This window comes from Sorex fumeus, unplaced genomic scaffold, assembly GCF_029834395.1.
Source record: "Sorex fumeus unplaced genomic scaffold, SorFum_2.1 ptg000006l, whole genome shotgun sequence".
NCBI classification, from domain to species: domain Eukaryota; kingdom Metazoa; phylum Chordata; class Mammalia; order Eulipotyphla; family Soricidae; genus Sorex; species Sorex fumeus.
In genome coordinates, this window is record NW_026606063.1 from 11,289,877 (window position 1) to 11,392,605 (window position 102,729).

Consider the following 102,729-nt stretch of genomic DNA (forward strand, 5'->3'; position numbering starts at 1 on the left):
CATCCCTATATTGTGCATCTCTTCAAAGATGTATTTATAGTATGTAAGCTTGTATATCTGTACATAAATGTCACACATACATCTTATCTGGACAGAATTCTACCTTTGCTCTACTTGTGTCTCATCCATTCTAGCGTATAAAGAACAAAACTTCTTATTTTAACATAGGCAAATGCATAGGTCTCTCCAGATGTACATTTCCCACCACCAGTATCCCCTGTATCCCTCCTGCCACCATCCCCCCCTCCCAGCCTGCCTCTATGGCAAGTACTCTCTCTCTCTCTCTCTCTCTCTCTCTCTGTCCCCCCCCCCCCACCCCTTTTCGGCATTATGGTTTGCAATCCAGAAATACAGATACTGGGAGGTCATCATGTTTATTCCCCTACTCTTGCCTAAACCAAGATCCTACCTTTTCCCTTTAATAACAAATGAGACAAGAGTTTTTCAATAGTTCTCCACTTTATTCAGGCTATTCAGCATGGTATTTATGTACTAAACATTTACTGTACATTTTCAGTGCTGTTTAGAACAAGTTACCTTTTCATAATTAGGTTAATATAGGCACGTTGGTTTGCATTTTATAGCAAAAACAACTTATCTTTAGGTCACAAATAAGACTGTGCGCTACAAAGATGGTTCCAGACCTCAGCCAACCTCCTCTCCAAACTCTCACACTCAAGTTGTCTTCAAAGAACAGAGACAAAGAACACCTGTTTAAGCTTAAGAGCTGTGTGAGACTCTGGTGACAGACAAATCCCTCAAAGAACAGTAAGCTGGGATTACTGAAAAGCTCAAACACTGGTAACACTTAATTGCAAAGTATTTAATAGAAGGCCACAGGTTTTGCTTTCCTAAAGGAGCGCGGAAGGACACTTGGTAGCTGTCACTGAAGCAGCAGCGCCCACCGTGAGTGCTGCTCTGAGCCTCCCGGTCCCCTCTTCTGGCACTTATTTTGGATAAGCTTCCACTATCATGGCGTGTCCCTGGAAAGGAAAAAAGTTCCATCAGAGAGAGAAAGGCAAGGGTCAGCTAGTGCACGGCAGAACTACGGGTTCCGTGCAGATTTTAAAAGATCTTGCCATTCAGTTGCTGTGTGATATTTTTTTGTTTTTTTGTCTTTTTTGAGTCCCACTTGGTGATGCTCAGGGGTTACTCTTGGCTTTGCACTCAGGAATTACTCCTGGTGGTGCTCAGGGGACCAAATGGGATGCCTGGGATAGAACCTGATTTGGCTGCATGCAAGGCATAAATGCCCTACATGCTGTACCATCGCTTCGGCCCCTGTGTGATATCTTTTTAATTACTTTTTTTAATGAAAAAATTTTTATTATGACATCATGATTTATAAAGCTGTTCATAATAGAGGGTCAGGCATACTATGAACCAACACTAACCGAGCCACCAGTGTCAACTTCTCTCCACCAGTGCTGTGTGATCTTGATCTGTGTGTTTGCCCACTCAGAATGGCAATTTCCTCTATAAAATGGGACTTGTGGGACCTACTCCATAGTGTATTTGTGGGTGTTCAATTAAATGATATGTATGTGTGCCAAGGATACACAGACATACATACAAGATACATACAAAATGTGCATACAAGATACATAGCGTATCTTGTAGAGGCTGAATGCTTAGTAGATGCTCTGTAAGTGGCTTTGATTAAAATGAAAACCACAGAGGCTTCTGTGGCTATTCGAAAATAACCACAACACAGTGATGACTGCAGTCACAATGCAGTGCTGCGGGGCTATTTGGCGTCCATGTGCTAGTTTCAACAATGGGGAACACTGGGCCGGAGTGACAGTACAGCAGGTAAGGCATGTGCCCTGCATGCGGTTCAAAGGTTGGAGTGCATGCTTTGTGTGTGGGAGCCTCGATTTGTTCCTGAGCAGCACCCAGAATAAACCCCATAAACACTAGGTATGGTCAAAAATGAAAACACTTGTGTGCACGTGCACCCAAGTATTACGACTGTGATGGAGAAACTCTAGATGATTCTTTGTGCCTTCTGGAAGCACACACTCCCTTTTTTGGGAGAAGGCACATGCAGTGGTGCTTAGGAGTGGCCCCCAATGGTGCCCAAGTCACACCAGGCACAGCTGCGTGCAAGGCTAAAGGCCTTCCTTTATGATCTCTCTGGCTCCTTCGCTTGCATTTAAACATCTTCCTTCCATGGTATCACCAGAGAGCTCGAGTTGTACTCTCTTTCCCCAGAATAAGCTCTTCTTTTTCTGGGTGTTGTCCACAGTAATGAATTTTTCAGAGTTGGAGAGAGCTCAACTGACTGAGTACATGCTTAAAGTCTAGGTTTGACCCCAGCACCACAATGCCCCCCAAGCAAATTAGGACTGACCCCAAATGCTGAGCTGGGAGTAATTCTTAAGCATAGTAGACTTGCTATTACCTCACCCCCCCAAAAAAAAAAAACCAAGAATTTTTCAAACTAAAATAAATCAGGCACTATTGGATAAACTTGTTTTTGTTTCAAAGAAAACATCTTTCCACAGGCTGGAGCAATAGTACAGTGGGTAGGGTGTTTGCTTCGCCTGTGGATGACCCGGGTTCAATACCCAGCACTGTATATGGTCCCCTGAGCCCACCAGGAGAGATCCCTGAGCACCGAGCCAAAAGCCAAGAGTAAGAACCAATTATCACTGGGTAATGGCCCCAAAACCAAAAAGAAAAAAAAATCGTTCTAGAAGCTTCTACAAAGCTTCTACAAAGCTACCATGACTCACCTGTCCTCCAGCGGCGCAGGCGGCCACCAAACCATACTGGCCTCCTTCCTTCCGTAACCTGTTGGCAGCTGCCATGACCAGCCGGCAACCTGTGGCTCCAAAAGGGTGTCCCAGGGACAGCGAGCCCCCCCAGTTGTTGAACTTGTCCAGTGGAGGCAGTCCAACCTGGGGTCACAGACACAGACACAGACACAGACGGGTTACTCAATGAGCAGCTCCATCTTCCGACCCCTGTTCCCCCTTGAACACGCATCTCGCTTGCTTGTCCTTTTCCTTGCTCCAAGTGTTCTCTCTTGAATGCATTTCCTCTCTTCCTCTCCCCTCACATCTTTCTAAATAAGTTTCAATAAAAACGAAACTGTTGCACTAACAAACAAAACATAAGAAAACCAAGTCAGGTTCAGCTTCCTAGAAGGAGGAACTAGACTCGGAGGCATATAACTTAAGATGCATCACAAATTATTTTACTGCAAAAAATTCTAGGTCAATTCTAAAAGCACAGAATCCATTTTTGTTTGCCTTTTCACTGAATTATCACAATGGGAAGAGCCTAGAATTTTGTTTTTTATTCATTTTCAAAAATTTCTAAGAATTATTTTCAGCAAAGAAAATTAGTCTATTTAATGAATGAAGATTTCTTCTTGAGAAGGCATTTTCCCCCTTCCTACTTTCAGTAGAGGGTGACTAATCTCCAAATATTCAAATACTTTTAGAAATTCAAGCATATTTTAACAAAAACTCACCTTGGTTTTTCTTCCCATGTAGTTTTGTGCAAACCAATCAGAATCCATTGCTTTGAAGTTAGCCAAAATCTGACCCTACGAGGGAAAATAAGTAAGTAAACATTTTAGTCTTTTTTTCAGACATGTTTGTCTATTTTAAGCTTAACAAACCATTAAATCAATTTTCGGTGAAAATTTCCTTAAGAAATAATTAGGAATTTTTGAAAGACCTCTAATAGAGAGCCTTTAAAAAGTATGTTTTTGGGAGAATTCCCCGGGTCCCAAACCGAGCCGATATAATCGGGGTGCCCCAGATGGAGCAGGTGCCGTCTCCCTGCCTTCTCCAGATGAAATCCCGGCGACCATGAGCTTCTACAAGCATGGCTCCGGTATGTGGGGACCAGGACTATTCCTCCGAACCACACGGCCTCGGACCTTTCCTGACATACAAAGTGAGCAATGAAAAATAGATGATCCAGCATCTGCCCCCTGAAGGCAGGCTTGAATGGTGGTGGGAATTTCCAAGCAAAATATAATGCCCAAAACTATAGAGAGAGTATCTGAACATAGAGGCAGAGTAAGGACTGAGATGGAAATGGAGGAGATAATGGGGATATTGGTGGTGGAAAGTTTGCACTGATGGAGGGATGGGTGATGGATCATTGTATAGCTGAATATCAATCATGAAAGCTTTGTAACTATCTCATGGTGGCTCATGCTTCTGGACTGTAAGTTAAGCTATGGCCCCGCGCTGCCCTGGGGGGGAAAGGGGCGTTGTCCCTTCCACCTTCTTCCCCTCGGGGCATGGTGACCGCCATCTTTTAGAGCCTATTGGACTCAGAGGTCCGTGCCTGAAGTGACAAGACATGCGGAGCCTCACGGGGTGGGGGCTGGAACTGACCCTTCTCCCCACCCCGATGAGAACCCGAGTTTCCGCCCACAAACGAGCCGGCTCCTCTGGCTCCTGAATGGCCATGATCCCAGAGGCACACAAACCAATCTCAGAACCCAGCAGCTTCTGGCAGAAATCCCTCCAGACTTAATAATTAAAATATCAGAAATCCCAAACTGTGTGGCCTCATGACATCATATGCTCTTCATTATCAACAATAGAAAACAAATTATCTAATGATGCCTTCTCGGCAGGTCTGAATGTTGGGGGAAAATTCCAAATAATGGTAGGTCTTCTGTCGAAAAACTGAATGTAATCAATGTAGAGAGGGAATAAAGTAGAAATCATCTGCCACACTGGCAGAGGGAGGGGTGGGAGGGGGGTATACTGGGGTTCTTGGTGGTGGAAAATGTGCATTGGTGTAGGGATAGGTGTTTGATAATTGTACGACTGATACTTAAACCTGAAAGCTTTGTAACTGTTCTTACGGTAATTAAAAAAAAAAGTATGTTTTTCAGAGCAGAAAGATAGCTGAGGGCAGAGTAGACGCTTTGAATGTAGGAATACTGAGCTAGGAGTGCTCCTTCACTCTAATTTTACTCACATCCTAGGCCATGCCTTGCACTTCTTCCCCAACACAACCACAGATAATATTTTATAATTATAGTCTTCAAAATGACTTACTGAGAAAGCTTCATGAAACTCAAAAGCATCAATATCTTTCATTGTTAATCCTGCCTTTTCTAGGACTTTTGGAGTAGCATATGTTGGTCTAGAAGAAAAAATAAATAATATGTTAAAATTTGAATACTGCTTCTTATTCTCCAAATTTAGCTTTATAATAGACATTTCAGTGTACTCATTATTTCTGTCCTAACACTGATTACTGGTGGTAAAATACTGATAGAACATGGGCCAAAGCGATTGTACAGAGGGTAGGGTGCTTGCCTTTCACATGGCCCATCTGGATTCGATCCCTGGCATTCCCCCAAGCACCGCCAAGAGTCCCTGAGTGCAAAGCCAGTAGTAACCTCTGAGCATCACTGGGTGCGGCCCAGAAACAACAAAAACAACAAAAAGTAAAAGCACAAACATGGTCTCTACCCTAATACAGTTCATCAAGTAAAATCAAAAGCAGATGATGAACAAGTAAAAATGAAAGACAAACTCATACTATAAAAACCCTAGAAACCAGATTTCAAAGGGTCAGTGTAGGAAAAGGGTCAGACTAATTGGAGGACACACCAGAGGACAGTGATGGGGCAGATCTTAAATATTAGGAAGTTGTGATCAAGGCTATTATGGAAATTGTGTAACAGAATAAAAATGCTATGCCAACTTAAAGGGGAAAAGAATCAGAAAACAAATATTTAGGGGCAAGAGCGGTAGTACAGTGGGTAGGGCATTTGCTCCGCATGCAGCCCACCTGGGCATGATCCCCAGGATCCCATCATTCCTGAACAAAAAGTCAGGAATAAGTCTAAAAGAATGCAGCCCCAAAACAAACAAAAAGAAAAAATTTCAATGGAAAAATACAAAGTTATGTAAATTTTTTAAAAACCCACACAGAAACAATGGGAAAGAATCTAAAACTATATATATAACATCAACCTAAAGGATCATTATTTAAAGCAATAATACAGCAATTATGAACCCAGAACTTAATGGGATTTAAAATCTGGGTCGCCAATTTTGGCAGTGAAATGTTTCTTGGTGCAATTCAAGATCACACACCATAACCTACCCAAGTAAGAGCTGATCTTTCGGATCCTGAGACACATACACAAAATCCCTAGGAAAATAAAGAGAAGTGTTAAAATAATGATAGTAATGAGACTAAAGCAAGCAGAGGCACCTGTGTGAACGTGTACTGTACCTTAAGTAGGCCTTGGGTTTGTAACCCATCGCCAGAGCCTTCTCCTCGGACATAATAAGCATTGCTGATGCACCGTCAGTCTGAAACGTGAGACAGAAAAAAGCCATGAACTTCTCTGGTCTGTCTGCAGACCTTCCGCCATCTCTCTGCCCTGTTCCTGAATCTAGCCTGTAACGCCAAGCTTGCATTTGGTGCATCATTAAGTCTTAATTCACACTCACAGATTCATCCTGGAGAAGAGTAAAGGGCTCTTTAAAGAGGAGCCACAGCTACCAAAATGAACAGACACCTAATTTCAGAAATATTTGCTCATAATAAGCTTAAATCAAGTGCCATTGTTTTCAGTAGAGTATGAGGAACTTTTGACACTACACCAAACAAACCAATGGGAGAAGGAAATCCATATACTTTTCCCAACTGACAAGTAAAAAGCCAAAGAGGAACCACTGTTTTAAATAATTTCTAGTATTCTACCACATTTTATTAACTCAGTAATTCTTTTTTGGTTGGGGTGGAGGGCACCAGTGGTGCTCAGAGGGGCTCAGTAGAATATATGTGGTGACAGGGATCAAACCTGGGCGAGGCGCAGGCAAGTGCCTAAACCTTTGTACTATGTCTCCAGTTAATAACAATCATTTTTTTTTGGGGGGGGGTCACACCCGGTGATGCACAGAGGTCACTCCTGGCTCTGCACTCAGGAATTACTCCTGGTGGTGCTGGAGGACCATATGGGATGCTGGGAATCAAACCCAGGTTGGCCGTGTGCAAGGCAAACGCTCTACCTGCTGTGCTATCGCTCCAGCCCTAATGACAGTAATTCTTGAAGATACATTTAGCTGCTAATAGGATGACCATAAAATTTGAAAATAGTTGACTAAACACAAATGGTTTATGGATATTACATTAGTAATCTGTCTCACTGACACATCACTGTGAAAAATACAATGCTTGTGAAGCATTAACGCTTGTCCAGAAATCCGTGCATCTGTGATATATCCTCTGGGCACTTGCATTTCTAATTTTCAAAGAAGAAAGCTTTCTTTTCTTCTTTTTTATTCTTTGTTTTTGGGCCACACCTTGGGTTGCTCAGGAGTTACTCCTGGCTCTGCACTCCTGGTGGTACTCAGGGGACTACAATGGATGTCAGGGATGGAACCTGGGTTTGCCGCATGCAAGGCAAATGCCCTATCCAATCTGCTGTCCTATTACTCCAGCCCTAAAGAACCTTCCTGCCATCTTGCCATGCTGCAGACAGCACCTCATATTCATCTATGCTCCAACCCAGCTTTCCCCCAGAAAGGCCAGCACACACAATACTGTTCCTTAATTTTTGCATCTGCTGCTTTTTTCCCTAGAATCTATGTTTTATACTACCTGATTCGGTTTCTCTTCTTCCTTCATGATTAGCAGTCAAAGTGTTCACTTCTGAAAAGCTTCTTGGAGCCCCTGCCTCTGCTGCCAATCACAGTACTTGCTCATGACATTACAACCACCTGTCCTGCTTATCCTTGTGGCTGAGAAGAAGGGGTTTTTTGACTGCCTAAAGAGCCTAAAGAGAACAGCTTTTCATTCAGCATCATCTTTATAATGACTGTCTGTATTTTCAAACCTCTATTCAAAACACACACGCATAGGTCTATTTAGGCTTTTCTACTCTGCACATAAACCCATCAGCCACTAGCAGATACGCAGAGCATGCATAGTCACCAGGAAAGAAGAGTTGGCAGCTGTCACGGTGCCATAGGGCTTGATGAATGCAGGTTTGAGTTTGGCCATCTGCTCCAGGGAGGAAGGGCGAATGCCATTATCTTTGGTAACTGTGTCTTTGCCTGTAAAAATATGAACATTTTAGCTCAAAGGATGTGCAAGCTTTATATATTTTCTCTTGAGAAGCATGTCTGACAAATCACAAGCACAAAGGAAATGCAAGTCAGACCTAGTCAAAAAAAAACAAAAACAGAAGCCTCTTACAGTTATCAAGATAGCATTAAACTTGAAACCTACTTCTAAAGACCTCTGGGAAATAATATACATGTATATATTATACATACTCATAATTATACATACACAATACTCATATGTATACATATATTAATATATATTACATGCATATAATATTCTCTCGGTTTTGCTTAGGGGATGATAAGAACTAGGGGACTGAAGCTGACTCCTGCATGCCAAGCATGTGCTCCAGCCCACTTCTCCAGCTCCTCCTAGTCTATTTTCTTAAGATACTCATTCACAATTTGCTACTTGATACAAGAGTTCAGTGAATGGAAAAAAAAATTAAGTAGACATACAGACAGGAAAATATATCAAGATGGTCTAAACACAGACCTTTTAAAAAAGTTTTCTTGGGGCTGGAGAGATAGTACAGCAGGTGGGGTGTTTGCCTTGCACGTGGCCAGCCCAGGTTAGATCTCTGGCATCCGATATGGTCCCCTGAGCACTACCCGGAGTAACTCCAGAGCCAGGAGTAACCCCTGGGCATTGCCGCGTATAACTCAAAAAAGGAATAAAAAAAGTGTTCTTATGGGGTCTGGGATGTGGCTTGGTAGCAGAGTGCTTGTTTGCCTCGCATGTGTGAGGTTCTGGGTTTGATCCCCAGCTCAAAGAAACCCAGGTCAGCCGTGTGCCAGACAAGAGCCCTACCCACTGTTCTATCTCTCCAGCTCCTCTAATCAAAAACTTCTTTTCAAAAAGATATACTATTAGATCATAAACTGAAACTTGAGCCCATGGAAATGCTGAGGGGCTGGAGAGAGAGTACAGCGGAAAGCAGCTTGCCTTCCACATGGCCAACCTGAGTTCAAACACCTGTAGCCCCTAAGCGTCACCGGGAGTGATCCCTGAGTACAGAGCCAGGCATCAGCCCTGAGCACCACCAGATGTGCACCCGTCCCCTTTCATGCCCGCCCCCACCCCAAGAAAAAGAAGGTGACTGTGTGTCTCGGAGAAAGAAACAACATTCTTATTGATAAAGACATCTGGGGATTTGAAATGTGCGAGCAATGCAGAATCGCCTAGCAGACGGCTGGGAGCAGGCTGAGCGATGGCTTTACCTGGCACTTTGAAGGGCACAACATCAGAAAGGAGCCCCTCGTCCTGCGCCTTCTTGGCCAGGCTGTGTGAGCGCAGCGCATACTCATCCTGCTCCGTTCGTGTGACAGAAAAGGCAGCGGCCAGGCGGTCTGCAGAGTGGCCCATGGTCTCATTGGTGGAGAACTCGGCTACTGCAGGGAGCTGGGGAAAGACAAAGGAGCCTGAGAGGCCTGCCAGCAGGAACCAGGCACTGCTCAGCCCTAACAGGCACTACACCCTGCTCCCCGGGGGTGTCTGTTAGCTATCGTGATGAAGCCAAGGGGCGTCTTCAGAGTGGGCTTACAAATCCAATTTTTTCTCTTTTTCTGGTTTTGGGGCCACACCCACCACTGTTCAAAGGTTACTCCTGGCGCTGTACTCAGGAATCACTCCTGACAGTGCTCAGGGGACCATTGAGGATGCCGGGGATAAAACCAGGGTCAGCGTCATGCAAGGTAAGTGCCCTCCCTGCTGTACTATCACTCCAGCCCACAAATCCAAATTTTCTAACTACTGGTCTCTTCTTTTTTTAATCTCTATCAAATAATCAGCTAGTAGAACACATTACTACTCAAACAAGATCTACAACAGTAAAGTGAACTGGATCCACACTCTCTCACATTTTACACCTCTGTAGTGGGATGCTTTAAAAACACAGGTGTTCATACAAAACTTTGCAAACCTTACCTCAGGTGATAGGAAATTCAATCTGAACTTCGAGAGCAAAGACAGTCGCTGACCCAGAGTTTTGGCTTTATTGAGATCAAGCATCATTTTCCTCATTTTCCGTGAATGACGGATAGGGACATCAGACATTAACTCTACACCACCTGCCACAATCACGTCATACTGTCCAGAAGCAATTAACCCCACACCTACAGGGCACACATTAAAAGTATGTGAATGTCTTTGGCAGAAAAGAAGAAAACATCAGTTAACTGAAGCATCTGGATTTAGTGTTAGTGATATGAGCATTGTATAACATCTGTGATTAACCTTTTCACCTTCTCAAAGGGATTAAGTTTATGGGAGTGCTAGACCAATCCTGGACAGGACATGCACACTGAGCTAAATCCCCAGTCCCTGATTTTCGGGTTTTTTTTTAAATAACTACTTTAAAAGTCACAAACTCAAGAAAATCAGGATTTATTAGGCTGTATACACGTACAGCCTCTGCAGATATCCTCTGGACCAAATCTCAAACAGATCGTATTCAAACCATAATATCCTCTATTTTTCTATGCTAGCTGAGAGCCATTTTGTGCCAAGGGCTATCTGAATATTTATTACCATCATTCACAGCCACAGAATACAAGCAGATGCCTTGTACTCTGCTCATCTGGCTGATGACAAGAAGCATCTGTGTCTGTCCCCTCATGGACCCAGGCCAGACCCAGAATTTCGTGTGCTTTATACAGTGCATAGGCCAGATGTTCCCCACCCACTTTGTCCCAAGTTTCAATTTCCAGAAAGAGTTTTCCTATAAAGAATTTTCAATTTCTACTATGAGCTAGTTCTTGAGCTATAAAAAGGCCCCTATCAATGCCCCTGATTTTATTCCCCACCACCAAAGTGGCTGCCCAACTTGGTCTTAATTCCTAGGGGTGTGTGATTATTCTAGTTTTTAGTATTCCTGTCTCTCCACAATAGGGGTTATGTTATAAAAATGTCCCCCAATTTTGCTAAAGCTTGTTGGATTTTTAACTAATTATTAAAATGTCCAGGATGCAGGGAGAGAGAAGTGTTGTTGTCCCATCTAAAGCAACGGTGTTGTCCCATCACTGTACAGGCAGTGGAAGAAAGGGGGCTACAATCTGTGTGAGATATGGGGAGTAGCACATAAGAAACATTCAGATTTCAATCCTAGCAGGCAACCTTGAGACCCTGAGCTCAATCCCCAGTACTGACAAGGTGATTCTGACCACCCATGAGGAGGAAAAAACGAAGTCAATACATCACTAACAGCGCGGAGCATGTTCCAAACTATCGATGCCACCAATTCAGAAGCACACCTACTTCTAAAAAATTCTCGGGTTGCTAACTACAGCTACAGCTAGCCACATTAGCACTGTAGCACTGTCCTCCCGCTGTTCATCGATTTGCTCAAGCAGGCACCAGTAACGTCTCACAACAAATTGTGAGACTTGTTACTGTTTTTGGCATATTGAATACATCACAGGTAGCTTGCCAGGCTTTGCCGTGTGGGTGAGATACTCTCGGTAGCTTTCTGGGTTCTCTGAGAGGGGCGGAGGAATCGAACCTGGGTCTGCAGCCGGAGAAATTACACGAATGTTTGTATCTCCAGGAATAGAGAGTAAGAGAAAGATCAAGAACTACTGTCAAACAAACAACCCCAAAACATTAAAAAACTACAAATTCCAAGACCAGTGCCAAGGTTTTACTTTGGAATGCTCAGATAAAAAGTCAAGAGCGCCTTACCAAGCACCTCACAGTTCCCATGACACATACCTGTTGTCATGGCTTGGTTGGCAGAGATGCAAGCCATGGTGACAGTGTGGGCAGGGGTTTTGTCCGAGAAGCCGGCTCCGAGGGCAGCCTTCAGGAAAGGCAGAGGAGAAAATGATCACGGATGGCGAAGGGACACATGTCAATGATGTCCTGAGCACTACCTCTTAGGGAGGTGAATCAGAAGAGGGTTTACGTGTACTAATTCTGCAGAGGAATATTAGACCAAGCTCACCACAAAATGGTTTACTACCTTTTGCATCTAGCTGCTGACAGCAAAATTGATGGTGGCTGATTCCCAATGTGGCACATGAGGCCACCACTCTCCGAGCTTGCCTCATTGCCATGTTTGGCTCTGAGTCTTCAAAGATTTCAGTGTGTCATTTTAATTTATTTACAGTTTTAAATAATCCAGGGGCTGGGGTGATATACAGCAGGTAGAGCATTTCCCTTGCATGTGGCTGATCCGGGTTTGATCCCCGGCATCCCATATGGTCCCCCAAAGACAGCCAGGAGTGATTCCTGAGGGCAGAGACAGGAGTAACTCCTGAGCATCATCGAGTGTGGCCCAAGAAGGCCAAAAAAAAAAAACTTTTTTTTTTCTCAAATAGTTTGAAAGAAAATCTGTTAAAATACCTTTCATGGAAGCAAGGAGTAGGATGCTCCTGATCTGTGTTCCTACACTTAAAACGCTACCAGTAGCAAAACAAGGTACTCAGACATGAAAAACTTTCCAAAGAACTAAACATTTATAAGGAGAATCCCCGCTCAGGCCCCTGCCTGCATTGCGCTCATCTGTACTAGAGCCAGTCAGTGGCTCTCATCAAGCGCCCGTTGCTTTTCACAGTGCACAGCAGATCCAACGCAAAGTCAAGTTGGAAAATCTGCCAACTATGCAGGAGTTCAAGTTGATGGAAAAATGTTGGAAAAGTGCCAGTCACAGATGACCTTCTGACAGGCAGCTAAGGCCCGCATGACCCGGCAGAGAAAAGACAGTCTAGCATAGGAGGCTCTTCCAAAAAATAAGAAAAGACAAACTCCCTACTGATCTTACAAAAAATGGGTCTCTAGTATGATGGTGCAAAAAGTCAAACTCCAGAGAGGAGGACATCTATCAGGTTCTAATTCGGTGGAAATTGTGATGCCAAAAAAGAAAGAGAAAGAACATTTTCTATTAAATTTTACATTAAAAACGGAGCTTTTGGGGCTGGAGCGATAGCACAGCGGGTAGGGCGTTTGCCTTGCATGCAGCCAACATGGCCAACGCGGGTTCGATTCCCAGCATCCCATATGGTCCCCTGAGCACCGCCAGGAGTAATTCCTGAGTGCATCAGCCAGGAGTAACCCCTGAGTATTGCCGGCTGTAACCCAAAAAGCAAATAAATAAATAAATAAGTAAAATAAAAATGGAGCTTTCTGGGCCAAAGAGATAGCTCCTTGCATGCTTTGCATGTGTTCAATCTGTACTGCACGGTTCCCCCAGCACTGCTGGAATTAGCACTCAAGCACTGAGCTCAGAGAAGTCCCTGAGCACTGCAAATTGTGGCCCCCAAACAAATAAGGCTCTCAATACTGCATTACCTCTCCACCCAATTACTATGAAATTATGATTTTCATTAGAGGGAATCAATTTTTTTTTTGGTGGGGGGGGGGAGAAGATTTGGGCCATACCTGCAGTGCTCAGGCTTCAACTTTGGTCGGATACATACAAGCCAAGTGCCTTACCCCTGTACTAGCTCTCTGGCTCAAGAGAGAGGAATTCATTTTTATTTTATTTTATTTTATTGCTTTTTGGGTCACACCTGGCAATGCACAGGGGTTACTCCTGGCTCTGTGCTCAGGAATTACCCCTGGCAGTGCTCAGGGGACCATATGGGATGCTGGGAATCGAACCCGGCTTGGCCGCGTGCAAGGCAAACGCCCTACCCGCTGTGCTATTTCTCCAGCCCCGGAATTCATTTTTAGTAACTTTACTTACATTACGTCTACTCTAGTAGTTATCATAGAAAATACGAGTATGTGAGAATAATATGCATGCGATGCAACCTTACTCTAGTCTTTATAGGTCAGATAGGAGTGGAGGAGGTGAGCACCCCAGTGGGGCAAATGTTAAGGACACTTGGGTCATAATGGCCTAATTCTTATGAGTCCTTTCTAGCATGTGTTTTACCCTTGGCCCTATTTGACATGGGACTGAAAGAGCTTTAAATAGAAATGCCTTCGGCTGAACCCTGTCCACTTGCTTCTATTTAAAGTCTGACTTGCTCTCATGACAACCTTAGCACATGAAGATAGGAAGGAAGAAAGATGTCTCTTAAGTTGAAAAGCTGGAAAATATCCTCAGGCCTTTCAGAAAAGTCAGGTTCAAGTAAACTCGGTACTAAAAGTCTTTGAGGAGTTCGTATTGTGAACATTATTTATGAAGTCAACTGGTCCTAAAGAAATCTTCTAGCTGGAAACCATTAGCTTTTAAGTTCAGCACTATTGTTAAAAACACATTGTCTTATTTTTTTGCTTTTTTGGGTCACACCTGGCAATACTCAGTGATTACTCCTGGTTTTATGCTCAGGGATCACCACTCCTGGTGGTACTCGGGGGATCATTTGGGGTTCCAGAGATCTCGCCCAAGACGTGAGCATGCAAGGCAAGCACCCTACCTACTGTACTATCTCTTGAGCCCTTGTAAATACACATTCTTACGATAGCCTCCCTGGGCTGGAGAGAAAGTACAGTGGCAAGGCACTTGCCTTGCACGTTGCTGACCCGGGTTCAATCCCAGGCACTCCATATGGTCCCCCAAGCCCACCAGGAGTGACTCCTGAGCACAGAGCTAGGAGTTACCCCTGAGCACTGCTGGGTGTGGCTCAAAACCAAAACAGCCCCCAACTCAACCCTCCCTGAGAGCTGCTCCATCCCTGCTCCACACTCAATGCTCTCAACACAGCAAGAGGGGCTCAGCTTGTTTCAGTCAACAGCTGGGTCTCATATGATGCAAATGTCCAGAAATACATTCGGGGGAAAACACTGTGAGAAAACCAAAATAGATTTAAGATTCACGCTCAGTGCTGTCAGAAGAGTTATTTTGGCTTTTCTGAGTTTTTCCCCCCTCAGAAAATGGTCATCAGAGTGGGAGAGACGGAGGTAGGTAAATGGGGTAAAAGCGGTCGACTGGTAATGGTACAGAAAAGTTGTGGACTTTTAGCTGTGAACTTAATGTAGTATACACAGATGATTTTAGTAATGCACACTTGCAACCTACAGATCGGCTACCGCAAAGTTACTTTAATTGTAAAAAATCCTCTTTCCTCCCCTCACCACTTCTTCTGTCCTTTTCCTTTTTTTTTTCAGTGTCAGAGAATGAAGCCAAAAGTCTCAATCGTGAGAGTAGGTACTCTACTACAAAGTGACATCCCTGACCGAAATTTGGTTCAGTGGGAAATATATTACAAATAGCTTGACATACTCATTAGGCTATCATATTCAATAGATTTGAAAATGTGAAGACTTGGTAAAAATCAAGCATCAGGAAGGGAGAAGAATCTCTTCCTGCTACTTAACCTCACCAGCTTTAAACAGGTGGTTTCTCTGGGCATCAGCCATGCCAGGCTTTCAGCAACTTTAACATTTACCAACCAGGAAAAAGGTGGGGCAGAGAAACTTTAGTTCTGTTTTATTTTCCCTTCCACTTATTACTGCCCTTACAACTATTCTGAACACACCATAACAAGCACAGGCTGGAAATAAAGAAAATGCTTTCATGCTAAAAAGTTCTTCAGAGCCAAGTTTTATCAAATAATCTCTCTCTAATTGCCACAAAGCCCAGAAGACGTGTCTGGACTGTTCATTATGAAATGCCTAGAGATCACAGAGTCCCAGGGCCTGTCATTATCTGGTTGCCCAATAAACACTTTACGAAGCTATGCCAACTAGGGTAAAAGTAAACTCCTGTGAAATCGTTTAAAAAAAAAGCAAAAGAAAAACCCTGCCCTATGTGTCACCTTGTCAATGGGAATAAGCAAGAGTACATTCAACATAAACCACATTATGAAATCATTCTTAGCAAGATGCTGAAATTTCAAGTTAATCAGAAGCCATGTTAACATTCCTAATAAAGTCGCGGCAGTAAGAAATGACTGTAACCTCCTAATCTGTCTCAAATGCAAAAGATAGAAATAGTAACTATACTCAAATAACTGACCTGATTTAGAGTATCTATAAATATATATTAGTCCATCGTCATCATGTAATTTATAGTATTTTAAACATTAACAATCATTCAAGTTGTAAAATTATATTTTAAAGATAGCATTCCTAATGTTGTTGTTTTAAGAGTAAATCAATGAAAAATATTTTTCTCATTAGTTTTTTTGGGCAGGACTCATGGGCTACTCCCAGCTCTGTACTTGGGCCCCTGGTGGTGCTTGGGGGCCCATGTGGTATCCGTCCCACAGATAACCTAGTCCATTATTAATCTCTTTAAACAAATAAAAGTTTATCTTACCTCTCTAGCCACATTGCTTGTTTTCACTTCCTGTATAACAGTGCCAAAAATAATATAATCCACAACTTCCTTTGGGATCTTGGTTCGATGTAACAACCCCCTAAAAACAGATGTCCAAGCAAGAAAATACATCACACATTATGTAAGTAACAAAAGTCATCTTAGTAAATAGCACATCTTTTATTTTAAAAAATCCCTAAGCTTGAGGCCAGAGAGATAACTCAACAGGCTATCTGCATGCATGACATGTGGGAAAGCGGGATTCGAGTCCTAACACTGGATGGTTCCTAAGCACAGTGAGGAGTTATCAATGAACAGTGAGCTGGCAATAGTCCCTGAGCACCACCAGGTACGGCCACAAACAAAACAAACCAAAAAATAAAGTGCTAACCGTGATGATGTCTTTTCTTTGACTTGATACACGTGACACACACACACACAAATGGAAGATTTTAGAAGTCAACATTTGATCCTCAAAAACAAAAAAACAAAACAAAAAAACCCCCATTTGATCCTCAATTGGTAATGAGAAGGCAGATGGAAGAGTTTTTTAAAAATGTGTTTTTATTTTTAGCAGATTAGGCTGCCAGTCCCTGGCTCAGTGCATGGAGGTCACTCTTGGGGAACCAAGTGGTACCAGGGATTAAGCCTGGGCTTCAAGCATGTTCTGCACACACTTAGTCTGTAAGCTCTCTCCCCAGCGCCCCTAAATATTTCTGAATAGACAAAAGATAGAAAAACACAAAAATGTTAGTAGGAACCAAAGACTGAAATCTAAAACAAAGAAACAAAAAAATCAAAGGGATGAAATGAAATTCCAGGTACATTAAATCTGAAATAGAAATAATTTTCAAATTCTAGAGACTAGAAGCAATAACCTTTCAGCAGGAACAAATACTTCACATTTAATTCAGGTTTTGCTTCTAAATTCCATTCCCCATTAAATTTTTTTTTATCTAATGAGATGCAGGCTCAGTGGCTGAAAGTAACTGCACTGAAAGCCTGATGTCATGAGTTCAATCCAGGTGCTGCCCAATTGTGTGTGGAGTGTGGACCCAGCATTTATTGCTTTTCTGGGACTACAAGAACCATGACAGAGGGTGTGATCTCGAGTGCAGAGACAATACAAGTGTGAAGCTGCAGTGCTCACACACCAGCAAGCAATGCAACTAAATGCTGTATGAGCATGTTGGAGTTCAACGCCCACAGGGAACAACTGCATGAGCAACACAACTGAGTTTCCCCCCCACCCCCCTGGCCCCAGTCACTGCAACAGCAGCAGCAACAATGCAAGTGTTGGTGGGAGAATGGCTGAGACTTGGTCTAAGACAGGGAGGGTACAAAGTGAACCTCAGGGATGCCGTCCCCCCAACCCCAATTCTGGGTCACAGCCAGTGGGGGTTCAAGGACTACTCCTGGCTCTGTGCCCATGACTGAGCGTATGTGGTGCAGGGGACTGAACCAGAGCCGGAAGCACCATAACTCCTGTACTACCTCTCCGGGTACCTCAATGATTTTTTTTTAATTAAAAAATAAGAAAGCCGGGGCTGGAGTAATAGCACAGTGGGTAGGGCGTTTGCCTTGCACGTGGCCGACCCAGGTTCGATTCCCAGTATCCCATATGGTCGCCTGAGCACCACCAGGAGTAATTCCTGAGTGCAGAACCAGGAGTAACCCCTGTACAACCCCGGATGTGACCCAAAAAGCAAAAAAAATAAATAAGAAATCCATTGGTGGTGGAGAACGGGCACTGGTGGAGTGATGGGTACTCGATCATTGTATAACTGAAACCCAAGCATGAAAGTTTGTAAGTCTACAACTGTACCTCATGGTGTTTCACTAATAAAATAAATAAATAAAATCAAAATAAAAAATAAGAAAACACCTGAAACCTTATCTAGAACAGGTAGGTACACGTAGCTGTCAAAGCTCATATAAATGATATATACATTTGAAAATCTGTACATTTTCTTGCATGAAAATTGTTCCTCCAAAAATAGTAACTGCAAAATCAAAAGGGACACAGGTATTATAAAGGAAGACCTGGGCTGGAGCGATAGCACAGCGGGTAGGGCGTCTGCCTTGCACGCAGCCATCATGGCCGACCCGAGTTCGATTCCTCCGCCCCTCTCAGAGAGCCCGGCAAGCTACCGAGAGTATTCGATATGCCAGACACAGTAACAACAAAGTCTCCAATGGAGACGTTACTGGGCCCACTCGAGCAAGGAAGACCTAAAAACAAAAAATTGGATGGGGGCCGGAGTGATAGTACAGCGGGGAGGGCCTTTGCCTTGCACCCGGCTGACCTGTGTATGATCCCTAGCATCCCATATGCTTCTCCAAGCACCACCAGGAGTAATTCCTGAGTGCAGGCCCAGGAGTAACCCCTGAGCATCTTTGGGTGTGACCCAAAAAACAAAACAAACAAACAAAAGAGAATAAAAAGTGGGATACCCGAGTTATAAAGAATGGACAGGCAGCTATAATACAGTAAGTAAAAATTTGTAAGACCTCACTATTTTTGTTTTGTTTTGTTTTTCTTTCTGCCACACCTAGCATGCTCAGGGTTTACTTCTGACTCTGCATTTGAGGATCACTCCTGGTGGTGCGTTGAGGGATGCCAGGGATCGAACCTGGGTTGGTCATGGGCAAGGCATGTGCCTTAACTGCCATACTGTCTCACCAGGCCCAAGACTTCACCATTTGAGAGGGAGAGAGAGAGAGAGAGAGAGAGAGAGAGAGAGAGAGAGAGAGAGAGAAGCTTATTTTTTAAAGAAAAAACCAGCCAATGAATGTGGGAAGAATAATAGAATTACAGAAATCAGAAATTTGTATTCTGAAATGCTATCTGATTCAAGCAAAAATCATCAATGAATGCTGAAACCATCTGGCGAAAAGTCTGGGAGATGAGACAGTTACCTGGAGCTGATGCACCACCCAGTCGCAAAGGGCAAACGCACCTCTCTGGGCGAAGATCCGGCACCTGACCGCTCTGACAAGCTTAGATTCAGCTTTGCACAACTCGCACCTCTTGAAATGATACAATCCCTATGTCCTTTACCCAATAAACAATCTTTCTTGCATTTTTCAGTTACTCTATTGTTGACAGGGACCTCAGCTGGAGTGCTCAGGGGCTATTTCTGGCTCTCAGTTCAGGGGTTGTTCCCAGAAGTACTCTGGTGACCATGCAGTATTGGGGACCGAAACTGGGCCTCCTGTATGCAAAGCATGTGTGGTTTCTTTTAGAAAAGACTCTGGCTGGTGCTCACCAAGACAAAGCCCCAATGGAAATGAACGAGATGGCTGTCTCATCAAGCTCGAGTTCTCCCTGAAACACAGATGTCACTTGCTTCTCTCTTCGCCTCTTTGCTTGCCCATTTCCACTCTGGAGAAGCCCCTGTTCTCTCTTGAACACATACTTCTCCCTTTCCCTCCCCTCACATCTTTCAAAGTAAGTTTCAATAAAAACTATCTTCACAAAGAAAGAAAGAAACAACGAAAGAAGGAGAGAGGAAGAGAGAGAGAGAAGGGAGGGAGGGAGAAAGGAAGACAGGAAGGGAGAGAAAGAATGAAAGAAAGTTTTACGTTAAAACTGAATACTGAGGCAGGCACATAATTTAAGATTCTCACCAAGGCATTCACCCATCTCAGTATCCTGTAATCACATCTACCTTTACAGATTTACTTTGCACACGAATCTTCATGGGTCATTCTAGAATTCCTTATGGATAATTATTCATATTATCTGCTCAGGTATTCTTGCACACTAAGTTCCTGCATATGGTCATCACACGTATGAATGATATTTAGGCTGATCAATCTTACATTATTCATAACTAGTGGCCAGAGTCTCATTAAAGAATAAAGCCATGCCAAGGAGAATTGTCTGTCAAGCCTGCCAAGTGAAGATCACTGACATTCACCAGCTGTTTAAATCTGTGTTGCACATCTAGTTGTTTATTTTTTTGGGGGGGTCACACCCGGCGATGCACAAGGGTTACTCCTGGCTCTTTACTCAGGAATTACTCTTGACAGTGCTCAGGGGACCATATGGGATGCTGGTAATGCTGGGAATTGAACCCGGGTCGGCCGCATGCAAGGCAAATGCCCTATCAGCTGTGCTATCACTCCAGGCCCTGCACATCTAATTGAACTGAATGCAAAATCTCATCAAAGTGGTTTTTCCCCCCTTACTACATAAAACTTAGGAGATCCTAAATATGGCAACATCTTACTAAGACAGTATTTGAAGCGTGAACCTAGAGAAACATACTCTGAATGAAGTAAAACTAAAATTCAACCACATTTACTTACGTAAGTGCTGCTCTAGCCAGATCGTGGGGCATCAGGTCCTTATATCTGGGAAAAGAAAATAAATAATTTGAATTCAAAACCTAGTAATTAAACAAAATTTTGTTTTCATTTCATTTGAGATACGTAAAAATCTAGCAGATGCTGCTACAAATGTACTTAACTTTATTATTGAAGACAGTCCATCAGTTTGACAAATGGTATGACTTTCCTATGTCAGTCTGACAAGCCTTTATCCCTAGAGAGCTGGTTAAAATTTTAATTAAAATGTTACCCAATTTTTGTGGGTCAATTTGAGATATCTTATTCTTGAAAACTCTATTCTTGAACTCACAACTTCTGAGTTCTCCATCTTTAAAACATTTTCTTTTGGGGTCACACTCAGTGGTGCTCAAAGGACTTCTGAATCCATTCTCAGAGGACCATGATTCAGAAGATCACAGATGCTGGGGATTAACCCCAGGCCTCCTGCATGCAAAGTGCACCTTCAGTCTGTTGAGCTCTCTACTGTCTAAATGGTTGGGAGTTTCTTTGGGAGGGGTACATGCCAAGGGCAGAACCCAGGGCCTCATAAATGTCAAGTATATACTCTACCACCGAAAGAAATCCCTAGCACCTAAATTTTTATTTACTTATTCTTAATACCTGCATTTCCAGGTCTACTGAGCTCTCTCCAGCCCTATATTTTAATTTAAAAAAAAATTATTTTGGGGGCTGGAGTGATAGCACAGCAGTAGGGCGTTTGCCTTGTGCACAGCCAGCCTGGCCAAGTTGGGTTCAATTCCTCTGCCCCTCTCGGAGAACCTGGCAAGCTACCGAGAGGAGTATCTCGCCCGCATGGCAAAGCCTGGCAAGCTACCCGTGATGTATTTGATATGCCAAACACAGTAACAAGAAGTCTCAAAATGGGGACTTTACTGGGCCCGCTCGAGCAAAATCAATGAACAACAGGAGGACAGGGGGCTGGAGCGATAGCCCAGCGGGTAGGGCGTTTGCCTTGTACGTGGCCAACCCAGGTTCGATTCTCAGCATGCCATATGGTCCCCCAAGCACCGCCAGGAGTAATTCCTGAGTGCAGAGCCAGGAGTAACCCCTGTGCGTTGCTGGGTGTGATGCAAAAAACAAAAACGAAAACAATTTATTTTGTGGAGAACCAAATAGATTGTAGAGAAAATAAGGCACTTGCCTTGCATTGCATACAACAGAATCCTGTTTGAACCCCAGTATCACAAAGGGTCCCTAGCACTTCCAGGGATCAATTCTGAGCATAACTCCAGGAAGATTCCTTGAGTACTATGATTCGTTTTCTGTGGTCCTCTAGTGTTAATTTTTTATATAACATTTATATATGACACATTTGTCAAAACTAAGAAAGTAACATCAGCACAATACTTTCACTTAGCACTCACTTTATTTGACTCTCATTAGCTTCCTTACAAATGCCCTTCTACTATTCTGTTCCAGGATCTAATTTAGCATTTAGTTGTCCAAACTAAATTCAGTTTCCTCCAAACTAGGACAGTTTCTTACTTTTCCCTTATCTTTCGTGACCTTGACATGAAGACTAGGATTATGACTTTGGAGAAAGACTATCAAAGAGATAAAGGGCCCTTCTTGTTGCTTCATATCAAGAGAACATGATAACAGCATGACTTATTACTGGTGCTGTTAACCAGATCACTTGGCTGCAGCGGTGTCTGCCAATTTTCCACTTTCTGTACTCAATAAGTTCAAAGTGAGTCACTTAGTCTGGCTCTTACCTCAAGGGGAGGAGAACTAAGCTCTATTTCTTAGTAGAAGGAATAAGAACTTGTGAGCATGTTAAGAGGAGACTGATGCGATCCAAGCATCTTCCAAGCATCTAACATTTCTTACCTACACGTCTTAGCAACCATTTGTAGATCCTGCTTGCAACAATGTGATATTCTAATGATAGACTCCCCCCAAATACTTTTTTTTTCTTTTTGGGTCACACAGGGAGATACCAGGGGGCTAACTCCTGACTCCACACTCAGGAATCACGCCTGGCGGTGCATGGAGGACCATATGGGATGCTGGAGATTGAACCTGGGTCAGCCATGCGCAAGGCAAGCAAGTGCCTTCCTCCACTCCAATGGCTCAGGCCCCTCCATCATTCTTTCAATATTAACTAAAATTTTGTGGTAAAGAAAATTTGTTTCTTCTCTATCACTTATTCAATATTCATTTTAATTCTATGTATTTACTTCTTGAGCAGTTACAAAATGTGATACTATTGCAAATTTTTTTTTTTTTTTTTTTACGAATCCTAATTTTTCCACTTTGGTCACTTGTAGCTCTCTTAGGTTGGCCCCGTGTCCTTTCAATGTGTCTCCATCATGCCAGTGACTTTCGTCACAAGATGCTTTGGGCTGGTCTCATATTTTCATAGTTCCAGAAGTCATGGTTCCTTTTATGGAAGAACGCTCTTTAAAAACCAAGATCTGGATAGTTGATTTCTTTAAATGTTTATTGCTTTAAACGTCAAAAATAAATTCCCCTTATTATCATTGCAGTACTCAGACCCCGAGTTTAATCCCTGGCACCACAAGGCACCCCAAGCACTGCCAGATATGATGGGAAAGGGGAGTTAAAATAAACAACAAGAGCAAACTATATGGATGATGGCGATCATTTTGCTATGTGTGCAGATGTTAAGATGCACATCACATTGTATACCTTAAAAATAATCACACCAGAATGTAATTTTTATCTGTCAATCGTAACTCAAAAAGCAAAGGGGGGAAGGAATCAAAAATGCAACCATTTCATACTTACGAAGTGCCTGACAGCAAAAACGGCGTGCGAACCCCTTCTACCACCACGATATTCCTTGCATTGGGTTTGGCTAAGGTCTTCTTTGACTTGGTCTCGACAGCTTTAAGATAAAGCCGAAAGGACTATTAATTAAAATACATATGACTCCATTTTTACTGATACACATCCTAAGAAGAAAAACATTCAGTGCCAAATTATACTTGCCGTTAGTCAAACAACATCATTCTTCAAAGGGTTAAGAAACTGATTAGTATTTAAAAATCTCCAAATAACACTTAATGTAAACATTATCTCAATGAGAGTATTTATACCTTTAAAATTAGAGGTTTTTTCAAAATTTTGTTTTTTCAGGGGCTGGAGCGATAGCACAGCGGCTAGGGCATTTGCCTTGCACACAGCCGACCCGGGTTCGATTCCCTGAATCCCATATGGTCCCCGAGCACTCCAGGAGTGATTCCTGAGTGCATGAGCCAGGAGTAACCCCTGTGCACTGCTGGGTATGACCCAAAAAGAAGAAAAAAATCAAACCAAAAATTTTGTTTTTTCTTTTTAGGGGTCCTCACCCATGCAAGGCAAGTGCTCACTGGGTGGGCAACATCTCTGACACAAAATAGTGTATTTTTATTTAATGTTTAATGATCCATCACATAGAAAGTAATTTTATACATAACCTTACTTCAACATTACAGGATGTAATAATTATGATATTGCTTACTCTTCACACTGATTAATATTTTTACTCTTCAAGAAGAAATACAGACCATTTGGTTTAATACTGCCATTTGGTAAAACTTGGAATATGTTCTGATTCTGTCTGACTCAAGTGGCCTAGTATGTTTAACATAAAAAGAGCAAACTGGGACCAAACCTGGTTCAACAGGCTGAACCCTAGCTCTGAATGCAGGAGCCCCAGCTAAAATTTAATTCCTGGGACCCCAGGTTCCCCTGAGCACCACCAAGAGCAACCCCAAGCACAGGAATGGCCCAAAAGCAAAGGGGGAAAAGGAGGTCTTGGATGGAAATGAAGAGAGAAGCAGAAAGTTCAGGAAAACTGGGGCCAGAGCGATACCACAGCGGGTAGGGCGTTTGCCTTGCACACAGCCGACCTGGGTTCTATCCCCGGCATCCCATATGGTCCCCCAAGCACTGCCAGGAGTAATTCCTGAGTGCAGAGCCAGGAATAACCCCTGAGCATTGCTGGGTGTGACCCAAAAAGCAAAAAAAAAAAAAAAAAGTTCAGAAAACAATATACCAGGTGGCTCCTGAGAGACACGGGAGCTTGCCCCCTGTACGGCCTGGTCCCTAACACCTTCCCTGCCATACACCAAAGGTCCCTCACACTTGAGGGGGCTCATTATACAGAAAGACATCTGGTTTTGGAATCTCCCTCCACATCGAGGGCAGAAAGATGTGGAGACAGAAGGTGAACCCCAATAAGTAGCAAGAGAATCAGGAGAGAAGAGAGAATAGAAGAGAGCAAAGACAGGGGAGTGACAGGCAGAGCAAGACAAACCGGTGACCCAAAAGGCAAAAACAAAACAAAACAAAAAAACCACATCTTTCTACTTTGATCCCTTTATCTTACAACTCTACCAAGCAAGGATGGCAACATGAGCCTCAAGAAGAATCGGTTATAAAATTGTTGCCACACTGGAACTGGAGTACAGTGGGTAGTGGGGAGGGCGTTTGCCTTGCACATGGCCAATCCAGGTTCAATCCCCACCACCCGATATGGTCCCCTCAGCCCACCAGGAGTGATCCGTGAGTGCAGAGCCAGGAGTAAGCCCTGAGCAAAACCAAACGAAAACAAATAAATGAAAAAATTAAGTTGTTGGGGCCAGAGTGATAATACAGTGGTAAGGTATTTGTCCTGCATTTGGCAGGCCTGTGTTTGATTCCCAGCATTCCATATGGTCCCCTTTGCCTGCCAGGACTAGTTCCTGAGAGCAGAGCCAGGAGTAAGCCCAGCGCCTCACCAGGTGTGGCCCAAAAACCTATCAACCAATCAACCAATCAAATAAAAGTTGCTGCATAAAAAAGTGTTTTAAGAAAAACATTCCAGACACTCTACAAGTGCCTTCCCTACACTGGTATTCAGTATGACCTTCCCCTAGTTGGCAAGAATCAGATCTATTTGTGTGACTGCAAAGCTCCGCCCTGAGTCAACGTCAGAACTAGGGGAAAGGTGAAATGAGACAGAAAGGAATTATTCTTTGCAGCCAGTGCAAATCTACGTTCTAGTCAGACTGCAGAAGCAACAGGAAGCTGCCCTCACAATGAAACGTGTCTAAAGGGGGTTAGGCAACAGATCTAAGACTGATCCTAAATGTAAAGAAATAAAAAAGAATCACTTTGCAATTATCTTGAATGTACAATTTTCAAACTATTTTAAAGTATCTTTTATTTAGGATTAACAAAACTATCAATTATGATATAGGAAAAATATATATCTTCCTTTGGTGTAATCATCTCAGAAAATGTTAACTTTATAAAAGTAATATTTTATAAAGGTTTTTAACACTTTGTTTATAAATCGTATTTATGTTTTCAGTCTATTTTATTATACTTAGAAAAACTGAATCAAAGGGATATTAAATTTCATCTTGCTGAAAAAAAAAAAAACAAACTATCTTTTCTGAACAAAGAAACTAAAGCAGATGGAAATAAAGTGGCCAACTAAAGATCTTCGTGCCCAATAACAGGCAGAACTGAGAGAGAAGGGCTTCTGAATTCTGCCTGGGAAGGTGCTTTTCCTATTAACATATTGTTCAAGTAGAAATACTGTTAGGAGAACCAAAATCACAAGTCATAGCTCAATCAGTATCGAAGCAAGGGGAATAAAACAGGAACTTGTCCAGAGACATACAAAAGCATGTCTTCCTGGTGGAGGGATGGGTGTTCAATCATTGTATGACTAAAACTCAAACATGAAAGCTTTGTAAGTGTTGTTCACAGTGATTCAATTAAAAAAAAAACCTCAACAACAACAACAAAATGTGTCTTCAACAGCGCCCAATACCGAGGGTTTAAATGACCACATCAAATCAATGTGTTTCTTTGCTCTTTCATTTCATATTGACTAAACAACCTGCTACTATTAACTAGCTCCCCAACACCCCCATTTCAGCCTCTTGTAACTAGGACAGGATGATGATATTCATTAGTAGAAAAGCCTAATAATAACTGAGAATTTCAAAAGAGAAGTTTTGGCTCCAGGAGAGTCTGAGGTTGTCTCTGACCTTGTCATATGCAGCACAGAATGTCAGTAGCGAATATTCTGACCAGCAAGGTCCAGGGCAGTGCACGATGCCATAAGGCTCCAAATCCCAGGAACAGCCTCTTAAGCACAATGCTTTAGCCTAACCCTGGGATATCAGTACTGATGTGGGACCTATGTTGTTGTTTTTAATTTGAAAGCAATAATGCTGTCTCGGTGTTGTTCATACTGGAATAATTAGCAAATCAGCTTGTGTTTTTATTTCTTTATCTTTTTGTTTCTGGGCTAAACTGGCTGTGCTCAGGGCTCATTCTTAGTAGTGCTTGGGGGACCATATGCAGTGCCAGGGGTCAAACTAGGGTTAGCTGGCTGCAAGCAAGGTAAGCACCTTACCCACTGTACCATCGCCTGGTCCAAGTTTGTACTTTTATTCAGAACTGACAAGTCTAGAAATCAGAAAGTAAATTTCAATTAAACATTATTTATTCTTTAAATTACTGTACCTGGCGCAGCTCGCAGTTGGGAAGAACAGCTCAGCGGTCTTATTGCTGCGGGGGAAAGCAGTATTTACAGTAAGTAACACCATTCAATGCCTGTGTAAGAATCTTATAAATTCCAATCTAATTTTAACAAAGAATGAACAAATTAAACTTACAGAATCTCAGGGCCCATTCTGATGTTCTGGGAAGGCTTTTAAAGGTGTAAGTCAAGATGGAAGTCATTCTGAAATCTAAAAGAGATCATAAATATATCCTGGGTCATCTGAACAAGCTCTCCTATGGCAGTTTGTGATCACTGATGAGCTCATTCATGACGATTACAAAATATACAATTTAATCTATTACAACTATCTTTCGATAATATAGCAACAATGACATAGCTTTTACAGTTCATGAAATATTACTAGCTCATTTAATCCTCACAATAACCTGCGGAGCAGACCTGATGACTATAGCCTTTGTAAAAGAAGAAAAACTGAGGCATAGGATAGACTTGCCAAAAGACCCAGAGCTCGTTAAGTGGCGGGGTTGGCATTTGAAGCATGTGGTCTATCTCCGAGTTTGTGCTCTTCTTTCTCTAAGGCCAAAGGAGTAGAGACTATGAGGCATGAATCCGAAACCACCAATGTCAGCTTCCTGTTTGAGGGTTGTGTTGTGATTATGGAGAATGCCTTGTGAAATGTTTGCATTTGAAAGGAACACACACTGAGCTGGTCAGGGATAGAGGCACCTATCACATACCAAAAACAAATTTTATGCGCTTAGTTTTATACTGCACAGAGGTTACATATTTTTCACAAGCCTATCATTGTTTCCTTACAAAAAAACTATACCAACTGGTGGAGGGAAGTGGACACTGGAGAAGGGATTGGTGCTGGAACATTGTATGCCTGAAACTCAATCATAAATAACTGTAATTCATAGTTACTCAATTAAAAAAAAACTATTTAAAATGCTTAGATTATATTGGGCTAGAGCAATAGCAGGGCTGGAGTGATAGCCTTGCACGTGGGTAGGGCATTTGCCTTGCATGCGGCCGATGTGGCCGACCGGAGTTTGATTCCTCCACCCCTCTCCGAGAGCCCGGCAAGCTACTGAGAGTATCTCGCCCACATGGCAAAGCCTGGCAAGCTACTGTGATGTATTTGAGATGCCAAACACAGTAACAAAAGTCTCACAATGTTACTGGGCCCACTAGAGTAAATCATGAACAATGGGAGGACAGTACAGATTATGTTACTTCCTATTTTAAATGCTAAATTCCTGACATTTTTCCTATAACCCATTAAGGGGAAAAAATGGGCAAAGAATGTGAACAGACAAGAGAAATAGAAGTATAAATGGTTCTCAGATATGTAAAAAGATGCTCAATCTCTATTGCAAATCAAAACCACATATATATTTTACATTTTTAGCCACTTCCAGCAGTTCTAAGGACCAAGTGGACCCAGAGCCTCATCTGAATGGTTCTGGGGGAACACGCAGGGGTGAGGATTAAATTTGGGATCTCCCCCATGCAAGGCATGTGCTCTATCACTTGACAGTTACTCCAGTTACTAGAAATTTTACTTCTGATCTGTTAAACTAGTAAAGACTCAAAGGTCTGATACACACTGAGTGGGTTGGGGGAACACAAACAGGCCCTCTCATATACATACACACTGCTGCTGAGCATGAAATGGTACACTCTGATAAAGACTGCTTGATGATCTGGAAACTTTATCCGCACCTAATTTCATCCAGCAATTCTACTTCAGTAAATTTACTTCACAGATATTACTTACATGCTTGAAATATGACCTATGATGTCTGTAATAAAAAACCATGCCACCACCACCCAAGGAAATATTATGACTGAAAAGATAAGGAAGTCGGGGTCAGGGAGATAGAACAAGAGGCTAGAATGCAGGGCTGGAGTACAATGGGTAGGGCGCTCGCCTTGCACATGGCTGACCCCAGTTCCATGCCCGGCACCCATATGGTCCTGAAACCACTCCAGGAGTAATTCCTGAGCATCGCCGGATATGACCTAGAAGCCAAGAAAGGAGCTAGAATATGCCTAGCATTCTTGGGGCCCCAGATTCAATCCCCAATACCGCATGTGCACACAACCAGGTACAACCCAAGTGGAGCCCAGTGCCACTGGAGAGGATCCCAAAACAAACAAAACCAAAAAGATACATGGGTCTTTATCAAACTACTGCTGAGTTGTATTATAAAGATGGAAGAAGCAAGTCAGAAATTTGTGTGTTCAGTTGCTACCATTTGTTCTTAAAAGGGAAACACACACACACGCACACATTTCTTTGTGTCTATATAAGATACTAATGAATATAAAATAAGGTGCTAAAAAATAAAGGCTGGTTAGAAGGAAGACAAGTGATTAAGTATCAGTATAAGGAAAACTTTTCATTATACTTCTTTTATAATTTCTCAAATCTGAAACACATTTAACTAAAATCAGAGAGTACAGGCAAGATTTGCCTTGGAGATAGTGGTTGTCAGCTTCCAAGACGGCCCCCTATAATCTGTCCCCACCTCCCATGGAATTCATTGTACTCTATCAACTCCTACACATTGGTCTGCACACACAGAAGGCTGACAGATGGGATGATAGGCCATATCTGAGATTAGATTGTAAGACACTCTCTCACTCGCTCTGGGTAGCCTGCTGGCATTCACAAGCAAGTTCCATGTGGTGAAGAAATGGCATTGCCAGCCAACAGCCGCGTGAATGGGCTGGAAGTAGAACCTCTAGGTCAGACAAGCTTTCAGGTGACTGCAACCCTGGCCAAGATTCATTCTGTAAGCTCATAAGAGATCTGTCAGAACGACCCAGCTAGGTCACCCCAGATTTCTAACCATCACAAGGTAACAAATATTAACTAATTTCTAAAGTTTTTTTCTTTGACACTCATTTTTGGGAGTTGGGATGGAGAGTCTGTGATGACACATGCAAGTTTATACACACACATATCATACCATCTGAGGCACATTCTAGCCCAGCATTTACTGTTTTAAAGTTGCTGCATTTTGGGGGTAATTTGTTATACAGCAATAAATAATATGAAAGGTTTAACATCTCTTAAGTCTTTAGGCTAAAAAACAAAAGATGCTCTACAACTTGAAGACCAAATCCCTCCCCCCCCAAAAAAAAACCCTGAAATAAAGTTCTGGAAAATAATAAAGACAGTACTGATAAAATGGGAAACACCAGGTTCAAAGATACTAAGAAAAATTTTATAGAGCAGCGGTGATTAAGAGGCACAATCCTGATGCAGGAATAAATGAAACTGGTAAGAGAAACTGGATATAGCAAGTTCAGAAACATACTCAACATGTATCAGAATTTTTAATATATGATAAATGCTGCATTCTAAATGAGTGGTGGAATGATGGGTTAGTCCATATTTCCCTATGAAAATATAAAAAATGGAAAAAAGGGAAAAACATTCATTTCCCTAATTGACATCCTAAGTACAAATAGATATTTAAATATAAAAGTTCTAAAATAAAATATAATATCTGATAAAGATGGGGAAAGAGGGCCTGGGTGATAGTATGGTGGGAGTAGGGCGTTTGCCTTGCACGCAGCTGACCTGGTTTCAGTCTCCATCATCCCATATGGTTCTCCCAAGCACTGCCAGGAGTAATTCCTGAGCAGAGTCAGGAATAACACCTAAGGATCACCAGGTGTGGCCCCCAAACAAAAAAAAACAAACAAAAAAAACCCCAAACAAAGGGGGAAAGATTTCTAGTATATGATAAAGAAACACAAAATAAAAATGGAAGATATCTACATAGCAAAAACCACTAAAACTTAAAAGGCAAGAGAAAAGAATCTTGTTTGTTTTTTGGGCTACACCTGGAAGGTGTTCAGGGTTAATGGTATAATGCCTTGATTGCTGGTACTGATTTAGGGATAGTGCAGTTTGACAAGTGTTCTGTATGTAACTCTGAAACCAGCTCTCTTCCTCCTGAAGATCATGGTGATAGCAGCTGGGCAAACCTAAGATTAAAGTTGATCCCCAAAGGAAACAAAGTCAATAATTTCAGAAAAAGAAACAAGAGTCAGAGTTTACTCATAACGGAATCCTTTAGCTGTGCTTTATAGTTCTGTGAGTTCGAACTATAGAAGCCAATAAATCCCTTTAACTAAATTTGAGAGGAATTTTCTAAAACTATAACTCTCTATCCTGATACGTGACCAAAAGGAAAAATGAGTATGTGAGCAATTCACAGAAGAAATCAAAATGTTAATGAATCAAAATTTAAAATTTTAGGGGCAGAGAGAAAGTACAGCAGATGCCTTGCACGCAGGTTTGATCCCTGGCATCCCGTCCGGTTCCCGAAGCCCACAGGTGATCCCTGAGCAGTCCCAGGAATAACCCCTGAGTACTGCCAGGGGTGGACCCCAAACCAAAAATAAATAAAGAATAAAATGGCTTTGTTAAAAAATTTAAATTTAAAGCTTCCATAACAATTTTTGAAAGTAATGAAAATATAGTTAATGTACAATTTAAGTAAGAATGAATCTAATTCAGACCAGAGAAATAGTATAGTAGGCAGGAGACCTGCCTTGCATGTGGCCGACTGGGGTTTGATCCCCATATGACCCCTGAAGTACCTTCAGGAGGAATCGCTCAGCACAGAGCCAGGAGTAAGGCCTGAGCACCTACAAGATGTAGCCTCAAAAATAAAATATATATATACTTGAATATCTACACAACACATAAACATAAAAATTCATAAAAATTTCCAAAAATACTAAAATAGTATGCAGGATAGAATTATGTGTTGTTGTTTTTCATTTTACTGCAATTTCTGAAAACAATATAGGTATTACCTCAACAACTGGTAAAAAGTAAAGGTAAAGGCCCTCCCATTGATCGTCGATTTGCTCGAGCGGGCCCAGTAACGTCTCCATTGGAGACTTTGTTGTTACTGTGTCTGGCATATCAAATACTCTCGGTAGCTTGCCGGGCTCTCCGAGAGGGGCGGAGGAATCGAACTCGGGCCGGCCATGTTGGCCGCTTGTAAAAAGTAGATTTCAAAAGTAGATTTCAAAAGAAGAATGACGGGCTTTCACAGTCATTTGCTCAAAGCTTCAGAAAATAGAAATTTTGACAAGAATCTGGGGAGGATAAAGTCTAGCACAGGTAAACTAAACTATGGAAAGATACAGTTGCTGCATGTGGGAGCAAGGGAAAAAGAAGGTGCTAAACAAAAAAATGAAAGTGAGCTGTAGTAGTTGAACAACTATCACAGATAATGTAGACCCTGTGTGAAGAGCCATGTAAAACCACACTGCCCAAATCTAAATCCAGGCGACACCCTCCTTGTGTGACCTTATGGAAATGACTTAACTTTCAGTGTCCGATTCTTCCCGTCCACAAAACAATAGTTCCAGAATTTTCCATATAGTTATTGTAAGCAGTCAGTCGCTATGGATATCTATGTACATACACAAATATATGTACATATATACTCACACATATATGCGCTTAAAGCAGTCCCTGATACATGGTGGTTGTACAAATCTCTGCAATTATCTCTAGTTTTAGTGATGTATAGATATATTTAGTTCCCTCCACAGTTCTGTAGTAACCAGGATCAAAGAAACATAACTGCTATGCGCCAAGGATTACAGGAAAGAAAAACATATCTAGATTCCAAAAGGGTCGTCTCTAAATTAGTGGTTAGCCGACCACAACTCTTGCCAAGAATAGTTTTTACATTTTAAAGCGTTGCAAAGCAAAAAAAGAAAAAAAAAAGCAAACATACGACAAAGATCAAAGAGGTTGCTGCAAAACTAATTATTGTTCTCGGACAAAGAAAAGGCATAAGGGAAATAAGTAATGAAATACGAAATAAGCCTGATCAAACTAAATGCTACACTGAACTCGAAGAGAGCGCGTTCAGCGGGCAGGAGGCACGCTCTGAACTGTCAAAATCGGAAGACCTGGAGGGCTCTGGCTGTCAAGAAGTGTTACGAGCCCACTGGTCCGGTTTCTGCAGCGAGGAAGAACTCGAGATCCGACTTCAGCTTTCAGCGGGAACTCTTCATTTCAGCACCCTCCTCCCTGCCCTTTCCCGGCCCCTTCCGGCTCCTTTCCTGCTTCAATCAACAAGGACGGGGACAGAGTCTCAGGTGGACGTCGCCATCCAGGTTCGAAACCTCACCCCCCCCCATCCGAAAACCCACTCCTTCCATCTTCCAAACTTCCTCCGGAAAACGCAAGGAATGGCTGGGATCCCGAGGATGCAGTGAGATGCTGCAGCATGAGCTGCGACCCGCACACACACACACACACACACACACTCAAAGTTACACAAAGTCACACACACACACGCCACCGACACGGGTTCGACTCTCAGCATCACCGAGGGTCCCCCCTCCCCGCCCCCAAGCCCAGCCAGACTCACACTCGAGTCCCCAAGGGTCACATGACGGGAGCCCCACTCGGGGTGGCAGGAACGAGGGGACCGGCGAGAGCTGTAGCAGTTGAACAACTACTACAGACCCAGCTCCCGGCGCCCAGGAACGGCGGGTTGAAACTGCAACACAGCCCGGGGTTTGACGCCGACGAAACACCCGCAAGCCCACCCCTAATTCATGGGCTGCGGGGGAGACGGGAACAGACGGCCCCGCGCGACGCGACGTCGCGAGGCGCAGTGACTGCCCCGTGTCCGTCGGCCTCCGTCCCCGGACACCGAGTCCGCCGCGGAGCCGCCCTCGACGCGCGCCTCCCTCCAGCTCTCCTCCCGCGGGGGAGAAAAGGAGCCGCGGGGCGGGAAAGACCCCAGGCGGCGAGTCCAGCACACGCAGCGTCTCACCTCAGACCGCGGCCCGGGACTCCGGCTGCGCGCAAGCTGCGGACCCAAGTGAACTGGACCCGCGGGGGACACAGGGGCGGCTCCAGCCGTCGAAGGACCCCCCAGGCCCCCGCCCGCGGCCTGCAGGGCTGCCCGTCGAGCGCCTGCTCAAAAATCCCCGCCCCTCCTCCGAGGGCCTCCGGGCAGCTCTGCCGCGTCTTCGCCGGAAGCCGGGGGAGGGCCGCGGGCGCTCGCGGCGGCTCGGCCGGGGCGTTTTTCGTCAGGCAGTTCGCCGGGCGCCTATCCGGGCCCGGACAGGGCGAAGAAAAGTCCCCCGCTGGGCAGCCGCGCTCGCTCCGCTCCCCACTTTCGTCCTCCAGCTCAAGATGGTGGCGTCGCGGGCAATTGGCAGCCTCCGCCGCTTGACTGCTTCTCGGACCCTCCGTGCCCCAGGTGAGGCCCCCGCTGGGCGCGCCCGGGACCCCGGGGCAGGACTCCGGTCCGGTCCGGCCCGGCCGAGCCCGATCGCGTCTTGCCTTCGCCGCGGCCTCGCTGGTGCCCTGGCGGGGAGGGACCCAGCCCCGCACGGCGCGGGAGAGGGGTGCTGCCCCCCCGGACGGAGCCTCTCCATGCCGGCGACCCCCAGACGTCTCTCCCGACCTCCCGATCGGGCTTCGGCTGCCCGTGACCTGCCGGGGTCCGGCGTCTCCTCCTGTCGTCGGCGACCCCGGCCCCGGCCCCCCTAAAATTAGGGTGGGGAGTTCCCGAAGGGCCAGGGCCGCCCCGGGCTGGTCGCGGCGCTGCGACTCCCCAGCTTCTTGGAGGGAACGGCGCCCACTCCCGGTCACTTTTTCTCAAAACTGCATTTGTATAATTTTATTTTTATTATTATTAATTATTATTATTTAACCCCAACTGCTTTTCTAGCGACGCTCTTGCAGCTCCAGTATAACCCGGGGCTGAGTGTAGGTTGCTTTGCCGCGGGGAGGTTCCGCGGCTTCTGGACGGGGCGTTTCTTTTTTAAAAAATAAATAAATAAAAAACTCCAGTATCTGGAACAGAAACTGATCGTTTGGCGCGGTCAGCTCTGCGGGGCTTCCTCGTCTTCTGGTCTGAAAACGAACTCGCGGGAGGGTTTAGGTGGGTGATGGGCCAAGCCCGGGGTCTGGTCTCGGCGCATCGCCGAGGTGGAACGTCACGGTTCTCGGCTGCGCTTCATCCCGGTCACCAAATTAGAAACCGGGTCTGGAACAGCCGCCCTCTTCCCGAGCCCCCGAGCTGCTCTCTGCTCGCTCGCTCTTTACTGCACCGGCTTGAATTCGGAATGATCGGATCTCTTTTCCTTTTTACTCACCGTTTTCACCAGTTTTTTTCATTTACATCGGACTGCAGCACGCGTGTGTATCAGTTCTCGTACTGCAAAACGAAACAAACAAAACAAAAAACTGAAATTAAACATCGGAGGAAGGGATTGAGTGAAAAAGGTTCACCCAATTTCTCTCACCTACTGTTAGCCTCTGGTTTCCGTGCCTAAGTTTTCTAATTTCCTTCATTTATTAACAACCCCCCACATCGGATGTACGTTTCGGAACCTGGCTGGAAGGTACTGGCTTTGGACGAGTCCCGGGTCTGAGGCCGATTTAATCGGTGGGTCTTGTGGTTTCTGATCACTCAGGAGCTTGACTTTGGTCAAACCTTTCCACGTGGCTTTATTTTTCTCTCTGGTAGAATGAATGAGACTACAGGTTTTCTGTGATAGGAATCAGGACATGACAAAGCAACGAAAAGCATTGTAGCCCGAGTGTGACCCTGGGCTTTGACTCTGGCTCTTCCATTTTCCTCTCTGGTGACCTTGGACAGTCAGTGCGTCTGCTTCCTATGTTAGTGTCCTCACTCGCCAAATTTCTGTAGGTCACCGGAGCTCTTCATGGAATGTTCAGGAAATGTTAGCTCCCTTTAACTCTCAACTGCCCATCTGAGCCTGAGAACTTTTGAGTTTTACATTTTACAGTATGCACAGTTTGTCTTAGTTTTTCTTTTTTAATAGAAATGTATATTTCACGGTTTTTGCAAACCGGTATGAAAATATGGCACATTCTAGTAACTGTCCCTTTTCAAAGAGATTCGTGCGTTTTGGGGGAAAAGTCTAGAACATTTTAAATTTCCCGCACCCCTGGAGTGACATTTAAATTCTGCAAATTAGTCCTTAACCCTGAAATTCTATGCCAGGGTATTGCCAAACATTGAAGGAAAGTGTGACATTTACCACTGGATAATTAAATTCTCCTGAAACTGATACGCAATTCTTGAACTTTTAACCCAGTACTGCTCTGGAGGGGTTGTTATTCTGAACATGACTACAAATAAAATCCCATTTTGATCAAATTAGCCCTTTTGATTCCCACTCCTTCCCTCAATTTAGACTTCTAATTATGTCAGTAGTAAAATAACTATAGAAAATCACTTAAAGGCAAATACCTAGTATCTAGGTTTCCTCCTGTAATAGGAATATATAATAATTCCTAATCCTCTCCTGTCCCTGGGTGGGGCTGAATCTTGAGAAAAGCTGTTGTTACAAGGAAACATTTATTTTCTCACTCGAAATTAGTGCCAGTATAATCCAGCTCTCTCCCCCGTCTTCAAGGTGCTGTCTTAACTTAAATGAAGGTAATTAAAAGTAGGAGAAAGGTTTCTCTCTCTTTGGTTGGCACAGTAGATATAGGGTAAAGTTCGCCCGCTGCTGCAAAGTGAGCTCTCCCGATTAGGTTGTCACTTAGGCTCAGTTCCAAAAGCAGAACTGCCTTCTACGCCCACATGATCTAGTTGACTGTGTCTGGAATTCTTTTTCAAGTGTGTTTGTGAGCTTACTGATTTCTCTCGCCCCTTTTCTTCTCTGTTGATTTAGGGAGGTTTTGTGTACATGTGTGCATCAGAGTTAGGTTAGTAGGTAAGAGTTTTAAAACGGGGGCCAGAGTAGTAGTCCCGGATAGTCTCAGGCCTTCAAGGTACTCCTTGAATTCTGTTGTTAAAGATGGACTGGTAGGTTACTATTCAGATATCTTAACCTTTTTCACCTCTGCTCTAGTTTCTGGGTTTTGTTTTTGTTTTTATTTACATTTATGATTCTTGGGTTTAGTTTGCTCACCTCAGCCTTCTGTCTCCACAGTCCACAAGCAGTCCGTTTCCCACTTTGCTTCCCTGCCCTCTCTGCTCAAGGAATCATGCATTCCCAGCTCCCGTTCAACTGGACAGCCAGTTCCTTTTTGTTCTAGGTCTGTTTCTACCTCCTCATTTAACGCCACTAAGTAGAAACTGTTCTTCCTCAGTAAAGCATCCTGTTTGCCTGAAGCTTGAGAATCTGCACTTCACAAAGATAGGGAGGCCTTGTCTTTTGTTCAACCCAAGTACCTAAAAGCCAGCCTCAGTACAAGACACGCCTTTTGTCTCCGGAGGTGCTAAGACTGGATACTGGAAGAGATTGCAGTTTAGTGGGAGAAGACAACCTTCAGAGATGCTAATGTGATTACAGAAGTTTCCCTTCTCTAAGCAAAGGGATCTAAGCAAGGGATCTTCTTTTGAGATCTGTGTAGATAGCATCTCAGGATAAAATGTTGAGGAAGTGTTAAGCTTAAGATACAAACAGGAAGAGTGATAAGTATCTGACACAAATTCCTAGGGCTGGAAAGGCCCAGGAAAGAAGTCACTGTGTTTTTGGTAGAGGCACAGGGAACAGGAGGAGACACCTCACTTTTAGCTTCCTTTACCTTGGTGCAGCCTTCCAGGTACCTTTATGACCCTGCTGCACTTTTATTCCTCTCTAGAAGAGCACAGATAAGCAGGAGGAAACTTGTTTATGGTCATCCCATGAGTAAATGATAAACTTGCCAGAGTCTCAGCTCTCAGGTCCTTTGTCTTTGCTCTAAGGGGAAACTTGGATTGCTCAGAGAAGGCATGCAGGCAGGAGCAAGGGTTCTGGGCCTAGCCTCAGAGGTTTATTGTTTAGAGAAGTCGAAATTTCATTTGCAGGAATCTAAAGGGAGAGCGAGAGAGCGAAAGAACAGCCTTGTTTTCATGCTGTTTTCTTGTTCTTTAAGCAGCTGCAGGATAGAGAAAACAAGCAAGAGGGACTGGAGCGATAGTACTGCGGGTGGGGCACTTGCCTTGCTGATCCAGGTTCAATCCCCAGCTCTCCATATGGTCCTCCTGATCCCTGCCGGGATTCATCCCTGAGCGCCACAATGTGTGGCCCTAAAACAGAGCAAAAAGTGAAGCAAGAGCCTTGCCTGTTATTGAATAGCTTTTAAGCACCCTCGTGTTTGGTCCCCAAACCCAATAGAATGTATTTTCGTAGACTTGTTTAAAATTCCATTTAGAGGAGCCAGTTCGATAGTACAGCGGGTAGGGCATTTTTGCCTTGCACGCAGCTGACCCAGATTCAATCCCTGGCATCCCATAGGATCCCCCAAGCCCACCAAGAGTGATTCCTGACTGCAGAGCCAGATGCAACCACTGAGCACCACCAGGTGTCGCCCCCCAAACCAAATATAAATAATAAGTAAACAAAATTCCATTTAGAATATCCACCATGACATAAGATTACAAAAAACTTTTTTAAACCCATCTTGTTTTTATTGTCCTTTGCCCTTGTTTGGTGAGACAAAATCTTCAGCTCCTGTGTGTAATCTCTCAAATTCTGAGCCAGGTGAGTAGGCGCAGAGAAACAGGTTATCACACTGGTAGAGAGGTCTAGCCACTGAGAGGTTACTTACAAGGGATTTTATCTTGAAAATAATAATAATTGATAATGTTCTTAAATCAACCAGGCACTCCACACTTCTAAATTATGTTTGTGGAGTCCAAGACAATATGAGTCCTAGTGTTACTAAGGTGCAATATATTTCAATGAGAGTTTCAAAGTTTTAGGGGTTGAGAGAGTTTCATGATCTAAGTGTGTGCTGGGTTGTATCCTGAGTGCTGTTGGCAATGACCCCGAGGCACCAAGCCAAGAGAAGCCCCTTAGCCCTGCCAGGTGTGGCCCCAAAATTTAAAAAGAAGAAAAAAATCAGAAGTGTCAATACTAGTAAACAATGCAAGAGAAAACAGTAATGATTAAGAACTACATGAAGGATCTAGGAAATTTTTATTAAAGTATTCATATTTTTTTAAAATTTGATTTGGTACTACTTTAAAACATCACTTTCTGACCGAAGAGCTAGTACTGCAGGTAGGGTGCTTGCCTCACACTTGGCCAACCCAGATTCAATCTCCTGTACCACATATGGCTCCCCAAGCATCTCCCAGAGTGATCTCTGAATGCAGAGTCAGATGTTAGCTCTGAGCACCCTTGGTGCAGTGTGGCCCCAAAACAAAACAACAATATCCAAGGAAAAAAATGTCTTTTCCTGGATGTGAGTGTTTCATGTACTGTTATAGTCACTAAATATTTAGAGGTGGGCTTCATTCACTTAATTTATATATGTTTGCAGTGCCAGGGATCAAACCCAGGATCTCACTCATACGAGACAAGTGCCATACTGCTGATCTACGTTTCACGCCCCATTTTAATTTTTTTATTTTGGTGGGGTGACAGGGTGATGCTCCAGAGACTCGGGGGACTGGCCTCCTCCATATAGGACAGACTTCTGAGCTTTCTCTCCGGTTCTCCTTTTTAACTTTAAAGCCAAGAACAAAAAGGGGAAAACTTTTCCATAAAATAGTTGGACAGGATTCGAAGAACTTAAGGAATATTGAGGGGCTGGAGCGATAGCATAGTGGGTAGGATGTTTGCCTTGCACGCGGCCGACCAGGGTTCCCAGCATCCCATAAGGTCTCCCGAGCACCACCAGGAGCGATTCCTGAGTGCATGGGTCAGGAGTAAACCCTGTGCATCGCTGGGTGTGATTCAAAAAGCAAAAAAAAACCAAGAATATTGAAGGAAAACTGTTTCAAAGTGATCCATGAATAAAAGGCAAGAATTGAAAGAACTAACTGTTCTTAAAATTTGGAAAGGTGGTTTACGTTGACTGGTTGTTTACCAGAGGTTGTTTACCCTGACCTCCAGCACATCAGGGTTTCTGCCTTGCACAAAGATGACCCCTCCAGGGGCTGGAGCAATGGCACAGTGGGTAGGGCGATTGCCTTGCACACGGCCGGCCCTGGGTTCGATTCCCAGCATCCCATATGGTCCCCCGAGCACCGCCAGGAGTAATTCCTGAGTGCAGAGCCAGGAGTAACCCCTGAGCATCACCTGGTGTGACCCCAAAACCAAAAAAAATAAAATGACCCCTCCAGGCTAGAAATGCACCAGGAATGGCCAAAATAAACCAGTTCCCTTCCGCTGTGTTCCTACCTTCTGTCCTGAGTTCAGCTTCATGGGCTCTCTGTCAGGGCTTTCTCCACGGTTTGTGTTCAGGATTTCTTCTTGTCATTTTAATGCCGGAGAAGCTTTCACTTCTGAAATAAATAGCGAAGAGGAGGAGAGTAGCTGGTTTGGATTGTTCATGGGGCAGGAGCATTCTTGGTGGGTGAAATAGACTTTCCCAGTTAGAAGTACTTAAAAGTAGGGGCAGGCAGAGAATGGCTCAGAAGGCCGCAGGCGAATTCCAGCACCACCTATTGTGGCCCCAGTGCCCCCCAGCACTGGTGGAGAGGCCCCCAACATATATACTTAAAGCAGCAAGCTACGCTGTGCAATATTTAGTTATAACTGCTGTTGCCCAGTGATAGTACTTTTGTTAACCCTGGAAACTGGCTCTGGGAAAAGGCAAAAGATGTGGCTGGTGAATGTAGATGAAACATACAAGATACATACAGAATAATTCGGTGCTGAAGTTATGGATTGTTTTGTAGATTACCTATTTCTTAATATATTTATTTTCCATTGCTGCCGTAGCAGATTTCCACAATCAGGTGTGTGGTGGTAGGGGATGTGGGGCCTCCACAGCGTTGCTCTAGGGCTGACTGATTGGCTATACTCAGCCATAATACACTCAGGCTATTGCCAGGCCTGGCCTTGCTGGGGCCATGAGCGGATGCTGATGGGAAGGGCATGTGGACTTACAGTGAGGAGTGATGATGCAGTGCTGGGACCTCCCGCATGCCGGGCATGTGCCCTTTGAGCTACTTCCTGGCCCACGCATAATGTCTGAAACAAATACAGATTTATTGTCTTACAGTTGGGAGTATCAGAAATGAGTCATCTCCTTGGACTGAAGTGAAATATGTTGACAGGACTATGTTCATGTTAGATTCTCTAAAGGAGACGCAGTTCCTTGCCTTTTGGGCTTCTAAAGGCTGCCTTCAGTCCTTGGCTTATGGCGTGTGCCTCCTTCAAAGGAACATTGGCCAAGTCATCTTGCCGCCAGCGCTCTGAGGCTCTTTCCCTCTCTCCCCCTTTGTGATTGGGTCCGCCTGTGCTGTCTTGGATAATCTCAACTGTATTAAAGTCATCTAATAAACATCTTTAATCTAACCTGCCATATAACCTAGTATCTCTTTTTTTTTCTTTCTCCAAGTGATAAAAGGAAAAATGGAATGAAAGGAATGTTTAACATTACAGAAAATACCATCAAATGTTACAGTACTGAAAGAAACATGGCCTAGGGAGACACAAACTTCAGAGTCAAAAGCAGTTATTCGACTTTGTACAATGTGTACTTAGTTCTTTCCCTTTTTTTTTTTAACACTTACAAATTTTTGTGTTTGGGTTTCAGCTATACAGTGATCGAGTACCCAGCCCTCCACCCATTCTCCACCACCACTGATGCCAGTGTCCCTCCCACCCCCACCCCCCCATCCCACCCTGCCTCTCTGGCAGGGCATTCCCTTTTGTTCTCTCTCTCCTTTTGGGTGCTGCGGTTTGCAAAAGAGCATTGAGTGGCAATCATGTTCGGTCTAGAGTCTACTTTCAGCATGCATCTCCCATCCTGGGAGGATCCTCCCAATACCCTTTATTTGGTGCTCCCTTCTCTACCTGAGCTCCCTTTTCCCCTAGCTTATGCAGCTGGCTTCCAAGCTATGGAGTAAACCTCCTGGTACTTATCTCTGCTGTTGTTGGGTGTTAATCTCCTATTTTGTTACTTTATGTTCTCCAAATGAATGCAATCTTTCTAAGCCTGTCCCTCTCTTTCTGACTCATTTCGCTTAGCATGATACTTTCCATGTAGTACCACTTGTATATAACCTAGTATCTTTTGCGATATGAAAATCTTGAGGAACCTGTTATTTTAACCTGCCACACTTAGTATCCAAAGAATCACAGGACCTGATCATTAGGTTAAAAAAATAGAATTAGTCACAATAATGGCCTAGAATGCATTTTTCTAAGTTTGTTTGTTGTTACAAATTCTAGCTTTGTGACCTGTAACAGGTAATGCAGAAAGTCTGTTTTGTGAAATAAATTTGAAATATCTTTTCCTTTTCTAGGTTATATTTGCCGCAACTTTAGAGGGTCCTCTGCTTTGCTAGGTAAGTTTCATTTCTTACTGATACTCTAACATTTCTCTTTAGGTTTATTTAGCAGTAAGCATGTTATGAATAAAATTTTCTTCTCTTTTTAGCCAGAACTCATATTAACTATGGACTCAAAGGAGATGTGGCAGTTATTCGAATTAACTCTCCCAATTCAAAGGTATTTAATTTAATTTGCTTGGTTTACTAACTGTATTCATGAATCCAGTCCTGATGGGAAATAAAGTTTACTAATCTAAAACTAATCTTATGTGAACTTATATTTTTGGTAGTTTTATTAGGTACATTGACAAATTGCCCAATGAAGACAATTTTCTGAATCAGAGTTCCTCATTTAGTCTAATTAGCTTGATGTGTCAGATTAATATCAAAGACTAATAAAAATAACATTCTAATTATTGACAGTTTTGTAAACCACAGCCACTAAAATAAAGTTATTGAGAAGAAAAAGGGGAAAAAAACTACCGTTCTGTTAAAGAGCAAGGAAATAACTTTTTGAGCACAAAAGTACAAACTATAAGAACCCTTAAGCCAGGAGGATCACACCATGGTTTGGAAGCCGGCCCACGTGCTGGGGGAAAAGGCATTTGGGACGGAGAAGGTGCCACTAAGTAAATGACAATTGGAGGGATCACCCAGGATGGGAGGTGTGTGCTGACAGTAGACCAAGGACCCAATACCCAACACAGATCTTCTCTGTATCTAAGAGAAGATACAGACCTCTTAGTATCTGTATTGCAAAGTATAATGCCCAAAATTAGAGAGTAAGAAGGATTGTACCTACCATAGAGGCAGGGAGTGGGGTGGGGTGGCGGTGGCGGTGGCGGTGGCAGGTGGGACACTGGGAACAGTGGTGGTGGAAAATGTGCACTGGTGGAGGGGTGGGTGCTCCAGCATTGTTTGACTAAAAAGCAGTCACACAAGTTTGTAACTGTATCTCATGGTGATCCAATAAAACTTCTTGGAAAAAAAAACTCACGCTTAAATAGGGTGAGCTTAGTATGAGCCTAAATGTGAGCTTAGTAAATCTTCTTTCTTCTCTCGCTGCCGTCATCCATCATAAGTTGGATGGCTAAAGCTGGGTAGCAGGTGACTCGAGCTCCCTAAGGGAACTCACCCACAAGACGCATATATTCACATATTTGAGCCAAATTTTACTTGAAATAGAATTTCATTTGTTTTAGTAACTTAACAAAGCATACGGTCGTAATTTATTTTTTTGTCTTTTAAGATGTAAGTGCTTCTCCTTTCTAAAACTGTTGTAAAGGTTTCATTGTCCTGTAGAAATCCATCCTATATCTAGAAGCCTCCATGAAACAGAAGCACCTCGATGAAAGAGGCTTTGCCCTTCACTAGAGTAAATATTAGTCACCATTGACCAGTGATTCATACTTAGATAGGATTTCAGATTTTTCTTAAGTTGAATGTTGTCCCTGAACATAAAAATAATGCATGCCTAGCTAGGAAAGTTTGACTATAAAGAAGAAACTAGCAGCCCTCCAAATAACCACTTCCAGTATTTAATCCAATCTCAAAAAAATATTTGCAAAATTAAGATTCTACGATATGTCATTTTCATTTCTTTTTTCACTTAATGTGACGTAGATTCCTACCCCAACCCCTCCATGCCAATAAATATTTATAGACTTATTTGTAACTTGCACATGATATAAATTCTTAGGACTAAGACCTTGAATTCTTTGAGTAGACCTTTTTTTTTTTCTTTCACAAGATTTTTTTATTGAATCACTGTGAGATACTCTTACAAAGCTGTTCCTGATTAGGTTTCAGTCATACAGTGTTCCAACATCCATCCCTCCACCAGTGTACATTTCCCAGCCCCAGTGTCCCCAGCTTCCCTCCCATCACCCCCATCTTACCCCCAGCCTACCTCTACCTAGAAAACAGGCATTTCTCTCTCCCTGTCTCTGTCTCTCTCCTCTCTCTCTTTTTCTCTCTCCCTGTCTCTCCCTCCCTCCCCCTCTCTCTCCCTTTCCCTTTCTGGTTTGTAGTACAGATATTGAAAGGTTGTTGTGTTTATCCCTTTACCTACTTTGAACACTCAGTTTTTGTCCAGCACGATCATTTCCGAATATTATAGTCATACTGATCCCTTCTCTATTTTACCTACCCTCTGCCCCACACATACCCGTGGTAGATTCTAACCATTGACCAGTCCTCCTAGCCCTTGTTTTCCCTGGCCTTAGATGTTAGTCTTCTACTATACATATATATGTGTGTGTATATATGTGTGTGGTATATATATATAAATAAAATATATATGTTTATCTTTTAATATACCAGTCATTCTATATCTGTCCCTCTCCTTCTGGCTCTTTTCACTCAGCATGATACTCTCCATGTCCATCCATATATAAGCAAATTTCATGACTTCATTTTTCCTAAAAGCTGCAGAAGTATTCCATTGTGTAGATGTACTGTAGGGTTTTTTTTATCCATTTGTCTGTTTTTGGGCACTGAGTAGACCCTTTTTGTTTTGTTTTGATTGTTTTTGTTTTGGGGCCATGCATGGCGATACTCGGTTCCCTCCTGGCTTTCCCTCAGGATTTACTTCCGGTGGTGCTGGGGGGACCATATGAGATGCTGGGGATCAAACCCAGGTTGGCCATGTGCAAGACAGCGCTGTCCCCGTTGTACTGTTGTCCCAGTTCCTAAATAGACGTATTTATAAAAATTTATAAAAGGAACTGTGCTAATAGTTGTTCCAGGGTGACTAAACAGAGTCCCCTGTTTACTGAGTTCCCCTGCCCCCATACTTCCCACATACATTTGTTTCTTAGTCCTAAGCAGCATATTTCTGCTGTACAAACATATTCCCTAAAATCAAAATATATATGATGGGATATATACACCTGATACTTTTTGTTTAAACTCTCCATTTTATAATTATTTTCCTTTGCAGGTAAATACACTGAACAAAGAACTGCAGACGGAGTTCATAGAAGTAATGAATGAAATTTGGAGTAATGATCAAATCAGAAGTGCTGTGCTCATCTCCTCAAAGCCAGGCTGCTTTATTGCAGGCGCTGATATCAAGTATGTTTGAAGAAATCTGAAATTGTCTTAAGCATGCTATTTCCTCCTCTTTATTTTCGCGGTTACGATAAAGCTGATAAAAGGGAGGTGTTTCTTGCTTAAACTATATGAGACAAACTGTGAGGTAGTCTTTCCTTAAAGAATTCGAAATCAGATCCAGGAAGAAGTCAGACTAAATAGGTTTGTGTAAGAATTTTGGTACCAAAGAACAAAAGCAACCGGTGCTGGCGTGAATGTGGCGAGAAAGGGACCCTCCCCCACTGCTGGTGGGAATGCTGACTGGTTCAGGCCTTCTGGAAAACAGTATGGACGATTCTCAAAAAACTAGAAATTGAGCTCCCATTTGATCCAGCAACTCCACTCCTGGGAATATACCCCGGAGAGGCAAAAAAGTATAGTCGAAGGGACATCTACAGTTGTCTGTTCATTGCAGCACTGTTTACAGTAGCTAGAATCTGGAAAAAACCTGAGTGTCCAAGAACAGATGACTGGTTAAAGAAGCTTTGGTACATCTACACAATGGAATACTGTGTAGCTGTCAGAAAGGATGAAATCATGAAATTTACATACAAGTGGTACTACATGGAAAGTATCATGCTTAGTGAAATGAGTCAGAAAGAGAGGGATAGACATAGAAAGATTGCTTTCATCTGGGGAACATAAAGTAACAGAATAGGAGACTAACACCCAAGAATAGCCGAGATAAGTACTAGGAAGATTGTTCCATGGCTTTGATGACAGCCGCACACACTGGGAGAGGGGGCAGCTCGAATAGAGAGGGGAGCACCAAATAAAGGGTGTTGGGAGGTTCCTCTCGGGATGGGAGGTGCACGATGAGAGTAGACTATAGTCCAAACAAGATTGCCACTCAATGTCTCTTTCGCAAACCACGGCACTCAAGGGGAGAGAGATAACAAAAGGGAATGCCCTGCCCCAGTGGTAGGGTGGGATGAGGGGAAGGGGGATGGGAGGGATACTGGGACTGGTGGTGGTGGAGAATGGGCACTGGTGGAGGGATGGGTGGTCGATCATTGTATGACTGAAACCCAAGCGCAAAAATTTGTAAGTCTACAACTGTACCAGCGGGTAGGGCGTTCGCCTTAAAAGCGGCCAACATGGCCACCCGAGTTCGATTCCTCCGCCCCTCTCGGAGAGCCCGGCAAGCTACTGAGAGTATTCGATATGCCAAACACAGTAACAATAAAAATTAAAAGAAAAAAAAGAACTTTGGTACCAGAGCCCCCTGAGACCAGGCAGCTGCTTCCTTCATCTGTCAGAATAAATGTATATTTAATGTGTGTTTTAGTAATAATTGCAATAGGACTGGGAATGTGGCTCAGCTAAAAAGTGCGTGCAGAAATCAATCCTGGTAGTGCTTGGGGGACAATATGGGATACCAGTGATTGAACCTGGACCTCCGGCATGCAAGGGAAGTGCCTTACCTGCTGCTTCCTCTCCAACCCTCAACTCTTAGATATCTACAAGGAGAAGTATCAGTGATTAATGGGTTAAAATGTAACCATTTGTTAACCCTGGTAAACTATAGGTATGTTCCCTGTTATTCGTTAACCAGTGGGAGCCAGCATTATTGGCTCATTTAGTAACTTGTACAAAAAGTTTTTGTGTATTTTAAAACTTTGCTACTTGCTTTGTCCACTTTTTATATGTGTAATATTTAGAAATTTCTAAATTTGTCATTGTCTATTTGATGTTTAGTTTTCAGAAGAAGCATGAAAATTTATTTGTATAAGTTTTTTGTTATTTGAAACTGGAAGACACTGATGAACCTGGTAGTACTTACATTAATTCACAGGAAGTACAAGCAATTTCACTGAGGCTGTGAGTGACTCCCAACATTCCAGTTGGAAGAACTGGTTATCTTTGTCCAAAAATACAAAATCCACAACTAACATGTTCAGAAACTGCCAAGTGAAACAAAATGAAATTAAAGGCGGTTGCATATATTACATAACTTTTTTTTTTTTGTCGTTAGAGTATCTGTTTAAAGATTTTAAATTCTAGGTCGGAGAGATAATACAGTGGGTAAGGTTACATTCCGTCAACCTGGGTTTGATCCCTGACACCCCATGTGGTCTGCTGAGCCTTACCAGGAAAGTGACCCCAGAGCACAGAGCTAGGAGTAAGCTCTAAGCCTAGGGGCTGGGTGTGGTCCCTAACCAAAAAATAAATAAAAATAAAAGTTTCAGATTCCTACAAACAACTGGCAGTGTTCTTTTCTGTCATTTTGATTTTCTAAAATATGGAAATATTCTGGTAAATATTTCCACAATCAAGTACATTGTGGAAATATTTGCCCAAATGTTTTCTGGGGGCTGGAGTTATAGTACAGCGGGTAGGGCGTTTGCCTTGCATGTGGCCGACCCGGGTTCGATTCCCAGCAGCCCATATGATCCCCTGAGCACCGCCAGGAGTAATTCTTGAGTGCAGAGCCAGGAGTAACCCCTGTGTATCACTGGGTGTGACCCAAAAAGCCAGAAAAAAAATTAAAACCAAAATATTTTCTCATGTATGGAACTTTGTAATGTAATAATTCATAAGAGAAACCAAATAAATTATGTGACATGTTTTGTTTCATATTTTCTGGATCCAGAAATATAGCATTTTGGGGGCCTGAGGAGAGTAACAGCAAGTAAGGCACTTGTTTTGCACATGACCCACCCAGGTTTCCTCCCCAGCACCCCATGTGGTCCCCCAGGTTCCTCCAGGAGAGATCCCTGAGCACAGAGCAAGGAGTAAGCCATGAGCATAGCCAGGTGTGGCCTAAAAGCAAAAAGAAAGAAGGGATGAAAGGAAGGGAAGAAGGGAGGAAGGGAGGGGAGGGATGAAAAGAAAGAACGCATTCTTTATAAAGAGTTGACGTACTGATACTCATGCTATTTGAGGGAAAACATTCTTAACCTTCTGAATATTTGAAGACTTGCTGCCAGTATGGACATGATTATGGAAGAATGTCGTGGGTGACAGATTGATCCAGTAGGCTATAATTTCATTTTCGGTTTTTGTTTTTCTGTTTCCTGCTTCCTTGATATTGCAGCATGTTAGCCTCTTGCAAGACCTCTCAAGAAGTAACAAAAGTATCACAGGAAGGACAGAGAATGTTTGAGAAACTTGAGAAGTCCCCGAAGCCTATTGTGGCTGCCATCAGTGGATCCTGCTTGGGCGGAGGACTGGAGGTACAGAATTATTGCACAGTTGTTGACATTCTGGCTTGAGCTGGAAGACTTTCAGCTTTTGGTTTTGTGTGAAGTTTGAGGTGTAGAATGAGCTTTCTTGTCTAGTAGTCATACCTCTCAATAGGTTTTGATTTTTACCCTATTACAGCTCAAGAAAAATGAACAAAATGTGTTTTTATTTACACATTGAGAAGATCTGAACCAAATTTCTGTGGTCCCTTTTACTACCATCAAACTTTTGATTCAAGTTTGCAGAGCAAAAATTTAAAAGAAGCCCTAAACTCCTTAAGTCTGGTTGAAAAATGAAGTTCAGGGGCTGGAGCGATAGCACAGCGGGTAGGGCGTTTGCCTTGCACTCGGCCAACCCCGGTTCGATTCCCAGCATCCCATATGGTCCCCTGAGCACCAACAGAGTAATTCCTGAGTGCATGAGCCAGGAGTAACCCCTGTGCATCGCCAGGTGTGACCCAAAAAGCAAAAACAGACAGAAAAGAAAAATGAAGGTCACCATATTTTTTAAGTATTAAAAATGGTAATAGAAGATTGGAAAGATGAAATGCTTATTAGACTGGAGTATGGAAGGGAAAAGGAGGTAAAAAGAAAATAACATTTATGGAGCCTTGATCACATGCTGGGCTCTGTGCTCCACACAGTCAGATGCATTGAATAAGGAAATACGTGCCTGGTCCTAAAAGGTAGGCTAAATTGGAACAACGCGGTAGTGTTGGGGGACAAGAACATTTCATATGTTACATTGATATGAGCAAAGATTAGCAAAACATATTAGGACATTACAAGTGAACCTTCTTGACTAGGTACAGTGCTTTTTAACCCAGGATACAATTCTCTGTCCATTTTCCTATTGCCTTTCATGATATTCTGCATATTTTGTTTGTTTGGGGCCACACAGCAATCCTCAGGACTTGCTCCTGGCTCTGCACTCGGGAATTACTCCTGGCCCTCCTCAGAGGACCATATAGGATGCCAGGGATTGAACCCAGGCTGGCTGTATTCAAGACAAACACCCTTCCTACTGTAAAGTTGTTTTAGCCCAGCATTCTGCAGATTTTTCAGGGACAATTCCTAAAGGATTAATAAATTAGGGAGATGAATGAGAGGAAGGCAGATTGTAGTCAGCACCAAATGCCAGACTAAGGAATTGTAGTTTATTTTCTGGATACATTTCCATTTCTTGTTTATAAGTAATCTGATCTTTAGACCTTAGAGATAGATCCTAAAATACTATAAAGTTAGACTACCTACCTAACACGTTTTTTCTTTCCTTTTCCTTTTTTTTTTCTTTTAAGCTTGCCATTGCATGTCAATACAGAATTGCAACAAAAGATAGAAAAACAGTATTAGGAACCCCTGAAGTCTTGCTGGGCATCTTACCAGGAGCTGGAGGCACGCAAAGGCTGCCCAAAATGGTAAGTGTAAGACCCTTCACATGGTCTCCACCTTGACTGCCTACATACACCCTTGTACAAAACACATAATATGGGGATTCCTTGTAGAATTTAGAAATCAATACAATTCTGTTGCTGTTACTGGTTCTAATTCCTTTTTTTTTTTTCGTATTTTTAATTCCTTGATTGTATTGTTGACTAAGATCCTTAGTGCCTAAGGGGGATGAAGCTACATGTGTTACTTACCAGAGCTTGTGGTTGAATTTCTTCATTCTCTGCACCGGGTATCTAAACAACTTATCAAATCTTTTGAGTCATATTTCATGATAAATACAGACAGCAGATCCTTCCCTCATCTGTATTCTGTAGAACCAAAAGGGTCCATTAGACTTTTTTTAAAAAAATTCATTGCTGGGGGTGTTGGGGAGTGGCAGGGATGGGGTGTCTCCCAGCAGTGTTCAGGGAGCACCGGGGACCTTCCCAGTTACTCTCAGCTCAGCCGTGCAGACTTGAAGTTTCCATTGCAAAACTTGGCCATGTGATGGGGATTGGACGGGTGCACCGGGGCCAATCCTGTGGTGCTCAAGCACCCTGCATTGCTGGATAGCAGATTCAGGCTTCTCCGAGGTATGCACTCCAATCCTTTGACGTATCTCCCTGACCCTAGCTTTTCTTTTATTTAGATGTTTTCATTTTTTAGGAGAAGGGCTAGTGAGGCAGAGAGGCTGCAGAACAAATGTAATATGAAACTCGAGGGTCTACTGAGCTTATGCTATTCTTCAGTGGAAATAAATTCCAGTAGTCTTTGGAAGAGTGATAGAAACTGAGCTAGAAAAATAGAACAGCTTATGGTTTTAGTTTCAGGATACTAAATTGTATGCATTTTTTCATAATCATTGTCAAGATTTGTCTCGTTTATTTTGTGTGTTTTGGAGCCACACCCTGTGATGCTCTGGACTTACTCCTGGTTCGGCACACAGGAGCCATTCCTGGTGGGCTCAGGGGACCATGTGGGGTGCCAGGGATTAAACTTGGGTTGGCCACATGCCAGGAACCATCCTACTTGCTCTGTTATCTCTCTAGCCCCTAGAGGATTTACTTTATATATGTAGAGGATGTTTACTGAGTTGGTTTTATTTTAGTTGGTATTTGTATGTTGCTAGAAACCATTCCTCTAGTGTTGTACTTAAGATACATAAGTTGAATTCTATTTTTGTCATACTTAAAATTCTGTCTGGAGACAAAGCTATTAGGTTTTTTCAAGTTCCCACTGGTTATAAGAATTTAATATAATATACAAATTATATAGAAGAATGATACAAGTGCAATTTTACTCAATATGCTTATCTACCATATTAGATGCATGACAAAAGTAGTACAGTAAAACTCAAAGAAAATTAAGGGTCTTTTTTTTGCGGGGGGAAGGTGCCACACCTCACTGTGCACAGGGCTTACTCCTGGCTCTGCACCCAGGAATCACTTCTGGCGGTGCTCCAGGTACCATACGGGGTGATGGGGATCAAACCTTGATCTTCCGCATGCAAGCAAAAGCCTTCCCTGCAGTACTATCACTCTAGTCCCTCAAATGATTCTTTTTAAAGTTGGAAATGTGTAATCCCCATTTAGCTAAGTGAAAATTTTAATGATTGTTAAGTAACATAAAAAATGCAGTTTGAGGGCCATAAAGATCATACAGGGGTTGATCCAGAGCCATAGTACAGCGAGTAGGGCTTTTGCCTTGTACACGGCTGATCCAGATTTGATCTCCGGCATCCCATATGGTCCCCCGAGCACCGCCAGGAGTAATTCCTGAGTGCAGACCCAGGAGGAAGTCCTGAGCATCACTGGGTGTAACCCAAAAAAAACAAAACAGAACAAAAAGATCATGCAGGGGTTAAGGTGCTTACTAATTCCGTCCCCAGTATCCTGTAAGGCCCTCACCCAAGAGTAATTCCTGAGCATAGAACCAGGAGTAAGCCCTGAACACAGCCAGGACTCCCTCCCCAAAACACCAACAAGTAGAAATAAAATTTGACTTCTTTTTTTTGTTTTGTTTTTTTGTTTTTGGTTTGGGACCACACAGGGACCAAAACACTTGGTGCTCGGGGGTTTCTCCAAGCTCGTTGCTGGATGGTTATTCCTGACAGTGCTCCTGGGACTGTATGGTATTGGGGATCAAAGCCAGAGCTTCTGCATAAAGAGCATGTCTCTGGTTCTTTGAGCTAGTTCCACAACCCAACTTTCACATTTCGTTATTCATTTTTCTCACTCGAATAATGTGTAAGCTGTCAGAGTCACTCTGATATTTTCTTCCCGTATTCTCTGATCCTTGTGTGCACATTAGGTAGGTGTGCCCGCTGCGTTTGACATGATGCTGACTGGTAGAAATATTCGTGCAGACAGAGCAAAGAAAATGGGACTAGTTGACCAGTTGGTGGAACCCCTGGGTAAGTGCTAGCCGGCCCTAGATTTTGACTTGGTGAAGTAAAAATCTGGTGAACACTGTTTACAGTTATTTGCAAACTTTTAAGTTATTAGTGTATTAGTCCTCATTCTGCAGAGTAAAAATTTTCTAAGAATAGCCAATAGTAAATTGTTTTAACATCACCTTGATTTTTGTCTTATTTATAATTTGAACATAAAGAATGCAGAATTCAAGTCATTATTTTGCCTCTTGAATTAGCTGGACGAGAGAGATAACCTTGACTGACTGAAAGTGTGTTTGCACGTGAAGGCCCAAATTAGAGCATTGCCAACATAATGGTCCCCTGAGTACTGCTAGGAGTGACTCTGCATGGATTCAAGAAGGAGCCCCCGAATGCCCCCAGTCTGACCAAAAATACATATATAATAAATTATTTGTATCATCATGATGACCCTTCTTAAGCATTTGTTTCGGTGATGTAATAAACATCTATGAAACAGCCAGTCTGAGAATACAATCAGTAATTAACAAGTACTGATATACAACCCCTGACCCTGTGAAATTTCTTTACCTCTCCTTACCCAAGGAAACTAGTTTTTGTTGTTGTTTTGGCTTTGGCCACACCTGACAGTGCGCAGGGGATACTGCTGGCTTCGCATTTAGAAATTACTCCAAACAGTGCTCAGGGGACCATATGGGATCGCAGAGATCAAACCTGGGTCAGGTTCATGCAAGGCAGACACCCTACCCACTGTACTATCTCTCTGGCCCCAGAAACCACTATTAAAGACTATGCATTCTTTATTCTTTTTGTGCTTTAAAGACCAATACTGAGCTGATATTTACAATGACATTTATAATTTACCAATTTCTAATGTATAATTTGAGTTTTGGACTTCCGTGTTTTGAGGCCCTGAGCAGTTTGGGGGGACTAAATGCGTGTCAGAGATTGGACTGGTTTGGCTGCATGCAGGACAAGCACCTTAACTCCTATGCTGTCTCTCCAGCTCTACAGTTTGAGTTGGTTTGATTTGATGGCGATACCCAGCAATACTCAGAGCTTACTCATGGCTCTGTGCTCAGGGATCACTCCTGGTGGTGCTTGAGGGGACCATATAGGGTGCCAGGAATTGAACTGGGGTCACACACATGTGAGGGAAATGCCCTACCCACTGTACTATTGCTATGGCTGAGATTAATGATTTACAGACATTTACTCCTGGCCTTGTTGGCTTGCCTTATATATATATGTTTAGATATGTCTGTGAATTTTTCATTTCCAGTAATCTCTGTATTTTTGTTTTGTTTTTGGCTGTGCTCAGGACTTACTCCTTGGCTCTGCTCAGGGATCACTCCTAGCAGGGGTCAGGAGACCTTATGTGGTGCCAGGAATCAAACCTGGGTCAGCTGTGTACAAGAAAACACCCTCCATGCTATACTGTCTCTGCAGCCCACAGTTATCTGTGTTATTTGTGTCTTAAACTGGTATCATATTGTCCTAATTACTCTGTTTTCATAGTGACTCTTGAAATCGGGTAATATGCATCAGGGATCTATATCAATGGCAGAATGCATATCTTGTATATCTGAGCCAACACTGGAAAAAAGTAAAGGAAGGAAGGGAGGGAGGGAGGGAAAGGGGAAAATGCAAAAGAAATGAAATCAGATAATGTGACACATTTTGTTAAGTTCAAATTTAAGTATCTGGGGCCCAGAGTGTAGCTTAGTGGCAGTGCACTTGTCTTGTCAAGGACAAGTGAGGCCCTTGGGTTGACCCCTGGCACTAAGTATTTCATCCTTTCAGAACATCAGACTTTTTTTTTTTTTTTACTTAGAATTCTCATTAGTTGATAAAAAAAAAATTCTCACCACTTTATAGTCCATAGAAATCCAGTTGATTCCTCTGTATTATCCTACATTATCCTATCCTATATTAACCTTGCTAAGGAGCTGGATCAATAATAGTACTTTGGGTGCAGCTCTTACCTTGCATGCAGCCTACCTGGGTTCAGTCCCCAGCATTCCATATGGCCCCCTAAGGCCACCAAGAGTGATCCCTGAGCACAGAACCAGGAGAGAGCCTTGCACCACCAAGAGTGACACAAAAACAAAAAAAAAAAGAATTTTCTGCATCAATAATTATTTTGTCTACAATTAGCTTGTAGACAAAAAGTCATTTGGACTTCTTTCTTTACCAGATGTTTAGCACATCTTTCTTTTGCAATGGCTAAACTCTTTAATATTGGATTAAAATGTGAAAGTAGATACTGCTAATATCCCAATCTTAGGATGAAATGTTCACCATTGTAGCACTGTAGCACTGTCCTCCTGTTGTTCAGCGATTTGCTCGGGTGGGCACCAGTAACGTCTCCATTGTGAGACTTGTTACTGTTTTTGGCATATCAAATATGCCATGGGGAGCTTGCCAGGCTCTGCCGTGTGGGCGGGATACTCTCGGTAGCTTGCCAGGCTCTCTGAGAAGGACGGAAGGATCGAACCCGAGTTGGCTGTGTGTAAGGCAAACGCCCTACCCACTCTGTGCCATTGCTCCAGCCCAATTAACTGTGAGCTTTTTATGGGTGCCCATTTTCAGATTGAGGATTTGATATGCTGAGCACACATATTGAATAATGTCTTCTGTTTTTGTTTTGTTTTTTGTTAGGACTATACCTGTACTCAGGGGCATTTCCTAGCTTAGCACAAGGGGTCACTCCTGGTAGTATTTGGGGTACTGTGTAATAATATCACTGGTGCATGGGGCCAGAGAGGTTGTTCAACTGATGAGCACATGCCTTGTATATAAGAGGCCAATTTCAGTCTCCAGACCACATGGTCCCCCTAATCATGGGCAGTAGTCATCCTGAGGGCCTAGAATGATAGCAGAGCGGGTAGGGCGTTTGCCTTGTACGTGACTGACCCAGGTTAGATTCCCAGCATCCCATATGGTCCCCCGAGAGCCGCCAGGAGTAATTCCTGAGTGCATGAGCCAGGAGTAATCCCTGTGCTTCGCCGGTGTGACCAAAAGAAGCAAAAAAAAAAAAAAAAGTCACCCCTGAGCACCACCAGGATGTGTAGTTCCCAAACCAAATATATAAACATAGGTGTTATATCACCAGTACATGAACCAACTGTGTATCTTGTAGAAGGAAGGTCTAGAGGGTTCAGTAATGGCAGGTGTTTAGGGGGTCACTCACCCCCACCGTAAGACCAGGTTGGAATCTTGTAGACTCTGCCAACTGAGTGTTCAATAGTCTGTTGTGGAGGGTGTTTCAGCCCCCAGGAGTGCTCAGAGGTAACCCCTGGCAGTGTTCTGGGGACTATTATATGTGGTGTGGGCATTCAAACCAGGCTTGCTGCTGTCACGTCCTGTGGGCCCAAGTTCTGTATTTTTAACTAAGGAATATCATGGGGGGAAAGCAGATCAGTAAAAAAACAAAGCCTGCCAGGTCAAAGGCCTGTGTTCCTTGGCTTGAGTGGGCAAACATTATCTGGAGCACAGGTGCAGTTGTGGCTACCAGCTGACAAGAGTGCCATAGTCCACTGTCATTCTGCCGGCTGTATCTGCTCTTTGCTTAGGCCACAGCGGGCAAGATGAAGGCGATGCAGTGGAAGCCTCATCTCATCCTAGCTGAGGAGGTCTCTATATTCCCTTGTCAGTGCAGTGACTCATTGGGTTTACTGTGTTTCTGGCCAGGCAATTTTAGTGACTTTCACTTGGCCCTTCCCTTTGTGGTAGACTTCATATGGGGATGCTGTCAAGTATGTCTGTGGCAATGGTGTGGTCTGTGAATAGCCTCAGGGTGAGTCCAGGGACCAACAGCCCACTACAGAGGAGCCCTGAGCTCTCAGAAAGCCTTGCAGTGACTCCTGGAATTGCAGTGACTCCTGAAATTAATGTCAGTGGAATTACTGTCAATTAGTAGCCCCCAGAAAAAGTTCCCTTTCCCCGAGATAAGTGATCAAAAGTCTTTTGGCAGGAAGATGAGATAAAAATAATATAATCCCCTTGAAGGGCTGGAGCGATAGCACAGTGGGTAGGACGTTTGCCTTGCACGCAGCCAACATGGCCAACCCGAGTTCGATTCCTCTGCCCCTCTCGGAGAGCCCAGCAAGCTACCGAGAGTATCTCGCCCGCACGGCAAAGCCTGGCAAGCTACCCGTATTCGATATGCCAAACACAGTAACAATTGTCACAATGGAGACGTTACTGGGCCCGCTCGGGAGGACAGTGATGGTGAATCCCTTTGAGAGATACAGCCTCCCCTTCATTCAGAAGCTGTATGGGTCGGGAAATGGACTCATTTTAGGGAATGTCTGTTGGGCCATGACTCCGGTGATACAAGTTATACTTGTATTTAACACAAGTCAAGGAAGAATTTCTTGGAAGACTCTCGGCGCTGGAGTAGGTGGGACACCTGCCTTGCGGCTGGGGTTCGATTCCCAGCACCACATATGGTCTCCTGAGCTCTGCCAGGAGTTGTCCCTGAGAACAGAGCCAGGAGTAAGCTCTGAGCACTGCCAAGTGTGGCCCAGAAGCTGTAGCACTGTCTGTAGCACTGTCATCTATTTGCTCTAGCCGGCACCAGAAACGTCTCCATTGTGAGGCTAGTTACTGCTTTTGGCATAGTGAACACGCTACAGGGAGCTTGCCAGGCTCTGCCATGCGGGCGGGATACTCTCAGTAGCTTGCCAGGCTTTCCGAGAGGGATGGAGGAATCGAACCTGGGTCGGCCACGTGCAAGGCAAACACCCTACCCGCTGTGCTATCACTCCGCCTGGAAACAAAACAAAAAAAGAATTTAGCAGACTCTTTTTCTTTTCTCTAGATACCACGATCAGCTGCTCACCAGTGCTAGAGTTCTTGCTGAACCAGGCTGTTCTGATGAATGTTGGCCTCACTCCCCTTTATGGGAACTATGCCCACTTTGCCTTTAGCAGTTACCAGTTGCTGCCCAGGCTCTGCCACCCCAGAGTCACACCAAGTAGCATGTCAGCATCCTCAGACTGGTAGCAGTTCCCAGTGTAGTTTCTGCCTACAGAGAAGACTGCCCGGAGTTCCTCAAGGATGCAGGACCTCCCCTTAGAAAGATTTCTTAGGGCTGGAGTGATAGCACAGCGGGTAGGGTGTTTGCCTTGCACACGGCCGACCCAGGTTCGATCCCCAGCATCCCATATTGTCCCCTGAGCACCACCAGGAGTAATTCCTGAGTGCAGAGCTAGGAGTATCCCCTGTGCATCGCCGGTGTGACCCCCCCCCCAAAAAAAAAGATTTCTCAGTCGTGGCAGTAAACATCTACTGTGTCTTCAAGTGATAGACCTTTTCACATACTGGGTCAGAACCTTAGAAAATTTTTTCAGGGGCCAGAGCTATAATACAGTGGGTAGGGTGTTTGCCTTGCATGTGGCTAACCTAGGTTTGATCCCTGGCATCCCATATGGTCTCCTGAGTACCGCCAGGAGTAATTCCTGAGTGCAGGACATGACCCAAAGGGAAAAAACAATGTATTTGTTGTGCTATTGTTTTATTGTTACTAATTTTACTTCTGTTTGTATTATATGTTTCTCAAAATATAGCCAAGGGCTGGAGCGATAGCACAGCAGTAGGGCGTTCGCCTTACAAGCGGCCAACATGGCCGACCCGAGTTCGATTCCTCCGCCCCTCTCGGAGAGCCCGGCAAGCTACCGAGAGTATTCGATATGCCAGACACAGTAACAACAAAGTCTCCAATGGAGACGTTACTGGGCCCGCTCGAGCAAATCGACGATCAACGGGAGGGCCTTTACCTTTACCTTTACCAACATATAGCTATTGTTTTAAACAATTACATTTAGTAGTTAAAAGATGAAAAGGGGGAGCCCCGAAGAGATAGTAGAGGAGGTAAATCACTTGACTTGTGTGCGACCATGCGGGGAACCATATTTAGATTCCCAGTATCACAGATGATCTCCTGAGCACTGCCAAGGCCACTCCTGAGCACAGAGCCAGAAATAGCCCTTGAGCACTGCTGGGTGTGGCCCCAACCCTCCCCACCTACCCACCCACCCCCCAACAAAAGGAAAAAAAGAAAGCTGTGTCAAAAGTAGAGAGCCTTTGGCTCTGGCCTACCTAGAGTTCTGCCAACCTGGAACTAACCTCTGCCTGCTCTACATTCCAGCTTGTCATGTTTGTTTTTGCAGGACCAGGATTAAAAACTCCAGAGGCTCGGACAATTGAGTACCTAGAAGAAGTTGCAGTTTCTTTTGCCAAAGGGCTAGCTGATAAGAAAATCTCTACGAAGAGAGACAAAGGATTGGTAGAAAGTGAGTATCTTTATTGAAGAACACAGGTGAAGTTTCTGTCCAGATGGTTTTACTTATTTGCTGTGGATTTGAAGTGTGTGGTAACAAAATGCATACTTCCTCACTCTGGCTAGGAAGGCCACACAAGGGCCCTGCTCTGGAGCCGGTTCCCGACACTGGTTAGCTCAGTCTCAGTTTGAAACCTTTTAATCTCATAGAGTAGAATGATAGGATAATAAATACCAGAGTACCCAGTACCCAGCCTTGGCATCTAAATGAACCAGGTGTTTTTAAAGAAATGCTAGGTTGAAATTTAGATTTTGCATAGCAGCGTGAAAAGCAGTTCTTTCAGGGGGGTGAAACAACTGCATTTTTGTGGAATTCACAGAATAAATTAGCAGATAGGCAAGGCTTTCTTTTCAGGAAGTTTCTAAAAGCGTTTTACCTTATAGAATTGACAGCGTACGTCATGGGTATTCCATTTGTGCGGCAACAGATTTACAAAAGGGTGGAAGACACTGTACGAAAGCAGACCAAAGGCCTTTATCCTGCACCTCTGAAAATAATTGATGTGAGTCTTTACCCCACACATTCCTTCCTTCTTATAAAGCAGTATTCCTTTTTTTTTTCCCCCTGGCTTTTGGGCCATGCTTGCTGTTGCTCCAGGCAGTACTCAGAGAACAGTTTGTGGTCCCAGGAATCTAACTCGGGCCTCCTGCATGCAAAGCATGTGCTCAGCCTGTTGAACTATCTCTCTGGCCAAAGAGCAGTTTTCTTTAGTGTCCTTCTGGACCATGTTTGACAGCATTAAAATTCTTAATGCTCCTAATAAAGGACTTACCTAGAGGGCCAGAGACATAGTACAGCAGGTGGGGGGCTTCCCTTGCACGCAGTCTACCTAGGTTTTATCCTTGACACCCCATATGGTCCCCCAAGCCCACCAGGAGTGATCCCTGAGCACAGAGGCAGAAGTAAACCCTGAGCATCGACACGTGTGGCCCCAAAACAAAACAATTCCCCCAAAAGAAGAAAGAAAAGAATTAGATTGAGAGACAAGTAGAGCAGTGAGAGAGGAAACCATTTTGCTAACTCACTCTAAGTTTGAGTACAAACCTGACACACAGTAGTGAAAGGTAGTAAGGGACTGTCTGAAGAGAGATTGTGTGTGTTGTTTTAGGAGATATTTCTGGAAATTCAAACAGTACTAGATTAGACAGAAATTGGGTAAGGGTATAGATTTGTTCTTTTTTAATTGTCATTCCCATTAATTATGATCAGTTAATTAATAACAGGATGCAATTTCTGCATCTTTTAAGCTTGCTGTTATACTTGGAATCGATTTCATGATTAATGTGATGAGTTTAAATCAGGACTTTTTTAAAACTTTTTCCACTTTCAAGTCTTTTCACCCAAGAATTTTTGTTTTGTTTTGTCTTGGGGGCCAGACCTAGTGGTGCTCAAGGCTCTGTGCTCAGGGATCACTCCTGACTGGGTGAACTATATGTGGTGCCAAGGGTCAAACCTGGGTGGGGCGCATGCAAGGCAAATGCTTTAACTGCTATACTTACCCTCCTGGCCTCAAGAATTTTATTACACAATCCCAAGAATATAGGTATATAACACATAATTAAAATTAAACATTTACTAATAATAAATTATTTTTAAAAATTTTTTAATTTTTTTCTTTGGTTACATGGTCCTATCTGAATTTGTGACTCACAGTTTAAGAAATCGGGGCTAAATAATGTGGCTGGGAGTTAAATGATATGGCTTAGGAATGAATATCAGGGCAAAAAGGCTAAACCTGGGACTTGGGATCTGTCTGTTTGGAGAGCAGGAGAAGCGAGGGGAGTGATTTAGTGGGAGGGACGGGGATGGAGAGGAGCAGGTGAAGCTGTCACTGGACTTAGAAAGGATGGGTACGACCCTCAGGATCCAAAGGTGAATTAGGAGGTTGGGTTGGAAATGTGGAACGTACTGTTCCCTTCCTATTCCGTCTACTTCGTTGTCTTCTGTCCATCTCCTCTGTGAGTAAAGTGTCCTCAGAGAAGAACTGAGTTCGTATCAGCAGCCAAGCTCTCAGTCTGCTTCTCTTACTCCAGTCTAGACTCTCGCCTTAACTCTTTAAAGACTAACAACCCGAGCTAGTTCATCTCATATCAGTGCATCTCTTGTCAGTCCATTCAAACAGTGAACGATGCTTTTCATTTCTTAGGTGGTGAAGACTGGTCTCGAACAAGGGAATGATGCTGGCTATCTCTCCGAAGCACAGGTACAGCTGCTTTCTTTCATTTTCCATTAAGACACAGGAAAACCTAAAGCTCAAAACTGTAAACTCTGTAGAAAACTGAAAAGAGGAAAGAGAATCAAAATCCAGAGTATCCTCAAAAGTTTTCTCTCAGTGATTATTCAGGTTAATCCCAGCAACTGAATAGATGAAAACCCTGGGGGTCTGCGGATACTGGAACTTGTTCTCAGTGATGAGTGTCACTGGAAAGAGAAGGGTCAGTGTGATGGAATTCTTTCTAATGAATCACTTGGACTTTTTTTTCTGGAGTGTGCTGGTTTTGTCATGCTGAAATGAATACACTGATAAAAATTATGTTTTCTACGAGTTAGTGCCCAGACCAGGCACACACGACCCTTTGAAACCCAATCTATCTTTGTTGAATCAGAAAAAGAAGGGAAGGGGCTGGAGTGATAGCACAGCGGGTAGGGCGTTTGCCTTGCACGCGGCCGACCCAGGATCGATTCCCAGCATCCCATATGGTCTGAGTGCAGAGCCAGGAGTAACCCCTGCGTATCGCCGGGTGTGACCCAAAAAGAAAAAGAAAAAGAAGGGAAGTATTCTGTACCCACAGAAAGAGGAAGACAAGGTTATGCGAACAAGGCTCGCCCCTTCCATTTTTCTAACAAGTTGGTGGTATTGTAGATTTTGTTTTTTAAGTTCTTAGTAATTGTTCTTTGCTACTAGGACAGCAGATATCTCCACAACAGGGCTGGAGTGATAGTACAATGGGTAGGCGCTTGCCTTGCACGTAGCTAGCATCCAATCCCTGGCATCCCACATGGACCCCTGAGCATTGCAAGCAGTGGCCCTAGATTTAAAAAAAAAAAATTCAGGACAGATCTTGGAGAAAATGTATCTTGTACTGGGATGCTTTTTTCAGGATACTTCTGATTTATTCTTTTATATCAGAACCAGGTGCACATATAGAGAAAAGCTGGATTATGTCCCATGAATCAGTAATTGTCTTCATTGTGTGCCTTATACTCAGTATTTTCTCTGTGTCCTACTTTACCACAAGCCATCCCACCACCAGAAAAAAAAGGATTAGGACATTGCTTCATGTTGTATTAGGACAGGAAAGCAACTTTATTTAAAAAAGTCATTCTTTCAAATGCAATTTGTAATCATGAATTGTACCAGGTATTTCTATAGCAGTGACAATGGTAATAGCTAACATGGATGATTTTGCAAGTCTTCTCATTTCATTTCCATAACAACACTGTTTGTTTTGTTTGGGGGCAACAAGACTTTCAATAGGTCTTTTTTTCCCATCTAAAGTATCAAGAGAGCTTCACAAGTGGGAGATCCCGTGAGGATTCTTGTCAAATGCCATCTCTAAATCTGAAACTCCTAACTACAAGTAGAGGCTCGTTCTGCCTAAGCCTGGTGGCTCTTTCACGTGTGGCAGCCAGTGGGCAGAGACCTGACCCTGGGAGGCACTGCCTGGGTACAATGCTATTCTGCCATGCTGGAGTCACAGGCTTTGGTCAAATTACTCAAATTTTCCTGCACCGTTCTACTTAATCTTTATTTATATATTTCTATTTGGCTTGGCGGTGGGGGGCACACCTGGTGGTGCTTATGGCATACTCTTGGATCTGCTCTCAGGGATTACTCCTGGCAGGATTCAGGAGACCATATGGGGGTGTCAGGGATCGAACCCAGGCCAGCCAACTGTAAGGCAAGCCCTGCCCATTGTACTGTCGTTCTGGCCCTCTTTCCCAATCATTAAAGAAAAGTCAGGGCCGGAGTGATAGCCCAGTGGGTAAGGTATTTGCCTTATATGCTCTCAGCCTGGGTTTGATCCCCAGCATCCCATATGGTCCCCCGAGTACTATCAGGTGTGGCCCCAAAACAAAAAATTCTGTGGGCCAGGGAGGTGCTGTAAAGGGCTAGAATAGCACATGCTTTGCTTACTGGGCCCTAGGTTCACTCCCTGGCCGGGCAGGGTCCCCTGAACACCTAGCTGGGGGCACAGCTCCCAAGCACCAGCTGGGTCTGACAATCAAACCAAAATAAATTAAAAGCGACATTAGTGAGATGACTGTGAAGGTACATTTTGACTGACACTATTTCGTGGAAAAACGTAATAGGGCATCTAGGGTAGTGAGGTGAAGGTGAGCTGCCTTGTATCTACAACTTTTTTCAAAGCAGCAGTAGAAAATGCTGCAGAGGGAGAAAAAAAGAAGAGAAACATGCCTGAGTGCCAGGATTCTCCAGGAGGCCCAGCCCAGAGCCCTCGGTCCCCAGCCTGGGGGGATCTATCTGCTGTTGTCCCCTCTACTTTTCAGAAATTTGGGGAGCTTGCGATGACCAAAGAATCAAAGGCCCTCATGGGACTCTACCACGGCCAGGTTCTGTGCAAGAAGAATAAGTTTGGAGCTCCGCAGAAGGAGGTGAAGTAAGTCCCGCTCTCCCTCCGACGCCCCAGTCGGCATCGCCCCATGCTGGGCCGGCAGGGGTCTCTGCTTCAGGCCTGCCCTGGCTCTCTTGTGTTCTGAGCACAGGGCTTCGTGTACGGACCAAGAACTTGGACAGGAATCTGCCTGTGTTGTTTGTTCCAGCCAGGCTGCTCCATGAGGTATAGGTGTCTGGTTCTGCCCCTTGAAACCTGACTTACCCTCCCCCTCTCTTAGCCCAATCACTGCATGGCGTAGCCGTCGTGTGTCTCTGTGACTCAGGATTCTGTTGCTGAGACTCCCACTTCCTCCTTGTGGGCCTCACCCTGTGCGTGTTCAGGTGACTTTCAGCTCGCGGCCTAAGCTTTGGAGATTCTGCTTGCTTGTCTTTATGTCTCTTGTTTGTACCCAGTCTCAGGGGGATTCTGCCTCATTAGTTCTCCCAATAACTGGCCCCTGAACTCACCTTCTCACTCAGTGGTTCTCAGCAGAGGCAGTGTTGCTCTTTGAGGACATTTGACAGTGTCTGGAAACATTTTGCATGTCACAACTAAAGAGGGAGAGATGCTACTGGCCTCTAGTGGCTAGAATCTAGGGATGCTCGATTCTGCCAGTCTCCTACCACAATCCCCCATGCGAAACGGTAATAGTGCTGGGCCTGAGAAATGAGGTAGCTGAATTACTTGGCGAATTTAAGAAGCTGGTGTTACTGCTTCCTCCATCCTTTTATCTTTCGTTGAGGTTACAGTCCAAAACAGATGATGAAAGAGATAAAAGGTTTGGCTGGGTGTGACTGATTCCACCCAGGAATTCTGACGTCTGATCACCCAGTAGAACTTGAAATGCAGCTGCTTCTCTGGTGAGCAGTGCTGTCCAATTCCTGCATCTCTTCATTCTACCAAAATCAGATAGGGAGGACCGAGGATTAAGGTGCTCCCGCTCACCTCACACTCGTTGACCCACTTTGATCCCCAGATCCCCAACCCCAACCAGGAGTGATCCCTGAGCACAGAGCCAGGAGGAAGCCCTGCATACCACCATATGGCACAAAACCCTAAAATTAATTAATTTGCCCTTAAGGGAAGATAAAGTATACTTCCTCAACCACTTACAGAAAAAACAGTTTTTTTATTATTTATTCTGAGACTGGAAATTTTATTGCTAATCTAATAGGAAGAAACTAGTTCATTTTAATATGCATTTGCCAGATTATAGCAAGATTAAGTTTCTTCTATTAGAAAATTGTAATCATTTTATAACCCTGGCCTATTTTGTTACTCGAGCGGGCCCAGTAACATCTCCATTGGAGACTTTGTTGTTACTGTGTTTGGCATATCGAATACGTCACGGGGAGCTTGCCAGGCTCTGCCGTGCGGGCGAGATACTCTCGGTAGCTTGCCGGGCTCTCCGAGAGGGGCGGAGGAATCGAACTCGGGTTGGACATGTTGGCTGCGTGCAAGGCAAATGCTTTACCGCTAGGTTGTCTTTTTTTTAGTTGATACATACATTTTCTTCATATGTAGCTTGTAAATAAATTTTTCGTTTGTGATTGGGCCATTTTTGGGGGTTTTTGGTTGGATCAAACCCCTGGCTTGCATCACTCTAGCCATTTGAGCTATTTTTCCCTATACCGTACCCCAAATTTTCATTTTGACAGCAAATGTACAGAATACATACATGTTTTTAATCTCTATTTTCATTTCTGTTTTCTCTTTGTTCGCCAGTCAACATTCTCCATGTTACTATTTGTTTTATTATAAAGCACATTTGAAAGATACTCTAGGATTTGAGATTCAGCTTTCTTTGCATGTATCAAATATAATTTTTGAGAATTAAAATCAGAATTGTTAGGGGTAAAGCTTTGTCCTTCATTACAACTCTAACTTAGATCTAAAGTACTGTAACCTTGGGCTTCTTCCCTGACAGAAATTACTTTGAAATTTTTGTTTTGTCTTTTTACACCCACTAGAGACCTCTCTGGGGAGGTGGTGAGTTTTGTTATAATCAGATTCAATTTCCGACCTTCAGAAGGTGTAGAATTTAGTGGAGAAGGTGAAAAATCCTGTCCAGCAAACCCATGCCAGAGTACTCTGGTTCTGACAAGTTCAAAGGGAATTTGGCACAGACAGGGCAGGAGCGTATGTGCCAGGATGTGTTTGAGGGAGAGCTGAGGCCCAGAAACAAACACACAAACGCACTGTCCCATACACTCAGCCAAGGAGGTGGTGCTGACAGCGCGGATTTCAGGAGAAAAGAAAGATGGCTGCAAAGTGGCAGAATCACTAACAAGTCAGTTGGAAGAAGGTAGGTTAGTCTCTGCACATTTTCCCGCAAGGTGACTTTTGCTTGGGAAACAGAAATGCACAAGGTGACTTGGGCACAGAGTTGCTTTTTTTTTTTTCCCCCTTCCCTCCACCAGTGTCCCTAGTTTCCCACCCACATCCCAGTCTGCCCCCTTGCAAGCACAATCAAAAATTTTTTTTCCAAAAGTGATCTCCTGGCATGACTGAAGAGCAGAATAATTCTCTCCCTGAGCAGACCAGTTCTCTCAAACCTGGTGGTTTTTCACATTTAACTTTGAAAAATGAATTGAAGAGGTTCTACAGATAAAAATGATTTGAAATAGCCTTATTGTTCAGTTCTGTGTGTGTTGGCTCGTCAGGTGACGTGGGCATTTGACTCTTGTTATGGAGGTCACTGGCATGGTATTTACCAGAACTTCTTTCCCTCTTTCCTTAGGCACCTTGCAGTTCTCGGGGCAGGGCTGATGGGAGCGGGCATTGCCCAAGTCTCTGTGGACAAGGGCCTGAAGACCATCCTGAAAGATGCTACGCTACCTGGACTGGGCCGAGGACAGCAACAAGTCTTCAAAGGGTAAATAAAACCTGTTTTCCACCTCCCTCAGGAGTTGGGGAGGTTTCTGCCACTAGGGGTTCCTTTCCCCTTAATTGATAAGTACCAGCCACTGGACACTTAAACCACATTTTCCGGTCCTCACTTCCATGTTTAAAGACAATATAAACCTTTAGTATCATCAAAATCTGGAGACATTGAGGGCACAAGAGAAAAGTTTGCCAATTGGATATTATTAAAAGTCAGTTACAGGCCAAAGCCATACTACAGTGGGTAGGACACTTGCTATGCATGCAGCTGACCCAGTTCTATCCCTGGCATCATATGCGATTCCCTGATCCCCACCAGAAGAGATCCTGAATCAGGAGTTAAGTCCTGAGCACTGCCGGATGTGACACCTCCCCCCCAAAAAGAAAAAAATAACTTTTGGGTATCAGACTAGAAAGAGGATTGTGAATTTTGGTAGCTGCCCCTTAATTGCTCTGCTGTTGTGAACTGTGGAGATAGTGAGAGGGCTGGGACTCAGCTGTTGGGAACTGTGTCTAGGCCGGATGTTAGAGGTGGCGGGGTGGCAGTGGGAGCCCTGATGGACGTGACTGGAGAGCAGCAGTCAACTGCTTCGGTTCCACAGTGTCTGAGGCCTTACAGACTCTGCCTCTGTCTTACCTCTGAATTAATAAAGGGAGACTATTCTCCCTCTCGCCTGCGGGCCCAACCCCCACCCTCCCACACCCACATACTGCCTGTTTTGCAGAGGGGACATGGAAGCGCTTAGCCAAGCTGGGGGCTGGTTTCAGCTCGGTTCTCTGCCCCGGTGGAATGGACCAGCTGGCTCCACTCAGACTCGGCTGTGAAGACCTATTAGCTAACTGGACTTTTTTTTCTTTTTTCCCTAAATGGGTAATTGGAGGGCCTGGGATATAGCTCATCAGTACAGCTAGCTTCTGAATGGATTTGTAGCTTCCTGCAGAGGAACTAGCATAATGCTATCCAGGACCAGGCAGATTAAGGTAAAATACGGTGAAAGAGCTAGGAGCTGTAGTCAAAGATTCTTATTCCCAAATTCTGAGCAAATACTGAGCCAGTATTCCTAAACAGCTTTTTATTCTTTTCATTTTTTATTATAACCCTGTGATTTACCAGGATGTTTATAATAAAGTCACTTCAGGCATTCTGACACCAATTCGACCACCAATGTGACCTTCCCTCCACCAGTGTCCCCAGTTTCCCACCCACATCCCAGCCTGCCTCCTTGCAAGCACAATCAAATTTACTTCATATTGTTTGTTACAACACAAAGGCAAATGGAATTGTCAAATATTGGATCAATAAGAGTCCATTTGTGATCACTGTTGTCATGGTAACATAAAATCATTGAGGATCTCCTGTGCTGGTTAGTGCTAGTTGAGCTTCTGTGTTATTGTTTGGGCTCATTGAGTTTGATGATTTTCAGTGCAACTTTCAAATCAGATTTACTGTGATCCTACTGGGCTGGCAGTACTATGAAAATTTGAGGTGTCGTGCGGCCGCATATGCAGCCGTGCAGTCCATGAGCATGAGACCGTTGGGTGGCTTTGGCAGTTTGATGAGTTTCAGTTGAGGAACTGGGTCGTTTCTAAGTCAGAGGGTGTCGGATGTGGCTGCGGGCAGCTGGGCCTTCAGGCAGAATGGGGAATCTGCCCACCCCCATTCCGAGAAGGGCCCAGAGTCCTCAGCCCATACCAATCTGCCTGGGAAGCTTTGGCAGCCTGATGTTCTCTTGGGCTGTGACACTGGGCCCAACACTGGGCCATTTCTCTGCCGACAAGATGGCAGGTGGGGTGGAGCCTAAATGGCATTTTCTAGTCCTCCTTCACCAAAGAGGAGCTGCTGCAGTGGCAGAGCTCCCTGCCCTGCGCCTCTGGATCCAGCCATCCTGGCTTTCTCTCTTGCCCTGGAAACGTGAGGCTGCACATGTGTTTGGGACTTGGGACACAGGAAACCGCCCTCCCTTGGGAACCATTTTCTTGGGAGCAACAAGCCATGTTTGGGGCTCTGACAGGCAGCTTGTCTGCTGACATCGGAACGTTATCCCGCGTTAAGGCTCTCATTGAATGCTTCTTTGAATTTGTCTTGTGACCAGTTTTCCTTTTGGTTAGAGAAATGAGTGAATGGGGTTTAGCTTCATTCTTCATTTGGAGGAAAATTCTAGGTCATTTATTTTGGCAGTGTGGTCAGATTAAAACCTAAGAGAGGCTGTTTTCTTTGGCAGTAAAACTAATCAGTTAATTGAGGAACAGGAGTCCTTTTTAGCTCTTTGTGGGAAAGAGCTGAGTTAATATTTCATGTAATCAATACAGTGCGCTGATGGTGAAGTAGATTGAGAATCTGAGAGATAATGTTTGGTATGTGTCCTCTGGAAGATTACCAGTTCAGAATAACGAAATGATATGTAAGCAGATACAAATCCCCATGGCCCAGCGTTTCCCCTAATGCTGTCAGAGACAGAGCAGCTCTGCTTTTTTGTCTTGCCTTTCTAGAATTCATGTAGCTTCCTCTTGGCAAATTGAACTGTTTTACGAGTGTGGTCATTTGTGTAGGCTGGGCACTGAGAGGACCTTGTGATAGGAAGAACGGGGTCTCAGGGCCAGAGATAGAAAGTAGAGTGGTTAGGGTGCTTGCCTTGCGTGGGCTCAGTCAGTCCCCAGCACTCCCAGCAGTCATCCCTGAGCATAGAGACAGGAGTAAGCCGGGTGTGGCCCCCAAGCAAACACAAATAAGTGAAATTTGACAGAATGTGTTCTCAGGACCAGAGAGATACTACAGTGAGTTGAAGTTTGTCTTACATGCATCTGATCTCGATTTGATCCATGGCACTTTATATGGTTCACCGAGCACTGCCGGGTGTGATCCATGCACATAAAGCCTGGAATAAACCCTGAGCACAGCAAGTTGTGGCCCAACCCTCCCCCAGAATATTAAAATTAACAAAGGAAAGCGTGTGGTCTTGACTCCTGGTACCCCCTGAGCAGGCCATTTGGTCCCGAGAGCTCAGTGCCGTGGGGGGTGGGGGGGCAGCACTGGAGCCCCAGGACGGTGTCAGCATCCACTCACAAGGACTGTGCTTCTTCTAGGCTGAACGACAAAGTGAAGAAGAAGGCTCTGACGTCGTTCGAGAGGGACTTCATTTTCAGCAACTTGACTGGGCAGCTCGATTATCAGGGCTTTGAGAACAGCGACATGGTGATTGAAGCTGTTTTTGAGGACCTGAACATTAAGCACCGGGTGCTCAAGGAAGTAGAAGCGGTGAGTGGGGGTGCCTGGCACACTCAGATGCTCAGTGAGGGAACCCCAAGGTGGGGTGTTTCAAGGGACTTAAGCCTGAGTGATAGTAGAGTAGGTAAGGCGCTTTTCTTGCACGTGACCAACCTGGGTTTGCTCGCTGGTATCCTGTATGGTCCCCTGAGCACTGCCAGGAGTAGTAACTCCTCAGTGCAGAGCCAGGAATGAACCCTGAGTGGCACCAGGTGTGGCCCAAAAAACAAAATAAAAAAAAAAATTAAGGGGACTCAAGGAGGGGCCAGAAGATAGAACAGCAGTTGGGGCCCTGCTAGAATGTGGCCAGCTCAGTTCATTCCCTAGCACCACAGGGATCCTGAGCTTTGCCGGACACAGCCATCGGGGCTCCTAAGCACCTCCAGGTATATGCCCCCAAGTGTCGCCAGGATGGTCCCAGTTTCCCAAGCAGCTTCACATCCTCGAGCCCTTGGCATGGAACCACTGGTCCATTTGGGCCGGAATAGCTGGTGGGGTCCCTGAGCCTTCTGATTGCACTTGTCGCCTCTCTCCCGTTCCCGCACCCCCCCCCCAAAAAGAAAACTATAGGAACTCAAGGAAATTTAGGGTTCTTTTCATGTACAAACCTGAGTTTTTGTTAACTCATGCAATCCACATAAACTATAGATCAAATCCAAGTTCTCGGGAAAAAACGGAACTGATTTACCAGTATGTAAGATTTGGTAGCCTTTTGGGGGAATCACCGAGACATAACTAACCTCCTGGTGTAGGGCTGGATGCCATGTTCTTAAGACCTTGTCTCTGGACCCTTCACCATCTCACGTGGGGGTCGCCTTCGCTGTCCCCAGCAAACTCTGTTGCTGGGTAGAGCACAGATGTCCATTCAACAGTTTCAACAGGGCTCTGTGGAGGGAGCTAGGCCTTAACTCCTGGTTTCATGGAAATGGGGTCGGGTGCCTCAGGCCCCTGCACGTGCCCCTGGCCACCCTCACATGCCTGTCTTGGCAGCACTGCAGTGTGGCTGCTGCTTCCAGGCCAGCGGAAGCGAGAGGCTGCTGGCTTCCCGGGCAGGGCAGCGTCCCCTCTGCCAGCTTCCAAGGCCCGACACAGTACCCCCCTACCGGTTTCCAAGGCCTGGCAGCGTCCCCTCTTAAGGCCAGCAGTGTCCCCCCTGCCAGTTCCCAAGGCCAGTGAGTGCCTCCCACTGCCAGTTCCCGAGGCCAGGGCAGTGAGTCCTCTCTGCACCAAAGCCTAGATCAGCTGTGGGGAGGCAGGCCGGCTGCAGGTTTCCTTGATCCGGAGTGGGTGCCCACCTCCTGACTGCTCTCTCCCCTGCAGGTGATTCCTGATCACTGCATCTTCGCCAGTAACACGTCAGCTCTCCCTATCAACGGCATCGCTTCTGTCAGCAAGAGGCCTGAGAAGGTAAAGCCCAGGCTTCCCTGGACACGGGCCTGGGGCACTTATCAAGAGGAGTGAGTGGCGTTGGCTTCCCAAAGCTGGGCTCCCCCACAAAAAAGGGAGTGGGGGTGCCATGGCCAGAATGAGCTGCTGGAGTAAGCAGAGTGGAAGTTGAGTCTTATAGGTGATTTGCATCCTGATGGGTCTCGTTGCTCCGTGTCACTGAGCGCCGAGAGCTGGGCCGTGTGCTCCACACACCGCCTCAGCCGGGGAGCTCATGGCCACGGGCCAAGCTTGGTTCCAGCTCCAGACCCAGACCAGACCCTCAATGCGGTGGGCTGTGTGTCTGCCTGTGGGCCCTCCTGCCAGGGAAGGAACAGGCGTGGGAGCGCTTTTCTTCATATTGAGTGGGGCACCTTGAAATTTGGATTGGGACTTCTGCAGAGTAACCAAGGGGCGGGGAAATCACAAAGGCAAAATGGGGCAACTCACTTTTCCGGAGGACTCGGGAGCGTCAGGTACCGAAGTCGCTGGGAGAAGGAGGGGTGCAGAAAAGGCCCCAGGTTCATGTACGAGAAACACAGAAGCCCGCTGACTCCCTGTTTAATAGCAGGGGAACGTTGTTTCCCACCCACGGTGGGTAAGCATGAAGCAGAGGCCACCTGGAAGGGGGAGCGTCCACTGCAGTGGGAGTGGCCGCCCAGCCAGCGCTCGGCAGCCTTGAGAACAGTAGAAGAGGTTCTCCCGGGCCTTTGAGGCTGACCTTGCCGTCCCTGTGGAATTGAACAAGCATCAGAGTTTGCAGCCCCGCTCCCCCAGAACTCGGGCTGCTACCTCCTGCTTGCCTCTTATTGGCAGACGGAAGTAAGGCCCAGTCTCCAGCACTGCACACAGCAAGGAGCTCCCAGGCACTGTGTGTGTGTGTGTGTGTGTGTGTGTGTGTGTGTGTGTGTGTGTGTGTGTCCCCGTCCGTCCGTCCTGGTGGTGAACCTCGTTGTTTAAAAGTCCAAATATGTCACTGGTGGCGAAGCAGATTAACTCACCCCCTGCCTGCCCCTTGCCCCCAAACAAGGGTGAACCCTCTCACCTAAGCTACTGGCAACATTCATGTAACTTCAAGGACCCTTCATTCTTGCTCAGTAATTCAAATTTGGTTTTTAGCTGTGATTTTGGACTATCTGTGGACAGGATCACTTGCCCTTGGTGGAGAGTTCTAGAAGCAGATGGACGAAGAGGGCTGCAGCAAGCTCTCCCTGAGGGGCGTGACTCGGGCCACCTGGCTGCCGTCACTGCGGGCTCTGTAGCGCTTTCCGGCTCCCCGCTCCGCGCTGAGACTGTTGGCTCTGCTCCCTCCGCCAGGTGATCGGCATGCACTACTTCTCTCCCGTGGACAAGATGCAGCTGCTGGAGATCATCACCACAGACAAGACATCCAAGGACACCACCGCTTCGGCTGTGGCCGTGGGCCTCAAGCAGGGGAAAGTGATCATCGTGGTTAAGGTAAAGAGCAGTGCGGGCCGGCTGGGGAAGCTGGACAGTTAGCCCGGCTAGAGCCCGGTTGTCCTGTGGTCATCTCTACCATGGACAGCGTCAGTGGTGAGTGTGCCACTGAGGAAGTAGGAGTGGGCCAAAACCTCTCCTGGTCATTCCTCACCTTTTGGTGACCAGGCCCCTGTGCCATGCTCTGGAGTCAGGCCGAGCTCCCTGACTTTCCCTGCAGCTGAATGTGAAGATTTCGGATCGGGGGAGCTGAGCAGCAGTAGAACGGGTGGGGTGCACACGGCTGACCCGGTCCCATCCACAGCCCGCATATGGTATTCCAAGCTCACCAAGAGTAACCTCTTAGCACAGAGATACGAGTAAGCCCTGAGCATCACCAGTTGTGGCCCTAAAACAGAAACAAAGAATTCTGATAGAGATCGTCGGCGCCCTTGGCTTTCCCAGTGAGGGCGGGGGAGGGAGACTGTCAGGCTCAGAGGTGCCGGCACGCTCATGTCCTCTCCCTCGGCAGGATGGACCCGGCTTCTACACCACCAGGTGTCTCGCCCCCATGATGTCTGAAGTCATCAGAATTCTCCAGGTTGGTATTGCCCTGGGAACGTTCCAGGCCCCTTCCCTCCCTCCTTAAGCCTGTCCTCCAACCCGTTAGTGTCAAGATGAGGGCCAAGGGGCCGGGAGACAGCTTGAGCAGTAAAGCCCGTGTGAGCGGGAGTATGGCCTTGCATCCCAGCCCAGCCCCAGAGCACTGCCAGCTGTGGTCCTGATGGCCCCCACACCCCTCTCACTGTGTTGAGCACTGGATGGTCCAGCCAGCCCCCCGGGGCCAGCATGCCAGGACAGTATGGGGCTAAGGTGCTTCCCCTGCATGGGGCAGACCTCGTGTCAGTCCCACATAGGTACCCCTGGGCACCACCAGAAGTAGGCCCTGAGCAAGCCCTGAGCTCAGCAGATGTAGCCTCCAGAGTAAATAAACTGGATAAAAAGATGAACAAGTTTCCTTCTAATAGTCTAAGTTTGCCTCTTCCCCAGAGGCCTCTGCCCGGGTCCGCCCAGAGCTGCGCAGTGAGGCCTGGGGCTGGGTGCCCTGCCCCGCCGCGGGTAGAGCCGCCATGGGCTCTGCTGTTTCAGGTCCCGGTGAAGACAGAGCAGCCAGCACTGGCCTGGGCTCTTGGTGCCTCATCTCTTGCCTGGGCAGGAGCGGGGCCGGCCCCTTCCCTGGGCCCCTGGTCTGGGTCCTACAGCGCTGCTCCATGGTCACCCCTTCTGTCCGGCTGGGCTCTCGCCCTGTCCAGTAGATTGGATTTGCAGCCTAGAGGAGAGTGATGTGTTCATCTTGCTTAAAGTGCCAGGGCCAGGAAAGGCTCGGGCTTTCCCCAGTTCCGCTTCCCATTGGGAAACAGTCCCACGCTGGCCTAGCGGTGGACCGCAACAGTGGCTGGTGCGCCAGGCTGCCTGTGGGGCCAGCACAGGAGCCCGGCGGGGGGTCGGGATGGCCTTCCCCTGAGTCTCTCCTTTCCTTCCCTTCAGGAAGGAGTTGAGCCCAAAAAGCTGGATTTGCTGACCACAAGCTTCGGCTTTCCTGTGGGCGCTGCCACGCTGGTGGATGAAGTGGGCGTGGACGTGGCTAAACACGTAGCGGAAGATCTGGGCAAAGCCTTCGGGGAGCGGTTCGGAGGCGGAAACATAGAGCTGCTGCACCAGATGGTGTCCAAGGGCTTCCTGGGTGAGGATCAGCAGGAAACGGAACGGCTCTGTTGGTCTCGAGTTTCCGGAGCCTGCAGAGGGACAGACAGACCCTGGGGAAGAGCATGTCAGAGGGAACTTGGAATGGGACTTGACGAAACCTTTCCCTAGGCTCAGAAAAGGGCTCGAATCAAAGGCAGAACCCTGGTCTCGTTCTGCAGAACCCTGCCAGCGGCGGGCCCTGCCAGGCCCGGCAACCAGGCTTTCTCCCGCTGTGAGACTAGCATTAAGGACGGCCTTTAGGCGCCCACATTTCCTGCCGCCAGCCTGGAGAACTGGCACCTCTCAGTCCTGCACCCAGCTGAGGCCCGCCAGCCCCGTGACCCTCACATTGACAAAAGACAAAGTGTGGGGGCTGGAGCGATAGCACAGCAGATAGGGTGTTTGTCTTGCACGCGGCCGACCCGGGTTCGATTCCCAGCATCCCATATGGTCCCCCGAGCACCGCCAGGAGTAATTCCTGAGTGCATGAGCCAGGAGGAACCCCTGAGCATCGCCGGGTGGGACCCAAAAAGAGAAAAAAAAAGAGTATGGTCAGCTTCAGGGCCTGAGATTCCTGAATATGAGATTGCCCCCACCCCCACCCCGAACCCCCCCTTGCCCTGACGTTTCCTTTGCAGCCACAGATCTTGGGCCAGCTAGGCAGATCCCAGAACTCAAGGCAAGGGGGTGTTCTCAGGCAGGGCTGAGCGCGACTGACGCCCCCTCTTCTGGCTGCTTGTAGGTCGCAAGGCCGGGAAGGGTTTCTACATCTACCAGGAGGGCGTGAAGAATAAGAACTTGAATTCGGAGATGGATGGGATTTTAGCCAGTCTGAAGGTGTCGTCGAAGCCCGAAGTGTAAGTGCCTTCAGTTGGTAGCCTGGTGCTCTCCCCACCCTACCCCCCTCACCCCTACCCCGAGCCCAGCTGCTCGGCCTCATTGTCTGCGGGAAGACCACTGTGCCAGGCACCTTCACCCTCCAAGTCCTTTCCACGGCTCGGGGGCACCGAGTCCAGGTCCCTGGGGACTGCGCCTGGCTCGGGGGCTGCCGCGGGCTCCGCTCTGCCACTCCTGCCTCACTGCCTCTGCGTCTCTCCCTGCCCAGCTCCTCTGACGAGGACGTCCAGTATCGCCTGGTGACGAGGTTTGTGAATGAGGCAGCCTTGTGCCTGCAGGAGGGGATCTTGGCCACCCCCGCCGAGGGAGACATCGGCGCTGTGTTCGGGCTGGGCTTCCCGCCCTGTCTCGGAGGTGGGTGTTGCACACGGGGACAGCCTGGTGTGGGGGGGGGGGCCACGTCGGAGCCCGACGCAGTCTCCTGCAGCCCAGTCCCATTCCCCACGCAGGACCCTTCCGCTTTGTGGACCTGTACGGTGCTCAGAAGATCGTCGACCGGCTCAAGAAGTACGAGGCCGTGTACGGCAAGCAGTTCACCCCCTGCCAGCTGCTGGTCGACCACGCCAACAGCAGCAAGAAGTTTTACCTGTGAGCAGGCCCCGGCGCCTGCCCCGCACACTAACCCCGCGGCCAGCAGGACTGATTTCCCCTACAGTGGCCTCAGGGAGCGGTCAGCAGAGAACAGACTAGAGCGGGTGTGCGGCGCCATCAAGTGCCTTCAGCTGGGCCCGGCACTGCCGAAGCCTGGCTGTGAGTTAGCCCGCGCGCTGGGAGCAGACCCACACCACCGAGCTCGGAACCGTCAGCCCCACGGTCCAGGACGACAGCGGCTCTGGGGCTCTCTGCGACCTGTTCCTCCCGACGAACCAGGGCTGGGCAGTGGTGGGGAGGGCATTGCTGCCCCGGTAACAATAAAAACCCTCTTTATTGGCCTCTGCCCGTTCCTCTCTCCTGCTCTTGCCCGCCCGGCCAGCACTCCTCTCTGGAGGAGTGGACGGACGGAGGAGGCACATGATTCCTCCCGGTGAGACCACGGGAATGCTCTGGGCAGCACATGAAGAGACGGGGTGGGGGGAGGAAGTGGGGGCTTCAGATGGAATTGGGCTGCTACCCAGGGGAAGGCGGCCAGGAGCCTTAGACCAGTCACACTTCCTTGTTGCCCACTTACCAAGGTCTGCCATGTGCACCTCCCAGTGTGGGAAAGCCAGGGTCAAGCAGAGGCGAGAACATTCTCCTTCAGTACATCCTGCACCCCTTGGCTGCCCTGAGTGGCTTGGTGGGGGGGCTGGCACGACAGCCAAGGCAGAAGGCCGCAGGACAAGGCCCACGGGTCGGCCCTTCTCCCCCTCCCACCCCCAGGGCAGACGTGCCCAATCTAAGTCTGAGTCGAGTGCTGGGGTGCCTGCGTGTGTGTAGAATCCTGACCGAGGCCCTTCACGGCGTATGGTGCAGTTTGAGACTGTGACTTGGCTGAGCCCAGTGCTCCACTCGGGGTGACACAGGCAGGGAAGCCAGTCGAACCAAGTCGTCGGAGTTGAGTTTCAGACCATCCAGAGCGGTCTGTAGAGAGGAAGCCTCAACAAAGCCCCCAGAGAATCAGGGTCTGAGTAGACATGCTGGGCCAGGGTGTGACGGGAGGGGCCGGACTCTCCCGCCCAGCAGCATGCCAGCGTGCTCTGTGCCTGCTGGGCCCTAGGACCCCAGGGAAGCCAGCCAACACCCAGAATTCCACACGCACTCTTCTCCGGCACTTTTATTTTCACCAGTCCTGAGGATTCTCCCGGGATCAGCAAGGAAACCATTCATTTTGCACCCGCATCCTCACACCCCTTCCCGCAGAGCAGAGCCGACCTTCACGGCTCCAGCGTGAAGCAGAGGAAATAAATACCTAGGCCGGCTCCCGCGCACCCGGCTAAGGCCAGCCCTGGCCTGACAGGAGGAAGAGTGTGGTTCTGGGGAGGGGAGGCAGGGTGGGGTGAGCTGCCCACCAGAGCAGCACTTGCGGGACCACGCAGCACGACAAGCGGGGCCCCAGGCACTAAGCTGGCCTGTGAAGGGTGCTCTGCTGTCCCACACACCCACCCCTGTGCCACTGACCGGAAACCTGGCACGGGTTCACCCCACGCCCCCTGGGCTGGGAAAGGGGATGCAGGGGCGAGACAAGCTGCTGTGACTCGGCACCAGAGCCCCAGGACGGGGTGCGGCTGTCTCCCTAACGGCACAGGACACCCAGAGCACGTCCACGGCCCACACCCACCAAGGTGGCGGGGCCTCTGGGGAGTTTGTGCTTACGTCCCCATCATCCTCCCTCGGCCTTCACCTGAACTCCGACCTGAGGGGTACAGGATGTGAGGAAGGGGGGCCCTCCTACAGGAAGGAGGGCAAAGGCATCATCAGGCCCAGGGACACGGGCAGCGGTGCTTCCGGTCCCGGCCTCGCTCAAAGATAAGGCGCACCTGGCAGGGGTCTGGCCCGGGACGGCCTCCACCCCTACCATGTCCCAACAGCCTGGGCTCTGGTGACGCTACTACTCCAGCCTCGGGTGCAGAGCTGGGGCCAGCCAGGCCTCCTGCCAGCAGTGCGGCTGCCTGGGGGCACCTCAGATCTTGGGGCGCCAGCCTTTGATGAACTGCATGATCTTCTTGACCTGCAGTTTGGTGAGGCGGAAGTCGTCTGCCAGGATGTCTTCACTGAGCTGTACGAAGATGCTGCCGTCGATGCGTTCCCGGGCGAAGAAGCTGACTACGTCCTCCGAGAGCCCGATGAAACGCAGGCTGCGGGACACCTCCTCCAGGGAGAGCGCCGACAGGTCGGCGGGGGGCTGCCAGGACACGGCCCCATCCCGGGGACTGGCAGGAGGCCCCTCCAGGCGCCCTGGCGGAAGGAGGAGGCGGGAGCCACTCCCGGCCTCGGGCCCCTGCAGGGCTGCTGGTGACAAGGGAGCAGGGACTTGCCGCAGCACCAAACCTTCTGGCTCAAAGGCCTTGGGGGGTCCAAGTGGTGAAAGGCGGGGCCCGGGTCCAGGCGCCCCCACAGCCCTGGGCTCCGGACCGCGCAGCAGGTCAGGCTCTGGGGGACTGCCCTGGCCCAGTTCAAAGGGATCCAAGGGTTCCAGGACAGGCTCCTGCCACTCGGAGGAGGACGAGGATGAGGTGGGGCAGGAGGCCGGAGCCGCGCAGTAGGCCTGGCCCGACGAGCCTGGGCCTGGGGAATACGCGGGGTTGGAGGCAGTTGGGGCCCCCGAGGTGGTAACGGGCCCCGAAAAGGGGTTAAGCGCACCAAACGGAGCAAAGCGTTTCTGGGGGTGCGAGGACTTGAACAGAGGCGGGCAGCTGTGGTAGGTCTTGACAGGGGTGTCGGCGCCCAGGAGGGAGGCCGGTCGGCTGCTCGGGGGCTCTGCCAGGGCCCTGGTGGCCTGGCCGGGCTGCGTGGTGGAAGGCAGCGTTCCGGGACCCGGGCGGCTGGAGGACTCGCCGGCCTTGCAGTCTCCCCAGGTGCAGGGGTAGCAGTAGAGCGAGTAGGCATCGGGCGAGGGCGAGCCGCTGCCGCTGCGGGCGCCCACCCTGCGGGCAGACAGCGAGAGGCTGGGTGAGGCAGAGCAAGCAGGAAGGGCCACGCACATGTGTGCCAACAGCCACGCTGGCCCCTGGGGCCGCCCGGAAGGCAGAGCAGCCTGGAACTCAGTCCCGCCCTGTTTCTTCCCACACCCCCTCGACCCCAGGTAGGATGCAACTCAGCTGAGTGTGTTACACAGTGGGCAGAGAGCATGCGTGACACCCTCCAGGCCTGAGTCTGCACCCAGGCACTGCCCCCGGGACTGCAGTGCTGCTGGGTTCCCGCACTGAACCATGGCTGGTTGGCCGAATATCACGGGCAGTAGCTTCTAGATGCTCTGAGTATTACTTAGGAGGTCTCTGTCCCCCCATCCCCAATTTTGTTTTGAGGCGTCTACACACTGCATTGCTCAGGGCTTACTCCCGGCTCTCTGCTCAAGGATCACTCCTGGGGGTCCCGGGGAACCACGTGGGCTGCTGGAGATGCCCGGGACAGCTCTGCACAAGGCAAGTGTTTATCTACCTTAACTAACTCTCGGCCCCACGGCCTCCGTGGTCAGGCTGGAGCGGGAGGGTGGCCACACAGAGACTGGGTGCCAGACCCCTCCTCCAACCCTGGAGCCCCGCCCCGCCTCCCCTCAGGAGCAGGAGCCGCTCACCCATCCTGGAGGCCAGAGCAGTAGTAGGAGAGGCTGGAGCTGGGGGAGTGGACAGGCTGCAGCTTGGGGAAGCGCGGGGGCACCGGAGGGCTGCCCGCCAGCCAGCCGCTGCCATTGCCGCCTCTCGGGGGCACCGGCGGGGCGTTGAGCAGGCGACACTCTTCCTTCACCTGGAACAGGGCATGCAGTGACTCCCCCACCCCGCCTCTGACAGCTGGGGCTTCCTCCCGTCCCAAGGACTGACGCATCTCTTGCTCACACCCCTCCTGTTCTGGGCCCCCATCCTCAGGGACCAACCAGACATCTCCTAGCCTTGGAAGTGCACCCCAGTGTGGACCAGAGTCAAGGGTGCAGGGAGGAGCAGTTTGGGGGTCTCCTCGGGGAGAAGACGCGAAAAGGGAAGGTGGGCATGTGCCCTCTGGACCCCGCCCTCAAAAGCCCTGGGAACTTGGACTCGGACAAGCAGGGTTCCTGGAGGGACCCCCGGCTGCAGTGAATGCGGTGACCCTGAGTGAGACACAGTGGCTGGAAGCAGCCGCTACAGGACGCGGGTTCCCGAGATGAGGCTCTTCGAGTCTCTGCTCCAATTCTGGGGCTCCCCCAACTCCGTGGGCCGGGCTCCCATGCGCATGTCCTGGAGCCCTGTGACGCCCCCCTCCAGGATCTCCGGGCGCAGAACTCCCCTTTCCAGCGCCCCTCCGGCGGGTCCACTCACCGCTTCGGATTTGGGGGGGACGGGAGGGGGCGGCGCCTCGGGCTCCAGATGGGGCGGCCCGGCCCCGAAGGAGATGAGATCGGGCCCCGGGGGCGGCCGGGAGCGACCCTCGGCCGGGCCGTCGGCTGCCTGGTGCGCCCACAGCTCCTCGTAGGGGATCTCGGCAGGCGGTGCGGCGGGCTCGGGCGCGGCGGCCCAGTCGGGGCTCACGTAGTCCTGGTCGCCGTCGCCTGGCGGGCCGGGGGCGCGGGCAGGCAGAGGCGCGCGCGGGGGCGCGGGCAGGCAGAGGCGCGCGCGGCGCGGGCTGGCGCCGTCATCGGCCAGCTCGGCGGGCGCCTCGCGCACGGCCGTCGAGTACTCGTCGGGGTCGAAGCGCTCGCGGCAGTAGGACGCACTGTCGCGCACCAGGCGCTCGACGCGCGGGTCCCCGGCCAGCAGGCCCTGTGGCAGCGCGAAGCGCGGCGTGTCGGTGAGCAGCAGGAAGTGCAGCGGCGCGGGGCCCTCGCGGCGCAGCGCCAGCCCCAGCACCACGGTCTTGGAGATGATGCTCACCAGCTTGTAGCAGTGACCCTCCCGCACCGGGTGCAGGTCGTAGGGGTTGCGCGGCGGCCGGCTGGGCACCAGCACGTTCACCGGCAGCCGCACGCGCTCGATGATGGCCCGCACCGTGTGCTCGCCCTCCTGCATCTGCAGTTCCAGCGGGCTGCGCGTGCTGAAGCGGCCCTGGCACTGGAAGGGCAGGCTCAGGCTCTCGTTGGTGCGGTGGTTCATGCAGATGAGGCAGGGCATCTTGCCTTTGAGGGACCGCGCGCTGCTGCCGCCGCCGCCACCGCCGCCGCCGCCGCTGCCGCCCGCGGTCCCCGGGGCCCCGGGGCCGCCACCCCCCATGCCCGCCAGCGCCCCGGCCCGGCCCAGCTTGCGCAACAGCGTGGTGAAGCGCGAGCGCTCCTTGGTGCTCTTGGCGCACAGGATCTCCGCCTGGCCCATGAGCGTGAGCTCGTCGCCCGCGTGCAGCGTGAAGTTGTACACCTCGCTGTCCTCGCTGAACTCGCCGGACACCACCTGTGGGCCCAGAAGCCGGCGGCGGTGCCTCAGCTGCGCGGTCCTTGGCACCTCTGAGCCACCCTCTGGGGCTGAGACCAGAGAGCCTGCAGCCAATAGTACATCCCGCTGCCCGGGTTCGAAAACTGGGCACTGCCAGGAATGAGCACCAGAGCCAGGAATAGCCCCAGAGCACCCTGGGATGTGGCCCAGATACACAAGGGCACTGGGCTTAGGGGATCCGGGGCCCCTTGTCCATACTGGAATATCTGTGGCGGACATGGAAGGTCAGATGAGTTATCTCTAGGTAACTGACTGCATGCCTAGCTCTTACTCTGAAAGGGGGCTGGAAGGAGTAAACACATTCTGTGCAGGGACTTAGCTTTGAAGATTAAATAGTCATTTTCCTGGGGCCGGAGCCCATGCTTTGCCTGCCTCTCATCCAGGCTCTGTCTCACCAGGAGTGAGCCCCAAACAACAGTGCCAGGCGTGGGCCCAAAAAAGAAATCAAATCAGCCCTTTTCTTCTCCTGATCTTTAAAGCCTGCACAATAATAAGGTTCTACCCCTGGTTCGAAGACAGAGATCAAGTGGCCGAATGCATGCCTTGCTCAATGGAGAACCGGGTCTGATTCCCTGGATCACATGGTTCCCAGAGACCAGAGGAGTGGCCCCCAAACACAGAGCAAGGAGTCACTCCCACCCCTGCACTACTGGGTGTGGTCCCCCCAAAAGATCCACCTGCTCGATAAGGCTTCTGGGAAGAGAAATGCATTGGAGAGAGGGGAAGGTTTGAAGCACCACTGGAACATAAGCAGGGACACCTCCTAGGCCCGCCGTACACACCCCACCCTATGGAAGTGACTCTAACTGCCCGGGGCACTTGCCCATTGGGCCTTGGCCCTTCCATCTCCCAGTGGAAATTCTAGCCCAATTCCCAGGAGCCCTGATGTAACAGGGCCACACCCTGCCTTCTGGTCCTAGACCCTCATGGGCAACCCCTCCTGTGAGAGCAGCGGGGCCTGGTGCGGGGCAGACTGACCTTGACGCTGAACGTGATGGCCTCCATCACAAAGATGCGGTCTGGGAAGACGCTGGCCACCTCCTCCACGCTGCTGAAGTACCGCACCGGCTCCCGCACGTCCCGGGCCTGCTCCAGCAGCTTGAACTTCCCTAAGCAGGAGGGGACACAGCTGCTGGGAGCTGCCTCCCCAGCACCCTCATGGGTCCCCCTTCTTTTTCGGCAGGGTGGCACACCCAGCGGTGCTCAGGGCTTACTCCTGGCTTTGTGCGCAGGGAACTACATGCGGTGCTGGGATTGAACCCAGGTGAGCACATGCGAGGTAAACGCCCTTCCCCCCGCGCTATCCTCTGGGCCGGTCAGGGCGGCCCTTCCTGCTCCTTTCGTCTCGGCTGGCCCCTCTGCAGCACGAGATGGACAGACCCAAGGGCAGGTCTGAGCCGGGCAGAGTGGAAAGGGCGAGTGAGCAGTGTTGTGTCTCCACAAGGTGCGACAGACTCCTAGCAGAGCATGCTCAGGCCCCCATCCTGCCCCTCTGAGCCCACACACCTAACACACGGGGCTCCTAGAGACCCCCAAATCCAAACATAAATCCAGGGTATGACGAATCAGAAAGAGAAGCCCCTCGCCCCTCGTGCCTGGCCACTCTGAGCCCCTCTGGGGAGCAGCCCCGCTTCCCCCAACGCTGGCCCGGAGGGCAGGAAGCAGGAAGGACAGGTCAGCTTCCACGCGGCCAGAGGCGCCCCTTTCTCCTCCCCCACATCCCCACAAACGACCAGGCCCAGCAGGCAGGCGGCGGGAGCCCCGTGGGGAGCGCTGGAGCGGGTCTGGCCGGCGGGCCGGGAGGATGTGGCCGGAGATCGATGTAACCATGGCAGCCTGCAGCGGCTGGGTCAAGGCCGCCGAGGAAGGCACGCGCCCCCCCCCCCCAGCCTGCCCCTCCCTGCAGCCCCGGGGGCGCTTCCTCTCTGGCCTCCCCCGGGAGTGCCTCCGAGCATCGGGGCCGAGTCCCAGCCTCGGGCGTCTGCGCGATGTCGCCCTCGTCGTCCTCGGGGCCCCATCGCCCCATCACCGCGCGAACGCGCTCGGCCCCGCAGACCACCTGGGGCACAGGTGTTCAGCGCTCCCCGCTGGGAAGGGGCGCGGCCCTGCGCCCCCGGGAAGAGACTTTGAGCTGGGACCGTCCCAAGGGTGAAGCCCGGGCACCCCGCAGCGCCCCAGCCCGCTCCCACCGCCCTCCCTGTTCGCACCATAATTCATTCACTAAGGGAGGGAGATTCATTAAGGGCCGAGCCCCCCCTCCCCCACCGCCTCGGCCCTTTCCCCTCCCCTGGGGGGCTCCCCTCCCCCTCCAGGCGGCCCGTCGCCCAACACAATGCTGGGACTGAGGCGGGGTGTGATACCCCTGCAGACCAGCTGCCACCCACCCGTTGACCACCGCCAGGGTGGGCGCGCTGTCCAGGGCAGAACAGAGAGGAGCCTCGCACCCCTCCTCTAAGGTGAGCCACGCCCAGCGGGGCGGGGGCAGCCGGTCCTCCCAGGCTTTGGGGCACAGGGATAAGCTGCTCCCACCAACAGTGGTTTCCAGCCAAAGCTTCTCCCAAATCTTTGCCTCTCTATCCCCAGAAGACATGTTGACCCCCCACCCCCTGGACCAGACAGGCGGGGAACTCTGTACCTGGGCAGCCACCATCAGGGACCCACACCATCAAGCCCCAAAAGTACCTGTCAGTGCCCCTGGGACCCCCCCCCCATGAGGTTCCATCCCGCATGCAGCTGCAGGAGCCCCTGAGCATTGCAGGTGTGGCCCCCGAACCCGAACCCGATAAATAACGTACTGGAGTGATCAGCTGACCCAGCGGGCGAGTCCGGAGGTAGATAGGCTGGCCCGGGGGTGGGGTGCAGTTCTGGCTCCAACACAGAAGCTGGGTGCACACAGGGAGTCTGGGGCCTCCCCCCACAAGGCACAACACCCCAACAAAGGACTTCTTTTCTTTTTTTGGTTAGTTCTGAGCCCCACCCAGGGATGCTCAGGGCTTACTCCCTGCGCTGCACTCAGGAATCACTCCTGGCAGGCTCAGGGGACCATGTCAGATGCTGGGGACCGAACCGGGTCATCCTTGTACAAAGCAAGTGCCCTGGCCACTGTACTATCGCTCCAGCTCCTCAGCAAAGGCCTGTAGTATGGCCGGCCCCAAAGGCCAGTCCCTGTGGCCCGGGCATCCCCCATGCGGTGGGCAGCGCAGCTGGCTCTGGTCTCCTGCAGCCGCAGGCGTCCCGCACAAACCAGAGCAGGGGGGCTCATTAGCATCATCTTATTTAAAAGTCTAAAGTGTTAACATTCGCTTTGGAAGTGAGTGAAGACAATGAGTTTCACACACACACAGCCACACACACAGCGGGAGAGGCGACAGATGCTGGCCGTACCACGGTGGCCGAGCACCGCCCTTTGTTTCCAGGATGCTAAAAAGATGCAATTGAGGCTTCTCAGAGGCTTCTTGGGGCACAGGAAAGCTCTTATCAAGCAAGGTTTGGTGTGCTGCTGTTTGCAGGTATGTATATATTTATATCTGGTTTGGTGGCCCCAGCGGGCTGTGCTCAGGAATCACTTCTGGCCAGGCTCCAGGGATACCAGGGATCGAATCCGGGTCGGCCTTGTACAAGGCAAGTGCCCTAGGTACTATATTAACTCTCAGGCCCCCTCATTAGTATAAAACTGTTGGAAGGCCCTGGCCTTGTCCAAGGTTGACCCTGGTTTCATTTCTGTACCCTCTAGTCTCCCGAGTACCACCAGGTGTGACCCCTGAACGCAGGAGTAAGTGCTGAGCATGGTCAGGTGTGGCCCCTTCCCCCAATCTCTTTTGCTGGTTTTTTTTTTTGGAAGCACACCTGGCAGTGCTCGGGGATCATTCCTAGGCAAGCTCAGGGAACTACGTAGGGTGACGGGGATCAAACCCGGGTCAGCTGTGTGCAAGGCAAACGCCCTACCTGCTGTTCTATCACTCCAGCCCTCCTCCCAATTTTTTTTTTTTAAACAGAATCTTTTGGGAATTGGACAGCTACTGCAGAGATTCAGACACCTGCCTTGTATAAAGTCATAGGGCAGACCCTGGTTCAATCCAGGCATGGAGTATTGTCCCCTGAGCACCACCAGGGGTCACTCCTGAGCACAGTGAGGACTAGTGTCTGCTAGTGGTTCACACACTCGCCCCAAAACAAAATTATAAACAAAATCTTTCTTTTGGAACCAGACTGGGGCTCAGGGGGTGAGTGCTTGGGTGCTTGCCCTGCCTGTGTGAGGGCCCAGTTCCAGCCCAGCCCCACACCACAGAAAAACACAACCAAGTGAATCTTTGGAAGGGGGAGAGGGAGAAAGGGAGAGAAGGAAAGAGGGAGAGAGGGAGAGAAGAGTGTGAAGAGAGAGAGAGAGGGAGGGAGAGAGAGGGAGAGAGTTGTTATCATGGAACCCAGGGCTTCACAAAGACGAGGCCTCGGCCCTACCACTGACCCCCATGCCTAGTAAACACTATTTTAAATGAAGGTTTGCCCACCAGTGAGCGAAGTCACAGTTCCTGAGAGTCGGGCCCCACAGATCCAGCAGAAACCCACCAGCCCCCAATTCCCACCCTCCTCCCAGGCCTGCTCGGCCCTGCAGCTCCAAGGAAAGGGGTGACCAACAGCTGCCCGCCCCAGCGGTCCTGTGCAGCTGTCCTGGCCAGGCGCACCTGGGTACTGCAGGGGGATGTCGATCTTGGGCCCGATGACGTAGTGGCCCTCCTCCAGCGTGTGGGCCGTCACGGTGGTCCACTGGCGGCAGGAGTGGATGAGCAGGATGTCACGCTCACTGACGCCCTCGGCATACTCCCCTGGGTGCAGGGAGCACAGGGAAAGGAACAAGCGTGAGGGGTCAGAGAGAACGGGGTGAGCCCCAGGTCTGTAGTCCCCAACGGTTGGGCCAGGGGGAGCAGAGTCAGGCTCTCTCTCGGGGTCCCGGGCCTCCCCACCCTCGCCCTGCTCAGTCTGTCAAAGAGACCCTGCTATCCCAGGCTGTGAGGGGGACCAGGGCTCCCCAAGAGGAGGAACAGAATTATGGCCGACTTGAGGCTCCAGTGAAAGGGGCCTGACCCTCTCCCCTCCCCCCTGCTTGTTCTCAGCCTACAGGGAGGCGGGGGTAAGGAGGCTGGTTGTGGGGGGCAGGGAGGGCAGAGCAGGGGCTGCGGGCTGATGGCCCCAGCTGTCCCTCTCCCCAGAGGAGCTGACCCCCACCCTCTCACACTGCATCTCCTGCATTCGGGGGACCCCAAAGAGAGAAGACTGTCTCCAAGCCCTCCACGCTCCGACTCGGGTTCAGTTCGGAAGACAGGAGGGGCCAGTTCAGGGAAAGCGGCACAGGCAGAGGTGTCTGGAGGGGTCTGGGCTCCCCGAGGCTCCAACCCCGGCAACAGTTTCCAGGGGAGCAGAAGGGGGCAGCCCAGTTTCTAGGAGCTGGTCTCCTGGCTGCAGCTGGGGGCCCCCGAGGGGGTGGGGGGGGGGGCGCAGCCCCTCAGTAAACTTGGCCTCCCAGATAGCTGGGGCTCCCATGAGGTCTGTGTGCAGGGGGGCGGGGGTGGGGGCTAGAGGGGGGCAGGGACCTGGCTCCCTTTGAGGGGGCAGAGTCATCCCCAGCTCTCAGCTCCGCGTCCCCAACAGCCAATGCGGTCACCGCACACACAGGAACAGCATGTCCCCAGGGAGACAGCTCAGTCTCCCGGTCCCCAAGGGGTCGCTCCCGAGTGCCAAGTACAAGACTGTTTCATGCCACACTCACTGGGACCGGCCACGGCCACCACACCAGTTACTCAGCCACCGAGCTCCACGGATGCCACTGGGGGGGCAATAACGGGGCTGTAGGGTGCCGAGGAGCCCCGTGGCTAAGGAGCACAGAAAGTTGTGGGGTGGCGGGAATGGGGACAGTGTCAAAGGAGGACGCGCGGCCGGCCGGGCCTCCCCGTCCGCAGCGCACGCGCCCCCACGCCGTCGCCGCCGCCGAGGCAGCCGCGGGTCACACGCTGGTCCTTGGGGTGTTCTCCAGGTCGTGGGCGCCCGGCAAGTCCGGCGGCCCGGATGCTCCCACGGCGCCCGCCGCCCACGGGGCCCACTCCCCCCGCGCCGCGGCAGCAGGAGGGGACTCCGGGCCCGGGCCGCGCAGGAGAGGAGCCTGCGGGCCCCATTAGCATGCAGGGAAGCGAGTGTGCCAACGCGGGCCAAACCCCTATTCTTCTCGCACACAAAACCCCCGGCCCGGCTGCCAGCCCCGGCTCCCGCCCCTCCCCCCGCCGGGCAGCCCCCGCTTCCCCCAAGCGGTCCCCTCGCTCCGCGCGGCCTCCGGGAGCGCACCCCCGCCCGGCACGGGGGAACCCGCACAGCGGCCCCAGGCTCGGGGTCCCTAAGAAGTAGGTGGGGGGACCGGAGGCGGCTCCAGAGCACGCGGAATTAGGGAGCAGCGAGAAGGGTCCCAAGCGGGGCGGGAGGGAAGCCAGAGTCCGAGGCCCGAGGGACGCGGGGGGGCGGCGGGGTGGGATCGAGGGGGACAGGCCGGAGACAAAGAGACGGAGGGGGCGCGGCCCCCGGCGGGGTGCGGAGCGGCGGGGACAGGGGTGCTCCGACGGGGCGGGCGCGGCGGCCGGGCCGCGCTCCGAGCCCCAAGCCGGGCCGGGCAGCTCATTCCCGCTCCAGACCCTGTCTCGGGTCCGGCTGTCCGTGCCTGTGCCCGACCCGGGCGCCCAGGAGGAGCGCGACTCACGTTGGGGTGCCGGGACCCCGTTTCCCCCGGGGAGGCGCACCGAGAGGCGCGCGCGGCCGGCGCGGGGGAGCCGGGGGACCCGAGCGCATCCTCCGCGCCTGGCTCGCACCGGCCCGAAACGACCCCCCGCCGCTTCCTCGCCGCCGGCCCCCCCGCGCCGGCCCCTCCGCGCCCCGGTACCTGGCCCGAGGCAGGCGAGCGTGGGCAGGCGGCAGCGGCTGACGATGAGGTCCAGCGGGAAGGCGCCCATGCTCCAGCGCAGCCCGGCCAGCCCGGCCGCCAGCTTCTCCATGGCATGGGGCGCCCCGACGGCCCGGCCCGCGCGCCCCCCGCCGCCGCCTCCCGGGCTCCCCGCGCCGCCGGCCCCGGCCCGGCTCGGCGTCACGTGGCCGGACTCCCGCCGGGCGCCCGCCCCCCGCCCCCCCGCCCCACCCCCGGCCCGCGCCAGGCCCCGCCTCCGCGCCGCCCACCCGGCCCGCGCGTCCAGGTGACCGCGGCGCGCCCACCACCCCGGGGACCCGCGCAGCGGGTGCGGGGCTGGCGGGGAGGGCCCGGCCGCCGCTGCCACCGCCCCCTCGGGCCGCGCCGGGGCCTGTCCCGCTGCCCCGAGCTGCGGCCGCCGCGCTCCGGGGACAGTCCGCTCCCCACGGCCCCGCCGGGCCAGCGCCTCCACCCCATTTCACCGATGAGCAAAGTGAGGCGCAGCGTGGGGACGAGCGAGGGTCACCCGGGCTAGCCGCGGGCTTGGCCACAACCCCTGCCCCCCCCTCCCGCCCGCACCCCGGCTGCCCCGGCACCCAGCCCCGCGCGCGGTCCTCGGAGTGGCCAAGACCGGCCGGTTGCGCCGCGGGGCCGCGGTCTCCCCCGCCCCCCCCCCCCCCCCCCGGCACGTTTTTCGTCCTTCCCTGCTCTCCTCGCCGCCTGCCGCCGACCCCTCTTGGCTCGGGCTCCCGAGCGCCCCTTGGGAATCCCTTCCCGGCAGCCGCGGTGGCCTCGGTCCAGCACCCCCCGGCCTCGCCCCGTGTGTCTGCAGCGGCCCCTGCAGCTGACCAGGCGTTGATGCAGCCGGTCTGGAGGGAAGAGTGGGCTGCCCAGACAAGGCTGTCAACGCCCTTAAGAACTCATGAACGTGAGTCCAGTGTGTCCCCAGGGAGATGACCCCCCCCACACACACACACACACACAGGAGCACAGACCTCTTCGGCTGAGGTGACTAGTATCAGGGTCCAAGGGCCGGAACCTGGGAGAAAGGCCGAGAGTCCCTTCTAACCCAAGTCTCCATCCTAGCCAGAGAAAGGGACAAGCCCGCCCCCAGTCTTTCTCCTGAGTGGGGGGACATCCGGTAATGTGTCATCCAGATGTCTCTAGCCAAGGGGACACTATGCAGCCACTAAAAACAGAGAAATCCCAGGGGCCAGGAAGATGCCCAAAGATGCACAGGTTTGGCACAGGAAGGCCGGGCTCACATCCCCAGAACCACGCACCTACTCCCCTGAGCATCCCAGATTGTTTGTGATGCCAGTTTATTGAGATATAATATATAACATTGAGGATTATTAGCTACACAGACAGTGTTCAGTTCTGCGTTTTTGGTATATTCTTTGTTGTTGTCGTTGTTGAATCACCGTGAGAACACTCACAAAGTCTTTCAGTTCAAGCCTCGGTCAGTCATACAATGATCAAACACCTGTCCCTTCACCAGTGCGCATTTTCCACCACCAAGAACCCCAGTATACGCCCCCTCCTACCCACCTCCCACCTGTGTGGCAGATTTCCACTTTACTCTCTCTCTTCCTCTATGTTGATCACATTCAGTATTACGACAAAAGACCCACCACTGTTATTTGGAATTTTCCCGAACATTCAGACCTGCCACAAAGACATCATTAGAAAATTTATTTTCTAATGCTGCTTATGAAGAGCATATGATGTTGTGAAGCCACAATAGTGGCCACATGAATATGGAATTCTAATATTTTAGTAATAAACCTAGAGGGATTACTGCCAGAAGCCCTTGGGTTCCGAGATTAGTATGTGCGCCTCCGGGTTCATGGTCGGTCAGAAGCTGGAGGAGGCATTTGAGGGTGGCAACCCGGAGCATTGTCATGGCGGGGAGCAGGGCTGATTCCAACCCCCATCCCATGAAGCTCCACGTGCCTCATCAATGCAGTCACATACCTGGCTTTTCATTAGGCTCTAAAAAATGCAGGACACCATGTCGCCGCCACAGAGGGGAACAGACAGAGGGACAGACACCCTTCCCCTCCCAGGGGAAGCACCATAGTTAAATACACAGTCCAGATGCATTTCGGTTGGGGATTATCTTTTTGCTCACCACCATTCAAGCCTAATTTTCAGGAAGAAATGCTGTTTTTAGTATATTCTTGAGTGTGCAACTGTAGCCAATGTTTTAAAAGTTCCTAAAAGAACTGGAGAAATGGTTCTGGGGGAAGGCATGTGGCTGGCAGGTTTAGTCCTGAGCACAGAGCCAGGAAAGACCCTGTGTCCTGCCTCCTGAGGACCCTCACCAGCCCCATCAATAAATACATCTTTTAAAGTTTCTAAAAGAAAATATGTCCCCGGGAAGGAGCCAATCTCTTCCCTACACTGATTCACTTTTGTTGTTGTTTGGGGCCACTCCTGGCACTGCTCAGTAGTTAGTCCTGGCTCTGCACTCAGGAATCACTCCTGGCGGTGGCCAGGGGACCCTATGGGATGCCAGGGATCGAACCCAGGTTGGCCGCATGCAAGGCAAATTCCCTACTCACTGTACTGTCGCTCCAGCCCCAACACGCTAATCCACTTTTTTTCCCCTCTCATTTTGCGAACGCCATGCAGCTCCCTCGCAATGGAGTGGTAGAAACTGTGGTCCTCTGCACCCGCCTCCTTTCATTCAGCCAGCATCCTCCAGCTTCCCCCAGGAAGTAGCCCCTGTCAGTGTGCTTGGTTTTTCCCGAACTATTCCAATGTTTAGATACCTCACGTGTATTGATTTGCTCATAAACTGGTGAGCAATCATTGGAGTTGTTTCCCCTTTCTCAGAACCAAGAAGGGATTGGTGGGGGGAAAAAAAAACCATGTCAACACTATGTTTGGGGCCACACTTGTGGCGCTCAGGGGCCACTCCCAGCTCAGTGCTTGGGGGTCGCTCCTGGTGGTGCTCAGAGAACTATGCCGCCTGCTTGCAAAGACTGTGCCCGGCCCGTGAAGCTGCCCCTCCAGCCCTGGTTTCCTTCCTGAGTTGGCTGTGTGCAAATGAAGCACCCTACCCACTGCACTATCTCTCCAGCCTCAGAGATTTTTTTGTTTTAACTAAGGAAAAAAATAAGTGTTTGCCAAAAAACAACACATACACAGACCAAGCTAAAAAGAGCAAATGTAGCTGGGTTTTGCATTTCTCTTACTGTCTTGTCGGGGAATTTAGTTATACTTGATTGGAATCAAAGTCCCAGTAATAAAATTCCATCCATTTTTCCCCCTGCAATTGACGCTGGTCTTAGGGCGTTTCTCATGGGCTGATTTGGTTCCTCCAGTCCCTTGGGCGTTGCTTTGTCTTTGGATTTTCTCCAAGTGGCGCAACAAGGGGCAGATCAACTCAGGACTGACCTGGGGGCACAGGGAGCTGTGCCCACTACCAATGCCCAGGGTGTCTCCAAAACACCCAATTCCCCCCACTGGGCATATGCAGAGCAGAGGGGAAACCGGGGTTCAGACGCAACACACACACACACCGCATGGGCCCCCAAGGCTGGCTGGGAGCAGCCGCTAAGCAGAGACCCGGTGTGTGGATCCCAAAGCAGAAACTGCCCCGGCCAGAGCTGACTGTCCTCTCCTGGAGCGCCCGGGAGGAAGCACTTCGGTTCTGTCACTTGTCTGCATCTTCCCTGGGCTCTCTCCTCACGGATCCGGGGGGTACTTGGCTCATGGCTACCCACAGATAAGTAAGGCAGAACTGGCGAAGGGCTCTGCTGTGTAAGGTACCCCGATTCCTTCCAGAGCAGGCAGGGCCAGTTATAGAACACGAGTTGAGGCATGGCCTTGCATGTGGGCACCCCTGGGGGATCCCCAGCACCGTCTAGGGCCCCCTGAGCACTGCCAGGATGAGCACAGATCCCAGAGAACAGGGCCAGGAGGAGCCCCAGAGAATAGTTTGGTGTGCCCCATACCCACATTAAATACACTAAATACAGTCTATACAGAAATGAAAAAAAAAATGTGTCTGCGGCATGGAGATGTGGCAAGGCACATAACCTTGCTGGTGTGATCCTTGGGGTTAGATTCTTGGAGAAAAAGAAAGAGGAAAGAAGGAAGGAGGGAAGGAAGGAAGGAAGGAGGGAGGGAGGGAGAAATGGAGGGAGAAATGGAGGAAGGGAGTGAAGGAGAAAGGAAGGAGGGAGGGAGGAAGGGAGGGAGGGAGGGAAGGAAGGAAGGAGGGAGGAAGGAGGAGGGAAGGAGAAAGGAAGAAAGGAATGAAGGGATGAAGGAGGGAGGGAGGGAGGGAGGAAGGAGGGAAGGAAGGAAGGAGGGAGGAGAGAAGAAGGAAGGATGGAAGGAAAGGAAGGAAGGAAGGAAGGAGGGAGGGATGGATGGAGGGAGGGAGGCAGGGAGGGAGGGAGGGAGGAAGGAAGGAGGGAGGGAGGGAAGGAGGGAAGGAAGGAAAGAGGGAGGAAGGAGGAGGGAAGGAGAAAGGAAGAAAGGAATGAAGGGATGAAGGAGGGAGGGAGGGAGGAAGGAGGGAAGGAAGGAAGGAGGGAGGAGAGAGGAAGGAAGGATGGAAGGAAAGGAAGGAAGGAAGGAGGGAAGGAAGGAAGGAGGGAGAGTGGGAGGGAGGGAGGGAGGGAAGAAGGAAGGAAGGAAGGAGGGAGGGAGGGAAGGAGGAAGGAAGAAAGAAATGAAGGAATGAAGGAAGGAGGGAGGGAGGGAGGGAGGGAGGGAGGGAGGAAGGAAGGAAGGAAGGAAGGAAGGAAGGAAGGAAGGAAGGAAAGAGGGGGAGGGAGGGAGGAAGGAAGGAGGGAGGGAGGGAGGAAGAAGAAGGAAGCATCTGGCTCTGGTCCTAAGAGACTGTGATGTGGGGTCATCTTCAAGGTGCTGTCCTCACTGGCTCTGTAGAAACCCAGCTGAACATTGCAGATGAGGGGACGGAACCCGGGGGCCCCCCGCCTGCCCACTCAGTGGATTATTCTCCCAGGCCGCACAGCTGGTGCCCTGTGGGTGAAGGGCTGGCTAGGAGACAGGGGTCGTCGGTCAGAGAATTTGTGGGACTAGCACAAAAGCCAGCTTGCCCCCTCGCGGGGCACTGGCCACGTAGCACCTGTGGGGCTTTGGTCAAAGAAATTCTTCCGCGTCTCCGAGTGCAGCCGTTTGTGACTCGCACTCAGCATACATAACCTTTGGAGTTCTCTGGGCTCGTTTTTATTTCACTCACGCTCACCATGCCACTTCCTCCAGCGGAGTCCAGCGCTTTGTTTGATCTGTCTGCTGGCCTTCAGCTGGCCTTTTGCAATCCCAAGGCTCCGACGGTTTCCAGGGTCTCATGCCATCCAGAGGCCCCACAGTGAGCGCTTCCGGCCGGGCTCTCTGCAGACCCCGGGCAGAGGGCCGCGGGCAGCCACGTGGCACCATATGGAGTGCCGCTTTTGCTTATTTCAGTGGTATTTGCCGAACGCATAAAGGAATTATCTTCTCTTTGTTCCCTTTGGGGCATTTTGATCATATTTGTTAGCAACTTTGGTTTTCAGTGCCAGGGTTCAAAGCCAGGCCAGGCAGGCAGACGCTCTGCCACGGAGCTGCATCCTGACCCCAGCCACCTTTTGGGGGGACGTGCTGGTACTCAAGGCTGACACTAAGTCTGTTTCGGGGGACTTTATGGGGATCAAACACACCGGGGTTGCCTCCTGCAAGGCCAGGCAAGCTCCTAACCCCAGGCTCTCTGTAGCCTTTCAGGGTGGGGGGCTGTAAGAACCGTGAGAAGATGCCTGCATCCCGGTATGCCCCTGCCCCAGTGGGTGCTTTGCTTAGCCATTTGCTCCTATGGTACATAGTTTGGCATTCTGCTGGTTTCCTCCTGCTTCTTCAATGCCAGTGCATGGGTTCTTCGGTTTGTGTATGAAAATCAAGTGTCATTTTGTTGTTATTTGTTTTTGGGTCACACCCCAGCGATGCTCAGGGGTTCCTCCTGGCTCTGCGCTCAGGAATTACTCCTGGCAGTGCTCAGGGGACCACGCGGGAGGCCAGGGATCGAATCCGGGCCAGCTGCTTGCAAGGCAAATGCCCTACCCGTTGTACTATCGCTCCGGCCCTGGAAGACAACTGTCTCACCCCTCTGCTCTATCTCCCTCCCCTAGGTTGTTATTTCATGAGTTTTCTTCGCATTTGCCTTTACAATGAACTTACAGGTATTTTCAAAGTGAAAATTTTGAAATTTATCTTCTTTTCTGCACATATGCCTTCCATCAGTGTGAGGTTGGGTGGGGGCACCGAGGTGACACCCAGTGGTGCTGGGGGATCATGCGGTGCTGGGGATGGAACCCAGGTGGGTGAACTCCGGGCCCCTGCATGGCAGTGCATATGTGCACACGTGTGTGCATGTGTACACATATGCTCAGTGGGCCACACATTCTGGTGGTTGTGGAACTCACGAGGTGCCTGAGGGCTGGGGGGTCACCCTTTTTCTTTTTTTGCTTTTTGGGTCACACCTGGTGATGCACAGGGGTTACTCCTGGCTCTGCACTCAGGAGTTACCCCTGGCAGTGCTCAGGGGACCATATGGGATGCTGGGAATCGAACCCGGGTCGGCCGCGTGCAAGGTAAACGCCCTACCCGCTGTGCTATCTCTCCAGGCCCCATGGGGGGGGGGGGTCACCCTTTTGACTGCAGTACTCACACTCCTTTAGGTTGAAAAATGTCACATTTTATTTATACTTTTTGAGATTGGGGACAACTCCCAGCAGTGCTCAGGGTCTGCTCCCAGCTCTGTGCTCTGGGATCCCTTCTGATGTTCCGGGGACCATCAGTTTGAGGACCGAACCCGAACCTCCCGCATGCAAAGCCTGCACTCAGCCTGTTGAAGCAGCAAACTGGCACAAGCGTTGTCACTTTTCAAGCGTATAGTCCCGTGACTGGCGTTGTTTTCACTTGGCCAATTGCCACCCCTCGGCCCTTCCAGAACATTGTCACTGCCCCATGAACACCTCATTAAGCAGTCCTTCCCCCGCCTGCATCTTCCCAGCCCTGGCAATCACTGACCTACTTTCTGTCTCCATGGATTTGAGTACTCCGGAATTTCATATAAATGGAATCCTCTGCACAATGTGCGGTGTTTAGTGTCTGGTTTCATTCACTTAGCATTAGCGCAATGTTTTCTAGGTTCATTCCGGCTTGGTGCTCAGCAGTTGCTCCTGGTTGTGCTTGGGCCACCGTATTCAGGATCCTGCATGAAAACCTGAGCTCGGCCCGTTAGGGGCTCTCTGCCCTCTCTCGGGCTTAGAGCTCACGCCTGGCTCTTTGTTCAGGGGATTGAACCCAGGTCAACTGCTGTGCAAGGCAAGCACCTTATCCACCTGCTATTTCTATCTCTTGAACATTTTTTGTTCTTGTTTTTGGGTCACACCTGGTGATGCTCAGGGACTACCCCAGGTTCTGTGCTCAGGTGTCATTCCCAGGGGTGCTTGAGGGACCATGCAGGCTAGGCATCAAACCTGGGCTCCCTGATAGATTTTTTTTTTTGCTTTTTGGGTCACACCTGACGATGCTCAGGGGTTACTCCCGACTATGCACTCAGGAATTGCTCCTGGCGGTGCTCGGGGGACCATATGGGATGCTGGGACTCGAACCTGTGTTGGCCATGTTGACTGCGTGCAATGCAAATGCCTTACCCACTGTGCTATCGCTCCAGCCCCAGCTCCCTGATTTTGAATGCATGTTTATGTGATTTTGTTAACCATTTGTAATCTCTCATCCTTGGAGAAGTGTCTAAAAATACTCTGCCCATTTAAAAAACTGAAATAGAGCCAGAGAGACTGTACAGTGGATGAGGCACCTGCTTGCCCTCTATGCAGCCAACCTGGGTTCAATCCCCACCCCCCAGAGGGATCCCTTAAGCAGTGTCTGGAGTAAGCCCTGAGCACAGAACCTGGAGCACCTCTGAGTGTAGCTCCAAATCGAAAAATAGAGACAAAGCAAAACTAAGGAAATACTAATTGGTATTACATGAGCTGCAGAAAATCTTTATTGCATACTGGATACTAACCCTTTGTCTGATACACAATCTCCCCTCCCACAGAGCGCTGCTGCCTGTTAATAAAATCATTGATGGGCTGTTGAATTTGACATCAAAAGCAAAGGCAGCAGGAAAAGACCCAGGTCTGATTCTCAGCACTGCCAAGTGACCTCTGAGCTCCCAAAAACCAGGGCGGGGCGGGGGGGGGGGCTGGGGGTGGGGGAATTAGAACTCAAGCAAAAGCAAAAATAAGCAGACTACACGTAAAGAAAAGGGCTCTTGCTGAGAACCCAGCCCTCCACCTCCCCAGCCCCCCCCCACATGCCTGCCTGCTGTCTGCTATCCCCAGCGAGGGGAGGGGAGATTCCTGGCTAGCTGGAAGAAAAGTTGCTGCCCAGCAAAATGAGAATGCAGTCCACTGAATGGGAGACAATATTTGCCAACTGTACATCCGGCAAGGGGTTCGGGCTTAAAGATAAATGAGCCCCAGGAATGCAGTACCACACGCAGGCCCAGCGCTGGGAATTACACTGCTGGGTGGATCTGAAGCTGGTTAAGACATTCCTCTTAAAAGTTCTCATCTCAAGGGGGGGGAAATGTGAGCCAGAGAGATAGCCCAAAGGGCCGCATGGAGATTGAACCCCAAACTCCCATTTATTCTCAGCACTGCTTCAGTGACCCAAAGAACTGAACAAAAACAAAGAACAAAGCTGTTACTGTTACAAAGGGTTGTTTGCTGGTGGTGATCACTTCACCACCCTCCCGTCCTGGGGCCATCTTCAAGGGCTTGGTTTGAGAAACCTGGGCCATCTCTACCTTTCTGACCCCTCCAGCCTGAGGGAGGGTTTGATCCACAGATAATCAGCTTCTAGGACAGCCAGGAAGGGCATAGGGGTGGAGGAGGGGGGCTGTTCCGTTTCCATCTTTCTTCTTTAAAAAAATGTTAAAGGTAAAGGCCCTCCCGTTGATCGTCGATTTGCTCGAGCGGGCCCAGTAACGTCTCCATTGGAGACCTTGTTGTTACTGTGTCTGGCATATCGAATACTCTCGGTAGCTTGCCGGGCTCTCCAAGAGGGGCGGAGGAATCGAACTCGGGTCGGCCATGTTGGCCGCGTGTAAGGCGAACGCCCTACCCGCTGTGCTATCGCGCCAGCCCTCGAGCAAAAAAATGTTGAAAGCGGTATATTTCTTTCTGGCTTGGGGGCCACACCTGGCCGTGCTCCGGACTTACTTCTGGCTCTGGGCTCAGCTCAGGGGTTCATCTTTCTTACATGGACTTTTTTTTTTTCATTTTTTGCTTTTTGGGTCACACCCAGCGACGCACAGGGGCTACTCCTGGCTCTGCACCCAGGAGTTACTCCTGGCGGCGCTCAGGGGACCATATGGGATGCTGGGAATCGAACCCAGGTCGGCCGCGTGCCAGGCAAACGCCCCACCCGCTGTGCTATCACTCCAGCCCCACATGGACTTTCTACCCATTCCCACTTCTAACCTCTGCCACAAGCCTGACTTTCCCAGGGGCTCCTGATGCTTCTCAGTCCTGAGTTTTGCAGGCATTGGCCAATGAGAACACTGGCCAAATGGTCACCCTTCCTTCTAGGATAGTTCCCACACCTTTCCATCTTGAAGACTTAATATTTGCAAAAGTAAACATTCTAATTCTTGCAGATGTTTATTTTTGAAGGGCTTAATAGGATTTAAAATTCATTTATTGCCATTTAATTGGCGGTTCAGAGGCTGAATGAGGCGGCCTTTGTTTACCCTAAGTCTGGATTTAGGGATCTGAAGAGTGAAGGGCTCATGGGAAATTTGACACAGACACGTAGTGCCTAGGAATGGCCACAGGGTGGCGCAGTGACTCCCATATTGAATTTATAGTTTCTCCATGCCCATCCTGCCATAGCAGAGTTAAAAGTTTAGTCTTGGTTAAGCCAGCAGTGAGGAACCAAAGAACCATTAGAATAATTGATGAGTTTCCAAGAGCTTTCTGGTCCACCTTGCGGAACCAAGGGATTGGAAAACCCCAGGAGTCAATCGATTCTGCCAATGGAACTGGAGATGGTCCATTAGAGAACATTAGAGAAATAGATCCAAGTTTGAGTCTACTCCCACCCACCTCCTGAACCGCCCCACCCACCTCCCAGGTCACAGTCAGAGGTGCTCGGAGGACCATGCGATCCCAGGGATCGAACCCCAAGGTTCCACAGGAAAAGCAGGTGCTCCTGGCCTTTCGCTGACTCCCCAGGGCTACTCCCAGCTCAGGTGGAGGGACCATGTGACCCTCAAGCCAGAGCAGGCACACACAATGCAGCCCTTGGAGCGGTTCCTCCCCGGCCCAGGCCCCAAAGTCCTCTCAGGTATAGTAAGGGTCTTTCGGGCTGGAGAGATGCTACAGTAAAGAGCTTGCTTTGCATGCAGCTGACCCAGGTTCGATTCCCGACATCCCGTAGGGTCTTCTGAGCCCCTTCAGGAGTGATCCCTGATCGCAGAGCCAGAGTCAGCCCTGAGTACAGCTGGCTGTGGCCTCCAAAATAAAACAAATCTAAACAGAGGAACTTTAAATTGGATTTTAGAATCAGAGAGCTAAGGGATTAAGGCACTTCACACCTGACCCTGGTTCTATCCCCGTCACCCCATAGCATCCCTTGAAACCCCTGCCAGGAATGATCCCTGAGCACTGCAGAAAGCAATGCAGGGTGTGGCTCCAAACCAATCACATAAATGAACTGGGACTTAAATGGGACATCCTCAGTCACTGCAGGGGGCGGGAGTGAAGGAAAGCACTGGTTCCCCGCAGGACTGACCTCTGCAACGCATGCCGCATGCCGTAAAGACAGAAGGGCAGAGTTGGGGTGCACATGTGGGAGCCCCAGATTCCACCCCTGGCACCACATGGTCCTTTAGCATGACCAGGAGGCATCTCTGAGCACTGAACCTGGAGTAGGTCCTGAATACCACATTGTGTATCTCAAACCCCCCCTTGTCCCCATTCGCCCCAAAAGCTCTTTCCAGGTGATTCTAATGTGTAATAGCTTGAGCACTGCTTGACTTCGGGGTGTTCGTCCCTCTTTGTTTTCCAGCCCCTATGAGGGACACTGAAGGCCGAGAGGGTCCCTCTTGTCTGGTTCCTGGTTCCAGGACACTGGCACCGGCTGAGTTTTGAGCAGGAGCCTCAGACAGGAAGCAGACATCTCAGCTACAGGCCCAGGAGAGCACCTAGGGAGCAGGGAGGAAGTGATCAGCTCATCTTACACACACCCAGATGCACACACCAATATGTCACACACACACATACCCCCGGATACACACACCAATCTCTTACACACACCCACATACACACACCAATATTTTATACATACACAATACACAGTATCTTACACACACACCCAGATACACACAGCAATATCATCTTACACACAGATGCACAAACACAAATATCCCCACTCAGTAGGCACACTAGTATCGTACACCACACACACACACACACACACCCCTTTATGGCCAAGTCCAAGGAAATGACAAAAGTCCCCTGTGCTCCAAACTTCGGAGAGCTGGTCAGGACAGCTGCTTACGTGGCGGCCAGCATGTCCAGGACAGCACCCAGGCCCGCTGTGGGGTGTGCCTGGCGCACTTGGAAGTACTGATGCTGAGACCTGAGTTCCTCTGAGGCCCTGCGGTGGCGCCGGGGGTGAAGGGGCCAGACAGGGACTTTCATGATGGGAGCCCAGCAGTCTGGGTAGGTGTCAGAGAGGGAACTAGAAAGGAAGCTTTCTGGAGTCTTTACCAAGGAAAAAGACCCCACAGCTGGCTGTGCTCAAGACACTCCTCTGGAGGACTCAGGGAGCACTACAGGGAGAGCGATCAAACCTGGGTTGGTTGTGTGCGAGGCAAACACCCTACCTGCTGTGCTATCGCTCCAGCCCATGCTGTGTAGTTCTTAATAAGCAACAAAAGTTCCCTCCTCGTTAAGCCCAAGGCAGCCAGCGCAGAGAACTGGAACAGAACTGTTTGCTTTTAGGTGAAGATGGGCTGACGAGGAAACAAAATGAACACGGTGAAGGCGTCCAGCAAACACAGCTGCAGCAGAACCAGACACTGCGGGGCACTGCTGTGGGCAGGCGAGGGGCGGGCAGCGTTTCCTGGACAGGACTCCATCTGGCATTCTGGTATCCGGCTCCATGAGGACCAAACCCTAGGACCTCATGCTGAAAAATGTGCTAAGATAACGTGAAAATGGGATTGGTGGCAGGCTTGGTTTCAAAAGCCAACTCTAGCACTGATGGGTGGTGTGACTTGGAGCAAGAACTTCCTCAGAGCCCGTCACCAGGGTGCCGACAGAGACCGAAGAACCTAGAACAGGCTACAAAAACCCAAATACTCAGTAAAAAAGGGTGCTCTTCCCTTATTTTTTCATTCTGGTTTGGGGGTCATAGCCACAATTCCGGGGGCTGCTCCGGACACACAGGGGACCAAACCCAGGCGTCCTGCATGCAAAGTCCAGGTTCAGGCCTGCTGGAAGCTCTCGCCCCTCCCCCCACCCCCTGAACCTTAACCCCATTTCCCTATACCATGTTTGTTCAAGTCCACACCCTGCAGCGCCAGGTATCTAAGCCAGGCTGCTGCCCTGCATGAGTTCCTGAACCCTCCACAGCCAGCATGCTCAGGGCTCACTCCTGACTGGTTCCGGGGACCATGTGGTGCTAGGGATCGGTCGTGAACAAAGGAAGTGATCTCTGTATTCTCTTCAGTCTCCCCCCCCCCATCATTTGATCTGGGTCTGTTCCATGGTCTCCGCGCGTGACTTCCCCAGTGGTCTCGCAGGCTCGTGTCTTCTCTTCCAGCCCATCCGCGCTTGCTCTTCAACGTTGCTCTCCACTCGCCAGGGCTGAGCGAAAGGCCCGCTGGAGCCATTGTCCAGGCTGATTTGCCCCGGAAGGAAAGCTTGTTTCCACCCGCCTCCCCACCCAGCCCTGCATGCAGGGGCCACTGAGCAGGGTCACAAGGGGCCAGGACCTTGCACTATTATTCATCAGATTACCCCCACTTCTGTTTTGGGGCCACGCCCAGCAGCGCTCAGGACTGACACCTTGCCCTGTGCTCAGGGATCATTCCTGGCAGGCTGGGGGGATCACATGGGTGCCCGAGCTGGAGCCCAGGTGGGCTGCACACGCTGCAAACACCTTAGTCACTGTACTAGCACTGACCCCTTTCTTCACATCTTTTACGGGCCACACCCCGCAACTCTCTGGGGTTAGTTCTGGCTCTGCATTCAGGAACCACACCGAGTGGGTGGGCTGGGGAAGCACGGGAGGTGGAACCTGGGTTGCTCCATGCAAGGCAAACATTCCCCCTGCTGTGCTAGCGCTCTGGCCCTTAGTTCCCGTACGATGCCCTTGCTCTCATCTGTACAAGGACCCACTCATATTCCTCCGGCCTCAGAGGCCACCACCTGCCCCGCTCCACACTGTTCTCACTGACTCAACTTTTCTTTTTTGGAGGCTACATCCAGCGGTGCTCACGGCTTTCTCCTGGCTCTCACTCAGGGGTCACTCCCAATGGGGTTTAGGGCATGGTCTGTGGTACAGGGGATTGAACCTGGATCGGCTGTGTGGAAGGCAAGTGCCCGGCCGGCTGCACTATCGCGCCAGCCCCTGAACTTCACTCTGGGTTTACAGAAATATTAGCCAGCATTATCTGGCTCTTACAGTAGCTTAGTTGATTATTATTAAGAACTTCTGCTTCCAGGCACTGTCCCTCCACCTGTCCTATATGAATCCCAGCGGTCATCAACCTCCAGAATTCAATGAAAAACCCAGGTACACGGGACCACTGACTGAAAACTTCAGGCCTCAAGGGACCGGGGACGGGTCCCTCCTTCACATCTCCCCGCCCCTTGGAGATCCTGGTTGCCACACCCACGCAGGAACTGCCTCTGGGTGCCATTTAAGCAGTTTAATGGCCATGATCCAGAGACTCACAAATCAATCTTGGAACTGAGCAGCTCGCTGCAGGGATGTCTCCAGACCCCAATGATTTAAAATTTCCAGGAGTGAGTGGCAAAGCAGCCATGCACACTCTAATGCTATTCCTAACAAACAATACAAAATAAATTATCTAGCATCTGCCTGTGGGGCAGGCATGAGTGGTGGTGGTAAAATTCAAGAATCTCCGTGGTAAAATTCAAGAATCTCCTGCCTTCCACCCCTCCGCCCCCCCCCCCCCCCCCCGTGCCTGGCTGTCCTCACCGGGGTCCCTTGGAGGTGGGTGGGTTGAGTTTCCCTCCCCGCCCCAAGCAGAGCCCCAGCAGCCGAAGACCTCCAGAACCAGCCACAAAATTCAAAATGGTGGTGGGATTGGTGTTGAAATATTGAATATAATCAATTATTGTGAACCACTTAATGAAAAATAAAATTAAAAAGAACTTCTGCTTCCTAAACTAGATAAGGGGTAGTGACCAGGCTATGGGCCCTCTAGGCATAAGGAACAAGCATGCTGGGATAAGTGGAGAAAGCACCAGAAATACTCCAGGTCATCTTAACACTAAGCAAACTCTACATGTTCTGTAGGCGTACTCTTACCAACATTATCTGACTAGGATACTAAATATTTTTCAACATGCATAGAGCTGCTGTGTACGGTGCTCAACAATGTAG

The 102,729-nt window shown here is 48.8% G+C and overlaps 3 protein-coding genes across 4 annotated transcripts; 1 reads left to right on the top strand and 2 right to left on the bottom strand.

Moving 5' to 3' along the window:
- Positions 1-440: 440 nt before the first annotated feature.
- Positions 441-33,994, bottom strand: HADHB (hydroxyacyl-CoA dehydrogenase trifunctional multienzyme complex subunit beta). Its single transcript, XM_056123273.1, has 16 exons — positions 33,938-33,994; positions 27,256-27,330; positions 27,104-27,148; positions 23,384-23,483; positions 20,591-20,635; positions 16,277-16,376; positions 11,779-11,866; positions 9,997-10,184; positions 9,291-9,471; positions 7,936-8,057; positions 6,229-6,308; positions 6,097-6,144; positions 5,037-5,124; positions 3,482-3,556; positions 2,739-2,903; positions 441-983 (listed from the first exon to the last, which is right to left on the bottom strand). The coding sequence occupies exons 2-16, from the start codon at positions 27,320-27,322 to the stop codon at positions 948-950; spliced, it is 1,428 nt and encodes a 475-aa protein (XP_055979248.1). The 5' UTR covers positions 27,323-27,330; positions 33,938-33,994; the 3' UTR covers positions 441-947.
- Positions 33,995-34,174: 180 nt separating this feature from the next.
- On the top strand, positions 34,175-76,019 carry HADHA (hydroxyacyl-CoA dehydrogenase trifunctional multienzyme complex subunit alpha). Its single transcript, XM_056123058.1, has 20 exons — positions 34,175-34,369; positions 42,341-42,382; positions 42,475-42,545; positions 45,309-45,442; positions 48,498-48,636; positions 49,944-50,063; positions 52,387-52,489; positions 58,645-58,767; positions 59,199-59,317; positions 60,962-61,018; positions 63,328-63,437; positions 66,175-66,309; positions 69,402-69,573; positions 70,903-70,989; positions 72,325-72,465; positions 72,977-73,045; positions 73,993-74,188; positions 74,933-75,047; positions 75,296-75,441; positions 75,537-76,019. Exons 1-20 carry the CDS (start codon positions 34,303-34,305, stop codon positions 75,677-75,679), a joined length of 2,289 nt encoding a protein of 762 aa, XP_055979033.1. The 5' UTR covers positions 34,175-34,302; the 3' UTR covers positions 75,680-76,019.
- Positions 76,020-77,464: 1,445 nt separating this feature from the next.
- Positions 77,465-88,249, bottom strand: GAREM2 (GRB2 associated regulator of MAPK1 subtype 2). Of its 2 annotated transcripts, XM_056123206.1 has the most exons (7): positions 88,039-88,249; positions 85,802-85,942; positions 82,098-82,228; positions 80,568-81,077; positions 80,016-80,456; positions 79,301-79,470; positions 77,465-78,650 (listed from the first exon to the last, which is right to left on the bottom strand). In XM_056123206.1, exons 1-7 carry the CDS (start codon positions 88,148-88,150, stop codon positions 77,687-77,689), a joined length of 2,469 nt encoding a protein of 822 aa, XP_055979181.1. In that variant the 5' UTR covers positions 88,151-88,249; the 3' UTR covers positions 77,465-77,686. The 2 variants fall into 2 exon arrangements, with proteins under 2 accessions (XP_055979181.1, XP_055979171.1); XM_056123196.1 differs by having other exon boundaries at positions 80,016-81,077; positions 88,039-88,248.
- Between the last annotated feature and the right edge of the window lie 14,480 nt (positions 88,250-102,729).

What these genes read in the sequence shown, in the direction of transcription:
- GAREM2 (XM_056123196.1), bottom strand. Translation starts at nt 88,150, where the DNA reads ATGGAGAAGCTGGCGGCCGGGCTGGCCGGGCTGCGCTGGAGCATGGGC. An exon ending in CATCCCCCTGCAGTACCCAG is followed by an intron (nt 82,229 to 85,801) that starts GTGCGCCTGGCC and finishes CCTCCTGCTTAG; the next exon opens with GGAAGTTCAAGCTGCTGGAG. An exon ending in CCATCACGTTCAGCGTCAAG is followed by an intron (nt 81,078 to 82,097) that starts GTCAGTCTGCCC and finishes CTGGGCCCACAG; the next exon opens with GTGGTGTCCGGCGAGTTCAG.
- HADHB (XM_056123273.1), bottom strand. Translation starts at nt 27,322, where the DNA reads ATGACTTCCATCTTGACTTACACCTTTAAAAGCCTTCCCAGAACATCA. An exon ending in CAACCAAGCCATGACAACAG is followed by an intron (nt 10,185 to 11,778) that starts GTATGTGTCATG and finishes TGTGCCCTGTAG; the next exon opens with GTGTGGGGTTAATTGCTTCT. An exon ending in AAAGATCAGCTCTTACTTGG is followed by an intron (nt 5,125 to 6,096) that starts GTAGGTTATGGT and finishes TTTTTCTTCTAG; the next exon opens with ACCAACATATGCTACTCCAA.
- HADHA (XM_056123058.1), top strand. Translation starts at nt 34,303, where the DNA reads ATGGTGGCGTCGCGGGCAATTGGCAGCCTCCGCCGCTTGACTGCTTCT. An exon ending in GCTTGGGCGGAGGACTGGAG is followed by an intron (nt 48,637 to 49,943) that starts GTACAGAATTAT and finishes TTTTCTTTTAAG; the next exon opens with CTTGCCATTGCATGTCAATA. An exon ending in AAGTCATCAGAATTCTCCAG is followed by an intron (nt 73,046 to 73,992) that starts GTTGGTATTGCC and finishes CCTTCCCTTCAG; the next exon opens with GAAGGAGTTGAGCCCAAAAA.